The sequence below is a fragment of the Lontra canadensis genome, unplaced genomic scaffold, assembly GCF_010015895.1.
Source record: "Lontra canadensis isolate GAN:19392208 unplaced genomic scaffold, GSC_riverotter_1.0 scaffold191, whole genome shotgun sequence".
In the NCBI taxonomy this organism is placed as follows: domain Eukaryota; kingdom Metazoa; phylum Chordata; class Mammalia; order Carnivora; family Mustelidae; genus Lontra; species Lontra canadensis.
The window spans coordinates 685,469-827,378 of NW_022631185.1; the positions used below are offsets into that span (position 1 = coordinate 685,469).

The window sequence follows — 141,910 nt, forward strand, 5'->3', positions numbered from 1 at the left end:
CAGGATACATCTAGTAGTAAAGAGCTTCCTTGGCTCTTACTTATCTGCAAGGTCTTAATTTCTCTCTCTTTTTTTTTCTTTTTAAAGATTTTATTTATTTATTTGACAGAGAGAGATCACAAGTAGGCAGAGAGGCAGGCAGAGAAAGGAGGAAGCAGGCTTCCCGCCGAGCAGGACCCTGAGATCACAACCTGAGCCTAAGGCAGAGGCTTTAACCCACTGAGCCACCCAGGCGCCCCTCTCTCTCATTTTTTAAGGACATTTTTGCTTGTTATAGGATTCTTGGATTTTTTTCCTTCAACCCTTGGGTATATCAACCCACTACCTCTTGCCTCTGTGGATTCTGATGAAAAATCTGATCATCTTGGAGATCCATTGTATGTGATGAGTCACTTCTGTCTTGTTGCTTTCAAGATTCTCTCTTTGCCTTTTGCTTTTGACACTTGGACTATAATGTGCCAAGAGTGAGTTTCAGAGTTTAGTCTGGTTGGAGCTCACTGGGCTTCTTAGATGTTAATATTTGTGTCTTCCATCAAATTTGGGAAGTTTTCAGGCATTGTTTCTTCAAATAAGCTCTCTGTCCTTTTGTTTCCCTCTTCTTCTAGACTAACACATTGCATATATTGGCGGTATTGGTTTACTGATGGTATCCCATAGGTTCTTATGTTCTGTTCAGTTCTGGTCAATCCTTTTTCTTTCTTTTCCTCAGATTTGATATCTTCAGGTTCACTGATTACTTCTACCTACTCAAAGCTGTTTTTGTATCCCTCTAGTGAGTTCTTTCATTCAGTTATTATATTTTTCAGCCCCAGATTTCTTTTTGATTATTCTTTATATTGCCTATATCTATTGATTTTTATGTTTTGGCCATGCAACATTTTCTTGACTTTGTCCACATTTTCTTTTAGCTCTTTGAGCGTCTTTTAGACAGATGTTTTAAATAAAAGTCTTTGGGGGCACCTGGGTGGCTCAGTGGGTTAAAGCCTCTGCCTTCGGCTCAGGTCATGATCCCAGGGTCCTGGGATCGAGCCCCGCATCAGGCTCTCTGCTCAGCAGGGAGCCTGCTTCCCTTCCTCTCTCTGCCTGCCTCTCTGCCTATTTGTGATCTCTCTGTCAAATAAATAAATAAAATCTTTAAAATAAATAAATAAATAGATAGATAGATGAATGAATGAATGAAATGAATGAATGAATGAATGAATGAATGTATGTATGTATGTATGTATGTCTTTGTCTAGGGGCACCTGGGTAGTTCATTTGGTTAAGCATCTGCCTTCAGCTCAGGTCATGATCCCAGGGTCCTGGAATGGAGCCACACATTGGGATCACTGCTCAGTGGGGAACCTGCTTCTTCCTCTCCTGCTCCTTCTGCTTGTGTGCTCTCTCTCTCTCTCACTGTCAAATAAATAAAATTTTGAAGGAAAAAATAAAGTCTTTGTTTAATAAGTATACAATGTAGTCTTTCTCAAGGACACTTTCTCTTGATTTTTTTTTCTTTAGAATGGATTAAACTTTCTTGTTGCTTTGTGTGTCCTGTGATTTGTTGTTGTTCTTGTTGTTGTTGAAAACTGAACATTTGGAGGTTGTTTGTTTAATGGTTGTAGGGTGTCTACTGGAGATCGGTCTGAGGTATAAACTTAAGGTGTCCTCTGTTTTTTTCTAAGACTGTGCCTTTCCCTGGGCATATATGATGATTTTCTCTATTCCTCCATATATGTGATTTTGAATATCCTAGTCTTGAATTTCTGCCTCCCAAAACAGGAATAAGAGAAACAGGAAGTGGTGGAATGGATAGACATCTGCCCTTTAAATCTCCTGTAAAATTGCCTGAGTCAGGGAGGGAGAGGTTTTGCAACAATGGCTGCCCACCTCTCTGTTACACCTCCACCATCAGAAGCATAGATCTGTGATACTTGGAGGACAGAGTCCTTATTGCCCACCCGGACTCCAGCAAGCTGCTCTAGGAAAATGTGTATGACTGCCTGCTGTAGGACTCAAGAGTTAGACAAGTTGGGATGTGGATAACTTAACACATTGCTAAGAGCTGATATTGACCAAAGTTAAAGCAATTTAGCAAGTTGCAAGCATTCATTAGACTCTAGAGTTGCAAAATAGTTAAATCAGATTGAGTCTGTCAATGCATTTGTGGTCAGGGTGAGGAGACAGGCTCCTGGTGCTTACTGCCCCACCATCTTCCCTCTAGCTGGGCATGGAGGTACTTTTTATAGTATGTTTCCTGTGATCCATTGTGTGCTGAGTTGTTCCAGGCCAATATTAGCCACTGACCTATCCTATCTTATCCTTAGGATTTGGATCTTCCAGGTCCCATGCAGTTGCTCAGCTGGGGTTAGGGGAAGAGTCTCCTGTGCGTCACAGGATGGATATAATTCCAGTCTCCACAAGATGGGCCCAGAGAGGGCCTGATCCAGGTGAATGACAGCTGGGGGAGAATGTGATATCAGACCTTTGTTCAAATCACACCAGGAACCTGTTGTGTTTGACTTGTGTTTTGGTGCCATTGCTGGTGGCCACAACTCACTTCTACCTTCCTTTCTCCATTCTTGACACTTTGCTGACTTGTCATTTTTATTCATTCTCCAGCCCCAGGCCAATCCCCACCTCTCTGGACCTTTTTTCTTACTCATTCCTCACACTCTTCTCTCCACAGTGCTTTCTAACACTGCTGTATTCTAAAGTATGCACATATCTTTTAATATATATATATATATATTTTTTTTTTTAAGATAGGGATGCTGGCAGAGGGAGAGAAAGAATCTTAAGCAGGTTCCATGCCCAGTGTGGAGCCTGCTGTGGGGCTCAATCTCACTAACCTGAGATCACAACCTGCACTGAAGTCAAGAGTCAGACACTTAACTGACTAAGCCACTCAGGCGCCCCATCTTTTATGAATTCTTAAAGCCAGTTACTTTCTTCCAGTCAGATTTTCCTATATGTGGACATAGACTTCTGGCCAGCATCACAGGTCACAGCAGATGTAATCCTGCTAAAAGCCATTAACAGTAGAATGGGTTGTAGAACATGTGTTTCACCCCAGCCCAACCCTTTTCTTGTATCCTATGCCTAATGAGGCCTCCCCAGTTCTGTGACCTTGGGTACCCAGTAGTACAAAGCAGCTGCTTCCAAAACCTAACCCCAACTTCCTTTTCCTGAAAACAGTTCCTTATACTGGTTCTTTAATGTGTCAGATGTACATTTGTGATGGGTTTTGCCCCTTCCTAGTAAAGCCAACATGTATTTCATCATCACTTCTTTGCTTTCAGGTTGTTGGCTTGGAGTGGAGGATGAGCATGCACCTTCCGAAGAGAGCATTCCTATAGGAGTTTCAGAGATTGGGACTCTTAAGGCAGATTCACCTTCCCAGAAGGCCCAGCCCTTTGAACTGCATGGCCCGATCTTGAGAAGCATTTTGTACTTGGCTGAGCACCAGGGAACATATCTTGGGGAAAAACCATATACATGTAGGAAACAATTCTGTTTAGATGCCAACCTTCAGCAGTACTGGGGGCAGCGCACTGGAGAGATACCCTTCAGAAATTCTGTGGACAGAGCCTCATTTATAAAGAACTGTACAGTCCAGGTGTCAGGGAAGCCCTTTACCTGTGAGGAGACAGGGAAGGACTTCTTAGCCAGCATGGGATTTCTCCAACAACAGGTCACTCACATTGGGGAGAAGCCGAACAATGAGTGTAAGGCTGTCTTTCACAGTGGTAAAAGTCATCACAGCTGTGGAGAATGCAAGAAAGCCTTCAGCTGCGCAGACACACTTGCTCAGGACCAGAGAGTTATCACTAGAGAAGGACTCTATGAGTGTGGCAAATGTGGAAAAGCCTGTACCCGAAGATGTAACCTCATTCAGCACCAGAAAGTCCACACTGGAGAAAGACCTTATGAGTGCAATGAATGTGGAAAATTCTTCACCTATTACTCCAGTTTCATTATACATCGGAGAGTTCACACTGGAGAAAGGCCCTACGAGTGCAATGAATGTGGGAAATCCTTTAGCCAAAGCTACAGCCTCAATAGCCATAGGAAAGTTCACACTGGAGAGAAGCCTTATGAGTGCAGGGAATGTGGAAAATCTTTCAGCCAAAGGTCCAACCTCATTCAACATCAGAGAGTTCACACTGGAGAAAGGCCTTATGAGTGCAGTGAATGTGGGAAGTCCTTTAGCCAAAACTTCAGTCTCATTTACCACAGGAGAGTTCACACTGGAGAAAGGCCTCATCAATGCAGTGAATGTGGGAAATCCTTCAGCCGAAGCTCCAGCCTCATTCACCACAGGAGACTTCACACTGGAGAAAGGCCTTATGAGTGCAGTAAATGTGGGAAATCCTTTAAGCAAAGCTCCAGCTTCAGTTCACATCGTAAAGTCCACACAGGAGAGAGGCCTTATGAGTGTGGGGAATGTGGAAAATCCTTTAGCCATAGCTCCAACCTCAAGAACCACTGGAGAGTTCACACTGGAGAAAGGCCTATTGAGTGCAGTGAATGTGGAAAGTCCTTTAGCTGCAAATCTAACCTCGTTAAACACCTGAGAGTTCACACAGGTGAAAGGCCTTATGAGTGTGGGGAATGCGGAAAATCCTTTAGCCAAAGCTCCAGCCTCATTCAGCACCGGAGAGTTCACACTGGAAAGAGATCTACTGAGTGCAGAAAATGCGGGAAATCCTTTAGCTCCAAATCTGACCTCATTCAACACCAGAGACTTCATACTAGAGAAAGGCCTTAGATAATTACACTGGAGGAGAGAAGTTGTGAGGAAGCCATCTACCTAAATTTAAGCCCATACATCTGAAAATCCATAGTGGAGAGATCTCCCTTTAGTTGAAGTATATGGGAATCTATACAGGAGCTGTGTTACACTTCTAACCTATCCAGGGCTCTTGCCAGGTTTATGTCACTGCCAGTTTCTGTGGAAGAGTTTTATCACCTCTACCACTCAGCGTTTACAGTGTGCACTAGTGCTTTAGTTACCACCACAGTGTGCTCAGGGAAGCTGACCTCTTTCCCTCCCTTTTGCTGGAGGAAATAGTGATTACTCTTAGCCCTTATAGGGTCTTCATTCTCTTCTCTTGTAGAAGTTAGAGCATGGCCCAGAGGACCCAAACTGAGTTCTGCTGGTAACTTGCCAAGAAGGACCACATTTTTAAGGATGTATTTGTTCTGTGTGACACTCCTCTTGGATTTTCCTGTCCTCCAAGTCACCAACCTGGGATCTCCCTGCCTCCTATTCCTTTAGATTTTGCAGTAATAAAGACTTTATTGTTTAAGCCATCTTTGCTCTTGGGGTTCTCTTCACTATGTGAGGTGATTTGAAAATGGCTGGGTTCTGTCAGCATTACGGAATGAACAGCTTTGTTGGGGTTCCCAATGGTTTGTGTGCCTCAGAGATGAGAGTCTGGAAAGAAAATAGCTCTCTTTCTAGCTTTTCCAACAATTTACATTGTTGCCTGAGGTCTCATAGGAAAGACTGCCAGGCCTTGTCCTAATTTGTGGACTGGGTTTCAGGAATTTTTTGTGGGCTCAGAGAACACCCTGAAGAGTCAGGAAATTGTGACAACCTTCGGTGGTTCTGAGAACTACAGGAATTGTTTTTCTTTTTCACAGTGGATGTCACATACGCTCAGTAGTGTTGGGTCTCTACCCCAGCTGCTACAAAGGAGCCATGTGCTCTGATACCAAGGATTCATTAGGCAAGTGTCATGATGAGAATACAGAGCCCCGGGGGAACTATAATTGGTACAGTAACAATGGAGGAGTCTGAAGCAAAGTAGACGGCACGTGCCCCTTCTAGCATTGCATCAACAAATGCTCCAGTGACTGTGATTGTGCAGGATAGGTATGTATAGAAACTCAGGACCTCCAGGTATGTGCATCTTTTGTCGCTGAGATCTTTGTCAAAGATAAATAAGCTACTGGTTCTGGTATATTCACCTAAAGCCATTTCTACATACATAGGAAAACAAACATGCAGAGAAAGGAGATCCCTTAGTCCCTCGGTGTGGCTCTGTGACCTAGCCAGCATTCCTGTTCAGTGAGTGGTATGGATTTACTTAGTCATAAGTATTTGCTACCACTAAGGCAAGGCCGCTTCTCCAAGGCCATTGGGAAAGAGATAGAGTCAATACAGGGCTGCAGAACCTGATTTTATGAAAAGAGGGAGGGACGTCTTTTGTGTTTTTTTGTTTGTTTGGAACTATTTCATAGAACTTTATTCAGGTTTTGTTTTTGTATTTGTTTTGTGTTTTTTTGTTTGTTTGGAACTATTCTGTAGGACTTGATTCAGGTATAGTTGACATACAGTATATTCCACCTATTTGAGGTGTACAATTTGTTTTGATGTACATACAAATCTGCAAAACTTCATCGTGATCATGATTATGACCATGTCCATCAGCTCTAATTTGCCTCACATCATTTTATAATGTGTCTTTCCCCTCTCCAGGCAGCCTTTGATTTACCTTCATTTATAATAGTTTGTATTTTCTAGAATTTTATATGGTCTGAGTCATAGAGTGTTTTTTTTTCTGGTTTCATTCATGATTTGTAATTATCTTAAGATAATTAATTAAGATAATTAATTCTTCAGTGATACTTATATAAGTGTTTCACCCTGTTGCTGCATAGTATTTTTTCTATGGATATACCATTTGTTTATCCATTCATCTGTTAGGAGCCTTTGGTACCTCGTTTGGGCGATTGCAAATAAAGCTGCTAGAACACTTACATATAATTTAATATGTACATATGTATTTTTCACTTCTCTTGGGTTAGTAACTCAAAGTAAAATGCCTAAGCCATAGGATAGGTGAATGTTTAACTTATTAAGAAACTACCAAAGAGGGACACCTGGATGGCTCAATGGGTTGAAGCCTCTGCCTTTGGCTCAGGTCATGATCCCAGGGCCCTGGGATTGAGCCCCACATCTCTCTGCTCAGTGGGGAGCCTACTCCCCCCACCTCTGCCTGCCTCTCTGCCTACTTGTGATCTCTGTCTGCCAAATAAATAAATAAAATCTCTTAAAAAAAAAAAAAACTACCAGAGTATCCAAAATGATTTTTTGTTTTTGCATGCCCATCGGTAGCACATGAGCGTTCCAGTTCTTCCACATCCTTGCCAATACATGGCATCAGTCTTTTGATTCAGTCTTTGGAATTTACCTTTTTAACAAGCAAGCAGTAATTTTAATTACATTTCGCTAGGGATTTATGATGTTGAACATTTTTTTTCTTGTGTTTATTTGTCATCCGTGTATCTTGATGTCTGTTCATATCTTTAGACTATTTTCTTTTTTATGAATTGTGGCTATTTTCTTTTTTGTTAACAAAGGAATAGCTTATGTTTATTCCTCAGGTGTTTCTGTGGTAAGTAGAAGGTAAGACTACATGCACCACACACTTTCAGTTTAATCTGCATTATTTACGTATTTTCCATCATGTTCTTAAGTCCAGACTTTCAGTAATACATGTAAGTCCTGGTTTGTAGTGTCTTTCAGGTTCGCTGGTGTAAATACTCCCACTATGGCAGATCTCAAGCTGCCAGTGTGATGTCAATGAGCACAGTTGGGAAGAGTTGCCAGAGACATAGCATTCTGTTTCCACCCTTCTAATCCAGTAGCTGCAAATAATTTGTAGAACATAGGCAATAATAAAACATACTAAACTGATTAAGACATGACAAGTTGAGATTTACTAGAGCTATAATTAGGAGCTATAAACTGCACCATAGTTAAGATATACATGTTAATGTTTTGGAATATCCTTAACACCCCTGAAACCAAAAATTTCATTGAAAACACAAAAGAAGATCTATAATACTGATGACAATTCAGTTAAATACTTCAATTGTTGAAGAAAAAAAAAGCAGGCAAGATATTTGAAATACAGGAAATTCTTGGAAAAAAGCCAAACTTTGAAATTGTTTTTCTTGCAAAGTATCGGCAAGAATGCAAATTAACAGTTGAGATGCAATTTCCCAACACTTTATTTTGGGGTTAAAGCATGTTTTTATTGTGAACTTTATATGAAATTTTTTTTCATATTTTTATTATGAACTTTATATGAAATTTGTATCTTTGTTTTTGTTGACAAAAAAACTCAAGTAATCCATCATAATTCTCAGCTTGGGTTTCCATAGAAATGATCAGCAAATTTCAATAAATTTGAAAACATTCAGAGGGAACATTTGAAGTGTGGTTATGCTCTCTACATTCTTGATATTATCACCCATATTTTACTGAAGAATGAGTCTTAGCGTCTAATTTCTAAAGTTTTCCAGTGCATATAAATTAAGGTTTATTGAAATCTGTCACATTTCAGTTGCCTGTATTTGGTATTTTTTTAATAACAAGAATGTTAGTAGCACTCATGTTTGGAGAAGATAATAGCTGTCTGTTGTCTCCCTGCCTCACATCCAGGGCTGGATCTTAGAGAACACATCTCACTAGCTGTAATCACAGTTGTCTGCAGGCATCTGGCAGGGACTAAAATCATTTGTGTAAATTTGTCCTCATGTATTTAAATGAAAAATTTAAAGTAAGTTCAAAGATGAAATAAGGAAAGGAAGTAGTAGGCAAAAGTCAGTAAGCAAAACAACAATTGAATCAATTGAATAAGAAAAAAGAAACGGGGTGCCTGTGTGGCTCAGCGGGTTAAAGCCTCTGCCTTCAGCTCTGGTCATGATCCCAGGGTCCTCGGATCCAGCCCCGCATCAGGCTCTCTGCTCAGTGGGGAGCCTGCTTCCCCCTCTCTCTCTGCCTGCCTCTCTGCCTGGTTGTGATCTCAGTCTGTCAAATAAATAAATAAAATCTTAAAAAAAAAAAAAACAAAAACGGAAAAGGGCCAGGAATCATTTTGAAGATATATCAAGAATATATGTGTATATATATTTTTAAGATTTTATTTATTCATTTTTCAGAGGGAGAGAGAGCACAAGCAGGGATAGCAGCAGGCAGGAGGAACAGGCTTCCCACTGAGCAAGGAGCCCGATGTGAGACTTGAGCCCATGGAGCCTGGGATCATGACCCAAGATGCAGGCGGGCACTTAACTGACTGAACCACCCAGGCCTCCCCAAGAATACATTAACATATAAATTAGGTAAGGTTCATTGACTTATAGGAAGTAACCAGTTTTGTTTATATCTGAGAAACCACAGTAGCTATTTAAGAATCCTCAGTGGAATGTCATTTCACGGTAAGTTACTACCACCTTAGTCCTGTCTGTTAAAGTCGCTATACTCACATAACTGAAATGAGTGAAGCCATCCAGTCGTCTGCTGGCAAATATTTTGCTGTTCTGTATGTTCTATTCAGTGCTTATTTCAACACCCTTTCAATCATATTCACTCTCAAAGGTGCATTCAACAATTTATCACTTTACTCAGTTTCCCATGGGATACCTCAGAAGTTCAACCACCACATATAACCTCTACTGGCAAAACCCTGATTGGTTTTAGCTCTCCCCAGGCACCCATGTATTCCACTACACTGATGACATCCTCCTCTGAGGGAACTTGCTAGACACACAGTATATGTGAACAATCATTGTTGCACTTACAGAGAGCGAATGGGCTCTGGCCCCCCTCCCTGTAAAGTTCAAGGTCATGCCACCTCAGTGAGTCTTAGGTTCATCTAGTGTGCCTAAGGGCCACTGTACTCATGTTGTTAAAAGGCAACTTCTAATTTTGTCAGCTTCAGTCAGTCAGTTTTTTTAAAAAAAACTTTATTTATTTATTTGACAGAAATCACAAGTAGGCAGAGAGGCATGCAGGGGTGGGGGGGGAAGCAGGCTCCCTGCTGAGCAGAGCGCCTAATGTGGGGCTTGATCCCAGGACCCTGGGATCATGACCTGAGCCAAAGGCAGAGGCTTTAACCCACTGAGCCACCCAGGCTCCCCAGCTTCAGTCAGTCTTGAGCGACCAAACCTAGTGATTCTTTCTGGCTCCGAAGGCAACATATTCTCCATTTACAAATACCTAAGGTTTATTATGCATTCACCCAAAAATTAGCCTACTAGTGGGATCTTTACAACAAAAAGCCCTAGATTCAGTTCAGATGGCCCTACAACAGGCCCATCTTTTAGTTGCCTACTGGCAACGTGGTAGAAGTTCTGTGCTCACCTCCTGTGTTTCTTAGAGTGTCTGGACCACTCGTGCAGACAGTTGGTTACCTGTAAGCCTTTCCGGTGCAGAAAGCTGCCTGCTTTGACCACATTACATGCCCCTTGAGGGACAACTGCTGGTTGCATGCTGAGCCCTTTTGGAAATGGAAGCTCTCCCAGGACCTGAACCTGTGCCACTCTGCACTCAGTTACCCATTATTTCCTTGGTCATGAAGGCAACATCCCATAAGCTCAGCATGACCATCAAGGCTTTGATATGGGATGGAGACCAACCAGGACCCGCTGGTGTATCCCACCTGAAAGAAGAGGGCTTTACCTGTCCTCAGTCTCTGGCCAGATCCCACAGTACTGAAGGAGGGCACCTTTCTCCTGGACCTTTGATTACCCGGGGATAGCTTTAGGATAACTACGTGAACAACAAAGGGAATCACATGCTTTATTGCTGATAATGCCACCAGTACATGTGATGGAATTCTCTGAAGAGCTGCTGCTTTTCTTCCTTTAAACAGGACATCCCCAAAAATGGACCCAAGAGTCAATACAAGTGGCCTAACTCCAGGCAGTCACTTAGCATTGGGGAATGCCCTGGCCAACAGATGACCCCAAGGACACTTTACAGGCTCCTGTGTCATTGCCACTTCTAGTTCTTTGGTGCAACCAATGGCAATAATAAAATCTCTTTCAAAACTTACCCCTCTGGGGTGAAGAACTTTACCCCAAAGGTACTAATTAAGATCACCTGTGTCTTTGCCCATGCCAAATTTCATGCTGTTAGGGCCTCATTTAATTCCAAAGCTGATAGATTGGGACAACTTTCAAATCCTTGGTTGAAAACTGTCAGACGACCCCATTCATCTTTCTTTGCAAAGCCCATTAGACCATGAAATATCAGTCATAGAGGAACCTCAAACCTTGAAATTTGGGCTAAACTCAGAGGGCTTCCCCCACTCTCCTGTCATGGCCTACATGTGACACATCAATGCACTCTATGTGGGAACACTGTCATTGGCAATACAATGGAGGGGTGCCATCCCAGAGGGATCTCCTATAGTCACCAGCAAATCAGTTTTATCAGGCGTCTGCCTGCCTCTGCCAATGCCACTTATTATTATGACTTGACAGTACTGAATACCTACTCATACACCTTATTTGTCCACCCCACTACACATGCCACTGATGGAGCTACCATACAAAGCTTTACAAAAACACTCGTGCCCTTTAGAGTTCCAGACATTACCAACATTGAATGAAGAAGCTCTCACTTTAGAACAAGGCATTCAACAGATGTTTCACCTTCCCTATCTGTCCCAGGCTACTGGTCTTATAGAATGCCTCAACACTTAAATCTTTTGGAAATTATAGACAACAAGTGATCTTATAAATGGGTCTGCCTCCTACCACTGGACCTCATTATACTAAATCCCCAGGCCTTGGGTCCCTCTACTCAATATCAAAATGCACTGAAATCAGTTGCCTTCACCTCCCTTCTCCAGTGACACCTCACATATCAGCATCTACAAGGATCATATTGATTAGGCATTCCTCCCTCTTCCTCTTCCTCTTTTATCTGTCTTTTTTGGACTTGCCCCAGTCCTGAGCAGGATGGAAGCCAGGTCAAGGCTTGAGTTACTGTGGGATATGATCATCTCACTATCGAGTGTCCCTTTGGCTATCTGCCAGAGTTATTTGGCACCCTGATAGGTGTTGATTTGCGTAGCCTATACCACATGCTTTGCCAAATAATCCTGGCTATAAAAGATACTTAATTTCGAATGCCTATAAAAATCTCACTTAGGGGGCGCCTGGGTGGCTCAGTGGGTTAAAGCCTCTGCCTTTGGCTCAGGTCATGATTCCAGGGTCGTGGGATCGAGCCCTGCATTGGGCTCTCTGCTCAGCAGGGAGCCTGCTTCCTTCCTCTCTCTCTGCCTCTCTGCCTACTTGTGATCTCTGTCTGTCAAACAAATAAATCTTTTTTTTTTTTAAATCTCACTTAGGAAGTAGGGATCATGTGTCCAGAGCCCATACCCACAGCAGTGTGAATACCAGAGAAGCCAAGAAAGACTAAAACCGGACTTATCTAGTAAGATACTCCACTAAGGAATGCAACTTCCCTCCAACTACATAGACCTGAAATGGGAGTATTACCCAGTCCACACTAAGCCCATGTGGTCAGTGCACCCTCGGTGCCTCCGGTTATAGCACTCCCACAAGACAAATGTGTCGCCCAGCCTTCCGGCTTCTCATAGCTTGGCTATACCTACTTTGTGTAGATAATAACATGGGCCTGGAACACTGCAGGCCTTGAGCAGACCCCATCTGGCAATGCAACAGCCATCTGGCTGTATTTTGGCACACTGACACCCATGCCCTTGTAAACCCCACTGCCACAGCCAACCACTGGTTAGTGCCATAATTTTGTTCCCATTTCACTGGCAAAATTTTGTGCAGTTGGACATGCCATAAGTTTCCCTTTAACTGCCCGACCATGTTGAAGCCTATTCAGATGATCTTAAACTTTGCTCATAGCAATACCCACACCCAATTGATCTATTTGGATGGACACATTTCTAAACTTTGATTGTTCTCCTGGCCTTCCCTTCAAAAAACAACTCCCAACTAGTCAGGATGGTCACTGTAATGTCATGACCAAAATGCTTACTGACACATAGAAATTTTTGGTTGCTCATGTCAAATGCTAAGACCAAGATTTGAGCCCCCAAGGACTATTTTTACGAAGACCCCTCATTTCCGCAGGCATATTTTGCTCCACCTCAGACTTCTCTTCATTTGATTTGCACCATTTCCATTTGGGGGCTAAATATAAACTTTGACCTTCTGCCAAAAAAAGTTCTGTATCTTGATTGTGGAGATAGTTAATGAATCAACAACTATGATGAAAGTGCACAGAACTACACACACACACACACACACACAAGCACGTGTAAAATGGTAACTTTGAAAAAGGTCTGAAGACTGAACCAATGTTAAATTCCCAGTTTTGATATTAAGATTATGTCAGATGTTACCATAAGGGAAACTAAGTGAAAGGTATTCTGCACTATATTTGCAACTCCGTGTGAATCTGTAATTATTTCAAAATAAGACATTTTTAAAAATATGATGTGTCTGTCTTGCTAAATCTTTCCCACAGCTTCCTAGAATGGTCAGACTAAATCCAAGTTTCTCATCATAGCCTGTGAAAACATGTTCGTCAGCCCCCTCCCTTCATCCTCCAACCATCACTCTCCTCTTCCAGCCCTACTGGCCTTCACTTGATTCCAAACATGCCAAGTTCTCACTAGCTGTGGAGTCTTGGTACCTGCTTTTCTCTTTGCTGAGAATCTTTCCTCACCTTTGCACTGGGATAGGGTCTTCACTGAGCTGTATAATATCATCTGTTATTTAATGTCTGCCTCACTTTCTGTGCTGTACAGTTTTATGTCTATTTTTCCACTTTTACAGACATGAACCCTGAAGCCTGGGAAGAGTAGACGTGACCAAGGTCAGTCAGCTGGTAATGGTCACAACTCAGATGATTTAGAATCCGTCTGTCCCCAGAGTCAAACACTTAGCTCCTCGCCCCCTCCTGCCCCTTTTCACACATGAACTGGAGTTAGATAAGAAGATAAAGAGCCAAGCAATCCAGTTCTAAGCTTCGCCTTCAGTTATGTTATGAAGACAATAACATCTTGAGGTTATGTTTACTTAAAAAAATAATGAAATAAAATATAAATGGACATGCAAAAGACCTATAAGAGTCAAAACATATTCTTTAAAATAGAACAGATTTGGACCTTAAAGATCTGATTTCAAAACCCATCAATATCAAAAGCATTATAATTCGTATGGATGTGTGCATCATCTTTATCAACAACTGCTTGACAGAGATCTAAAGCTCTCCCACTGAGTTGTTAACGACTAACGAGAAAACAATATGAAGCCTGGAATGTGACTCTGGGTGCCCAGTGCTGATGGGCCAGCCTGAGGTGAAGGAATCAGAAATTTGTTCCTTTCCTCTGAGCTTTACTAATTGGGGAAAGATTGAGGGCCACTGGGAGAAGGAAGAGAGCTTTTCAGTTCACACCGTGGTCTCCTTCACCGAAATATCAATCTCTTTTTCCCTGTCCTGTCCCAGACCCTGCCCCATTTGCTTCCCTTTAAATGAGCTACACCATTTCCCAGTGAGGAAATTCTGGCCTCTCTTTACCACTCCTACCAACCACTATACATATGCCCTTAGGTCACATTGTCACAGTGCCCACAACAAGGATCACATGTGAATCCTTCTTCTTGGCCCGAGTCACCCATAGTGTGCGTCTCACATGCCTCAGAGTCCAGCAACTTCCAGATCTCGTGTCCGTGCCCAATTCAAGCCACTGAATCTCCTACCATGTGTCTTCTGCTGGGTCATCACATACTTCCCCCTCATTTTGGTAATACTTACATCCAGATCTTGATAACTGTACTTTCGTTTTCTTTACGTATTCCGCAGTGATGTTTAGTAGCATTGTGTGTTAGTCACTTTCACAAGCATAAACCAGAATACCCATTCCCACAGGCCGGATCACGACCTTAGCTCTTTTATGCTTTCTGTTTCATTCTTGTATCCTTTGCCTTTCAGATCTCATCTTCATTCTGATCGTCTGACTCACTAATTAATTCTGTAAATTTCTCATTCTATTTATTCTACACAGTCCTGTCTTTTTTTAAAAGATTTTATTTATTTATTTGACAGAGAGATCACAAGCAGGCAGAGGCAGGCGGGGTGGGGGGCGGGGGAAGCAGGCTCCCTGCTGAACAGAGAGTCTGATGTGAGGCTCAATCCCAAGATCCTGAGATGACCCAAGCCAAAGGCAGCAGCTTAATCCACTGAGCTACCCAGGCGCCTCCCAGTCCTATCTTTATAAATGTTTTTCATGACCAATATTTTCCTAATTCTTTTTGGCATATCTTCTTCCTATGGCTTCTGTCTTTCTTCATCTCCTTGATTATTTTTGAAAAGAATTTGTTTTAGAGAGAGAGAGAGCAAGTGGGGAAAGGGGCAGAAGGAGAGAGAATCCCGAAGCAGATTCCCCTTTGAGCGTAGAGCACGACGCAGGGCTCCATCTCACAACCCTGAGGTCATGACCCAAGCAGAAACCAAGAGTTGCTAACCAAGTAAGCCACCTAGGCAGCCCTCCTTGATACTCTATTTGCTTATTTGAATTTATCTGTACTCTTCCATCACTGTTTTCCAGATGTCATATATTGTTTACTATGATTTTTTGTGATTTTTTCCATATCTAATTACTTTCACTGGATGTATGAGATGCTCTGTCTCATGTGCGTATGGAGGAAAGGCCAAAATCAGGCTATGTGCTCTGGCAGATGCAGTGAATGTGGAACAAGGGCAGGGGGTCAGAGAAGGGAGTCCCGCTCCCTCTATACTAGGCAACCAGGTCATCGGTTTTCAGCTTAACTTGGCCAGGGTGCAGGTGTCACCTGAACTGTCTTTAAGGTCTGTGGGAGGAGAGAGAACGGCACAACAGCCCAGGGGCAGCTGATAGCCTGACTGACCACTCCTCCAATCCTCTTGACCTGATATTGCTGCCTATTCCAGCGCCACAGACAGGAGGTGGTACATGAAGGTATTGGCTGTCCCGCCCTGTAGGTGGTAAACGAAATGGCTTTCTTCAGCTTGTCCTCAGCTCTGGGCTCTCATCCAGACAGGTCTGAGATGGCCTGCATTTCCCTATATTTTGGAACAGGACTCCGGAATTTGCTCTCATCTGTGCTTTCCTCTAACTTCTAATTTCTCTATCTTGATTTTGGGTTGTAGGCAGCAGCCCTTGAAAGAGCACTACCTCTCCTGGATCCCGGAGCCATCTCGACATCTCCGCTCTATACTTCCTTCTGTGGTTCATCTGACACTGCCCTCTCTACGGCCACCATGGCTGTTTAGGGCACAGACTCTCATATCTGTAATATTTATTTCAAACAGACACATAAGTAATGAGAACTTACAAGTGCCCGGCTCTATATAAACCACTCTGGATAGAGTATAGAAAAAAATCTTCTGTCTGTGAGTTGGTTAAATTTTATGGGGAGTGACAGATGATAAACAAGACAAGTAAGAAGAATATAGTTTGTCTGATGAAGGTCATTGCTGTGGAGAAAAATAAAGCAAAGAGGGTGACTAAAGACTGCCTGATGGGAATGGGGTCCCAAGATGGGAGGAAACATGTCCGTTGCAGACCTGGACAGAAGTTGAGGAGCAAAGGGAGGGGGAAGTAAAGACCAAAGGCGAGAGTGAGGCTGCCAGTGAGAAGTGTGGGAGCCTGTGAGGCTGTGGCAGGGGGTGCCGCTGAGGCAGACAGGCCACTGAAGCTGGATCAACAGGATCTCTGGGCTGCTGTCAGGAAGCTGGTTTTGCACTGTGTCTGTGACTCTTAGAGCGGTCCAGGGGCCCTGCCATTCTCCACGCTTGCTCCTGTCTTTGGCGAGCAAAGTACCTAAGCAGAGAGCAAGTGTATAAACTCAGGACAAGTTACAGATGTTTTATGTCTGTTGAATCTGGTGACATAAAAGCCCTTAAACTTTGTATGCCTTTGTTTTCTCTTTGGCTTTGCATTTCTGCTAACTCATTTTTATTGCATTTTTGTGAAACCGTGAGTCTGCAACATTTTAGGGTGTGGGGAGGTCCTTTGCCAAGGGCGGTTTGCACTGTGGCAGAGTGACTCTGGAAACCATTGGGGAGTTCTGCAGGGGAAGGACGTGGTCAGATGGTTTATACAGGGTCTTTGTGACAGCTACTTTGAGGACAGAAAACTGGCAGGAGGACAAGAGCGGACCCCACCAATGAGGTGTGGTGGGGGCTGCACAGTATGAGGTGGGGTGGTTTCACTGTGGATATGGCTTGAAAGTAAAGGACAGACATAATGTTTGGATTGCCCCATAGCTCCCTTCCCTTACTGTGCCTTCTGCTTCCCCAACTCTCCCTCATCTTGTACTGGTGGTCATTCCCACTACAAAGAGTCAGGAAACAGAAATGCTGGCTTTCCAAAAATCTATTCCTGCCACTTTTCCTGCACCCCACCCAGCCTCATTTCAAACCAGGGATCTCTCCCCATTGTAACTCCTCCATCTCTGACAAATGAGTCTCAGACATCGTGCACTTTCTCAACATAAAATAAGAATCCATCTCTCCCTTTCCATTGAAATGACCTTAGTCTGAGCCCTTGTGGTCTTTTCTTTGGACTAGGAGCACCTCCTGGAGGTGCAAGTCCCCTTCTCACCAGCCTGGGATTGACGCAGGAAGAAAGAACAGTAGCCTTGTTCTCTGCCAAACTTGCCATCCACAAATCTCGGAAAATTAGAAAGTATTAGCAAGTTTGTGTGAGACTCACTTAAGACAAAACTTGGCCACAATTTATGTGAGACTAGTGTTTATCTTTCTATTTCCATTCTGTGGCAGTGTTGTTACATTTCACTGCAGAAATAGTGTGTTCCGAGGCACCTGGGTGGCTCAGTCAATTAAGTGTCTGCCTTCACATCCAGTCATGATCCCAGGATCCTGGGATCAAGTCCCACATCACGCTCCTTGCTCTGCAGGGAGTCAGCTTCTCTCTCTACTTCTCCCCCTGGCTGTGCTTTCCTTCTCTCTCTCTCTCTCTTGCTCTCTCTCTTTCTCAAATTTTATTTTTTAAAAGATTTTATTTATTTATTTGTCATGGAGAGAGCACAAGCAGGGAGAACAGCAGGCAGAGCAGGCAGAGGGAAAAGTAGGCTCCCCACTGAGCAGGGAGCCTGATGTGGGACTCAATTCCAGGACCCTGGGATCATGACCCAAGCCGAAGGCAGATGCTTAACCGACTGAGCCACCCAGGAACCGCCATAAGAGACTCTCAGTCATAGGAAACATACTGAGGGTTGCTGGGGGTGGGGTGGGGGAGGGCACGTGATGTAATGAGCTATGGGTATTATATAAGATTGATGAATCACTGACCTCTATCTCTGAAGATAATAATACATTATATGTTAATTATTGAATTTAAATAAAAAATCAAAAATTTTAAAAAAGAGAATGTGTTTGTGGTCAGCTGTCCCTGCAGCAGGGATATTTTGGGGTTTTTAAAGATTATTTATTTATGTATTTATATGAGAGAGAAAGCAGGAGCAGGGGGAGGAGCAGAGGGACAAGCAGACTCCCCACTGAGCATGGGGGTCTGAGTTCTGGCCAGGGCGGGGCCTGGGCCAGAGGCAGGCAGGGGTTCCATCCCAGGACCCTGAGATCATGACCAGAGCCGAAGCTAGACACTTAACCAACTGAGCCCCCCAGGGGCCCTTCCGGGTTGTTCTGTGATAACGTATTGGAGAGGTGGAGCTGGAGTCAGATGAAGATTCCATCAGGGATTTCATCAGTGAGCCTTTTTATCCAATCACATCTGTGAGTGCATCCTTGAACCCACACCCTATAAAAGGGAGGAGTCTTAGGAAGACCGGTCCCAATGAATCCAGCGTGGAGAGTGAGTCACAGAGCTGCTCTCTTTCAGCCCAGGATTGCCCAGTTTGAAGTTCAGTCTTCTTGAGGTGAGTTTGCAGGATGAAAGGAAGATTTCTGATTTTGTGTGTGTGAGTATCCATGCATGTGTATGTAGGCACAGCTCTGGGAGGAAAATTCCTAGGTGCAAAGTTATAGGGATCCCTCAAGCGTGGGGGACGATCTATTGTGTCAGCTTCTCTATAAAACCTGGCCTGATTGCAGGGGACCTCTCCTTGTGAAAATCTTCTTGTATGACTCTGTTATCGTGTGAATTTTATGTTTCTAGTAATTCATTTTTTTAAAGATTTTATTTACTTATTTGACAGAGATCACAAGTAGGCAGAGAGGCAGGCAGAGAGAGAGAGGAGGAAGCAGGCTCCCTGTTGAGCAGAGAACCCGATGCGGGGCTCAATCCCAGGATCAGGACCTGAGCGGAAGGCAGAGGCTTTAACCCACTGAGCCACCCAGGTGCCCCTCTAGTAATTCTTTTTTTTTTTTTTAAATGAAGCTCTTTCTTTCCTTTTTTAAAAAATATTTTATTTATTTATTTGACACATAGAGAGAGATCACAAGTAGGCAGAGAGGCAGGCAGAGAGAGAGGGGAAAGCAGGCTCCCTGCTGAGCAGAGAGCCCGATGCGGGACTCGATCCCAGGACCCCAAAATCATGACCTGAGCCAAAGGAAGAGGCTTAACCCATTGAGCCACCCATGCGCCCCTCTAGTAATTAATTTTTATTACAACTTGTGGACATATTGGCCAACAGCAGATTGGGATGAGTGGGTAAAAGCTAAAATTTAAAAGTGAAGTGTCAGCAGACTTTACTGAGTGCTTATCATGCACCAGCAAATACTCCAATAGGGCTCCATATGTATTAACTCTTTTCGCTCCCATCCCAACTCTGGGTGCTGGGTGTCATCAGAGATCAGAGCCGCCATGACATAGACAAGGACTGATGGGTAATTTGCCTATAGTCACAAAGCTCGTGAATGCCAGACTCCAGATTAAGATCCCTGCCAGCCTGGGCTTTGTTTTTAGATATAATTTTGATGTATAACATTATGTTAGTTAGAGGAGTACAACATATTATTCAATATTTGTATATATTGCAAAATGATCACCACAGTAAGTCTGGTTAACGTCTGTCATCTTACATAGTTTCAATTTTTTTTCTTGTGATGAGAACTTTCTTTTTTAAAGATTTTATTTATGTGAGAGAAAGAGTGTGTGAGAGGGAGAGAGAGAATTAACGGGGGAGGGACAGAAGGAGAAGTAGATTTCCCACTGAGCAGGGAGCCCTGTGATCACCCAGGACCCTGGATTTACAACCTGAGCCGAAAGCAGACGCTTAAGGGACTGAGCCATCCAGGGGTCCCTGTCATGAGACTTTTTAAAAAAGATTTTATTTGAGAGAAAGAGCACAAGTAGGCAGAGGAGCAGGGAGAGGGAGAAGCAGACTCCCTGATGAGTAGGGAGCTGGATTTGCGGCTTGATCCCAGGACTCTGGGATCATGACCTGAGGCAAAGACACTTAACTGACTGAGCCACGCAGGCACCTCTGATGAGAACTTTTAACATGACAGTCAGGTTTTAATTCCAGGGTCTTAGCTCTAATAATGCTCTACACCTGTGTCTGTGTAGGATTACGTGATGTCTACAAATGTGAGGTAATCCAGAAAGAGAACCTGGGGGAAGGGGCAGATGAAGAAGAGGACGCGGCTTCTACGGAAGAAAGGAGAGAAAGGGAGGGAGGCTGATGTATGTGGATATAAAGAACCAGCCATGGGGCGCCTGGGTGGCTCAGTGGGTTAAGCCTCTGCCTTCGGCTCAGGTCATGATCTCAGGGTCCTGGGATCGAGTCCCACATTGGGCTCTCTGCTCAGCAGGGAGCCTGCTTCCCCCTCTCTCTCTGCCTCTCTGCCTGCTTGAGATCTCTGTCTGTCAAATAAATAAATAAAATCTTAAAAAAAAAAAAAAAGAACCAGCCACAACACCTGAGGTGGGGCTGGAGGGGTGAGACGGCCCTGGCAAGATCAAGAAGGCCTTGGTATTTTTCTTGAGGGCTAGACGGAGGAATAGAGGCAATAAAATGGAGTGTGACCTGACCAGCTGAGGATTTTGGAAAGGTTGATTTGAAGCCTTGTGATAAACGAATTAGGAAAAGCCAAGAATGTGTTCAACTTTCTCCTATTGGATTTTTCCAGAATCCGCCGCCTCATTAACTGATGCGATCAGGGTGGCTAGCTAGTCTGATCGGAGCTTGACACAAATCATGAAATGACATCGACTAACAAATTAATTAGGTCTTTGTGTGCCCACATTTTAATCCTGCCACTCATATTTTTCTGATTTTTGTGGCATGAAATTTGCTTTTTGTAATAAAGATTTTCTTTATTTATTTGAGAGGGTGCAAGTGAGAGCGGCCAGGACAGGAGTAGTGGGCAGAGGCAGAGGGAGGAGCAGACTCCCTGCTGAGCTGGGTTCAATCCCAGACTCTGAGATCATGACCTAAGCCAAAGGCAGACGCTTAACCAGCTGAAAAACCCAGATGCCCCTGAAATTTGTTTAAAAAAAAAATCATTGGAATGTTAACTACATACCCAGTGGGCGAGGGACACTAAAGTAGAGCAATAATATAGAAATAGAATTAAATCTGTTATTCATTTGACATCCCAGTGGTGTGCCTGCAGTTTTCCAGGTAACAGTGATGTGCAGACAGAAATCAATATTGAGCAATGCAAACTCAATTTGATCTCTACTGGATCCTACACTTGAGTGGAAGGGATTAGAAATGAATCAACGTAACACTGTAACTTTGAAAAAAGCAGTGAAGCAGGGACAAATGTTTTTCACAAGGAAGGATAGTTGTTAATAGGGAAAAAAACAGCAAAGAGAAAGTTTCCTAAGAAATGTATCACTGGGCACCAGGGTGGCTCAGTGGGTTAAGACGCTGCTTTCCGGGACGCCTGGGTGGCTCAGTTGGTTAAGCGGCTGCCTTCGGCTCAGGTCATGATCCCAGTGTCCTGGGATCAGTCCCACATCGGGGTCCTTGCTTGGCAGGGAACCTGCTTCTCCCTCTGCCTCTGCCTGCCTCTCTGTCTGCCTGTGCTCACTCACTGTCTCCCCCTCTGTCCCTGACAAATAAATAAATAAAATCTTTAAAAAAAAAAAAAAAGACGCTGCTTTCAGCTCAGGTCATGATCTCAGGGTCCTGGGATCGAGTCTCACATCGGGCTCTCTGCTCAGCGGGGAGCCTGCTTCCCTCTCTCTCTGCCTGCCTCTCTGCCTACTTTTGGTCTCTCTCTGTCAAATAAATAAATAAAATCTTTAAAAATTAAAAAAAAGTGGGACGCCTGGGTGGCTCAGTTGGTTGGGCAACTGCCTTCGGCTCGGGTCATGCTCCTGGAGTTCCCACATGCGGTTCCCTGCTCTGTGGGGAGTCTGCTTCTCCTTCCAACCCCCCCTTCTCATACTCTCGCTCCCTCTCTCTCATTCTCTCTCTTTCAAGTAAAAGAAAAAAAAAAACTTTGAAAAAAAAAATGTGTCGTTGGAGGGGCGCCTGGGTGGCTCAATGGGTTGAGCCTCTGCCTTTGGCTCAGGTCACGATCCAGGGATCCTGGGATTGAGCCCGGAATCAGGCTCTCTGCTGGGAGGGGAGCCTGCTTCCCCCGCCTCTCTGCCTACTTGTGATCTGTCAAATAAATAAAATCTTAAAAAAAAAGAAAAAAGAAATGTATCACTGGACTGACACAGTGAGCATAGCTGGGGGGCCGTGGGTGGGGTGGGTGCATCGTACAAATGTTTGTGTCTGAGGTAGGAGAGATTTTGACACAGGATGAGATCATTTGTATGGATTCCCATCTGTCTCTTCTGTTTCATTCACTTTATTCTCAAAATTTTTCTAAGAGTTTCTTTTCTTACAATAACTGGCAGAACATATTTGTACTAGATCATCGCCTTTATTCAATTGTATGTCCAATTATAATTTTAGACTCCATTTGCTGTTTAAAATTGAAAATTTTATTGCAGTGGAATGCTCATACAGAAAATGAAAAAGTGAAAGTTGATAGCTTGGTGGATTTTTATAGAGAAACACTTCTGAATAAAGGCCTCTAAGATCAAGAGGTGGAATGTTGCCAGCTGAAACTGGAAGTCCGGCATCCCAGGAATCGTATTTAGTTCTGGGATGGGGTCCTTCTATGGAGCCCTCCATATATGTACCTACCCCGGGATCTACTATTGTTTCCAAAAGTAACCAACATCCTAAATAATACTGATAATATCTATATGCTTTTGAAGTGGCATAAATGGGAATAAACAAAATGTATATTTTGGTTTCTGCATTATTTCATTCAACATTTTGATTTATGGCTATTTCATGTTGTAGGAAACAGTTCATTCACTTTCAGCGCTATCAATGAATGATCATTCAATGATCAATGCTAGTCATACGAATAATCATATGACTCTATGAGTTAATGATAATCTATTCCATTTAATGTTGGACACTTAGATTGTTTACAATTTGAGAATTTTATTAATTATAATGTTATAAACATTCAGATATGTCTGTGATGTAGGTGAGTACATTTTTCTGCTAAACAAATGCCCTGGAATAACACTGACGGTCACATCCTGAATACATAAACACAGACTTAGTCGATACCAGTCACAACATTTCCACAGTGAGTACTCACCAGTAGTGACCAAGAGTTCTAGGTGTTCCAGTCCATGTCAACACTCAGTCTATTTGATTTTTGTCTTTCTGGCAGTATTTTATAATATGCTATGGTAGTTTTGTTATAAGATATATGCCTTTGACAAGTATTTTGACCATTTTCCTAGAAATCAATCTTCTGTTTCATTGATTTGAAAAAGTTTTTGCAAACTCATTCTGTGTTTTACCTATATATTGAAAATATCTTCTCTACTGTGCTGCATTTTTTAAATGAATAAATGACTTCACTTGATGAACACTACCTCTCATTTTAATGTAGTCTAGTATGTCGGCCTTTTCCTTGGGAAAAGAACTTCCTGCTGAGTTCTTTCTGTAATGTCTAAAAGACAGCTTTTTCTACTATAAGTTCTTAAATATATTCTTCCAGGTCGTCTTCTAGAAGCTCTATTTTACATTTCTCAGATTTTTAAAACCCATCTAGAACTAATTTTTGTAAATGGGGTAGGATGGGGGTCAGGATGGATTTCCCCCTTTATGAATATTCAGTTGACATAGCACCATTTATTGAAGACAAAAAATAAGCTTTCCTGTCAGCACATGCACTTCAGTGTCATGTTTTATAGAAAGCAGGTGACCGTATAGATAACAATCTACATCAGGCTAACATTCTGCTCTGTTGCCTTATTTGTCTATCCTTGTGCCATGGTCACAGTGTTAATGAATATAGTCTCATAATCAGTTTTGTTTTGTGATTATGTAAATCCTCAAACATTATTATTCCTCAGAATTATCTTGGGTATTTTTTTCTAATTTATTATTTTTTATTTTATTTTTTTAAATTATATTTTTTATTATGTTCAGTTAGTCTTGACTATTCTTAGCCTATTTATGTCTACATAATTTTAGAATCAGCTGTCAGTGTTCACACACACACACACACACACAGACAAACCACTTGTTGGATTTCCAATGACATAGCATTGAATTTATACAGCAACTTGGGGATAATTGATGTTTTCCAGTTGGAATTGAGTCTTGCAATCCACAAACATAGCTACTCTTTATACATGTAACATCTGTAATATTGTGTATTTCTTTAAAGGGCTTGCACATTTTCATTGAATTTTTCTTAGATATTTTATGTTTAATGGCGATATATAGAGTTGAGTATTTTTTTAAATTTAATTTTCAGCTGCTAGTGTCATAATATAATCCGAATGATTTTGGCAAATTGGTCTTGTATCAGACATCTTGCAAAAATTCACCTTGCCTAATATTTGTAGAATGTTTGATACTTTCTTGGAAACAAAATCAGGACATGTATAAAATAATGATATTTGATATATTTTCTTGCCTTTTTTACTGACTAAAGAGTAGTCCAATGTTGCATAGAATTGGCAGTGGCCATCCATCTCTCAGTTTTAAGGGGAAAACATTTAAGGATGAGTTTGGGTGTATTTCGCATACTTTATGACATGAAGGAAGTTCTCATTATCCCCAGTTTACTAATATCTTTTGGTAATGAACACCAACTTTAATTAAACACCTTTAATGTATCCAAGGAGATGATTATATTGTGTTTTTCTAAACTCTATTCATGTGGTAATTGACTTTTTAACTTTAACCCAACTTTTCATTTTGAAAGTAAACCCCAATTGGGGCACCTGAGTGGCTCAGTAGGCTAAATGTTTGCCCTCCACTCAAGTCATGATCCCAGATCAAGCCCCGCATTGGACTCCCTGCTCAGCAGGAGCCTTTCCTCTCCCGTGCATGTGCTCTCTCTCAAATAATAAATTTTTAAAAAATCTTTAAAAAAGAAGGTAAACCCCACTTGTTTTGTGATTTATTATTTTCTATATATGTCATTGGATTTGATTTGCAAATGTTTTGCTTTCCATTTCTATACCTACCATTTGTGAGAGATCTTGACCTGTAGTGTACCTTTCTTTAATGTACTTATAAACTTGTATTATTAGGGAGTTGCTAAACACATTAAAAGGGGAGTGTTCCCACTTCTTATGCTCTGGGAGTGTTTGTGTAAGATTAGCATTCTTTCTTACATGTCTAGTAGAATTTATGCATGAACTTATCTGAAACTGAATTTTTAAAATTATGCCTGTGCTGTAATTAGTTCTGTATCTCTTATATTTCTAGCTTGCACTCTTTAGGTATCGATGAGCTGGTGCAACAGACTTCTGGAGAAACAAATCAGGAGGAACTGAATATCTGATGTTGAATCTCTCTGAGAATTCCTGTTAAGAATGGCTTTAGACCTCAGAATCTCATTTCAGGGAGAACCATCTAGGAATGATCCTGGGTCAGAAAACCTAGAGTATAAACCCTGTCAAGGACAAGCCATTCAGGAGGAAGAGGAGATCTGTGAGTTCCCGAGGACTCAGCTCAGTTTATTACAAAACAGTAATAACTTATGTGCAAGGCAGGAACTGCAAAATCTCTATAAGTTATTTCACTCATGGCTGCAGCCAGAAAAACACAGCAAGGATGAAATTATTTCTCGTTTGGTTCTGGAACAGTTTATGATCAATGGCCACTGCAGTGACAGGGCCATGTTGAAAGAGAAATGGAATGCCAGTGGCAGAAACCTGGAGAAATTCATGGAAGATCTGACTGACGATGGCATGAAGCCACCTGGATTAGTGAGTAGAGGGTTTCAGCTCCTGGCCTGAGGGTCAGAGGTGTGTAAGGATTAAGTACAGCCTGTTGTAGTTGTCCAGGAGTACAGAAGGAAGAGTTATTGTAGACCCACTTACTAGTTCTCACCAAAGAGACCCTTTGCCATGCTAAGTAAGCAAAATGAGAGCAGATGTTTTATAGGCATCTGTTCAGTAGGACATAGAAGAGCCAACATATTAATTGATTTTAACCAGTGAGATGGTAGGAGGACTCACTAAGAAACTGACAGTAGAGCAGAAACCTCAAGAATGGGGAGAAATGCCTTAACACAAGATCATTCTTCCCTCAGAAATCTTGAGTATTCATCTTTTCTCATTGAAAATGACACACTAATTAGAAATTACCGTGAACTTTAAGGCCAGCAGGGATAAGGGCAGAATAGTGGATGTGGCAGCATGCGGTAGTGGGATCTTGGGAAAGCCACATGAGGGAAGGTCTTCTACAAAGGCTTCTGTCACTCAACAGATCCATATACCATAGTGATGAGGTGTTTTTTGTTTGTTTGTTTGTTTGTTTGTTTGTTTGTTTTTTACAGGTCCACATCCACATGCAGGGACAAGAAGCCCTCTTTTCTGAGAATATACCCTTAAGAGAAGTCATTGTTTATTTCACGAAACAGTTGTCAGCAGGGACCTCAACAGAAGAGAACATGGGGACACCCTCCTGGACTCCCCAAGATACTTCCCTGGAAACAGGACAAGGTGAGTGGGGTAAGCCGAGGTACCAGAGGGATTCATGCGGCTCCTTCTTGGGCACGACTTCACCGAGTCACTTTATCCCCCACAGGAGAGAAAGCTAAAGAAAATGGTGACAACATTTATCACATAAATGACAGTATTACCAGTCAAAGCAGTGAAATACCTTCCCTGCTCATTATCCAGGAAGAGGACAGTGTTTCTTTGAAGAATCCGCTTAGCTCCAGAAGAGCAGCTCTAGGCACATCCGGGTCCCAGGAAGGGGCCCTGGAAGGACCCTCCTATCAAGATGTCCTTACGGAGGGGGGACCAGGGTTTCTCTCTCAGCCAGTCCAGGTCACCCCTGAGCCTGTTCCTACCCACCAGAGAACTGAGGGGAAATCCCCATGTGGGGGACAGCAAGGAGGACGCCATGAAACCCAAAACTCATACAGATGTGAAAAGTGTCCTAGGTTCTTCAGGTATCTCTCTCAGCTACAAGCCCATCAGAGAAGACATAAGAACGAGAGGACATTTACTTGTGCTGAGTGTGACAAAGGCTTCTTCCAAGCGTCAGACCTACACGTGCATCAGAAGATTCATGCAGGAGAGAAGCCTTTCATGTGCAGCACGTGTGAAAAATCCTTCAGCCACAAATCCAACCTTCTGGCCCATGAGAGAATCCACACAGGAGAGAAGCCCTACGAGTGCTCCCTCTGCCACAGAAGCTACCGCCAGTCGTCGACCTACCACCGCCACCTGAAGACTCACCAGAAGAGGGCCTCCAGAGGGCTTCCTTCCACACCAGGAGCTTCCTCAGGTGCAGCCCCAGGGGAATGATGTAGAAATATGAATGCAGATGCGTGTATTTCCATGGCACTTCCCTGTTTAGAGCGTGTCATTTCCTGATTACAGTGTCCGTGTACTGTCTTCACTAAAATATGAGGTGAGAGAGGAATTTCTTAGTTTGTTCACTAGAGTATCTCACGTGCCTAGAAAGGTGGCTTACAGATTTCAGGTAGCCAACAAAGAGTCTGCTGCATGAATGCACGAATGTGTAATGTTGGTGCTTATTCCTAAAACCCAGCAACGTTCAACCATAGGACATGAAGAGCAGCTCCCAGTGGTCAAGGGATGCTTTCCCTCCTGCTCCCCTGTCCTCTGTCCTCACCCTTTGTCTTTACTGGGCCACATGAGCATGAAAAGGTAGAAAGCAGAGGCAGAAACCCAGAAATAGGCCTTATCCTGTAAAAGGGAACCTTTATATTTAAATGTTACATCTCTGTAATACACTGGAAACATTAACAGCTAAACTGGACCTGATATGATTCGTGACCGCAAGTCTCAGAATGCTATTTTATTGACAAACACCATGAAAGGTCAAATGATTTCTGCTCATTTCTTCCAGAGATGGCAGGTATGGGGGAATGAGGAGCTTATTTGCAGAACTACTTTGAAAGGGCAGTTTGGAGGAAATGGAAAGATTCTGTGCACAGCTGGGGCAACAGCACTTGTGCTGGTTACTAGGAATGTATTTGTGAGTTGGTTTCTGCTAGGAAACTGGGCTCAATTACACTGACAAAGTAGAAGGTACCGTGTGAAAATGGCTTGAATCACAAAAGGGAATATTCTATGGGGTAATTGTGACATTTCTCTCACTGCTTCCATAAGAGGACTATGGGGCTACAGATAATGCTCCACTGTGTGGAGAGGAACATTTATTTGTCCTCTTTCCTGGTTTGTCTCCAGGGGTTTGCTACTGTGAACATTCTTGCACATACCTCTTGGTACAAGGGAAAGCTTTTGTTTGGAAAGACCTCTGTGAGGCAGCTTGTGAAATAACAGAAAATATATATGTCGGTCTCTATCCCTAGTTCCAGGCACAGAGATCCTAAAGCCCTTGTAATTTCTTAAGTAATGAGAGCAATAGAAACATCTTTTGTTTTAATACTTGGTCTTCTAACTGGATCCTTGTACAGAACCCCTAAGTCATCTGGAATTTCCTGGGTGATAGGAATGTCTTCCATTTCAGTGAGGCAGTTCCTGGATAGCTTCAGGATGGGGACTGGTCCCAGGAAGACCAAATCATGAGCTTAGAACTTTCAGCCCCACCCTCCATGAAGTGGAGAGGAGCTAGAGATTGGGTTAATGAGCAGTCATACCACACAGAGTTTGGAGAACTTGGTGAACAACCACGTGCCAGGATAGTGACACACCCCCCAACTCCATGGGGACGGAAGCTCCTGCACTGGGGACCCTTTCAGACCTCACCACAGCCTGGCAACACAAATGCACAAATACAGAGACTCGTGAGACAGGCATGCAATATGGATGCCCAAACAACACACAGAATTGCACAGTCTCCAAGGACCAAGTGTGATGAGAGGAATGGGTGTGGTAATAGTCTGGTCTGGAGAAAACAGCCTATCCCATCTCTGCATATTTGATGATGGGCTGGTGGGAGTCAGAGCAGAAAGTTGGGTGCATACCTTAGTACAAACTGGAGGCTCAGGCTGGGTTAAGGATTGACAGGTGGGGGGGAGGCAAGTTGGAGCCTAGAAGTCTTTACACAGAAATGCTTGTCTCCAGGGCCGAGAAGCCTGTCTGATTGGGAGAGGAAGGTGGGAGGTTTACAGGCTTTATGGGAGCAATGGAAAATTTCTAGCAGGTTAGCAGCCATTGTTGGAACAATTTGCAATTTACCAGGAATGGTGAGGAAGAGCTGTAAGCACTAAGGTCTCCTGCAATAGCTGCTGGCAGGGACATGTGAGGGTCTCAGTGGCTACTCTCAGTCCTTCAGGGCCTCACACTGTAATAGTGACAGTGATAACTGGGTTGACAGCTTAGTATGGGGGCACAGAATGGAAGGGCCACCCAGGAGCCATATTTAGGCTTCCTCCCTCCGTGGGGAGGAACTATTACCAATAGTAGTGAGGGAACAGATGGTCTAAGGTGACAGTGATGATGTGGAGAGCCTCAGGTGGAGATGTTGGGGTGGGGTTACTTGGTGGTCCCAGGCTCCATAGACAATCTGGCAGGTGAGGTGTTTGGGAATCCTAGCCCAAGTCCCGGGAAATTTCCGCTGGAGAAGAACAGAAGGGAGCAAGGTGAGTGGGTCCAGGGCAGTGTAACCTGTCTCCAGCTCAGCGGTGTAACCGCTGAGCAACCTTGTGGAAGTCCCTTACCCTCTTTGAGAGATAGATCCCTCCTTTGAAAATTGGAATCATAATCCGTCCACACACTCTGGTTTTGGGGCTGTTGAATGAGATAATCCTCAAGAGAGCCCATCGGCATTAGGTTCTCATGAAAAGAGTGGGGGCCCTCAGAAAAGGGGAAGTGTGCGTGTGTCTGTAGAGTGCCCTCTACAGGGAGGGAGACCATATTAGGACAAGGCTGCCTCTGTCGTGGGGACATCAGAGTCTGGGATGGTACTTGGTCCTGTTTGAATCAGCCACACATTTCCTAGGCAGCATATGCTGATTAACAATCAGAGAGGCAGAGATGATTATGAAGTAGGACAGGAAGGGACTGTGGCTGTGGGAGTGCAGTTGTGACAGGTGTGGCAGGAAAAGTGATGTGCACGTGGGGAGGGAGTGTGAACTCCTGTCCAAGGGCCCTCAGTGCCATCACAGTGAGGGTGAGCCCGGGTATGGTGGTGTCTGGGAAAGGCGATCTGGGAAACCCCAGGAACACTGCCTGGAAAGCGGGGTGGGGGAGGGGGTGTGTTGTGGCCTTGCGCAGAAGGTCCAGAGCTTAAGTGCCATCGGTCTGTCCACCTGCCTGTTGCTAAGGGGTGACACAGCAGTCAGTGTACCATTATGAGACACTAATTGAAAAAAGATAATGTTTATTGGCTTCCACTAGGCGTGGACATATCAGTGTCTGACGGACTCTATGAATGATGTGTCTGTTTGGTTTGCGGCCTTTGGGAAGATCCAGAGCGACATCCTTAGCCTCCAGGATTATGCTGACTTCGCTGGGTCCGAAATGTCTGCACACACTTGGGTGGCCGGCTGCAGAGAGAACTGCAAAGAAACACGATCGCGTGCTCTCAAAAAAAAAAAAAAAAAAAAAAAAAAAAACCACAGCGAAGCCGCACATCGGCCTTTTCCCAACACCACTCCCACCAGACGCCGAGCCTTCGCCGCGGAATGTCGCCGACTCTCCGACTCCTGGCCGCAGAGCCGTGGGGACTACTCCGCCCAGAATGCCCGGGCCGAGCGACAGCGTCGCTGTCCAATGAGCGCTTCAGAAGGGCTCTTCCGCGCGTGCCCGTACCGCACGGGTGGGACTTCCGGCTGTTTCCGCACAGTGGCCATGATAGCTGCTGTCGGTTTTGCGCGCCCGGTGAGAGGGTCTGGCTTTCTGCGTCCATACTGACTTAACGCGAACGAGAAGGGGCGAGAGGAGGCCCTGTCCGCGCTGCACGCTCGCGGATCCACAACTCGGCAACGCGGCCCGGGCTGCCCCTCTCCGGGGCGGAGACCGGGACCACCGGCCCGGTGCTCTCCGCCCACCGAGCCCTATGGCGGCGGCCGCGCCCAGGGACCTAGCTCCGGTAAGCGCTCGTCCCCTGGGCCCTCCCCGCCGCCCCCCACCCAGACCCCGAAGGCCCGAGCGCAGGGCGGCGGCTCGCGGCCCTGCGGCCCAGGCCCCGGTGTCCGGGAGAGGGAGTCGGGGGTGTCCGGGCGTGTGTGTGAGCGCCGGCGGGCTGCGCGCGGGAGCGGGCTCCGGTGGGGGGCACGTCGTGAGGGGCGATGTTGAGCCCTGAGGCGCGGAGCTTGAGCTGCTGCCTTCCCGGTCTTCAGGGCCGGGGCAAGGGTACAGGGAACTTTGAGCCGGTGGACCCTGGGTCTTGTTGGTCTAAGGCTGGGCTCTCCCCAGTTCCCGCGGCATCAGAGGCAGCACGGACGAGTGGGAGGTGGTCTGACCCGACCCCCACCCGCCTGTCTTCTGCACTGTTGTGTCCCGGGATCTTAAGTGCCATTCCCCAAGTTTTGAGTCTGGGGACCCTGGGGAAAGCCCAGGCCCGCGCCAGGAGTTCTGTGAAGGGGTTTCCGTTTCCGGCAACCAGTGTGCGTGCAAGGCTATGCAAGGACTGGTAGCGGAGTGTGCGCACGCCCGAGTTAACACTCAGCTGCACCTGTTCGGAACGCACCGTTCTGTTTTTTGGCGGGTGAGAGCAAAGAGCCGGGGACAGCAGTCGGGCCTGGAGTGACTGCCTGAGAAGTTGGGCGTGTCCTCTGGTGGTCATGCGAGGCTTGGGTGTGCGCAGCTACCTGATGTTACCAAGGTCTTCATAGGATCCATCCCGCTGTGGCATGGAGTGTATGTAGACTGCGGGCTGCGGGAGGAGGCAGGAAGATCGGGGTGGAAGCTGTTGTCAGAGTTTAGGTGAGGGTTACTGGCCCAGAGTGCTGGCTTAGGTGTTATTGGATTCTGGATATGTGTTTTGAAAAAGTGACCACTGATTTGCTAATGTGGACCAAGACAGGGTGAAAGGGAGGCTTCAGGGATATCTGTAGGATTTTTGTATCTGCAGCTGTAAGAATGGAAGCTCCATTGACTGAGATGAGGGAGTTGGTACTGTGAGTGATGTTGGTGGGAGATGTTCTGGAGAGCTCTGAGTGGATGCGTTGAGTGAGCAGCCAGACACACCAGTCTGGAACTCTGCGGAGCGGTTCAGAAGGGAAACATCTAAAAACATCATGGCTATTGTGTGGGCCCCGGTGAGTGAGCTGTGGGTCCCAGTTGTGAGAAGTTGTGAGTCTTCTGGTTGTGGTGGTAAAGGTGTTATGGTGCCAGGAAGTTGGGGGAGGAAGGAGGACCAGGACTGTATACTTAGAAGATGGTATGACTTCAGAGAGGGATGTGAGTGGCTATGAAGGGAGAGTGCATCAGGAATAGGATACTTGGGCAGGTGGCCAAGGTTTTCAGTGGAAGAGTAGACATGAGAGGGACACAGAAGCTCAGAGGACATGATGACACTTGGGCCTGTGCTGCTGGTGCTTCTCCAGTTTGAACTCCTTCAGGGTTTTGTGAGGAGTGGTAGGGCTTGGGGTGTCTCATCCTGGAGGAATAAGGTCACGTGTATGTGCTGATGTGATCATCTGTGAGAGTCACTAAGGTAGGCCACTAAGGTAGAGACACTAGGGTAGGCCACCAAGGAGCCTTGCTTTGGAAGAGGGTCGGATGGACAGAGGAAGATGGTGATTGCTGAGTGGTCACGTGCTGCACAGGTGGAGGAGGACCTTGTCTGGTGCAAGATGCAGTAACTCAAGGCCTGGGTGTAAGTTCTCCTCCCCACTCTTCTGCTGTTGGGAAGGCCTCCTACTAATTAAACAACCTTTTCATCAAAGGTGCGTTTCCTGCTTATCCCTTTGGATGGGTTTCAGTGCCCTGCCAGCCCATGGAGTTACTCGGACAAGCCAATCCCATCCTCTTACAGGAACCTCACCCTCTTAATCCTATGAAGCTTGCATTCCACAGCTCCTGGTTATTCACTCTTTTTCAGAGTGCCACCCCATGTGGGCCTGTGTGGGTGTGGTGTCCCTCTCCCAGGCTGTGAATATCTGTGATTACTAAAATGTTGTCCATCTCCTCTGTCCATGGTCAGGTGTCATGTGTTGACCATCCCCATAACCCTAAGGTGGGACTCCTGCCCTCAGCAGTGGGGTGAAGAGGAGGTGATAAAAATACCAGTGACTTGCGGGGGAGCCCAGGGAGATTTCTGTGGTGTGGGACAGTGAGGTGTGGTGACCATAGGCATGTGGCTGTGGAATTCAGGCTTGAGAACAATGTGTACTTGGGGAGGGAGTATGCCTCATTGATGCCAGGGCCCTGGTTTTCAGCAGAATAAGCTAGATGGCCAGGAGGATCCCTCTGTGCCAGGTCCACAACTTAGACATTCACTCGTCTACCTGCGTCTTCTTGTGTCAGCAGGACCCTCTAATCAGTGGGCCCACGAGGAGACTGTGGCATCACGGCACCCAGGCACTGGGGTGTGGTTTTTCCTCTCAGTTGGGATGATCGGGGGAGGATGGGCATAGGGTAGATGTGGGTGGGAAAAGGGATATTGGGAGAGGATATTTCTGTGGTTTCATCTATCCCCATCCTGCCAGGGCAGGGTGACCTTTGAAGACGTGGCTGTGTACTTCTCCTGGGAGGAATGGGGTCTCCTTGATGAGGCTCAGAGATGTCTGTACCAGGATGTGATGCTGGAGAACTTGGCACTTATAACCTCCTTGGGTAAGACACTCAACCCCATCCCTGTGGCCTGAGCTAGTCTCTGACCTTCCCTTGGTCCCCGGGAGCAGTCTATCTTGACATAGGGACCATGAGCCACTGGTTCCTTCCCCAGTTCCAGGGGTAGGTGCTGTGGTTGGTAAGGCTGAGGTCAGTGCACCACCCTTCTTCCTTGAACAGCCCCAGCAGCAGCTTTCCTGCTGAATTTCAGGGAAGGAATCAGGGTCAGGAATCTTGCAATGAACCCAATGGATATCCCCTTTCTTGCCCTTTCCCTGACTGGGTGACTTTGTCTTGATGCAAGATACCTGCATGCTCCATGTCTGTTTCCTTTCTCTGCTGAGGCTTCCTCTTGCCTCCCTGTGCCAGGACTTGCTGTCTCTGACAAAATTATTGTGTCTATGGACCATGGGCTATTCTCATGAAACTCTCCTCCAGACTTCTCTGGGGACTATTTAGTTCTCTTTGCCATGGGCTGTTGTGTGCTGAGTTGTTCTGGGATACCGATGGCTACTCAACTGTCTTTTCCTTAGAATTTGTATCACGAAGTTGTCGTGGGCTTGCTGATTGTGGGAGTGGGGTTGGATTGGAGACCCCAGGGTGGTTCATGGTAGATACACTGACGCACACACAACACAAAGGCTGCAGAGTGGTACCTGGAGGAGACGATGTCAGTGCTGTATTCACATCAGACCAGAAGCCTATTAGTTTGACTAGTATTCTGATGCCAGGGGCCACATTTCATTTCTGTCTTTTCTTCCGTTTTCTTGGCACTTTGCCGATTTGTCAATTCTGTTACTTGCTTCTAATTTTCCTTCTCGTGTGGGGTTAACCTCGCATTTCTGAGATCCCTAGCCCACTTATTTTCTCACCAGGCCATCTGCAGCACTTTGCACACTGGCTGCTGTTGCACCATGAGGTGTGCCCGTGTAAGGAGTTCAGAAAACTACCTGCCAGGTTACAGTCCTATTTCCTTGGGACTTGACACACCCTTCTGCACAGAATAAGTGTGTCAGCAGGAGATAGGTTGCTTTGGAAAGTTGTTGGCAGAGGAATAAATTGCAGACCACTTCTGTCCTCTGGGTCACACAGTGCATGCTTGCCTCCTTCACCTCAAGAGGCCTCTCCCATTCTCTGCTCTTTGGAGCCTGCTACTGCTGAGCAGCCCCATCTTCCACCTGAGCCATCTCCCTGGTCCTGCAAACCATCCCAAGCACTGGTTCCTGGGTCTGCTAGACACACATCTGGAGCTTGCATAGTAGCTGCCCCCTCCCACCACAGGCAGCGTGCACTTCACCAGCATTTCTTGCTTTCAGGCTGCAGGCAGGGAGCAGAGGATGACCAGGCACCTGAGCAGAGCGTTTCTGTACAAAGAGCGTCACAGGTCAGGACTTTCCGGGCAGTTGTGTCTCCCCAGAAGGCCCATCCTCGTAAGGTGTGTGGCCAGGAGTTGAGAGACCTTTTGCTGTCCAGTGAGCACCAGGCAACACTTTGTGGACAGAATCTCTACAGTATTGGGGCACACAAGGGACAGTTGTATTTCGATGTAGACCTTCCGCACCAGGAGCAACACACTGGAGAGAAATGCTTCAGAAGCAACACGGGCAGAGCCTCTTTTGTGAAGGACTACAAATTCTGTGTGTTAGGGAAACCCTTTTCCTGTGGGGAGGTGACATCTTGGCCTGTGAGGGACATCTTGGCCACCTCGAGATTCCTCCAGCATCAGGCCCCACCCACCAGGGAGACGTCATACAGGAGGACTGAGTATGGGGCGTCCTCCCATGGAAGGAAACTGCAACACAGCTGGGCAGAAGGCACGAAGGACTTCAGTTGCAAACACACATTTGCTCATCACCAGAGAGACCTCACTAGACAAAGATGCTTCATGTGCAGTGAATGTGGGAAATCTTTTAGCAAGAGCTACAGCCTCAGGGACCACTGGAGAGTGCACACTGGGGAAAAGCCTTACGAGTGTGGGGAATGTGGGAGGTCGTTTCGGCAGAGCTCTAGCCTCATTCGGCACCGGAGAGTTCACACTGGAGCAAGGCCTCATGAGTGTGACGAATGTGGCAAATTATTTGGCAACAAGTCTAACCTCATTAAACATCGGAGAATTCACACTGGAGAACGGCCGTATGAATGTAGTGAATGTGGGAAATCCTTCAGCGAAAGCTCTGCGCTCCTTCAACACCGCAGTGTTCACACGGGAGAAAGGCCTTATGAGTGCAGCGAGTGTGGAAAATTCTTTTCCTACCACTCCAGTCTCATAAAACACCAGAGAGTTCACTCAGGATCAAGGCCCTATGCGTGCAGTGAATGTGGAAAATCCTTTACTCAAAACTCCAGCCTCATCGAACACCGTAGAGTTCATAGTGGAGAAAGGCCTTATAAGTGCAGCGAATGTGAGAAATCTTTTAGCCAAAGCTCTGCACTGCTTCAACATCGGAGAGTTCACACTGGAGAAAGGCCTTATGAGTGCAGTGAATGTGGGAAATTCTTTACTTACAGTTCTAGTCTCCTCAGACACCAGAGAGTACACACTGGATCAAGGCCTTATGAGTGCACTGAGTGTGGGATATCCTTCACTCAAAACTCCAGTCTCATTAAGCACAGGAGAATTCACACTGGAGAAAGACCTTACGAGTGCAGGGACTGTGGGAAATCCTTTAGCCATAGTTCTAGCCTCATTAAGCACAGAAAAGTGCACGCTGGGGAAAGGCTTTAGGAGGACAGTGACTTTGGGAAACGTTCACTGGGTCTTCCATTTCAGTGACCATTCAAATATTCACATTGAAACGGCTCTATGAGTATCTGAATGTGGGATATTCTTTCCCTATGAGTCCTAACTCCTAAAACATGACAGTGTCCCCCTCGATGAAGGCCCGCGAGTGTGGAGAATGTGGAAAATGGCTAACCAAAGGCTAACCTCACCACACTCCAGAGAACTCACAGTCATGAAAGCCCTTACAAAAGCCTTGAAAGTGAGAAAGCCTTCTACTGAAGGACTTGACGTCATAGGAGTTCACAAATTTCAAATGGGACAACTACCTTAACCGTGCAGGTATTTATTTGATGAGAGTAATAGCACTGGAGGAAATCCCTCATGAAGGTGCCATTTGCCTGTGTTGACGTTCATACATTCAAACATCGACATAAATCCCAGGTATGTAGCAGCTGCACTGCAGTCTTTGAACCTGCCCAGGGCCGTTTCCCAGTGTCGGGGCAATTGCTGGAGGACTAATGAGCAGCCTGGGCACTTACTCCTTCCCCATTTTTCTTCTCTGAGGAGAGGGCATGGATCTCGCCCAGTTTTGTCCTAGAGGACTGTTGGTGATTTGAAAAGGAGGATGGCATATCAGGGATGTATCATCCTTGTGAAACTCTGAAGGCATTTCCCCAGCCTCCAAATCACCAACCCAGGAACAGTCTGCCTCCCACTGCTCTTGCTGTACGACAATAAAGATCATATTTTTTAAGCCACCATTAATCTTGGGGATTCTGTTCACTCTGTGTGTGTTGAAATTAACTGTGTTTGTGGGCATGGAGGGGTGAAGAGAGTTGTGTGCCTCAGAAGGGACTGTATGATGGCAGAAGACAGCTCCACAGCTTTGACCTAGTTTGCATGGCTGCTCCAAGCCTTTAAGGAAAGACTGCAGGGCTCCGTGGTCCTGAGTTATAGCTGGATGCCAGGATGTTTTGTGGGGTCACCCTGAAGTGGGAGCTGTTTCAGCCTGAAGTAGGGGCTGTTGTTGGTTGTTGTTTCACAGCCTTTAGTGCTTTTGAGCAAATGGTCTTGTCCTCTTATTCACAGGGGCTATTGATGGTGAAGGAGGTCTATTCTCCAGGCCCAGCAGCAGCGCCAGGGGCCTTGATCCCCTGAATTCTGTAGCGTAATGTCACTGATTTTAAGATTATAAAGACTAGGGACACCTGGGTGGCTCAGTTGGTTAAGTGGCTGCTTTTGGCTCAGGTCATGACCCCAGCGTCCTGGGATCGACTCCCACATCGGGCTCCTTGCTTGGTGGGGAGCCTGCTTCTCCCTCAGCCTCTGCCTGCCATTCTGTTGCCTGTGCTGGCTCGTTCTCTCTCTCGGACAAAAAAATAAATAAAATCTTAAAAAAAAAAAAAAGATTATAAGGACCAGGGGAATGACCGTTGGTCCAGAAACACTGGATTAATAGAGAGTGCAGGAGACCAATAAACAGGTTGCAGTGTACCTGTTTGGAAAAGGCATGCACAGTGTTTAGGTGGGAGGACTGTGAAGGATGAGCGGGTAGAGAAATTCTCAGGACCCCCAGATGGATGTATCTTGTGTAGGGCCTGTCAGGTGAAAGTACGCTATAGGTTTTGTGGATTCCTTGGTCCCTCTGCGTTGTCCACCAAAGGCCATGGTTGTGCATGGCAGCGAAGCAAGGACAGAGACGGGAGAGATCTCTTGGTGCAGCCATGAGGTCTTTGTGACTCAGCCAGTATCCATGTTGAATGAACTGGGAATGCCTTCATTGCTCACCTGTTTGTACAGATGTCTTCTGATGAGGAGAAAGATGGTGGAGTCCGTATGGTGGCCAGACCTAATCTTCTAAAGCGTAGAGAACCCAACTTAATTTGAACCGTGTTGTTAAGTTTCAGTAAGGTACAAATGACACGCAATGTCCATCATTAAATTGTGCAGTTTGACACTGACTTTCACATAAGCCCAGGAGGCCATCAGTCATGATAATAAAGTTTTCCATCACCCCCACTTTTCCTTTGTGTTCTTTAATAATCTGTCCTCGAGGCGGCCATTGTCTTTTCATTATAATCAATGAGTTTGCACTTTCTAGAATTTGTATGATCGAAGTTGTGAAGTGTTGTGTCCTCCTTTTCCTTGGGTCCCCTCGTGAGACACATTTATTTTAGTTCATCAGTGGTGCTTATACGAACAGTTCACTGTATCTATGAGATATCCATATAGCACTATTTATTTACTTATTCATCTGTTCATGGATATTTTACGTGTTTCCACTTTTGTGGGCTGCAAGTCAGTCTGCTGCAGAAGGGGCGCCTGGGTGTCTCAGTCGGTTCCAAGTTCCAACTGCTGGTTTGGGCTCAGGTCACGATCTCATGGTTGAGACTGAACCCAGCGAGCCTGGTGTTGGGCTCTGCCCTGAGCGTGGAGCCTGCTTAAGATTCTCTCTCTCACTCCCCTCTGCCCCAGCCTCCCTCACCCCCACTGCCCCCCCACCCTGCTTTCCCATGTGCAGTGGTGCTTTCTCGCCCCTAAATAAACAACTATTTTAACATATGACAAATGTTATTAATGCTCCATTTTCTCAATTTGGCTCACAAATGTTGTTTCTTAAGCCATGTGTATTGCAGTTAAGATCCAGACTGTTTCCCAACGCCCTACAGTAGCTGTCTCACATGTCTGTTAACCCACGGGTCCCACTTGCCTTGTTACTGTTGGCTGAGGCCCTTGTTCATTAGAGCTTGCCGCGTCCTGGGCGCCGCTTATCGAGTCTCGGAGGCTGTCCGAGACAGCTGACTACCCGCGCCCACAATCCTGCACACTAGCTAGTGAGGAGACAGGTGATGAGGTTTGTCCCCGCAGGCGTGTGTGGTGGTGACTGTCGGGATGTGGAACGGAATCTTCCTCCCCCCCGTGGGTCCTCTCCACACTTGACTATTGGAGACGTGTGCTCACCAGCACCACCATGCAGTTAATTCTGCCTCTGACCACCCGGAGACAGCATCCCATCGCCCGGGGTAAAGGCTCAGTCCCACAGGATGACTGTCCCCTTCGCATGCCAGGCACAAATCCAGGTTGCCCCCTGTGCTTCAGACTGACTGGCTATAAACCAGAGGCTCCCAACCCTTGCTCTCACTCCATTACCTTGCTGGGGTGGTTCACGGAACCCTGGGAAGTACGTTCACAGGCCGATGAAGAAGAACATGGGGTGAGGTGCAGAAGGGCCTCCAGTGCAGGAGCTTCTGTCCTCAGGGAACCTCAGTGTGCCACCCCCAGGCGTGTTCACAGACCTGGGGGCTCCTCAGCTGTCCGTGTTCGGGAGTATTTACAGAGCTTTCAGCTCCAGCTCCAGCCCCTTCCTGGAGGCCAGTGGGTGGGGCTGTGAGTTCCAAGCCTCTAATCCCCGCCCTTTCTGATGGCCACGCCCCACGCTGATTCTGCTTAGGGCCCGCACCCTAACACACCTCTTTAGCATAAATTCAGGTGGGCTCCAAAGGGGGCTCCTTAGGAATGACACAAGGTACTCCTGTCACTCAGGAGATAACAAGGGTTGTAGGCGCTCTGTGCCAGCAACAGGGCACCAGGGACCAAGACCAGATAGATTTCTTACACCACATTATTGAATAGATACTAAGCCGGAATGTGATGTGCACCAGCAATCAGCTAAGAAATTACAAAGACTTCCAGGAAAAAATCTCACCGTGTCATACAAAAAGCAGACAGAACCCATTACATACATATTTCAAAGAGAAATAGACTGTGTTCTCAAGTAAGGTCACTTGAGAGCATCATCTTCACACAAAGTTCATCCTAACTTCATGTTTGTAATTGGGGTGACCATGTGTGTTAGCTTATTCACCTTATTCAAAGGAAAAAGAAACTTACTTGCATGACAGCAAGTACTTTCTGGAATTAAACAACACAGGTCATGAACACAGGAGTAAGGGAGCCCTAGTGGCCAAAGGCCTGTGTAGTCTTCAAAGGGATTAGGAGATGCTTATAATTTCTCTAAACTAAATGTTGTGAGAAAAGGGAGGGGGAGAGTCTCTCCTCTTAACAAGGAGAATTGAGACTCTTATTTTTAATCTGCATTTCACATAGCTGAAAACACAGAGGACACCTGACATTCTTCCAACTGATGGATCTACCTAAGAAGATACCCTACCGAAATAATCTCTCAGGTAAGCAACTTGGGAGTCTAAATTGCATTAGGAAGCCTATTTGGAAGAAGTATAAAATGAGGGCCACTGGTTAACCAGAATCTTTCCTTTTCGTCCTGTGTATAAACAGTATTTGCAGGGTCCACTTAGGAACTCTGGCATTAAGTACTTATTATAAGCTCAAAACGTCCTCCCTGGTATTTCGTTTTCAACTCTGTCTCTATCCTATTTGTAGACCTCCTGTCCTTAGTTTCCTTCAATCTGCAGAATTCTGAGCCGGCCAAAATTCTTAAGTGTCACTTGAGTATATACCTTTGTGCAGGAGACACGTATCTGGAGAATGGACACTCAACTTGGTTTTGTTAAAGTCTGTGGCATCGTCAGAGACTTCTCAAATTCCACAATGGAGAAGAAAAACTTGTTGAATCATTCATTCGTGTCTTCTGCATACACATACAGGAATCCCTCTCCATCTTTGGTTGCACCAAGAGATGCAAAAACATGATTGGAACAAGTCTAAAGACCTGGTCTGGAAAAGATTTGAAAGTTAATGAAAACTTAAGGCCTAAGATCAAATGAAAAATAAAATTCATTTCAAGTCTCCTTATTGATACATGAAGAAGGGCGTGTCTTAACACAGTATAAAGGAAGTTAACTACTAAGTTTCTAATGCTTTACAAGGGATGAGCTCACTGCCAAAGATATCAGGCTAACAGTTATTTTACAGAAAAAATTGTCAAGCTGTGATTCTGAATCATCGCCTGACTTCTAGATCATCACATAAACACCACCTCTTCTCAGGCACTATCCTCTTTGCAATATTCTTCCTGACACTCTACACTTAGCAAATGTTTTCTTCATCCTCAGACTAGTTCTTCTTGTACTTTATCACATACACCTAGTTGACCTTCCAGAATTTATAGTAACTTAAATTGTGTAATAATTTGTATAGGTATAGGTTTATAGACTGTATTGGATAGTGCACAAATTTAGCTTTTTATTTTTTTAAAGATTTTATTTATTAGAGAGGGAGGAAACACAGGCAGAGGGAGTGGGGGAGGGAGAAGCAGGAGAGGGAGAAGCAGGCTCCCTGTTGAGCAAGGAGCCCAGCTTGGGGCTCGATCTCAGGGCCCTAGGATCATGACCTGAGCTGAAGGCAGATGCTTAACGACTGAGCCACCCAGGCCCACCCAAATTTAGCTTTTTAAAATAATTCTGCCAAAGCTACAAGGCATGCAGGGAAGACTTTTTTTTTTTTTTTCAGGGAAGATTTTTAGAAGGTGAGCATATTAAATGGAATCAAGAGATTCAGTCAGCCAAATAGAGGATGTGGCAAATTTTAATGGACAAAATGCTTATAACTTTATCCAATAAATAATAAAGAAGTGGCTTCCTTATTGCCCACAGTAGCCACAGTGGCTACGAGTTTACTGCAGTGGGCTTCAGGTGCTCTCCACCTGTGGCTTGGTGAAGGCTGTAGCTCCTGTATGACACAGTGGAGACCATGGAAAAAGGCTAGTTATCATCACACCTTCTGGATTCCAGGATACATGTTTCTTTGAATGTAATGAAATTCTACATTTTTGTGAGTGGGATTCCAGAAGCAACTGGTATAACTTTAGTAAATTGTACTGACTGGTGAAGCTGAGTTAGCAGGAAATCCAGAAGGCTTTATTAGAACACTGGCAATATTTCAATCCATCAAGATGGACTGTCTACTTTCTCTGATGGTCCTGAAAATAATTATGAAAAAACAATGGCTATCCTGCAAATTAAAGCTGGACTATAGTTAAAAGAACTGGTATGATTAATGTGTGCCAGATGGTCCCTGGTAGCAGTATCTGAGCCTTAATAAGGCACTTACTGATCAGTCTTCCAAAGGAACTCATAACAAATAACCTTTTATTTCTCCAAACACGAAATCTGTTGTCTTCAGAGGAAAATAAGTTAATAAACATAGTCTGTATTCTTGCTCTGAGATGAAAGGGAAGATCCTCTTTAATTGCTGTTTCTCAGTGTTCAGATTAAGGTTTTTGCATGATTTCAATCTTTTATTTTTCCGTTACCTGTATCGAAGTATAACTGGCAAATGAAACTGTAATACAGTTAAAGTGATGATTTCATATATGTATACACTGACAAGGGAAGATTAAGACTTTTAATTTGGGGACTGCAGCTTTGTATTAAGAAAGTTAAAAAAAAATTTAAAATGCGGAGAAATTGGGATTTGTAAACTTCTGAAGAAGTAACTTTAAGGGGCACCTGGGTGGCTCAGTGGGTTAATGCTTCTGCCTTCATTTCAGGTCATGATCTCAGGGTCCTGGGATAGAGTCCCCCATGGGGCTCCCTGCTCAGCGGGGAGCCTGCTTTCCCCTCTTTCTCTGCCTGCTGCTCTACTTGTGATCTCTCGCTCTCTCTGCCAAATAAATAAATTTAAAAATCTCAAAAAAATAAAGTAGTAACTTTGAAACATTCATGTTTTATTTGACAAACGGAAGCAGAGAAGTCTAACTGTGTTAAATACCAGGAGGTACAGTTGATACATAAGTTTGTACTGTAGACAGACATCTGCACTATTCAAGGGCAACTCGGGATTTGAAATTACGGAAGAAATATTGAGCTATATAAAATTATTAACACCTTAATTAATTTTTCAGTGAACAAAATAAAAGAGGTAAGGTGAATACTCAAAAGACACATGTATTAAAAGCCAGACGATTGGTATGATTGCATTCAGTCTGCCTTCAGTAGCTAATTCAATCAATAAAATTTAGCATAACATTTATATTTAAATTTTTTGGTATGTATTCAAGTTATCAGAGTTATGAAAGTCCTGATATTTTTGAAATTCTTAAGAGGTTATGCAGTGAAATATCTACGTTTACATGTAAAATAACCCGCCAGTATGCATGGGGATACAAGAACCACCACAAAAATGATGATGGAAGGCTATGTGTGATAGGGTTGATGAGACTTCTTAGCAGTCTTATTCACAGATATATATGTAAATAGCCATTACAAAAGTTAGAATATCTCCTTGTATCAATAATTTTATACGTTGAAAAAGATGAATTGAAAAGGGGAGGAGGAACTTAGCTTCAGGAATGCAAACATATATGAAAACATCAAAATGTGTATTTAAAATGTGCAGTTTGGGGCTCCTGGGTGGCTCCAGTGGGTTAAACGGCTGCCTTCAGCTCAGTTCATGATCCCAGGGTCCTGGGATTGAGCCCACATCAGGCTCCCTGCTCAGTGGGGAGCCTGCTTCTCCCTGACCCTCTGCCTGCAGCTCTGCCTGCTTGTGCTCTCTCTGTCTCTGTCAAATAAAGAAATAAAATCTTAAAAAAATAAAATAAAGGGGTGCCTGGGTGGCTCAGTGGGTTGAGCCTCTACCTTCAGCTCAGGTCATGATCTCAGGGTCTTGGAATTGACCCCACATCAGGCTCTCTGCACATGGGGAGCCTGCTTCCCCCCTCTCTCTGCCTACTTGTGATCTCTGTCAAAGAAAGAAAAAATCTTAAAAAAAAAAAAAGTAAAATAAAATAAAGTATGTGTGGTTTAAGTCAAGCATACTTAAACTCTTTTTACAAAACAAATATTTAGGGGCGCCTAGGTGGCTCAGTCAGTTAAGCGTCCAGTTCTTGGTTTCAGCTCAGGTTGTGATCTCAGGGTCTTGGGATTGAGCCCATTGGGCTCCATACTTAGCAGGGAGTGTTCTTTCCCTCCTCTCTCCCTTTTCCCCTCTCCCTCCCCCCACTCATGCACACACTCTCTCTGAAATAAATCTTTAAAAAACAAAAATAAAAAAACAAAAACAGAAACACCCACAAATATTTAAAACTTGCCACTTACTGGTCATTTTACAGTTTTATTACCTATGTTCTTAAAGTTATCTATGGTCACGCTCTCAGTACTTTGGGAACAGAAACACAATGAGTTGCTACTGGAGTATTTTACCAACTCCGTGTTCAGTGACATCACCTTGGCAATCTGACATTTACCAACCAGGGGTTGCCAAAGATTAAAACCTAGGTCTGATTTAATGCGTTACTAAGTTAAGAAAGCAGAGGAGAATATTCTGATGCAGATTAACATATTCATAAGTCTGGAGCATGTGGGCCTTCAGTTGTGAGGACAAAAAGCTGAGGGAGAAAAATTTTCTAGTACTCAAAAACAATTGTTCCATGTAAGAAATACAGAAGTACATAAAAAGAAAACAGGCAAAAGATTATAAGCACACATTGTATCAAAGATAAACAGAGAACAAATAAATGACAAATGCTCAACATCACGAACACTTTGGGATATGGAATTAAAACCAAAGTGATGGGGCGCCTGGGTGGCTCAGTGGGTTAAAGCCTCTGCCTTCGACTCAGGTCATGATCCCAGGGTCCTGGGATCGAGCCCCACATCGGGCTCTCTGCTCAGCGGAGAGCCTGCTTCCTCCTCTCTCTCTGCCTGCCTCTCTGCCTACTTGTGATCTCTGTCTGTCAAATAAATAAAATCTTTAAAAAAAAAAAAAAATCTTTAAAACCAAAGTGATTTACCACTACATACTTGTTTCAAGGATGTCACGGAACTTGAATTGACATGTGCTACTGGTGGGAAGGCCAAAGAGCATAACCATTATAGATCAGTTTCCCACTTCTTAGAATGTGAAACACTCACCTCCACTCTGGCAGTTTCAGTTATTACAACAAGAGAAATAAAACATAGCCACATAAAGAAATGAATGTAAATATTCACAGGAGCTTTATTTGTAAACACCCCAAACCTGGAAATAACCTGTATGTCCAGAACAGATGCACGGATAAAGCCATTATCCATAGAAGAGAATGCTACTTGGCAATAATACAAAGAATTCTAATGTACCTCACATTCAAGGGTTTTCTCCAGTGTGAACTCTCCTGTGTCTGAGGAGGTTAGATTTGCGGCTAAAAGATTTCCCACATTCGCTGCATTCATAAGGTCTTTCTCCAGTGTGAACTCTCTGGTGTTGAATAAGGCTAGCATTTTGGCTAAAGGATTTCCCACATTCCCCACACTCATATGGCTTTTCTCCAGAATGAACTCTCTGGTGTTGAATGAGGACAGACCGTTGCCTAAAAGATTTCTCACATTCACTGCACTCATAAGGTCTTGTGCCAGTATGAATCCACTGGTGTTGAATGAGGTCAGATTTTCGGGTAAAGGATTTTCTACATTCATTGCACTCATAAGGTCTTTCTCCAGTGTGAACTCTCTGATGTTGAATAAGGATAAATTTGCGGCTAAAGGATTTCCCACAAACACTGCACCCAAAAGGCCTTTTTCCAGTATGAACACTCCGGTGTTGAATGAGGTTAGAGAAATGTCTAAAGGACTTCCCACATTCACTGCACTCATAAGGCATTTCTCCACTGTGAACTCTCCCATGTCGAATGAGGTCAAAGATCTGTCCAAAGGATTTCCCACGTTCGCTGCAATTATATGGCCTTTCTCCAGTGTGAACTCTCTGGTGTCGGAAAAGGCTAGAGCTTTGTCTAAAGTATTTCCCACATTCAGTACACTCATAAGGTCTTTCTCTAGTGTGAACTCTATGGTGTTCGATAAGGTTGGATTTGTAGCTAAAAGATTTCCCACATTCACCACAGCCATAATGCATTCCTCTAGTGTGTAGTCTCTGGTGGTGAATGACTTTAGATCTCTGGATAAAGACTTTTCCACATTCGTTGCATTCATAAGTTCTTTCTCTAGTGTGAATTCTCCAGTGTTTTATGAAACTGAAGTTATGGTTAAGAAATTGTCCACATTCTCTGCATCCGTAAGGCTCTTTATCACTGTGAATTCTCCAGTCTTTAATAAGGCCAGAGATCTGGCTAAAGAATTTCCCACATTCACCACACTCATATGGCCTTCGTTCAGTGTGAATTCGCTGGTGCTGCACAAGTCTGTAGTTGCAGCTGAAGGCTTTCCCACACTTGCCCCCCTCATAAAGCCCTTCTCCGGAGCAGACACTCCAATGTTGATCAAGTGCACGGTTGTGGCTGTTAGCTTTTCCATACTGACCCCCGTTGTACTGACTTTTCCCGCTGTGACAGGCCTCCCCACTCTGGTTGCCACCATGTGGTTCCTCAGTGTTGGAACTGGTCTGGAGCTGAAGATGTCTCAAGGTGGCTGGGGAGCTCTCTCCAACCTTCCTACATGAGAAAGGCTGCCCTGACACACAGAAGTTGCAGCTTGTCACACACAAGGCCCTGTCCACATCTCTTTTCCAGGGCTTCTCCTGACTGCCATGCCTCTGTTGCTGGTGAAGGTCTGCATGGAAAGAGAAGCATCTCACACATGTGGCACCCAAGTATGGTTTCTGCCAAGGGTATACTGTTTGGCACTCAGCAATGGTGTGAAGTATCTTTCAACACTGGGATACACATCTCACAGGACTGATCTTCCGTGTGGACAGACATGCCTGAGAAGCCCTGATCTGGGACTCTCCTACAGACGCCTGCTCAGAAGGGGCCTCCTCATCCCATGCCTACAACATGAAAGCAGAAATGCTGAAGAAATGCACATTGACTTCGGTGGAAGGGGGGAAGCCCCATTTCAAAGGTGTGTCTGACACAACAAGTTGCGTCCAGGTGATTGCTCTGAGAACAAGGCAGCTGGGGGCAGGTTGAGGTAGGGGCTGCTTAGCAGTACTAAGCCTCTGAAGAGATCAGAAGAGGAGACCTCAACAGACAAGACACAAGCATAGGGTGCACCACATAGAGGAGGGGCCCCTGCCTCCTCATTCCTCCTCTAGTTGGACCTTATCTGCCAGCGACACAGGCACACTGTGTGGGAGGCTGGCTGTGGCCTGTCCCGATAAAACTCAACTGGACCTGAAGAGCAGGTTCAAGGATGACGTAAGGACATGTGTACACCTCCTGACACCACGTGCAGGTCACTGTTGGAGAACATCATAAAGGGAGGAGTGCAGAGGAACCGGTAGCCCAGGAAGGCTACAAGGGTGTAAGGAGCTGCAAGTCTCAGGTGAAATGACAAGTCAGCAAAGTGTTAAGTATGCAGAAGAAAAGGTAGAAACAACACGTGGCTGGTGGTACCTGCACCAAAACGCTACTGAACACATGGCAAGTTGCCAGGATGATCTGAACACAGCCCTGATGTCATGCCCTCCCCCAGCTGACACTCTTGAGGGCCAGACCTCCACTGAGACCATCTTTGCCACGTCCACCCTGTAAAACCAGTGTTTTCCCTGCACTCTCCACTGTGTAACTCCTCAGAACCTGAATAAGTCTTAACGAAAGACGCACAATGAGCAGCCCCAAGTGGCCCCCACTGGTCCCGTGCAACTTGTCATGCGGTAATATTCAGGAAAGAAAATAAAAATACAATTAAAGGAGGGTCTTACAAGAACGGCCCATGGTTCATGTGAATGATGACCATGACCTGGCACAAGCAGTTGCAAAGAACTGTTAGCTAGAGGAAAGGGGCACAGCTGGAAGCCAGGGATGTGGATACAGTCACCCAGCCAGGGAGAAGGCAAACAAGGTGGGATCCATTAAGTTAACTTCAAGACTCCTGACTTCCAGACCCTTCCCTGCACTTTTTGAAGTAACAGGTATGAGGGATGCTTGGGGAGTCGATTGCTCCGGGCACTATACACAGCTCAGCACTGGGACCCACAGCACACATAACAAGAAAGTCATGGAAATGAGCAGAGCCCACGGTCCAGCTGTGGGAAAGAAAGAGAGAATTCTGGGGAAAAAAGGAAAAGCAGGACATCACTTCAGGACACGAGGAGCAAGGTGACAGTCTTACCCAGCGAGGCCACAAGTGCCAAGTTCTCCAGCATCACACTGCAGTACAGGCGCCTCTGAGGTTCATCAAGGAGTCCCCACTCCTCTCGGGAGAAGTACACGGCCACATCCTCGAAGTTCATATCCTGTTGTAATGTGGACAGTTCATTCTATGATCAACATCTCTCCTAGGAGTCCAAATTCATTATAACCCCACCCTCCACATCTACCCTCAGCTCAGTCTACTCCACACCTCAGAGGAGATACCAGGCCTGGGTGTGTCCTTGGAGTCACCTACTCCACACACTCCTACTGATACTGTGTCTTCCCATAACAACAGGCAGACGGACAGATAGACATCTGAACTGGACGTGGCATGGCAGTCATGCTGCCTCTTGTCAGTGTAGTCGGTGTCACAAACATAGATTAGGGAGAAGCTGGCTGTAGGGAGGGTGTGCACAATCTGACTCTTGTATTACCAGGCAATACCACCAAAAACTCCTGGATCATCCCTCCAAGATGCAAAGAAATGTGGCAATATCCTTCATCCTTATGACCCCAATTCTAGGGTCCTGTGGCCATGTGTTCACACTCACTCTCTTTCTGCCATACTTCTCACAGCTGCACTCCCACAGCTACAGCCCCCTCCTTCCCTATACCAGAGTCAGCTCCTTGGTCTTTCTACATGTTACTCAGCATATATGGCCCAGAAAAAGCCTTGCAGTTTCAAGTAGGATCAAATACTACTCCAGACTGATGGTTCCCACTGACAGAGGAAGCCTTGAGTGCTACTAGGAAAGCCTCCCTCCCTGTTCTTGCTTTAGCCTCACTACCAAGAATAATAACCAGATTTCAGATACCCACAGCTCTCCTCCACCTGTGTGACACATGCACTTGATGTGCTCTCCAGTCACACTGTCCTCTCTCCACCTAACCTCATCCAACACTCAGCTCCACTGGCCTCGCACCGCACCTCCAGTCAGTCTCATAAATGACTTGTACCCCAAGCTAATGCACCAGCCTCACCTGAATACTTGGGCCCCACCAAAGGACACAGTGAAATCCTGGTAAGTCTGCAGAACAGAGCACAAGCACCAGCCCCCATCTCAGCGTCATGTTGTTTGAATTACTCCTATACCTCCACACCCATCTCCTGTCCACTTGTCCCCTGGAGCTCATGGCCACATACCAAACCATACCAAACCATACACTCTCCCCTCCTTCTCTATGATCACTTCTCTCCCTGATCCGTGTTCTGACATCCACCCCCACGGCCAGGGAGCCAAGCAGGAAACCTAGTTCTCAGACCCACCCTCTTCTTCCTGGACTACTATGACCATTATCCTGACTAAGATGCCCCATATCTACAGCTGCTCCCTGGTCCACATATTCTCCACCTTTTGGAGAAGTCTACATCCCAAACTCCTCCTCGGAGTTCCAGAGGCGCACAAACTGTTCTCTGAACATCTACTCCTAACGGACCAGAAAGAAATCTTCTGATATCCCCAATGAAAATTACTCTATGAACTTCCCCATCTCAACTGATGGAGCTTCCATCCTTCCATCTGCCAAAGCCAAGCCCTCAAGTTATCCCCCACGTCTCTCTACCTCAAAATTAGAAAACCCAGAAAGCCACACGTAGAACACTAACACTGATCCAGCCATTTCTCCATGGCCACCACCCTGCTCCAGCCACCATCACAGTTGCCCAAACTACTGCAGTAGCCTCCTCCCTTCTCTTTCTACCACCAATTTCACACCTCTACTCCTCATGATGCTGCAGCCCCAGGGAGCCGGATGAGACCTGAGTCAAGTTACATGCCTTTACTCCTCCAAACCTCCCAGAACACCCAACACCGGGGTGTCCAGACCTGACTCCTGCCTCACTCCTCCCAGTTCCCATGGAAAAGAATGGACACCTGCAGGTCCCTGAGTCCTCCAAGCCTTTGCACATTCTTCTACGTGCTATGCCTGGGATCACCTAGCCCAGCCTACCACCTGGTGACCTCAAGAGGGCTGCATTCCTTCTGGGCTTCAGGCCTCCGCGCATTCTCGCTGGTGCGGTGATCTTTACAGAAGGCACCTTTCCTGTGCCAACTGTTATCACCCCTCTTCCCGCCTGCTCATCCAGTGAGCAGCTGCGGGAACGTGGGAGAACCCGACTTCAGACGCTGTCCCTCTTTTGCTCCCAAGTCTCCCTGGCTCCAGCCTTCTGAGAATGAAGGAAAACTCCTGAAGCACAACTTCCCCTTACACTCTCTGCTGCCTGTAGACACAAGAGCCTGGGTCTGCCCAATGCTCCCGGGTCAGTCGCACCTCTAAGCCCGTGCACTAACCTGTCCCCTCAGCTCGGAGCCCGCTCCCGCGCGGAGTCCTCGGGCGTTCACCCCTGGGGCCCCGCCCACCGGCGCCTCCCTGTCCCGGGCAATGGGGCCTGGGCCGCAGGGTCGTGAGCGGGCGCCCAGCGCTCGGGCCTTTGGGGTTGGGACGGCGGAGAGGGCCCGGGGGACGAGCAAACATTTTACCTGAGCCGGGTCCCTGGGCGCGGCCGCCGCCATCGGACTCGGCGGGCGGAGCAGGGCTGTGGGGCAGGGAGATCTTGATCCCAGCCCGCTGCGGGTCACCGTCTCCAAGCCTTAGAGCGGCCTCTTTGTAGCGGGGACAACGCCTTCGTGTCTTACTCACGGGTCGGGGGCTCCGAAGCCTCAGAGCGATCAGACTGCGGAAAAGCCAAAATGCCCGCCACGAAGAGGACGCCGGAAGTCCCGCCCTAAGCTGGTGCGTCCGCACGGAAATGCTCCTGTCCTGGGCTTTACTGGGTCAACTCCGCCACCGTTAGGCACATTGCCTCCTGGGTAATGTAGTTTCCTCAGCCGCACAGGTGGTTAGAGTGTCCAAGCCCTTACCCTCCGCGAACAAAGGTTTTGTGGCGCCACGGGTGTCTGAGAAATAAGAGCCATCTAGCCTTCGGGGAAAAGAAGCTGTTTATTCCCTTTTTTCCCCCTTAAGATTATTTATTTATTTGACAGAGAGAGAGACATAGAGAGGGAACACAAGCAGAGGGAGTGGGAGAGGGAAAAGCAGGGTTCCTGCGGAACAGGGAGCCCGATGTGGGCCTGAATCCCAGGGCAGAACCTGAGCCCAAAGGACGACTGAGCCACCCAGACGCCCTGTCCTTTCTTAAAGGGACAGTTCACAGACATCTGGAGAGTGTTATCTGCAACTGATCCTTGTTAGAGACATTTCAGACTCCCTGAAGCTCAGATTTGTCCCTTAGGCCAAAAGTATTTCAGTATTCTCAATACTACAAATTTAGATTTATTATTTTTTTTTAATTTATTTGACAGATCACAAGTAGGCAGAAAGGCAGGCAGAGAGAGACAGGAGGAGGAGACAGGCTCCCCGCTGAGCAGAGAGCCCGATGCGGGACTAGATCCCAGGACCCTGAGATCATGACCTGAGCCGAAGGCAGAGGCTTTAACCACTGAGCCACCCAGGCGCCCCCAATACTACAAATTTAAATGGACATAGTCTCTTTCAGACTCAAAATGCATCCATTCTTAGCTATTATTAATAAATATTTTCTTGCTCATCAAATGCATGTGATCAGAGGAGTTAGTCGATTTTGTAAATCTTTGGTCAGAGCCATGACTTGGAAGAAACACTGATGTTCAGGCCGCCCTGAAATGGGAGGATGAGGAGTTACCTCTGCATCTGGTTCCGGAAGAGAAACTCTTTCCCGCCTGTATATTCCGTGATCATGACCAAATCACAAAGCAACACTACTTATTCATTATTTCTTCATATCTTTTTTTTTTTTATTTTTTAAAAGATTTTATTTATTTATTTGACAGATAGAGGTCGCAAGTAGGCAGAGAGGCAGGCAGAGAGAGAGGAGGAAGCAGGCTCCCCGCTGAGCAGAGAGCCCGATGCGGGGCTCGATCCCAAGAACCTGGGATCATGACCTGAGCCGAAGGCAGAGGCTTTAACCCACTGAGCCACCCAGGCGCCCCTATTTCTTCATATCTTAAGATATATTAAAATCCTTTAGAAATCTGACATCTATCTCAAACGGAGAACAACTTACTAAATTCTTTGTTATGTGATAGTGGCTACAGCGTTTGGGGGCAGAATGTGTGGACAAGAGTCATCTAAACACCACTGTCTCATCTCTGTGCTGAAGAGAGCTTGTTGTTCCTTCAAGTGATTGCTGGGACTGTTGTGCATGAGGAATTGATGATATATCATAAAAAAAAGTTGTGAAATGCAAAACTGCAGAACTATTAATGATGGTTATGTAATTACTCAAAGATAGTGGCAGAAATAGCTCTGGGGAAATATCAGTCCAGGGTGAAAAAAGTAAGACATCAGATAATTTTTATCAGGACAGGCTTAAGTCTGAGAAGAAACAAGAGTTGAGCTGGAGTGCCTGAATGACTCAGCTAGTAAAACATGAGGCTCTTGATTTGGGGTTGTAAGCTTACTAAAAAAAAGAGAGAGAGAGAAAGAGAGAGAGTTAAGCTGAGTCCAATCTTGGCATTGTGTTTCTTTTTAATCAGTTTCATCCTAGTGGATTTGTAGTCTTTCTCACTGTAGTTTTAACTTATAATTTCGTAATGGCTAGTGTTCTATAATTTTCTAGGCCTAATGACCATTAAAAATGTCCTTCAATGAAGATTTTGCTCAAATACGCTGCCATTTTATTTTTTCCCTTTTTCTATTATTTTTTTAAAAAAAGATTTTTCATTTATTCATTTGAGAAAAAGAGAGCACACAAGCAGGAGGAAAGGCAGATGGAGAGGGAGAAGCAGACTCCCCGCTGAGCTGGGAGTCAGATGTGGGGCTCAGTCCTAGGACCTGGAGATCATGACCTGAGCTGAAGGCACCCTATGATTTCTTTTATATATATTATTTCAGTTAGATGTTCACAAATGTGTTTATACCATTCTGTGTTGCAATTTTTAATAAGCATTTTTTGAGCTATCCAATGTTTTTAGGGTCATCTTTACTTTTACTAGCAATTCTTCAATATTCCAATGTTTTAGTTCATGGTCCTTTTATTCAGTTTTCTCTATTCAATTTAATGTTGAGGTTCTTTCTCCTGACTGAATTCTAACTAATAACAGATTCGTCCTGGCAGTAGTCCTAGGAAATAAACTCCTACGGATGGGATTTGGGAATTGGTTGACCAAGTCCTTGGGCTTGAATCAAGTGCTGAATGCCTAGCCAATAGGAAAGGGGATGCTTATGACCCAGGGCACACAGTAACATCGTAACGAATCTCTTAGCTAGGGTTGACTATGATGAAGCAGCAACTGCAGCACACATCTGGGACCGAGTGGGTGCTGCCATGAGTATTAAGGCAGTCATGGTGACTACAAGGAGTTTGGGCTGGGAAGGATTTGAATTCACTTTATGGTTTACAAGGTGAAAATGGTAAGCTCAAGGACATTATCTCCCAGCCGAAGTCCCCGTATAAGAAAGAGAGATTCTATGATAGCCCTAAAAGAAACTCTGACGTCTAGAGCTGCAGGATTCCCACTGCTGAAAATGAAAGCATTACATAGATAACTCACGAAGTTACAATGACCATTGAATACACAGTCTCACAATGTTTCTCATGTGAAAGGGCGCTGGTTGATGAAGTGCGATTCTGAATGCTGGAACATGGACATCTGGTTGGAAAAGAAACTGACAATATGGATTCTAAGTTAACCTGAGTTTCTCTTACCAGGTATCTGAAGAGACGAGCCTTCTTCTGCTAAAACTACCTGGGGCAGATAGCCTGTCCAGCAATGCTAATTCTCTACAAGACTCATCACAACAACCTAAAACTAGTATCAACTCAACATGATTCAGGGAAATAAGAGGAAAGAATGGCTTGATTAAAAAAGAGACCCTCACAGACCCCAAACCTGCAACCTTCCTGACCTGGAGCCCACTATGCTTTGGGTCATGGAAACGCACCCCACAAGCTTGGCACAGCTACCAAGTTCTCCTCAAGAGAGCATGAAGCTGAACTGAGCCCTCTGGTGTCCACCTAGGAGGGGAGGTGTTCTCTGTCCTCAGTCCCTTCCCTGATGCCATGCTGCTGGAGAAGGTCTCCTCTCTCCCAGACACCTTGGCTACTTAGTTAGGATTAAGTGAGGGAAGAGTAATGGGAGTTTGTAGATGTAGGGAAGGCACTGCCAGCCATCAGATATGGTGGAGCTCAGTGAAATGTTGCTGCATTCCACCCCTAAGCTAGGATGTTCCTGAGTAAGAACAGGACTGACAAAAAACAAACTTGGCCAAATATCAGGTAGTTGCCTTAGGACTGGATACCCTGATTAACAAATGATGCTATCTGAAATATATCATAAACCATCGGGCCATTACCTAAAAGTTTTCCACATCTGTAAAGAACTTTGGGACCATCTTAACTCACAGACACCCAAAATATAAGTATTTTTACTTATATAAAAATAACCACATTACAACACCTTCCAAGGACACTCCTTATTCCCTTGGGAGTTATAGACATGACTGATAGTAACTAATGCCAAGGATTTTTAACACAACTGGGTTGAATGCCCATTTTTCAGGAATATGTCTCCTCCACAAAAAGTTATAAACTGAAGGACACAGGAATTTCACCCCACCCAGAATACCATAACGGTAAGGAAAAGAAAGGCTACAAATAGAATGAGGGACAGGATTTAGCAGGATTCATTGAGGAAATACTAAGCTTATCATAAATTACCTAATGACAGAGTTCCTAAGTGGAACTCCAGTACTGTTTACACACAGGACAAAAAGGAAATAAAATTCTGATTAATCAATGCACCTTTTTCTACACTTGTTATGAACAGGCTTCCTAATGCAACTGAGACTCCGAGTGGCCCACCTGAAAGATTATTTAGGTCCATCAGTTACTAGAATGTCAGCTATACTCTGTGTTTTCAAGTATGTGAAATACAAATTAAAAAATAAGAGGCTTAAACTATGGAAAGAACCTAGGTGTCCATCAACAGACGAATGGATAAAGAAGATGTGGTGTATATATACAATGGAATACTATGCAGCCATCAAAAGAAATGAAATCCTGCTGCTTGCGATGACGTGGGTGAAACTAGAGGGTATTATGCTGATCAAAATAAGTCAATCAGAGAAAGACAATTATCATATGATCTCCCTGATATGAGGAAGTTGAGAGGCAACATGTGGTGTTTGTGGGGTAGGAAAGGAATAAATGAAACAAGATAAGATCGGGAGGGAGACAAACCATAAGAGACTCTTAATGTCACAAAACAAACTGGGGGTGGTGGCGGGGAAGGGGATAAGGAGAGGGTGGTGGGGTTATGGACATTGGGGAGGGTGTATGATATGGTGAGTGCTGTGAAGTGTGTAAACCTGGCGATTCACAGACCTATACCCCTAGGGCTAATAACACATTATATGTTTATAAAAAAATAAATAAAAATTTCCATTAAAAAAAAAGAGGCTTAATTCTCTTTGTTGAAAATGGGGAACCACACCCCTCTGTTCTGTCACAGCATTTAGCTAGAGAACATGCAAACACTTCCTTATCTCTTTAAAGACTAGACAGGGCTTTTGTCAATCAGGCCTCTTCCCCACCCACCCCCCATGCGTGACCAGGATTGTCTTTCTTTTTCTTTCTTTCTTTTTTTTTTTTTTTGCAGGATTGTCTTTTAACAGCAAATGGGAGCCGATTTCTTTAAGAGGGAAAGAACTTGGGGTGTCTAGCTGGCTCAGTGGGTAGAGTGTGCGACTCGATCTGGAGATCGTGAGTTTTTGCCCAACGTTAGGTGTGGAGCCTACTTTAAAAAAAGGGAAAAATCTTGGGGCGCCAGAGTGGCTCAATGGGTTAAGCCTCTGCCTTCGGCTCAGGTCATGATCTTAGAGTCCTGGAATGGAGCCCCCCTTCGGGTTCTCTGCTCAGCGGGAAGCCTGCTTCCCCCTACTCTCTGACTGCCTTTATGCCTACCTATGATCTCTCTCTCATTGTGTGCCAAATAAATAAATAAAATCTTTAAGAAATGGAAAGATCTTGAGAGCCATCATTTTGAAATGCAGACATCAAGGGAGATAGCAAGTCTGTCTTTCAGTTCCTGTGGGAGGACAGGAACCTCACTTTGGTAAGTGCCACTACTTCCTGTCATACAGATAAAAGAAGTTTGTTTTGGAACGCGTGGGCGGCTCAGTCAGCTAATCTCTGCCATCAGGCTTGGGTCATGATGCCAGGGTCTTGGGATCTAGTCCCACATCTGGCTCCTTGCTCAGTGGGAAGAGGTTGGGAGCCTCTTCTTCCTCTCCTCTGACTGCCGCTCCCCTGCTTGTGCGCGCTCTCTGACAAATGAATAAATAAAATCTTCTTTTAAAAAAAGAAGTTTAGGGCGCCTGGGTGGCTCAGTGGGTTAAGCCACTGCCTTCAGCTCAGGTCATGATCTCAAGATCCTGGGATCGAGTCCCGCATCAGGCTCTCTGCTCAGCAGGGAGCCTGCTTTCCCCTCTCTCTCTCTGCCTGCCTCTCTGCCTACTTGTGATCTCTCTGTCAAATAAATAAATAAAACCTTTAAAAAAAGAAGTTTATGGGGCGCCTGGGTGGCTCAGAGGGTAAAGCCTTTGCCTTCCACTCGAGTCATGATCTCAGGGTCCTGGGATCGAGCCCCGCATCGGGATCTCTGTCAGCAAGGAGCCTGCTTCCCCCTCTCTCTCTGTCTGCCTCTCTGCCTACTTGTGATCTGTGAAATAAATAAATAAAATCTTTAAAAAAAAAAAAGAAGTTTATCTCTGGATAAACTCAATAAACTAACATGCATGATACCCCAAACAAGGTAAAGTTAGGATAATTTATATGTGACAAATGATGCTGTCAACTGACCTTACCTAATGACTAGTTCATCTGAAAACATGAACATAGTGGGTTCTATCTGCTTATCTGGGTAACAGTGATATTTTTCCCCCACAGGTCTTTGAAAATTCTTACATGATTTTTTTTTATTTATTTAGAGATTTTATTTATTTATTTGAGAAAAAGCGCTCCAACAGGGGAAGGGCAAGGTGGAGCATCTCAAGCAGACTCCATAGTGAGTGCTGAGTCCCATGTGGGATCAATCTCAAAACCTGAGATCATTACCTGAGCTGAAATCAAGAGTTGGATGTAGGGGCGCATGGGTGGCTCAGTGGGTTAAAGACTCTGCCTTCGGCTCAGGTCACGATCTCAGGGTCCTGGGATCGAGCCTCACATGGGGCTCTCTGCTCAGTGGGGAGCCTGCCTCCTCTCTCTCTCTCTCTACCTGCCTCTCTGCTTACTTGTGATCTCTCACTGTCAAATAAATAAATAAAATCTTTAAAAAAATAAATGTTTTAAAAAACAACTGTAGTTATTATTAAAAAAAAAAAAAAAAGAGGGGCACCTGGGTGGCTCAGTGGGTTAAAGCCTCTGCCTTCGGCTCAGGTCATGATCCCGGGGTCCTGGGATTGAGCCCCACATCGGGCTCTCTGCTAGGCGGGGAGCCGGCTTCCCTTCCTCTCTCTCTGCCTACTTGTGATCTCTCTCTCTCTCTCTCTCTCTCTCTCTCTCTCTGTCAAATAAATAAACAAAATCTTTAAAAAGAAAAAAAAAAAAGAGTTGGATATATAACCGAATGAGCCAGCCAGGCACCTTGCTTAGCTGATTGCTGGTGCGCATCACATTCCGGCTTAGTATCTATTCAATAATGTGGTGTAATAAATCTATCTGGTCTTGGTCCCTGGTGCCCTGTTGCTGGCACAGAGCGCCTACAACCCTTGTTATCTCCTGAGTGACAGGAGTACCTTGTGTCATTCCTAAGGAGCCCCCTTTGGAGCCCACCTGAATTTATGCTAAAGAGGTGTGTTAGGGTGCGGGCCCTAAGCAGAATCAGCGTGGGGCGTGGCCATCAGAAAGGGCGGGGATTAGAGGCTTGGAACTCACAGCCCCACCCACTGGCCACCAGGAAGGGGCTGGAGCTGGAGCTGAAAGCTCTGTAAATACTCCCGAACACGGACAGCTGAGGAGCCCCCAGGTCTGTGAACACGCCTGGGGGTGGCACACTGAGGTTCCCTGAGGACAGAAGCTCCTGCACTGGAGGCCCTTCTGCACCTCACCCCATGTTCTTCTTCATCGGCCTGTGAACGTACTTCCCAGGGTTCCGTGAACCACCCCAGCAAGGTAATGGAGTGAGAGCAAGGGTTGGGAGCCTCTGGTTTATAGCCAGTCAGTCTGAAGCACAGGGGGCAACCTGGATTTGTGCCTGGCATGCGAAGGGGACAGTCATCCTGTGGGACTGAGCCTTTACCCCGGGCGATGGGATGCTGTCTCCGGGTGGTCAGAGGCAGAATTAACTGCATGGTGGTGCTGGTGAGCACACGTCTCCAATAGTCAAGTGTGGAGAGGACCCACGGGGGGAGGAAGATTCCGTTCCACATCCCGACAGTCACCACCACACACGCCTGCGGGGACAAACCTCATCACCTGTCTCCTCACTAGCTAGTGTGCAGGATTGTGGGCGCGGGTAGTCAGCTGTCTCGGACAGCCTCCGAGACTCGATAAGCGGCGCCCAGGACGCGGCAAGCTCTAATGAACAAGGGCCTCAGCCAACAGTAACAAGGCAAGTGGGACCCGTGGGTTAACAGACATGTGAGACAGCTACTGTAGGGCGTTGGGAAACAGTCTGGATCTTAACTGCAATACACATGGCTTAAGAAACAACATTTGTGAGCCAAATTGAGAAAATGGAGCATTAATAACATTTGTCATATGTTAAAATAGTTGTTTATTTAGGGGCGAGAAAGCACCACTGCACATGGGAAAGCAGGGTGGGGGGGCAGTGGGGGTGAGGGAGGCTGGGGCAGAGGGGAGTGAGAGAGAGAATCTTAAGCAGGCTCCACGCTCAGGGCAGAGCCCAACACCAGGCTCGCTGGGTTCAGTCTCAACCATGAGATCGTGACCTGAGCCCAAACCAGCAGTTGGAACTTGGAACCGACTGAGACACCCAGGCGCCCCTTCTGCAGCAGACTGACTTGCAGCCCACAAAAGTGGAAACACGTAAAATATCCATGAACAGATGAATAAGTAAATAAATAGTGCTATATGGATATCTCATAGATACAGTGAACTGTTCGTATAAGCACCACTGATGAACTAAAATAAATGTGTCTCACGAGGGGACCCAAGGAAAAGGAGGACACAACACTTCACAACTTCGATCATACAAATTCTAGAAAGTGCAAACTCATTGATTATAATGAAAAGACAATGGCCGCCTCGAGGACAGATTATTAAAGAACACAAAGGAAAAGTGGGGGTGATGGAAAACTTTATTATCATGACTGATGGCCTCCTGGGCTTATGTGAAAGTCAGTGTCAAACTGCACAATTTAATGATGGACATTGCGTGTCATTTGTACCTTACTGAAACTTAACAACACGGTTCAAATTAAGTTGGGTTCTCTACGCTTTAGAAGATTAGGTCTGGCCACCATACGGACTCCACCATCTTTCTCCTCATCAGAAGACATCTGTACAAACAGGTGAGCAATGAAGGCATTCCCAGTTCATTCAACATGGATACTGGCTGAGTCACAAAGACCTCATGGCTGCACCAAGAGATCTCTCCCGTCTCTGTCCTTGCTTCGCTGCCATGCACAACCATGGCCTTTGGTGGACAACGCAGAGGGACCAAGGAATCCACAAAACCTATAGCGTACTTTCACCTGACAGGCCCTACACAAGATACATCCATCTGGGGGTCCTGAGAATTTCTCTACCCGCTCATCCTTCACAGTCCTCCCACCTAAACACTGTGCATGCCTTTTCCAAACAGGTACACTGCAACCTGTTTATTGGTCTCCTGCACTCTCTATTAATCCAGTGTTTCTGGACCAACGGTCATTCCCCTGGTCCTTATAATCTTTTTTTTTTTTTTTAAGATTTTATTTATTTTTTTGTCCGAGAGAGAGAACGAGCCAGCACAGGCAACAGAATGGCAGGCAGAGGCTGAGGGAGAAGCAGGCTCCCCACCAAGCAAGGAGCCCGATGTGGGAGTCGATCCCAGGACGCTGGGGTCATGACCTGAGCCAAAAGCAGCCACTTAACCAACTGAGCCACCCAGGTGTCCCTAGTCTTTATAATCTTAAAATCAGTGACATTACGCTACAGAATTCAGGGGATCAAGGCCCCTGGCGCTGCTGCTGGGCCTGGAGAATAGACCTCCTTCACCATCAATAGCCCCTGTGAATAAGAGGACAAGACCATTTGCTCAAAAGCACTAAAGGCTGTGAAACAACAACCAACAACAGCCCCTACTTCAGGCTGAAACAGCTCCCACTTCAGGGTGACCCCACAAAACATCCTGGCATCCAGCTATAACTCAGGACCACGGAGCCCTGCAGTCTTTCCTTAAAGGCTTGGAGCAGCCATGCAAACTAGGTCAAAGCTGCGGAGCTGTCTTCTGCCATCATACAGTCCCTTCTGAGGCACACAACTCTCTTCACCCCTCCATGCCCACAAACACAGTTAATTTCAACACACACAGAGTGAACAGAATCCCCAAGATTAATGGTGGCTTAAAAAATATGATCTTTATTGTCGTACAGCAAGAGCAGTGGGAGGCAGACTGTTCCTGGGTTGGTGATTTGGAGGCTGGGGAAATGCCTTCAGAGTTTCACAAGGATGATACATCCCTGATATGCCATCCTCCTTTTCAAATCACCAACAGTCCTCTAGGACAAAACTGGGCGAGATCCATGCCCTCTCCTCAGAGAAGAAAAATGGGGAAGGAGTAAGTGCCCAGGCTGCTCATTAGTCCTCCAGCAATTGCCCCGACACTGGGAAACGGCCCTGGGCAGGTTCAAAGACTGCAGTGCAGCTGCTACATACCTGGGATTTATGTCGATGTTTGAATGTATGAACGTCAACACAGGCAAATGGCACCTTCATGAGGGATTTCCTCCAGTGCTATTACTCTCATCAAATAAATACCTGCACGGTTAAGGTAGTTGTCCCATTTGAAATTTGTGAACTCCTATGACGTCAAGTCCTTCAGTAGAAGGCTTTCTCACTTTCAAGGCTTTTGTAAGGGCTTTCATGACTGTGAGTTCTCTGGAGTGTGGTGAGGTTAGCCTTTGGTTAGCCATTTTCCACATTCTCCACACTCGCGGGCCTTCATCGAGGGGGACACTGTCATGTTTTAGGAGTTAGGACTCATAGGGAAAGAATATCCCACATTCAGATACTCATAGAGCCGTTTCAATGTGAATATTTGAATGGTCACTGAAATGGAAGACCCAGTGAACGTTTCAAAGTCACTGTCCTCCTAAAGCCTTTCTCCAGCGTGTACTTTCTGTGCTTAATGAGGCTAGAACTATGGCTAAAGGAGTTTAGTGTGCCTTCCCCCTACTGCAAGTTCCCATTGTCCCTGCATCTCTGGAAATGCTCCTGAATAAAGTCTTCACTACTCTTTCAACGAGTGTATTAGTAATTTTTCTTTCTTTTTTTTTTGACGATTTTATTCATTTATTTGAGATAGAGCGTCTGTGTGTGGGCTGACTCCCTCCTGAGCTGCAAGCCAGACAGTCTGGATCCCAAGACCCTAAGATCATTACCTGAGCTGAAGGCAGACGCCTAACTGACTGAGCCACCCAGGCGACCCAATAATTTTTCTTTAACAGATCTTTGTATTTTGAAGAAAACATCTGCCTTAGAGTCAACTATTCTGTCCCATTCACTGAGAAACACTTTATCCATTTAACGCCTTACTTGATATCCAGATTACATTCAGTTCCTTTTAGGAATATAACATTATTCTTAAAAAGACATCAATGAGAAAAGTGCTATTTTGGTGTGGTACAGTGGCTGCAGTGTTCCAAGCTGAAGCATGTACGCCAAGAGTCTTTCTACCTGGAAATACTGGGAAAAGCTTAAATTTATTGTTCCACTGCTGCAAACTGCTTGTTATTTCGAGATGATCCATGGACTGTTTTTTTTTTTTTTTTTAGGATTTTATTTGTTTGACACAGATCACAAGTAGCCAGAGAGGCAGGCAGATTGAGGGGAGAAGCAAGCTTCCTGCTGAGCAGGGAGCCAGTTATGGGGCTCGATCCCAGGACCCTGAGATCATGACCTGAGCTGAAAGCAGAGGCTTAACCCACTGAGCAACCCACGTGTCCCTGGACTATTGTACTTGAAGAATTGATATAATCTCAGGAAAACAGTTGTAAAATTCCAATGTTTATGTAGTGCTTCTAAGTTGGTGGCAGAAAGAACTTTGGTGGGGCACCTGGGTTGTCAGGGGTTAAGAATCTGCCTTCCGCTCAGGTCATGATCCCAGGATCCTGGGATCCAGCCCTGCATCGGGTTCCTTACCGGGTGGGAAACCTACGTCTCCCTCTCGCAGTCTCCCTGCTTGCATTCCCTTTCTCACTATCTCTCTGTCAAATAAATAACTAAAATCTAAAATAATAATAATAACTTCGGTGAAACATCTGTAGAAGGTAAGAAAATATAAGACCTCAGAGACATTTTAGCAGTGATGGCTGAGAACACGCCCGAACAAGCTGCGGATATGACCAGGATGATCAATCTGAAATTTTGTCTCCAAAATACAAATCTCCATTTTTGTAAAGTCTGAGCAATAACCTCATGGAAAAAGAGTTAAAGGGGACATTTAGAGTACCCAGAAGTATACAATTTGTAGGGAAATAGAAATGTGTTTATTTTTGGTCTTCCTGATGATCAGTGAACAAAAATTTGGTTTTAGGCGCTTATTCTAGGTGCATGGAGGACTTTGGGTCCTAAGAGAGACAAAGACCCTTGCATTCTGGGACTCATGTTGTTTTGAAGAAAGAAAGACCAGGAATCAAAAAGAGTAACTGAAGAAATATGTCCTATGCCAGAAAGTGGCAGACAAAGTGGAAGGAAAGACAAGGTGAGTCTCCTGAGAGGTAAGTATAGAATGTAATAATACTCAGCCCAATAAGGGGGCCTCTTTAGTAAGAGGAGAAAACAGTTGAAATTAAGGGGCGAGCCTCATGGATATGTTTGCAGTGAGCTCTGGGAGTATAAAGCAGTTGTTTAGGTTATTCCGTCAGTGCAGGCATAACGGGTCTCAGCAGTGGACGTCCTGGGACTCAAGGCCAGTTGGCCTTTCCTTTTCTTGGCTCAGTACAGATAACACTCAGGGCATGCGTGTGAGAAATCCTGGCTCTGTTTCTCAGAACCTGCAAATCACCGCAGTGGACTGGGTGGGGCCTGGGACCAGTCAACCTCACCTTTCCTAGAATTCTGATTTTCACAGTTTGATCCCTGGACCTTCGACCACAGTGTCACCTATGGAGTTTTGAAATGCACATTCTGAATCCCAGACCCAGATATACCGAATCGCACACTTTGTGGATCAGGTCCAAGTATCTGTTTTAACAAGCTTCCACGTGATTCTGAGACTTATGTAAGAAATTTCCACCATTCTGCCGTGTTGTACAGAAACGTGTACCTGCATTTCTTGTGATTAAAAGACATTCTGTCTAAATCTGTAGGGATTTTTTTTTAGATTTTATTTATTTATTTGGCACAGAGAGAGAGAGAGAGAGAGAGAGATCACAAGCAGGAAGACAGAGAGGGAGGGAGAAGCGGGCCCCCCACTGAGCAGAGAGCCCGATGTGGGGCTCGATCCCAGGACCCTGAGATCATGACCTGAGCCAAAGGCAGAGGCTTAACCCACTGAGCCACCCAGGTGACCCTATTTTTCAGATTTTAAGTCTTATGAGATAGAACAAACCTCTGTGGGACCAGATGAAAGAGCACCCAAAGTATGTAGCATCTGTTAAGATGACTTCATGGGCTCCCAGTCAATAGCATCCACCTCCAGAGATCCTTCCTCCCATCAGGGAGTTCAGGAGTTTGAGTATTAGCTCCCTGTTCTCCTTGGTGGTGCCGCACCAATAAGTAGACAATTTTTCCTCACTTTGGAAGCTGGGGGTCAGTCCTTTATTAGCTTGGTATGCATCTGGCAGGTGAACTATCCTTTGATTGAGCTATACTCTCTTATGGACACAGCATTGAGGCAGAGCACTCAGGATACAGTGAGTATGATGTGGACCTTGTTTCTGCTTTCTGGACTGTAAGGAGCGCACCAAGACTGAACAGCACCCCAACCATAGGGATCTGGAACCTGAGGTTTGTGTTAGTGTTACCAGTCTCCTGGCCTTAATACCTTTAATACCTGGCCGAGTTCTCAGTACAGGAGACCTCTAGGAGTGACCAGGTAGACAAGGGACTAACCTAGAAGTCTCCGCAGAGTTTTGTATGGGTTTGGAGGAAGGACCTTGGGGGCAAATAGGAGAGATATTAACTGGACCAGTTGGGCAGCTATGGAGCAGGGCAGTGAAATGTGCAGCATCTTTAAAAAGAGTCAGGTTGGGACGCCTGGGTGGCTCAGTTGGTTAAGCAGCTGCCTTCGGCTCGGGTCATGATCCCAGCGTCCTGGGATCGAGTCCCACATTGGGCTCCTTGCTCTGCAGGGAGCCTGCTTCTCCCTCTGCCTCTGCCTGCCATTCTGTCTGCCTGTGCTCTCTCTCTCTCTCTCTCTCATAAATAAATAAAATCTTTAAAAAAAAATAAAATAAAAAGAGTCAGGTTTAGGTCTAATACGTGTGGATATAAAAAATGAGGAAGTGGCTTTAGGCTGTCCAAGATATGTAGTTAAGTGAGAAAAGCATAGTACAGATCTGTATACAGAGCATGTCTTCATTTTTACCACAAACAACTTTTCTAGAAACCAATTTGAATTCAGGACCCAGACAGAATGACACACACGTGTGCAGACACAATTCTAAAAGGATAACACTATACACTAAGCCTCAGCTTCTCTGTGTATTTGTATAAGTCTGTCTACTCTGTCTACATTGTTTCTTTCCTCCACTGATACTGCACAATGTTTTCATCAGAGTGACCATTCTGGTCATGTGTTCAAACTAAATATTCCTGTTCTCAGACATCACTGCTAAATCTTCTCTGAGGTCTTAACTCTTCCCCCATCCACTGATGTTCCATCAAAGCTCTGTCTTCCACCACCTCTGAATCACCACATAGTCACTGGTAATAGCTTTCTGTAATTTGCATTTTGCAACTGTAGTTCTGAGGTAATACCGGTTCCCTGTGGAAAACAGTCCCTGCGAGAGAAATGATAATCACTTCCAGACAATGAGATATCCTGGTTTTAAGTACCCCAATTCCTTGGAAAAGGAAAGCAGCCTTTGTATAGATGCTCCATCTTGGAACACTGCAGCCATTGTCGCCTTCCAAAACAACATTTATTACATTATTATTATTATTATTTTGGTGGATGTTAGGTTTCTACAAGGAACTGGGTTTATACTAGGACATAAAGTAAGATATTAAATGGATAAAAGTATTGCTCAATGAATTGGATGCAAAAATTAATGATCAGATTAGAGAGATGTTTTCTATGGGTGCATTTTTTTATTTTTTTAACTCTTGCTTCAGGGTGGCCTCACATTCATCCTGTATCTTCTCTGTTATTGCCCTATACAAAGTATTTCTGCCTTGTCCAGACCAACAAAACTGTCCCTAATGCTACTGGGCGTATTTGACTTGTGGGATGATGACGTTTACGAGGTTCTGCTTCCAGGGACATATTTTGGATCTAAATGACTCTATAGAATGATATGTGCATTTGGATCTGTAGCCTTTGGGATCATATGAAATATTTTTAGCTTTGGAACCACGCTGAGAATCAAGGGGTCTGTAATAATGTCTACAAACACCTGCGTGATCAGTTGCAGGCACCACTTCCCCTCTGGCCTGGGACGGAAGACCCCAATTTCCAGAGCGCTTAAGGGGACGTGCCCTTTCCTCCTAGAGGCCAATGGGAATGTCTTGTCCTCGTCCTGTGCGTCTATGAACTACATTACCCAGAAGAGCGCGCGTCGATGGACTGCACCTCTGACCAATGAAGGTAGGAAAAGTCGTTCTGCGTGTGCGCCTAACGTCGGGGCGGGACTTCCGTCCTCATCCCCCTGGCGGTCTTTTTGCCTCTTTCACGCCTGTTCATCCGCTAATGTTCTGAAGCGTAGGTTCAGGTTCGAGGTGATTAACCGAGAAGGCGCGAGGGGAGGCGCTGTTCCCGCCGCACACAGTTGGGTCCGCGGCAGGCTACACCGCCCGGGCTGCCCCGCGCCGGGACCGGGACGGGGACCGTCGGCCCGGGTGTCCGCTCCGCCCACCGAGTCGGATGGCGGCGGCCGCGCCCAGGGACCCGGCTGAGGTAAGTGCTCGTCCCCCCGGCCCTCCCCGCCGCCCCCCTCCCAGACTTCGAAGGCCCGAGAGCCGGGCGCCTGCTCGCGGCCCTGCGGCCCAGGCCCGGGTGTCCGGGACAGGGAGGCGCCGGCGGGCGGGGGCGTGCGGGAGCGGGCTCCGGGCTGAAGGGCCGCCGGGACGGGGGCTGCAGGGGGCCTGAGGCGGTGGGATTCTGCACTCCGGGGACAGAGCGTGAGGCGGAGCCACGCCTGCGCTGGCGGGCCGAGGTGCGGGACCTTCGTGAGGACTCTGGACGCCAAGGGGACTTTGGCCGAAAGAGGGACCGGATCTCCATTTGGGATTTAAAAGTTTCCCGAAGGTGGTTTAGAGGGAGAGCAGACCGAGGGCAATGAAGAGGACATTGAGGCCCTGGGAGGTTGGATCTTAGTTCAGGCGGCACAGTTGGCAAGAGGGGACACAGCACTGAGGCACAGCTCTCAGCCGCGTGAGGTCACCTGAGGGACGGGTGACGTGAGCCCAGCGACCCCTGCCGTGGACCCGTCCCTCCATTGCCAGCCTCTCTACACGGTTTCCCATTGCGGCAGAGGTGCTGTGGAACTTACACAGGCTGGTGGGGGGTGTCTCAGCCGCCCACCAGGCTGGTGGCCCTGGCCACCACCCGCATATTCTCTGGATTATGATGTCCTGGGGCGCTTAAGGGCCGTTCCCCCAGGCCTGGGTCTGGGGGCCCTAGGGAAATCCCAAACAGAGGGTCCTAAGTCCATCTCAGGCTTTATATAGAAATGATCCCCGGATGCACTAGAAACTTGTTCCAAGATACACATATGTTTACAGGTGACTGAGTGCAGAAAATCACAGGTGTCCTTTCAGGTAGGAGCAAAGAGCAGGGGGCGGGAGTCAAGACTGGAATGACTGAGAGGTTGGTGTGTGTTCTGGAAGTGATGGGAGGTGTGACTCAGAGGGAGAAAGTGATCTTAAGGTCTTAGCAGACTCGGGCTGGCTGCTGAGTGTAGAACAGACAGCGAGACAGAGAGAGGAGGAAGGAGGATCAGGCTGCAGGCTGCTGCCAAAGTCCTGGTGAGAGTTAATGGACTAGAGGTGTGGCTTAGGAAAAGTGGTTGGATTCTGGATGCGTGTTTTAAATGGGCAACTAGGGGGCGTCTGCCTTGGCTCAGGTGGTGATCCCAGGGTGCTGGGATGGAGCCCTGCATCCGGCTCCCTGCTGGGCGGGAAGCCTGCTTCTCCATCTTCTACTCCCCCAGCTTGTGTTTCCTCTCTTCGCTGTGTCTCTCTCTGTCAAATAAATAAAATCTTTTTAAAAAAAGATCAGTAAATGGGCAACTAGATTCTCTGATGAGGGAGGAGTGAATACAGGACTCAGGGATGACTCCATTGTTTGAGGTCTTAGCAGCTGTAGGACTGGAAGGTCCATCATCTAAGATGAAGAATGTGGTAGTAATATTCACTATGGGGAAGGGGTGTTAGGAGCTTTGATTTAGGTATATTGAGAGTTCGGGGTGTTTCAGAGACCACTGAATTGATGCATGATGTGGGCAGTTGTATACATAGTGTGGGAATCTGAGGAAGGTTGAGGTTGGAGGATTCAGGATGTTCCCGATCAGGAGGGGTAATCTTCAGGTTATTATTATAAAGCTAATAGGGGACCAGGCAGGGGAGGATGGGGACTGTGGACTGGGTCTCTTGTCTGGGTACCCGGCTGATGGGTAGAGGCTTCACAAACACAAATGAAGCAGGTATATGGCCCTGAAAGGAGTGTGTGTCAGGGACAGGGTAGTCTGGCAGGTGGCCAAGCTTCCAACGCAAGAGTGGGCGCGAATGAGGTAGACACAGAGGCAAGGGATAACCAAGGCGAGATGTCATGCGGACCAGAGTGGGTCTCTGCACCGCTCTGTGCACTCACCAGGATTTTGTGAGGGCTTTGTTGGGGCCTGGGCTGTTTCGTTCAGCCAGGAAGATAAGGTCAAGGGCAAATGTGGTCATTTGTGAGAGTCATTAAGGCCTGGGGTGAACTATCAGGGGAGCTGGGCTTTGAATGAGGGTTAGGTGGGCAGAGGAAGATTGTGACTGCTTTGGGGACGGCAGTGCAGCACCTCATGGAATAGGGCCGTGGGTGTCTGAGATCCATACGTCTGAAGCAAGGAACAGACCCGAGCAGTGAAGGCTTCATAGGAGGATTTGGGGCTGTGATGGCTTGTGGGAGTCTTGGGAAGTCAATGGTCACATTCAATCCCATTTGAATTTGCAGAGCCTCCTGTGGATGCTGTCGTCAGGTTGTGGTGCAAGGTCTAAAACCAAGACCCGATATTATGTGTGGCACTGATGTCTGAAAACCCTGAGGGGCTCAGGTGGCCAGAGTGCTGCTTCTCCCCACTCTTCCCTCAGAACTAAGATCTAACCAAATACTGTTTTTATCAAGGGGCTCAGGGGCCTATCCCTCTTTATTTGGTTTCAGCTCCTTACCTGCCTGTGGAGTTACTCAGATAAGTCAGTGGTATCTTCCCAGGGGAAACGGGTACCTCTTTGTGTCGATATTACAAAGCTTGGATCTCACAACCACCAGCTGTTAACTCTTTCCCAGACTGCCACCCCATGTGGCCCAGTGTGGCGTGTGGTGTCCTTCTCTCCCACGCTGTGAATATATATGGTTAGAAAAGTGCTCTCGATCTCAGGTGGCCAGTGTTAGGTGTTCTGTGTTTGGCCATCCCTGTCACCCTAGCACACAGTCCCTTCTTCACCGTGGGGTGAAGAGGAGGTGATTGAAATAAAGTCATCTATAACTGTAAGGCCAGAGAGTTGCCTAAGGTCTGCAGGGCAATAAGCTGGTGGCAGCCACGGGCAGATGACAGTGTCTGCAACGTGGGGATGTGCCATCTAAGGAATGACGTATACTTGTGGAGGAAGTGTGCCTGATGCCCCAGGACCCTGGACTTGAGAGCTGGGTGGCTTGTCCATACTAGGTGAATTGTGTAGCAGAAATGGGTGAATGCCTCTGTGCCAGACCCTTGTTTGGTACCTTGTTATCCACCTGCCTCATCTTTCTGATGGGTGGTGCCCGTGATCAGTGGGCCTGTGAGGAGACAGTGGCACCACTGGTGCTAGGGCCTGGTTTCTCTTCTGTGTTGGATGCTTAGGAAAGGATGGGTGAGGGGTAGATGTAGAGGGGTTGGATTGTCGCCTTTGAGGGAGAGGCTGTTTATGGTTTCATCTGTCTCCATCTTGCCAGGGTATTGTGACCTTTGAGGACATTGCCGTGTCCTTCTCCTGGGAGGAATGGGATCTTCTTGATGAGGCTCAGAGACACCTGTACCAGGATGTGATGCTGGAGAACTTGGCGCTTATAACCTCCCTGGGTAAGGTCCTCACACCTGCCTCTGTCCCCTGAGCTAGTCTTTCCGTTTCCCTTTTTCCCCAAGGGCTGGTCTGTCCTCCCATCAGGATTGTGGTCTCTGCTTCCTTCTCTACTTCCTTGAATGGCAGTGTTGTTGGCTGGGCTGAGGTATGTGCACTGCCTACTCCTTGAGTAGCCCCAACACCTGCGACTCCCAAGCCTCCCAGGGAAGGAACCAGGGTCAGGAGTGTTCCAGTCAGCCCAGTGGATCCCACTTTGCTGCCCTCTCTCTGGCAGGTGACTTCCAGTTACAAAGCACCCGAGTATCCCAGGTTCCACTTTCTTCCTCCAGCTGACATTTCCTTATTCCTTCTTGGGCCAGAAATTGCCGTCACTGACCATCACGGTTATGTAGACCACCGTCTGTTCTTGCAAGATCCTCCTTGGAAGTTGTCTTTATAATAGTTTTCTTTCCTGTGCGGTGCATGTGCTGAGCTGTTCTTGGCCAGTGCTTATCTTATCTTATCCCTTATCTCTCCCATCTTCCCCTTATTAGCACCTGGATCATCCACGGGCAACATAGCTGCTCATCTCGGGGTTGTGGTGGAGAGTCCGTTGTGGTTCACAGCCCAGCTCCGAACAGTGACACCTAGGGGAGAGCAAGATGTCAGGGCTGTGTGCACATCATGCCAGAAACTTCCTATTTGTGACTGGTCTTTTGTTGGTAATGACTGTGGCCCCCAGACTTCATACCTGCCTTTCCTTCCCCAGTCTTCACACTCAGGTGACTGGTTAACTGCTGGTCATCACTTGTACTCTTTCTTCCCGCCCAGGGCTAATCCGCACCTCTCTGAACTGCACATCTGGACCATTTTAATCACTGCTTCATGTGGGGACTCTCCTCATTGGCTCCTGTGTGTTGTGTCATGAGGTGCACACAGATTCTTGCACACACAGTTTCTCTTTCACTGTCGAATTTTCCTGAGCCTGAACACACCCTTCTATGTGACAGACTATATCCGGTTGAAAGTTATGTGTAGACCTTGTCTCTCCTCAGTGTGTTTATTTCACCTCACAAGTGCCCCTGAGCCCGCATTTTGTGATCATTAGCGGCCCAGTACAGCTAAGCATCTCAGCCTCAGCCTGAACTCAAACCTCCTATCCTATAAACAATTTCATGGACTTGTTTCTGGGTTTGTTAGACACACCTGGGTAGTGGCTGCCTACCCACGAATGTCACCGTGCACTTCACCAGCATTTCCTGCTTTCAGGTTGTTGGCATGGAGCAGAGGATGAGGAGGCACGTTCTGATCAGAGCATTACTGTAGAAAGAGTGTCACAGGTCAGGACTCCCAAGACAGGTCTTTTTCCCCAGAAGGCCAACCCCTGTGAGGTGTGTGGTCTGGTCTTGAAAGACAATTTTCATGCTGCTGAACACCAGGAAACACAATTCAGTGAGAAACTGTACACTGGTGGGACACACGGGAAAAGATTTTATTTCGGTGAAAACCTTCAGCAGCAGCTCAAGCAGCACATGAGCGAAAAGCCCTTCGGAAACCACATAAGAAGAGCTTCAGTGGTCAAGAACTGCAGCTTGCAGGTGTCAGGGAAGCCCTTTATCTGCGGGGAGATTGGGAAGGACTTCTTGGCCACCTCAGGAACCCTCCAGCAACAGGCCACACATTCTGGAGAGAAGTCAAACAATGGAACTGAATGTGGGGCGGCCTTCCACATGGGAAAAACTCAGCACCGCTGGGAAGACAGCACAGAAGCTTTCAGCCACAAGCATACATTCGTTCAACACCAGAGGGTTCGCCCTCGAGAAAGATGTTACATGTGCAGTGAATGTGGGAAATCTTTTAGCCATAACTCTAGCCTTATTAAACACCAGAGAGTTCACACAGGAGAAAGACCTTATGAGTGTGGGGAATGTGGAAAATCCTTTAGCCAGAGCTCCAACCTCTTTCAGCATCGGAGAGTTCATACTGGAGAAAGGCCTTATGAGTGCAGTGAATGTGGGAAATCTTTCAGCCAAAGCTACAGCCTTAATAACCATCGGAAGGTTCACACTGGAGAAAGGCCATTTGAGTGTGGAGAATGTGGCAAATCCTTCAGTCAAAGATCCAACCTCATTCAACATCAGAGAATTCACACTGGAGAAAAGCCCTATGAGTGCAGTGAATGTGGGAAGTCCTTTAATCAAAGCTCTGCTCTCCTGCAGCACCATACCGTTCATACTGGAGAACGGCCCTATGAGTGCAGTGAATGTGGGAAATCCTTTACCTACAATTCCAGTCTTTTAAAACACCAGAAAGTCCACACGGGATCAAAGCCTTATGAGTGCAGTGAATGTAGGAAATCTTTTAGCCAGAATTGCAGTCTTGTTCTCCATCTGAGAGTTCACACTGGAGAAAGGCCTTATGAGTGCAGCAAATGTGGAAAATCTTTTAGCCAAAGCTCTGCACTCCTTAAGCACCAGAGAGTTCACACTGGAGAAAGGCCATATGAGTGCAGTGAGTGTGGGAAGTCCTTTAGGCGAAGCTCCAACTTCAGTGACCATCGGAGAGTTCACACTGGAGAAAGGCCGTATAAGTGTAACCAATGTGGGAAATCCTTCAGTAAGAGCTCTGGCCTCACTCGACACCAGAGAGTTCATAGTGGATTGGGCATTATAAATATGAGTGAGAAAGCCATTAGCCGAAGCCCTTACCTCATTGATTACCACACAGTTCACATGGGAAGTACAACTTAGATATGTACAACATGTATTTTCTTGTTCAGTATAACAACATCGAGGAGATCTCTTTTGAGGGTACCATCTGCCTGAATTGAGCCTCATACATCCAGACATCAAAATAAATTCCAAGTATGTAGAACCGTGTTGCATGTTTCAGCTCAGACCCATGTGAGTTTTTATTACGTTGATTCTGTAGCAGCAGCCGTTCACCTCTCCCCTGCGGGTGCCCGCATTTGTGTCATTTAGCCACAGTGACGTGTTCAACAAAGTAAACCTTAGTGTTTTCCCATTCCCTGGGTAAATGTGAAAAGCCAGGGTACTCATTCTTTTCTCTCTGATTAGTTAGGGCATGGATGCCTCCGTTGTGTTCCAGAGGACTCCATCTGCTGGTGGCCTGAAAAGTCAGCTTTTTTAGGGATATTATTGGTCTGATGACTCTTGTGATGAAATTTGCAGCCTCCAACTCACCAACCAAGGAACAGCCTTCCTCTGTATTCTGGTTTATGTTATAACAAAGGCCTTGTTGTGTAAGTCAACTTTATCTTAAGGATTAGATTCACTTCATGGGGTGGTTTCAGAATGACAGGAGAAACAGGTGCTATGGTCGCCCCAATCTTTGTGTGCATCAAGGGGATGGAAGGATGGTAGTTTTCTCTCTAATTTGGCCCTTGTTTGCATTGTTGCCCAAGGCTTCTTGAAGATTCTATAAGGTTTTATGGTTAGATTGTAGCCTGGATGCAGGATGTTTCGTGGTGTCGGCACTTGCCCTGAAAAGAGGGCAGTTGTAACAACCTCTGATACTTCTGGGGACAACATAGAATTGTTCTCTTGTTTGCAGGGGATATTGCATTGTGCCCAGCACTGGTGCAGGGAATGTTCCTAGGCCCTGCAAGGGAGTGATGTACTCTGAGGCCCAGAATTCTGTGTAGTAGTATCACTGGCTGAAAAATGAAAGGGGGATCATAACTGTACACAAATGGTGGATTAACAGAGAGGCCAAGAGAACACGACAAACTGGTTAGAATGTGCCTCTTTTAAAGGCTGCCTGCTGTTGTTTGGTCAGTATGGCTCTGAAGGATGAGCCAGTACAGAAATTCTCAGATCCTTCTGAACTATGAATCTTGTGTAGATTCTTAGAAAAATCATCTAATGGGGGGCTCCTGGGTGGCTCAGTTGGTTAAGTGTCCGATTCTTGGTTTCGACTCAGGTGAGGATCTCAGGGTTGTAAGATCAGGTCCTGCATACAGATCAAGCCTCAGTGCGGAGCCTGCTTGGGATCCTCTCCCCTCTCCCTGTGCGTCCCCACACATCCACATTCTCTCACTTGCACACCCTCTCTCTAGAAAGAAGTCTAACAGTTTTACAGATTCCTGTAGCTTCTCTGCAATGTGCACCTTAAGGTCATTGCAACACAGGAAGGAAAACAAAGATAGAAGGAAGGAGGATCTCAGTCCAGCAGTGCAGGCTTTACACAGCTTGCTTTCCCGATGACTCAGGTGGACATGGCTTTTGTTGCTTTCCTGTATTTGCTGCCACTGAGGCAAGGTGCTGATCCCAGGGCATTACAAAGGATATGGTGGGGTTTGCCAAACTTTTTTTTGAAAACTTTTTTTATATTGTAATGCCTTTTCAAAATAGTTAATAAATAATAAATTGTCCATGTTTACACTGTTCCATTTGATTATTTTTAACATTCATATAAACCCATGAAACCATCATCACAATCATAGTAGTGTGCATATACGGGGTGCTGTATTCATTTGTGCCCTTTAATTATTATGTCTTTCTCTCTGCCCTCCAGGCAAACATTGATTCACTTTCTTCTACAATAGATTAATATGTATTTTCTGCAATTTTACATGATTGAAAATAAAATGTTTTGGGTTTTTTTCCCCTATGTGTCCTTATGTGGTATATTATTTATTTTGAGATTTGTCAATGGACCTGTGTAATTAGTTCATTCTTTTGATATTGTCAAGAAATGTAATGTTCTGTGGATTAACCACTATTTGTTTATTTACTCGTCTTTTTCAGATATTTGAGTTGTTTCTGGTTTGGGGCATTATCAAACAGTTATTATAGATATTTGATTCTTAAATTTACGATTCTTTATATGGATATGTTTCATTTCTCTTGTGTTAATACCTCAGAGCACAATGCCTGAGTTACAGGGCTGCAATTTTGGGACTGTTTAAATGAGGTCATTCTCAAGAGAACTCTTCCCTGATAGCTTCCTGTGAAAAGATGTGTTAGTTATGGGCTGAATTGTATGTTCCCAAAATGATATGTTGAAGTCCTAATCTCCAGTACCTCAGGATATCACTGAGTTTGGAAATAGGGTTTTTAAAAAGGTAAAATAAAGGCGATACTGTGGACACTAATCCACTGTGACTCGTGTCATTGAGAGGAAATTAGTACGGAGACAGAGGGAAGATCACGTGAAGACAAGAAGAAAATTCCCACCCACAAGCCAAGGAGAGAAGTGTCAGGAGAATTCAGTGCTGTTGACACCCTGATCTCTCATACCTAGCCTCCAAATTTGTGAGAAAATACACTTCTGTTGTTTAAGCCACCCAGTCTGAAGTAGTGTGTTATGGTGGCCTTAGCAAATCTTAGGGGGGCCATCAGCATCTGGGAAGGAGAGGGTCTGCATGGCACCCTAGGGTCAGAGGAAGGAGGTGATTACAATCTGTAGAGTAGTTGGGACCAGAAGGAGACATGGGCTTGGAGTTCATTCCTCCATCCCCACCTTCCACTGGAGTCACAAAGAGAAATTCGCCGTCCAGCCATGTAAATGGAGATCATCACCAGAACCGCCTCTGGGGCTATTTGAGGATGTAAAGAGCTCATGGCCCAGGAAGGGGGCTCAGATGGAGAACTTTTAAGAGTGACAGTTGTCCTAAGGGGTGGGGAGCGGGATCAGCAGTGCCTTTGGAAAGGGGGGCAAAAGACCACTGGGGTGAATATTGGGGTGTTTATACCTGACGGGCCTTGCAGGGGCTGAGGTTGAAGTGAGGGGGCGGGTAAGGTTCCCACCTGGCTCTTCCTGAAGCACTGTTCCCTACTGAACAGTCCCAAGCCAGTGGGGGGACAAATAGGGACTGCACGGCTTGGACCATGCACACATCACCATGGGGCCCTGGATAAGTGGTGGCCACACCTCAAGGGCCCCTTGAACACCTTCAGATGGATTTTATCCAGCTTCTACCCTCCATGGGACTTGAATATGTTTTACTTATTGTATGTCCATTTGCAAAGTGGGTTAAAGCATTTCTTAGCTGAAAAGCTGTGGCTGTTGTAGTCACTGAAAAGCTGATTGATTTTGTTTCCAACCCTGTGTCATCCCACTGTTTACATCTACATTAAGTGGTCATGTCACACTTTGTATAAACTCTATTTTATCACTCACAATCCTCTAGAAAAGTTGAACTGACCACTGCCATTGTTAACATCAGCAGAACTTTCAGAAACCTTTGAGCTCCCCTGGCCAAAGGTATTCTCTCTAGCCCTTATGGCCATGTCATCCACTCACTCATTTATCCCCCTATGAATTACTAAGTGGAAGACTCATGATGTGTCTAGGGATTTCATTTCCAGTACTAGTCCTGCTCTGCTATATGCAGACATAGCAAATGTTATCAGGGACTCATGTACCATACCCAGTCCTATCACTAACTGATTAAGGGCGCCTTCTGAAAACATGCTTTAAAAGAGCCTTTTCATGGGACGCCTGGGTGGCTCAGTGGGTTAAAGCCTCTGCCTTCGGCTCAGGTCATGATCCCAGGGTCCTGGGATCAAGCCTCGCATCGGGCTCTCTGCTCGGCAGGGAGCCTGCTTCCTCCTCCCTCTCTCTCTGCCTGCCTCTCTGCCTCCTTGTGATCTCTATCTGTCAAATAAAATAAATAAAATCTTTTAAAAAAATAAAATAAAGAGCCTTTTCATGATTCTCAACTAGTAAATGCCATTTGTTGGAAGACCTCAGAGAGTAACTGCTCTTGAATCTTATGGGAAGGAGCCTATCAGGGGCTGTTAGCAACAAATAGAGCAGTGAGATTCCAAAAGGTCACGCTGGTTCACAGTTCACAACTAAAGAAATCCAGAATTCCATGCAGTTGGAAGACTAAGGCTACTCATCCAAGACCTCAAACTGAGGATTGTAAGCTGATCTTCAAAAGCAGACAGGTGACCCAAGACCTTTGGAACAGATAACTGCTTCCACTCAATACCTCAGAGCAAGACATTTAAGAAATTACTGTTTGGTTTTTTTAATCTGCTTGTCTGTAATTGTTCCACTTCTCATTTTCTGCAGACCCCTTGTCATTACCACTAATGGCCCTTTTACTCGTTTGTTCCTTCATTTTACAAGGTTAGGTTACATCAGAACATACTCAGTCTAGCACCCTTATTCGATGATCCCTACAGCAGCCACTGCCCTCAATCTTACTTACTGCTGGATACGCCGTTCTTCTGCAGCCCACCCTGATAAAACCTCTGGGCCATGCAGGTTGCATCAGATGAGACCATAGGGAGTTACAGCAGATGGCATTTCCACTTGCACACACATGGACATGGATCTTACATAAATCAATGTGTGACATTGCTAGTGTCCCTCTCTCCCAGAAAAAGAACCGATTATTTCAATCTATTGATCAGACCTCAGGCGATCCTAAGTTTGATTTCAATAATCTTCATAGGGCAATGTGCCCAATACCTACGACCCGGTATCCGTCTCGATAGAGATCCAAAAATGTAACCCAGTCATGTAAGCCCTAGGTTCTGACCTTCTAACAAGATAGACTTCTTTGTTCCCAGATGTCTCTGCCTGTGACAGATAACCACTTCCTTTGTGGTGAGGGCCCACAGGATTCAGATTAACGCCGCAGGTACTTTCGGAATAGTATCTTAAGACTTGTCCATTAAAAAAAAAAAAAAAAAAAAAAAAGACTTGTCCATACATGAGAGACCCTAGTTATATAAATTACCAATTTTGGAAATCCAATCCAAGTGTGATTTCCAACATGAGGTCTGTTCTACTATTCAGCACACTGAGGGAATTAGTGACTCATTTTTTATGTGAACGATGTGAGTAGTGGTCCCATCAGTGGGAATCATACAAATAGAAAAGACTAATAAATCTATCAGTAGCCTTGGCAGAAGTTTTGAATGACACCACTTCTGCCCTAGATGTAGTAAACATTTGTCTCAACTCATTGACACGAGTAGTGATGGACAGTCTCAATGCTCTAGATTTCTTGTTGGCTAGTCATGGTGGAATCTGTGTCATTGCTAATACTTCTTGTCCTTGGATCCATGAAACAGACAAGGGACTATGAATTGCGCCTGCTTTTGTCACAGCGGCCATGATGCTGGTCTGTTTCCAGTGTCAAATGCCTCTATGCAACTGCACTGTTGTGGATGATCACGGTGATGATATAACAATAAAAAGGTCAGGCCAACCTCGCAGTACCACTATGAAGATGAAATGAATCTTGGCGCAGTGAAGATTTGAATTTTGTGTTTTCTCCAAATTGGTCAACTTCTCAGAAGTGAGAGAAAGACCAGGGTGGAGGTGAGAGAATATGGAAATGGACAATGGCCAGACCGTATAGAAAGATAGAACTCAGACCCACAGTCTCTGGTAACCAACCCATGAATCTGCATAACCAGCCCAAGATGCCAGCCATCTAGAAGTGAAACCTGTAGGAAATCATACCATTGTATCTTGCAGCAATTCAGGATGCCAAAGGATGACCCCAGTAATGATGGCACTGAAGAGCCAGGACGTGATTAATAATGGACAGATTTCTTCATTTTTGTCCTTGTTTGCAACATAATACCAACGAGAGAAGGCCAGAAATGTACCCCTAACCAATCATGTAGGATGCATCTCTTCTATTTAGCCCGCCTACAGCTGCCCAATCGAGGCACACCTGAAGTCTTACCTTTTTATTTTTTTTTATAGATTTTATTTATTTATTTATTTGGTAGGCAGAGAGGCAGGCAGAGAGAGAGAGGGGGAAGCAGGCTCCCCACTGAGTAGAGAGCCCGATTTGGGGCTTGATCCCAGGACCCTGGGATCATGACCTGAGCTGAAGGCGGAGGCTTTAACCCACTGAGCCACCCAGGTGCCCCAGTCTTAACCTTTTTAAACTGTAAGTTTACCACTCTTCTGCCTGCCTTTGAGAATCTGTCAAAATGCAAGTGATAGATTCTGAAAACCTTGTTGTAGCAAGGGCTGAATAATCAGCCTTTGAGTGTTCTCATTTGGTTGGTCTTCGTGTGTTTCCATAGCTCTTGGACATCTTCCTCAAAATACTGTGTTGTAAGTTGATTTGAAATAATTTTGTCTGAGTGATTTTATAAGGATTTATTAGTAATAGTGTTAAGTTTACTTGTTGTATTTCATTTTCCATCCTAGGTTATGGACATTTTGGCAATTATCTGACAAAGAACATAATCTTATCTAAGCATCTTTCAGGGAGGCAAGTTAGAGGGTAAACTGCTTTGGAGCCTCTCCATACCAAGTATCGAAAGACACGGTCATTTATTAATCTGAATTTTACTACCTTTTTGTCCTGCCAATGAAGAGTATCGCAGGGGCCACCTAGGAACTCTGGCATTAGGTAATTTATGATGAACTTAAACCTTCCTCATTGGTGAATCCTACTAAACTGTGTCCCTCTTTGTCCTATTTTTAGCCCAACTTTCTTTTCCTTCAGTCCACAGTATTCTGGAGTTGGCTGAAATGCCTCCATGTCCCTTGAGTTTGTAACTTCCTTTTAGAGGAGAGACAGTCCTGAAAATGGACATTCCACCTGGTTATCTTAAAAAAAAAAACCTGTGGCATTGTCAAGTTTTTGACAAAAAAAACCTGTGGCATTGTCAAGACTTCCCAAATACCAGGGGGAAAAAAAGAAAAGTTTGCTAAGTCATTGATTCTTCTCAAGTGCACACACTCTCTAGGAATCAGTCTATCTTCTGATTGAGCCAAGAGATGCAAAAACATGGTTGGAAAGAGTCCAGTAGACCTGACTTAAAAATATTTCAAGATTAATGAAATTTTAATGTTTAAAAATGAAAGAACTGAAAATCATTTGGAACTTTTACAAAGGACACTTGATAATGTAAGAGAAAATTATTGCCCTAAGGTAGCATAAAGGAATGGTAAATATTTAATGCTTTAAATGGGGTTGGCTCTTTTTTAAAGATTTTATTTATTGGAGAGAGAGAAGGAGCAGGGACCTAAGGAGAGGGAGAAGCAGACTCCCTGCTGAGCAGGGCTCAATCCCAGAACTCTGGGATCATGGCCTGAGCCAAAGGCAGCTGCTTAACCAACTGAAAAACCCAGATGCCCCTGGGATTGGCTCTTTATGTTGCTAAACATAACCATCCTCAAAGCTGTTTTTCTAATAAAAATTTGCTAAATTGTGATTTTGAATAATGGCTTGACCCCTGGATCACCAGGTAAGAAACAGGAGATCTCAGAGCATTTGTGTAATTGCAAGAGTGTGGGGTTAACGATTTATTTGAGGAGTGACTGGATGGATCAGTTGGTTAAGCAGCTGCCTTTGGCTCAGGTCATGATCCCAGGGTCTTGGGATCGAGTCCTGCATCAGGGGCTCAGCAAAGAGCCTGTTTCTCCCTCTCCCACTGCCTCTTGCTCTGACTACTTGTATTCTGTCTGTGTCAAATAAATAAAAACCTAAAAATAAAAAGATTCATTTGAGAGGGAGCATGAGTGAACACGAGCTGGGGGAGGGGGCGGCGGGAGAGGGCAAGAATCTAAAGCAGACTCCCCACTGAGCTTGGAGCCCAACCGTGGGGCTTGATCTCACCACCCTGGGATCATGACCTGAGCCAAATCCAAGAGTCAGACGCTGAACTGACTGAGCTTACCCAGGCACCCCTTAAGTGTTTTTAAACCTTGGTTTAGGTACATAAGATGGCTTACATTTTTAAGGATTTGACAGTTTCTCCCTCTGTCGTGTGTCTCACTTAGCTGGTGCACTAGGACAGGGACAAAGTTCAGCCATAAGTATAAGATGTTCTTCAGCATATGGTGTAGCCCAATTTCAGGGTGGCTAGACTGAAGAAGAATGTGTGTCCTAAGATCATCGCTGTGTATTTCAACCCCAATAAGGACTGGGGCCACTTGTCAGTCAAATGTATTGCACCACTGAATTACCCAAAAGTCTTGCTTCATGGTGGAGACTTAACCCTACATAATGGGTGAATGGACATATGAGTATGTTGCAGACCACACAAACTGCCAGGCCTTGTGAAAATTTTAGAAAAAATTATCTTTTTATCCCAGCAGGGGGGGAACAACCTGGAGACGGGGGTTGTTGTTCCTGATGAGCACAAAGGGGATAAAAGTGGGGAAACATGTTTCCGTAAGTGCAATGGTGTTTATCAGCCACATTTTGGATTATCAAATAGCCCCATATAAAGTACCAAGGTGGAAGAAAGGGAGAAGGTGACAAAGATGCACACCAGTATCAGGAGGGTTTGGGTGGCTCTGGTCTCGGGAGAGTCTGGGGGCATGACGACATTGTCCTTGCCTCTTGTACCTTAGGGGATGCTCACCATGGAGCCGTTAGCCCAACTACACAACATCAGTGAAGAAAAGCACGGACACATGTTTGTCTTATTTTTTTTTAAGATTTTATTTATTTATTTGACAGAGATCACAAGTAGGCAGAGAGGTAGGCAGAGAGAGAGGAGGAAGCAGGCTCCCCGCTGAGCAGACAGCCCGATGCGGGGCTTGATCCCAGGACCCTGAGGCCATGACCTGAGCCAAAACAGAGGCTCAACCCACTGAGCCACCCAGGTGCCCCGACATCTTCCTTTTTGGCATCTTGGAATTCTACCTCCTGAATGGGTTTGATTCTTCAGTATGAAAACGTGCTCTCAGATACCATCTTAACAAATTATATGAACCTTTGCAGTGTCCTTTTTTAATTCAAATTCAGTTAATTAACATATAGTATATTATTGGTTTCGGAGGTAGAGATCAGTAATTCATCAGTTTTACATAACACCCAGTGCTTATCACATCACATGCCCTCCTTGAATGTCCATCACCCAGGTACCCCGTCCTCCTTCCTTCCCCTTCAAGAACCCTCAGCTTGTTTCCTATGATTAAGAGTCTCCTGGGCACCTGGGTGGCTCACTCAGTTAAGCAACTGCCTTCGGCTCAGGTCATGATTCTGGAGTCCCGGGATAGAGTCCCACATCAGGCTCCCTGCTCAGCGGGGAATCTGCTTCTCTCTCTGACTTCTCCCCTCTCATGCGCGCGTGCTCTCACTCTCGCTGTCTCTCTCTCAAATAAATAAGATTTTTTTAAAAACTTAAAAAATAAATGGTCTCCTATGGTTTGTCTCCCTCTCTGGTTTCATTTTATTTTTTTCATCTCTTTCCCTATGATCCTCTGTTTTCTTAAATTCCACATATCAGTGAGATACGACAATTGTCCCTCTCTGATTGACTTCTTTTGCTTAGCATAATACCCTCTAGATCCACCCACATCATTGAAAATGGGAAGATTTCATTTTTTGTTGGCTGTGTAGTCCACATCTTCTTTATTCATTCATCTGTTGATGGACATCTAGGTTCTTTCCATAGTGGCTATTATGGACTTTGCTGCTATAGACATTGGGGTGCAGGTGCCCCTTCGGATCAGTACATTTGTATCTTTGAGGTAAATACCTAGTAGTGCGATTGCTGGGTTGTAGGATAGCTCTGTTTTCAACAGAGAGAGCACAAGCAGAGGGGTGGGAGGCAGAGGGATCATGACCTGAGCCGAAGGCAGACACTTGACTAAGCCACCCAGGCGTCCCTATTTTCAACTTTTTGAGGAACCTCCACACTGTTTTCCAGAGTGGCTGCACCAACTTGCATTCCCAACAGTGTAGGAGGCTCCCCTTTCCCCGTATCCTCCCCAGCATCTGTTGTTTCCTGACTTGCTAATTTTAGCCATTCTGACTGGTGTGAGGTGGGATCTCATTGCGATTTTGATTTGTATTTCCCTGATGCCGAGTGATGTTGAGCACTTTTTCACGTGTCTCTTGGCAATTTGTATGTCTTTGGAGAAATGTCTGTTCATGTCTTCTGCCCATCTCTTGACTGGCTTATTCTTCGGTTGTTGAGTTTGATAAGTTCTTTATAGATTTTGGATACTTGCCCTTTATTGCAGTGTCTTTCAAAATAATACCTGCTCTTACCACAAGATCCAGCAACAAATTACTGACCCAAATGAGTAAGAAACTTACGTTCACACAGAAACCCGCACACCAGTGTTTACCACAACTTTATTTATAACTGCCAAAATTTGGTTGGAAGCAACTGAAATGTCCTTTAGGAAGAACCAACATAGGGCTCTGGCGAGGGATGCTGCTAGGCAAGCGTGGGGGCGGGGCGCGCTCCGAGTGCTAGGTTGTTGGAGCAAGTTATGCCGTTAATCCAGATACTGGAGGCTGCAATGAGAACTAGTGTGTGAGCCCAGAAGCAGCTGTCGGGGCAAGTGGTGTGGCACGCAGCACCACCCCCACGTGGTGATAGGGTGGCTTACTGGGGCTCCACTGGCTGAGCCAATTTGGAGGTCCGGGCTGGGCCCTTGCTTGCCGCGAAAGGCCTCTTTCCTGGTGGGTGACATGGGTCATGAGTCCTGCCCTTTGTGTATCCGCTCGGGGGGGCCGCAGCCTCTGGTGGCCCGTTCGAGGGTTTTTAGGGCGGTGGGAGCTCGGAGGCAGCGCTGGGGCCCTTGGGCGGTGCGGGGAGGGGTGCGTCCTCCCTCTCCAGCCTCCGGCCGGGGGTATAAAGGCTCTCGCTTCCACGTCCGTCCTTTGGCCATGTGTCTGGATACCCCCCTTCTTCCCCTGCCGGGCTCTTCCCCCGACCTTGTGCGGGGTCGGCTTGCGCCCAGGTTTCCCGCCAGAGCCCTGCCCCTTCCGTGGTGTGAAGAGCCAAGAAACGGGTGCCCTGAGGGACGGGAGTGGCCCCCAGAAGCGGGGGCCGCGGGGGGACTGTGGAAAGGGCCGGCCAAGTACTCTAGCCCTGGCTGCTTTAGACCTTCTGGGCGGGGCCCTTTCCACCTCGGGTCGCAGCGGTGTGGTCCCGCGGAGGTGGGAGGGGCCTGGTCCTTCTCGGTCCCGCTGCCGAGGCGCGGCTCCGAGGGAGGCGGGAGCCTTTGGGGTGTCTGCCCTTCTAGCTGGGAGTGAGTCGGCCTCGGCAGTTTTTAGGGGAGGGAGTTGCAGGATGTGAACCTGCTCCCTGGGAGCCCCGTTACCTCGGCACGGCGTCGTGCCCGGGGTTTCGCTCAGGGGGGCACTCTGTGTGCCCCCAGGGGAGCGACTCGTGGCGGTGGCAGCCCGGGGTCTGTTCCTGGGGCTGCCCGTCGGTCGGTACGTGAGCAGACGCGTGGGGCGCGTTGCGCGGGCCTCCAGAGGCCCCGGGTGGCCGCGTCCTTTCTCCCCAACCAGGACACCACTGTGTCCGGCCTCTCGTGGCTGCCTCTGCGGGTCCCTTTCTCCTCCTGTCCTCCGGTGTGTGGGGGATGAAGGGGACGTCCACGCTTCCCCCCCCCCCGCCCCCACCGTGCAATGTCTGGGAGGTGATCACTGCGGCTTGGCCTCCAGTGTCAGAGGGACACGGCTGTGAGTTCCAGGCAGGCGTTAGTTGTTAACTCGCGCTGATGCGTGAATGGGGGCGGTGGTGGGAGGAGGAGCCTTGGCTGAAGGCTTGCCCCCGGGTCGGTCGCGGGTGAAGAAGTCCAGGTGTTGCCTGCAATGCAGCCCCCAAGCGCCTGATGTTTTAGGGCTATCTGAGGCTTCGAAGGGAAAAATGAGGGGTTTGGGGGACAGGCGGAGCGCGCTGAAAGACGGGAAGCCGTTCTGAGGCCACAAAGGCACTTTTAAATCCTTCCTGCCCCAGGGCCTCCAGCAGGCAGAGAACCCAGGTGTGCCTGCTCTGGTGTGTGCTCCGCTCCCCAAGGGGCGTCCTCGCCCAGGGGTGCAGGGTGGATGCAGTCCTGGCTGGTTGGGACGCCAACGGGGGTGGCCCAGGGGTGGCTTCCTCATGTGTCAGGGCCCATCTTGGAACCTAGAGCAAGCCCTATTCAAGAGAGCGAGGTGAGGGGGGGTTTTGCTGGGAAGGGGCGGTGGGGGTGCCCCCCCAAGCTCTGGAACCACGTGAGGATGGGAGGGTGGGGGGGTAGGCCTTGTGCCTTCCTTTAGTGACTTGGTTTTTTGGGACCTTAAAAATGCAGCACCCAAGCCCACTTAGTTGCCTAGTTGTGCCAATTTTTTAAGGTTTTGGGGTGTTTTCATGTATTGCTTTTTACAAGTCTCCCAATTTCATTTTGGGGGGATGGTTTTTCAAGTTTTTATTGTAGGAGAGAGTATTTTGTCCATAATACAGTGAGTATTATTGAGACATCTTGTTAGTCTGTTTCCGAAATAACCCCCCCCACACATGGGGGGAAAAGGTGTTTGTGTTTGTTTTACATACATTTCATTTGTGGTGGTCGAGTGAGGGGGAGCAAAATGGATAAAACAATGTAGATGAGCAGATCCTGGAGTGTTCCGGGATAGTCCTTGGTAAAAACAACTTATGGTGGGGGAGGGACTTTGAAAAAGGTCACAAGGAAAGAAGCCATAAAGATCCATTTATTACAGTCTGTATACAATTTTAAATATGTGCGGTTCACCAGTATCCTTAATTTTTATAAAGCTTTATTAAAAAATGGAATAGAGAGCAGGTCCCCTCATCCTGCCTGGTGCATCAGTGAGAATTTCCAAATAGCTTCTCTGTGGGTCAGCAATCTGGGCAGAAGAGCATCATCCCAGCCGCAGAATTTCTATCCTATTACCTGTTTCTTGCCTCCGTAAGCCCTATCCTGCAGATAGAGTTTATAAAGATCCTCAACTACATGAAGAAGGTGGAGGAAGGTGATGTGTGGAGGTTCATCTGGGGATGCAGGTTTCACTACATCATCAGGCCCCCCAGAGCGTCTTTTACAAGCACGAACACCAGAAAAGCTGAACCCTCCCTGTCGAAGGCACATGATTCCTTTGCAGTACGTTCCTCCCTGCAGAATAAACCACTCTTGGCGGGGGGGAGACAGAGAAGAGAGGCTATTCTCAGGGAATCAGGATTTTCAAACCCCGCTTAGCTGTCAAAACTACCTAATGAGGAAGAAGGGGGACTGTGTAATTACCCCCACCCCCTATCTCCCAAGGGCCCACAGAACCTGCCCTGTTTTCTATGCTGAGGAAGGTGGCAGGGCTCCGAGAGGCCCACAAACTTGGTCTGGGGCGGGGGGGGCCTTCCTCCCAGTGTGAGTCTTTCTATGAAATCCCAGAGTCACGGGAGGAGGTTAGGCCTTGAGCCGGCTTCCCCATGTGTCGCACTGACATCTCTGGTCCGAGCGCCAGACCCGTGAGCCTGTCCCCCGCAGCTGCAGGCAGGAGGTTATCTGGTGTGAAGTTTTCGGTGTTGAATGATGTGGGAGCTCTGGCTGAAGGACTTCCCACATTCTCCACACTCGTAAGGCTTCTCGCCCGTGTGGACTCTCCGGTGCTGGATGAGGTTGGACTTTTGGCTGAAGGATTTCTCACACTCCCCGCACTTATAAGGTCTGGCTCCCGTGTGAATTCTCTGGTGCTGGTTGAGCGTGGACCTGTGGCTGAAGGACTTGCCGCACTCTCCGCACTCGTAAGGCCGCTCCCCGGTGTGGATGCGCAGGTGCTGGACGAGCTTGCACTTGTAGCTGAAGGACTTGGCACATTCGTTGCACTTGTAGGGCCTTGCTCCGCTGTGGATCTTCTGGTGCTGGATGAGGTTGGAGCTCTGGCTGAAGGAATTCCCACACTCCCCACACTTGTAAGGCTTTTCTCGCGTGTGTACTCTCTGGTGTTTGATGAGGGTCGAGCTGTAGCTGAAGGCTTTCCCGCATTCGCCACAGGCGTAAGGCCTCACGCGAGTGTGAATCTGCAGGTGCTGGACGAGTCTGAACTTGAAGCTGAAGGCTTTTCCGCATTCGCTGCATTTGTAAGGCCTGGCGCCAGTGTGAATCCTGTGATGCTGAATGAGGTTGTAGCTTTGGCTGAAGGATTTCCCACATTCGTTACACTCGTAAGACCTCGTTTCTGGGTAAGCTCTCGGGCAGTGACTAAGGATGGAGCTTTGGTTAAAAGGCTTCTCACAGTTATCCCAGTCGTGGTAACCTTCTCTGGGGTGCAGTTGCTGATGCTGGAAAAGTTTACAGTCATAGCTAAAGGACTTCCCGTGGTCGCTGTACTCGGGTGGACTTTTTCTACCCTGAAAGGAGTCCCCATGTTCAAAGCTGCTGTGAGGCTCGGCTCCTTTGAGAGTGGCCTGGTGCCGGAGAAGGCTCACGATGGCCAGGAAGTCCTTCCCAACTCCCCCACAGGGGAAAGGCTTCCCTGACACGTGCAGTTTGTACCTTGTCACAAGCTCCATGTCCCATCTGAATGGCTTCTCCTCATTGTGCTTCTGGGGCTGAAGATTTGCGTCCAACCACAGTTTCCCACATGCCTCGCAGATGTAGTTCTGCCCACGATGTGCTCCTTGGTCCTCACCCAGGTACAAAATGTCCCTCCCAAGCAAGACACACTTGTCACAGGGCTGAGCTCTCCACACGGATGGAGCTGGACTTGAAGTCCTGCCCATGGACACCTGCTGCACCGAAAGGGCCTCCTCCTCCTCCATTCCGTACCAACAACCTGAAAGCAAAGAAACGTGGGGGAGAAGCTCCTGTTATTCCCCAGGTCCGGCTGATAAAACAGGCCGGAGCCCTGGGACTCAAGTCACAATCGGAAGGAGCACGGCCTCTAGTTCACCCCTCTGCCCCCCAGTGGGCTGCAAGGGACCAGATACCACTGGAGAGACTGGGGGCAGGAGTGGTGCAGGAAGGAGGGGTGGGTTCGGGCCTGAGCACCCTGGACAACCCCTCTAATCCCCAGCTGAAGTGGCTGGGAGAAGGACGAGCAAGTCCGTTCGTGGCCCAAAACAACACCATGTTGCAGATCCACGCAGTCACATCTCGTAAGATGAGCCCCTGGTCTTCCACATAACTTCTGGCCCCAACGAGGAGGAGGGAGAAAACCTGAGCCCGTGCTGGGTCTGGACAGGAGCTGGCCCGGCCCGGTGAGGTCTCTGCCCACAATCCAAATGTGAGAAAATGTGTCAAGCCGGGGCAGGCGGGGAGTCTTACCTAGTGAGATCACAAGTGCGAAGTTCTCCAGCATCACGTCATGGTACAGGCATCTCTGTGTCTCGTCAAGGAGCCCCCACTCTTCCCAGGAGAAGTACACAACCACGTCTTCAAAGGTCACACTACCCTGCCATGAGGGGGAGAGATGAAACCACAAACAGGCAAGCCTTGGTGTCACTTCTCCCTAGGTCTGCAAGGCTGCACCAGCCCCCAACCAGGCACTGTCCCTAAAATCCTCCCCAGTGTAGCCACCAGGTCCAACTGCTGCTCCTAAGTCCCTAATACCCATCAGCTTCCACCCCCCCTTTTATAGCTGCGGGCATCATGAGTGCTCGGCAAGAGGAACCCCACTTCCTAGGGCAGCCTTTAGTCTTCTGGGTTCGAGGACACTACTCATACTGGACTAGAGCCTCCACGAAAAACCTCCCTTTAATATCCAGACACTGGGAATTAGTAATTACCAGCTCACGACCTCTGCCCTTAAATTAAGCTCCTCTACCAGGCTCCAGGTACGGATGCCACAAACCAGTGTCCTTTTCCTGTCCCTTACCTGCGTGTGAGAGGCCCAAGGCAGGACTAGACTCAGTACCTGAAGTTCCCGCAGGCACCTGAGGTGCAACCCCTCACCTCCGCCCCCCGAGTGCCTCCCCAGGGCTCCGCCTGTTCTCTACCTCACTCTTCCCAATAGAGGATCTGGTTCTACTTTAAAAAGGGATTTAAAGCCCAACCGTTTCTCCGGCTTCTGGGGCTGTGATTTACATCTCCACCCCAACCCTCCCACTTTCTGTAGCTACGAGCCTGATAAGGGAAGGACGCCTGCGCGGCCCACAGCTCAGCCACCGCCTCCACCGGTAACCCCCAGGCTGGCGTCCTTACAGGTTTGGTTCCAAAGTGCATCACCTGTAGAGGTGGGGCCCTCGGAGCTCCCGCTGGGACCTGCCCCGTGACTCCGCCTCATGCTCTGCTCGAGGGGCAGACAGGAAGGGGCCCAGGCTGCAGGGACGTAAGCAGGTGCCGAGTTCAGGCCCAGGGGACAGCGTTTACCTGAGCCGGGTCCGCGGGCGCAGCTGCCGCCATGGGACTCCGTGGGAAGAGCAGGACTGGGGGCGGCCCAGGGCCACGGGGACGCCTCCTCTAGTGCTTCCCCAATCACCTCAGCCTGACCCTGCGCTCTGGACCTGCCGAACAGCGAACAGCCCGTCTCCTGGACCTTCATTGGCTCCACGCTGGCGTCGCTGGGCGCAGGGTCCTCTGGGAAATGCAGTTCTCAGCGCTCCACAGGCCTCTGCGAGGGGCGCCACGCGTCAGAACCTCCTGGAACACAGCCGTAGCTGCTCTGCAAGGGGCGCTGTGCCCGGATTCCTGGGGAGTCGGGACGATCCCCTGAATGTTCAACACCGATGTGGTTTTAGACTCCCCGACAGCACGCTCCCAGAGGCTACACGGACTACTCCCGCTGTCCCCAAAGCTCACAAATGCACACGGACCTAGTGTTCCAGAGTCACTCAGAATCACAACTGTGTCTGACTTGGCGGGGGGCGGGGGGGGGGGCGGAGAACGCTGGGAAGAAGGCGACCTCATCTCCTACACTTCTGTTTTCTCCAGACTCACTGCCCATGGCGTGCTTTTGTCCAACGCTGGAAAGCCATGGATTCTGGTCTTTGGTCCAGTTTTGAAGTCACTCACAGAAGGAGTCTGAGGGAGACCCCTTGAGGAAAATGAAAGGGATCTAAAGCTTCTGAAACCCAATTCTCACTTCAGGGCTCTCTCTCCAGACTTTGCAAATGCTCGGATTGTTAAGAGATGTGGGTTATAAAAGGTGTAAAGCTCCAAACCAAGACCACATCCCGTTAGAGATTCATAACTGTGCTCTCTGGCTTCCCGGGCTCCGGTGGGACCTGCTCACCGCCGCGGGGGTAGTTCTGAGCTACTGAGTGCCATGGAGTTGAAGCAGCAAGTAAAACTGTTATTTTATCTGGCTAGGGGGGTTAAAGAGATGAAAACATACTCCTGAACTAAGGTGCCAAAGAGCGTCCCTAATCTGTGTGTATATGAATGACAGGGCGTCAAGGATGCTAAGAGCTTCTCAGTGGAAATGCCATGTAAAGACAAGCCCTCCCACAAGTGTGTGAAGAACATTCCCAAAACAACTACATTCTGGGAGGGGGAAAAACACTAAGTGCACCAAGATTTTTTGGGTTCTAAAGCTTATAAGTCTCTTGTGGAAAAATTTATAGGTTTGACAGTTCCAGGTGATGAACCCCTATCCAAAGAGCCATCTAGAATTTATAAATACTGGTATCTGTTCTGACTGCTCCACCTTCAAGCTTCCTGACACCCCAAAATACGGAAATTATGTCTACTAATAACAGGAGTACATCTATGCATTGTGAGAGGAAGTGTCATGGATATTTTCACCAGGAAGGTATGTTGAAAGCCGAGCTAGGCCTCCTGAGCCCAACAGCTGGCTGAATGGAGCCCAGCTGTGAGTGCAAAAAACCAGTCTTTGAAGAAAATTAAAAGTGCCACTCCAGGGAACACACAAACGGTACAAAAGTAAAACAGCCTGACTACTGATAGAAAGTTCTAGTGGTCTGCAAAGATCAAAGCAGCCCCAACACTCCTTAAGCCAAAACCTAATCCAGAGCAAGGCCTAACTGTCTCCACTTCTAGAAAGGCTGAAGAGAGGTGAGGAGTCTGCAGAAGACCAGCTGAAAGTCAGCAGAGGCTGGGTCCTGAGGCTGAGGGAAAGCAGCCATCTCCACATCATCACAGCACAACGGACAAAGTGCTGACACAGAAGCTGTGGCAAGTGATCCAGAAGATCGAGCTCAGGGCATACCACAGATTTCCAAGGCAGACATAACAGCCTGCGATGGGAAGACACCCTGCATCTAGGCTTTCAGAGCTAGAGAGGTCGAGCCTGGCTTCAAAGGACAGGCCAACTCTCTTGGCGGGGGCCAGCGTTCCTGTATCATTCTGGACGTCCTGGGACCCTTACCAATTGGGCTGAATCTCTGGAACAATAAAGCCGGGTGGAGACACCGTGTTTACAACCTGGTTTACTCACGGAGACCTACTGCTCACTTGTCGGCAATATACCTGGCCACGCAAGAGCCCCGTAGCCCATGGATCAAGAAGTAATTTTGATTTTCAAGTCTTACTGCTTATGAAAAATACAATTTGTAAGTCCACAGAAGTAAAGTGAAAACCTTCTGGAATTTCATTCCAGTAGCCATTCATGGGCAGCAGAGTCCAGTATGAACAGGAGTTTGGAAGAGGTTGATTCCAACCTTCACGGATGACTCTGTGGGGACTTAGAAGAAGTACCAGTAGCTGCAGAGAATCAGAAGTAGAGAAGGTGTGACCGAAAGGCTGCACAGTACAATCTCATGAAAGAACCTGAATGGAAGACCAGAGAAAGGCATTGCTTTGGGTTGCCTGAGGTGGAACTACTCCTGGTAAAGATGCCCGAAGACTGCCAAAGGGACCGTTGATAAAGAATGTCTATAGTGAATGTTTTGTAAGAGGGGGAGTCAACTGTAGGGTAAACTTCATTGTCTGAAGAAACTGCCACAGCCACCCTGAGCCACAAACAAAATGATGAAGACTTGCTGAAACCTCAGTTGAGTGTTTTCTTAGCAAGAACGTATTTCTTAATTAAGGTCTGTATATTGGTTAGGGTTTTTTTTTTTTTTTTTTTTTAAGATTTTATTTATTCACTTGACAGAGATCACAAGTAGGCAGAGAGGCAGGCAGAGAGAGGGGGGGAAGCAGGCTCCATGCTGAGCAGAGAGCCCGATGCGGGGCTCGATCCCAGGACCCTGAGATCATGACCCGAGCCGAAGGCAGAGGCTTTAACCCACTGAGCCACCCAGGCGCCCCAGGGTTTTTTTTTAAATAAGGCCTAATGATTTTTGTACACTTAAAAGACTGCATTGTAAACATAACTTCTTATATGTCCTGGGAAACCAAACACTTCGTTCGACTTGCTTTATCGCAGGTGAGAACCAAACCCATGCCTCTTGTGTTGCTGGTGATGGGATTACAACATGCCCCTCGGGCGTGAGCAGCAGCACGGGCAGAAAGGAGCCTTCCTGGAGCATCCATTATCGGGCAAATGCAGCAACTTCTTAGAAAAGGAGTCTTGACAACCTTCCCCCCCTCAGAACCCGGACAGTTGGAACTGAGATCCAACTATGCAAAACCACATTCTCTCTCTCTTCTGCTCAGAGTGTAAAGGGAAAGAGGTCCCTGCACAATAAATGTAATCTTTCCTCCATCATTCACAGCAACAGATGAAAAATGCCATTTAGACACTGTAGACATTCATAGTCGTCGCAGTCCACCCACACTGTCCCCTCACATGCAACATTTTCACCCAGTGTTTTCATTCAAATCAGCACTGGATTTCTACTGTCAAACTCCCCAAACCTCAAAAAGCCATACATGATATTTTCATGAAATTCCCTTTGAATAATTGCTTACAGAATGGCCTTTTGTATCCTACAACTGCTACTGAACACAGAATGCAAAATTCCCAACAGATTCACTGGCATAGCTTATGAGACTATAAGGATTTTTTAAAGTGTTACTAAATAATTGTGTGTTCTAGAGAGAACTTAGAGCCCAAAGACTGTTGGGAAAAAGATGTTTTGTCTGTCACTGCTAATGAAGTACAAAGACAGGAAATGTGGACACGTTGAGAAACAGGAAGGCAGATGTTCGTGAACCGAGAGCTTGGATTCATAATCGGGGTATCGGGGTTATCTAAAAGGACAAAATATTAGTTGAATGAGTGAAAAGAGTCAAACACACTCACCAGGATCAGGATGGTGCCTATGGCTCTGGCTTCACAGGAACAGAGTCACTGCTGAGAAGGTACTGACCCCTCTGCGTGTATCTGTCAAGAACAAGGACAGTGTGGAGTCAAGCCCAGACCATGAGGCTCAAGCACACGACACATCAACATCATAGATGCTGTCAGTTTTCTACACCTCCTAAGCTTCTCAATTTGTCTGCAACAGCCCAGGGAAAATGCATACATTTTCCCCAATGCTTAGGTTTCTGCTTCTCAACGAAACTGGCGCTCTCATAGGAATGTCTGAAGAAAAGGGTGAGGAATTTCCAAGGATCCCAACTCTAGTCTAAGTGGGAAAGACAACATTGGGACCTAAGTTAGCTGAAACTACCTTATCTACCTTATCAACTTAGCATGCTAAAGGCTGATTTCAGTGACAAAGTCGTTGTACCAGAAAACTTCTTCATTCAGATAACAGTTTCAATTTAATAATAATCATAACAGCAAGTCTTTCATAATTGCAGAGCTATTTCATGTAGAATTATCATCACAGACTCAAACTAGTATCTATCAATTGGGAATTGAATAAATCCTCACAGAGCAGTAGGTTGCTGTGGACAAGATCAATAAACTTTCTCTGCTGCTGACACTTCAGGTCATAATCTTGTATTAAAATATCAGAATGCCATCTGTAATTAGCTGTAACTGTATGGAAGGGCGCCTGGGTGGCTCAGTGGGTTGGGCCTCTGCCTTCGGCTCTGCTCATGGTCTCGGGGTCCTGGGATCGAGGCCCACATTGGGCTTTCTTCTCAGCGGGGAGCCTGCTTCCCCCTCTCTCTCTGCCTGCTGTTCTGCCTGCTTGTGATCTGTCAAATAAATATATAAAATCTTTAAAAAAATAAAAAAAGGGGCGCCTGGGTGGCTCAGTGGTTCAAGCCTCTGTCTTTGGCTCAGGTCATGATCTCAGGGTCCTGGGATCGAGTCCCGCATCCGGCTCTCTGCTCAGCAGAGAGCCTGCCTCCTCCTCCTCCTCTCTCTCTCTGCCTACTTGTGATCTGTCAAAAACAACAACAACAACAACAAAAAACCTTAAATAAATAAATAAAGATAAAATTGTATGGAAAATCAATCTGTGTGGTTATATACTAGTTTTTAAAGCTTAGAAGAATGGTATCCAATTAAGAGGGGAGGGGGGAAAAGTGGAGTGAACAGGATGAAATTTCTTTCATATATTTATGATTAAGTATTTTGAAATAAAATTCCTAAGAATAAAAAAGAGGCTTATATTCACAAATCAATGTTCACAGCATCTACTCATTATATAGCACAACACTAGGAACAAACTTCAACAGACGAGTAACTGAATAAATTCTTTAACACCCGTACAACGGAACACTACTCAGCGGTAGTAAGGAGTGAATGACTGACACATGCACGGAGCGGGACGGATCTCTCGCATGTTCGGTTTCATCGGAAACCCATGTTCATGTGCAGTTCATGAAACTACAGAGATGGAGAACGGATCAGTGCTTTTCAGAGGACAGGGATGGGATGGAGGGTAAGCTGGTGTGAGTGCAAACAGCAGGAGGAAGTTTTGGTGGTCACAGGCCAGTTTTCTATCTTGACTGCACTGGTGGTGATGTGAATCTCTACGTACGGGCAAATTACTGTAATAATACACACGTGCAGTTAAAAATGGCAACACCTGAGTAAGATCTACAGCTGTCTAAGACGTCATTTGGAGAGGTGGGGTGAAGGGAACACGGGACTTTCATACTATTTATGCAACTTCCTGTGAATCTATACTTAAGCTAAAAATAAAATATTACTGTGTATCAAACCTCAAGTTCTAACCAAAGTTAATTTTTTAAAGATTTTAACATTTATTCATTTGAGAGAAAAAGTGAGTGCGCAAGTCAGGGGGCGGGGAAGGCAGAGAGAGAGAGAGAGAGAGAAAGCAGACTCTCCACAGAGCAGGGAGCCCGGTATGGGGCTCGATCCCAGGACCCAGAAATCGTGACCCGAGCTGAAGGCAGACACTTAACCATATCACTGAACCGTATGAGCCACCCAGGTGCCCCGAAAGAGGTTAATTTTAAATTTAATGATATAACTCCTATTAACCACTGAATGAGAGAGAACATTTCACCAACGATGTTGTGAGGCACCTGGGCGGCTCAGTCAGTTGCATGTCCAACTCTCGAAGTCTGGGGGGTCAGGAGACTGGGCTCCCTGTGAGCATGGGGCCTGCTTAAGATTCTCTCTCTCTCCCTCTGCTTATGCGCTCTTCTCACTAAACAAAAATGAAAACAAAATAAAACCAAAGTTTTCTGATGTATGTATCTACTTAGCGGTGTCCATTCCTTTATCAGCACACCTTTACAGATGTGCTGTCCCCAAGTATCATCTTAACGTAAAGAAAACAGGGGCTCTTGAGGAACAGGCAAAATGCGTGAAGGGGAGTGGGAGCTACAGGCTTCCAGTTATGGAATGAGAAGTCATGGCGATGAAAGGTACAGCATCCGGAAACAATCAATGTGGGGGTGCCCAGGGGGCTCACTCGGTTAAGTGCCTCTTGATTACGGTCCTGAGATCAAGCCCAAAGGGCTCTGCACTGAGTGAGGAGTCTACTTGAGACATCTGCCCCCCCCCCGAGGACCCCCTAAAATAACCGTTTAATAAAAACGAATAGTCAGCGGTACTGCAGGAGTGTGCGGCGACAGGCGGTACCACACGGGCTATCACGGTGAGCACTGCACAATGTATAGAATCGCCGAGTGACCACACTGCATGCCCGAAACTAGTACAACACTGAACTCGTGCACCACTGTATGTTAAGTACAATCAAGTTAGTTTGCCTTTTTTTTTTCTTTTTTTTTTTAAAGAACGCATGCATGAAATATGACATTTAGATTTTTGGCCTGCCTCGGCAAGTAGAAAGATGGAGTTAGCACTGGCTGAAATTGGGAAGGCCAGGGAAGGACTGCAAGGAAGTGCAAGAGAAATTTTTGAACATGTGGGGGTCTGTGACAGATACAGATCTGGAAGTTTTCTAGTATTTATACGGTGTGCTATTTATAGTCACGACACTGCATGAGATCAGAAATGAATGTGCAGTCTGAGAATTCAGAAATGACTAATGGGCAAGGGAAAGATGGGAGAGGAAAAGAAATCAGGAATAAAAAACGTCAATTGTGGTAAAACCTTCTGAGAGGAACTTTACACAAAATCTTAGAAGTCATCATTGGATTCAGGAGTTAGCTAATGACAATGGAGTTGTGAGGCTAACAAACCAAGGCGCCCCACAACTAAACCTTTAAGATAAAAATTTTTGAGGAGCCTGCTTCTTCCTCTCTCTCTGCCTCTCTGCCTGCTTGTGATCTCTGTCAAATAAATAAATAAAATATTAAAAAAAAAAAAAAAAAAAAACTAGTGCCCCAAGATGTTAAGACATGGGCGGCATGGTCCTTAGCTGGCATTAGTAACTGACCCTAAATCAGACGGGAGGAATCAGTTCTATTTTGAAAAAAGTAGGTCCATAATAAGACTTGAACCAACTGGGACCTCTGGGTCGTTCAGCAGGTTAAGCATCTGACTTTGGCTCAGGTCCTGATCCCACAGTCCCGGGACTGGGTCCCGCACCAGGCTTCTTGCTAAGCGAGGGGCCTGCTGCTCCCCCAGCTTGTGTGCTCTCTCTGACTAACATTAACAGAAGTTAAACCAATTGGTTTTATGTAAGAAAGCAAAAACTGTTTTCAAATGGTGATTTCTTTGTTCTTTGTATTATGGGAGCAGAATATCAAGGGACAGAGGGGAGTAATACTGGAAACGTAATGAAATAACATTTAGATTTCCTGGACCTGCCAAAAGTTTACTGGATCTACTGAGTCAAAAGCTGAAACCCAAAGATGCAATTAAGAGACGGAGAGAGGCTGCCAGAGCCAGGGACGTCTGCGCCCAGGGCTTGGGAAGTTCTAAGTGACAGATCCACTGTGACTGGGCTCCTTATCTGAGAGTACTGAAATACTTACAATTATTAAGAGCGTTTAGAGGAATAGATCCTAGGTTTCCTGAATATTCCCCAACTACATGAAGTCAAGGTTGAAGGTGGTGGCAGCACTAAGACTAACAAGGAAATTGCTACTTGGAGTCTTTCTAGTAAAGGGAACGGTGAGATTTTAGAACAGGAATAACGCAACCCTGGATTTTACATCTCTAAAAAGCAGGGAACGTGTGTGCGACCCAAGCTGGGGGCTGTGGAAGTCTCCTTCAAGCCAGCATCCCGCTCTGTGCAGCGAGCAGCTGGTGTGTGGAGGGGCGCCACGTGTGCCAAGACTGACTGTGGTGGGTGCGCGTCCGCTCCCCCCAACGGCCGCCACTCGGGTGGGGGGGCGCTGGAAGGAGCGCGCTGGCTAGAAACAGAAGCAGGAATTACACCTCCTGCTGCAAGCTGCAAACAGATGACAAGGCGCCATGGAGAGGACACTGCGCCCCTCTGAAACTTTCTTACACACAAAGAAAAAGGAAAGATTTCCAAAAGCCTTTAGCCTTGTGGATGTCAGATCACAGATTATGTATTTGGGAAAAGTACTTCTGTTTCACAAATGTATTCTCCTTAAAACCAAATAGGACTACTCAGACACTGCCTAAGCAAACTGAGATCTCTCTGCCGGAGTTTCTTTGTTCTCAAACAGCCGCACGAAATGCTTGCTGCCAAGTCCTTTCAGGACGGCCTTATTTAAAACAGCAACAGCCACTCTTTTTGGTATTTATGTTTTAATTTCCCAGAACACCAAATGCTGCAAAATGCACTCTAACGTACAGTTGGACATGTTTTGACAGCTTAATCACAAATTCACCAACTAAAATAAATGTACAGAACAGCCCCATCTCTCCACAAGTCCTCCACCCGCTTTGCAGAAAGTCGTGCTCCCTACCCCCGAGTTCTGAAACCCTACGTGCTGTCTGCCTCAGGTTTTAGGCACATCTTTTCCAGGGCGTCTGGTAAGGGGAATCAAACAGGATACAGCCCTTCTACTCAAAACAATGAACTGGTTTTTGTCTTGGTTTTTAATTTTTTTTTATTTTTTTTTTTAAAGATTTTATTTATTGATTTGACAGAGAGAGATCACAAGTAGACAGAGAGGCAGGCAGAGAGAGAGAGAAAGAGAGGGAAGCAGGCTCCCTGCTGAGCAGAGAGCCCAATGCGGGACTCGATCCCAGGACCCTGAGATCATGACCTGAGCCGAAGGCAGTGGCTTAACCCACTGAGCCACCCAGGTGCCCCTGTCTTGGTTTTTTAAAGAGATTTTATGTATTTATTTGAGAGAGCACGCACTTGAAGGCAGAAGGAGCAGAGGGAGAAGGACAAGCAGACTCCACAGCGAGCACGGAGCCCAATGTGGGGCTCGATTCCATGACCCTGACAGCACGATGAAGTCAGAATCGAGTCAGATGCTTAAACGACTGAGCCACCCAGGCGCCCCATACAACATCTCATTTGTGGGATGTCTGGGTGGTTCAGTCGGTTGGGCGTCTGCCTTCGGCTCAGGTTGTGATCCCAGGCTCCTGGGATCAAGTCCCACATTGGGCTCCTTGCTCAGTAGGGAGCCTGCTTCTCCCTCTGCCTGCTGCTCCCCTTGCTTGTGCATGCTGTGTCTCTCTCTCTCTCCAGTAAATAAAATCTTAAAACAACAACAACGCATTTGTGATTCACCCTTGTTTTGACGGGGATCAGTAGTTCATTCTCTGTAATGCCAAGCAGGCTTCCATTGCACAGATGTACCATGGTTTATCGACTCCCCAGCTGCAGGACATATGAATCATTTCCAGTTCCAGATATCGTGAATATAGTCACAATAAACACTGTCTATAGTTTTTTGTTTCAACTTAGGATTGAGTTGTTATGTGTAAACATATATCTAACTTAAAAAAAAAAAACTGCAAAAAATTATTCTTCAAGGTAGATGTACCTTTTTGCATTGCCAGCAGCAAGTACCTGAGAATACCGATTTCTCTACCTCCATTTCCAGACAATTTCAGATCACAGAAAGGTGTCCCTGCAAACTGCTGTGGTTCCACAGCAAGTGTGTTTGCTACGAGCATTAGTACGGATGCCTGCGTGATACTTTCGTGTGTAGGTACATGTTTGCATGTTTGTGGGTAGGCAGGGAAAGGGAAGGGACAGGAAGGGTACTGGTAGGTACTCCGAAAGCTATCAAACGGTGTATCATAAAAGATTTGGTGGTTCTGACTCAAAGTAGTACATTTACAGAACTACATCAAGACCCCAGAATGTTTTCCAAGTCATTCCTAAGGTTTTCCCAATAGCCTGAAGCTAACTGGACACTTAGCCCGCACACCAGTACCGCGTGTGCTGTCAGGTCTCATCCTGTTTTATCCTACCAGCAGTCAGCTGAGTGATAAATGCCTGTTTCTTTTTATCCGTATTATGGAGAATAACCAGGGTTCTAAAAATAGCAAAACGTGCTCACAGTGCTTTCTAGTATACCTTGAGTTCCCTGACAGAGCACAGGATACCCAGCTTCCTGTGAATTTCAGGCGAAGAACAAATAATTTTATAAGGCATATTGCATGGGACATAGAGTAAAAAATAAAAAAAAAAACTGTTCACCTAGAATTCACATTTAACTGAGTGTCTTGTATTTTTATTTCCTAAATCTGGCAACTCTAAGTATTCTGCTTATGCACTATTTCAACTATTGCTTAAACAATACAAATTTACTATACGACAGTTCTGGAAGTCCAAAGTCCAAGAAGTCTCCCTGCTATCAGCAGGGCTGACATCCTTTCCAAAGGCTCTAGGAAAGAGTTCATCTCTTTTCTCATTCTTCAGAGTGGCTTCGCAGCTCCGGGCTCACGGCCCTTTCCATCTCAAAGCCAGCAATGGCGAGCTGAGTTGTTCTCACCCCGCATCACTTGGACACTTTCCATTTTCTGCCTATCAGTTCCCCAACCAAGAACCCGTTTGATCACACTGGGCAGGCTCAGGTAATCCAGCATCACCTCCCACTTCTAGGCCAGTTGATTAGCTCCCTTAACTCTACTCACTACTACCTTCACTCTCCTTTGCTGTGTAATCTGACCCTTGAGACAAGATGTGTAAAGGCAACATTATCCTACTTATCCCGCTGGCTTAGAAAGTGTTTTAACTCTCCAAACCCAGCACAAACATTCCCTCTCATTAGGAACAACATTAGGGTCATAAGGATTTAGGAATATTTGGTGCTGGATCTTCCTTAGTCCCTCACAGTATGACGGTGACTCCAGCAACTCCATCTTTTTAGGGGGTTTCTGCTGTATCCTTCACTGCATTACTGACACCATGGAACACAGGAAGAGAAAAAAGAAACCCCCTCTTCTTCAGGATTCTATGCTAGTAGCTACAATTTCTCCCCCTTATTGCTTTCAACCTAACCATTCTCTTCAGATACTTTGTCTTGCTAGAAGTAAATGTATTTTTTATTTATCTGTATTTTTATGGTTCTATGAAGCTATTATAACTGAACACATTTAAAGTGTACACTGTAGGGGTGCCTGGGTGGCTCAGCGGGTTAAGCCTCTGCCTTTGGCTCAGGTCATGATCTCAAGGTCCTGGGATGGAGCCCTGCATCAGGCTCTCTGCTCAGCGGGGAGCCTGCTTCCTCCCCTCTCTCTGCCTGTCAAATAAATAAATAAAATCTTTAAAAAAAAAAAAAAAAAACCAAAGACAAAGCAGGGGAAGATGGCAGAGTAGGAAGAGGATGGCTCACCACCCACAGATGCATCCAGCCAACAACTACATATAACACAACTCGCTCTGACAATGATCTTAAGACTAGAACACTTATTCCACAGCTGAATACAAAAAGCCAAATAGAGGATACCTGCGTGGCTCACTTGTTAGGCATGTGCCTACGGCTTGGGTCGTGATCCCAGAGTCCTGGGATGGAGCCCCACATCAGGCTCCCTGCTCTGCAGGTAGCCTGCTCTCCCTCTCCCAGAGGTCTCTGTCAAATAAATAAAATCTTAAAAAAAAAAAAAAAGCCAAATTGAGTAGGGTAGGAGGGGTGACAGATGTTGTGCAGAACCAAACACCTAGCATGGCAAGCCACAAGTGGGAAGGGTATCACAGGCACACAGGTCCTCCCTAAAGAGTAAGAGGCTCCAACCCCACACAGGGCACCTCCTGGCCCTGGGGACCTGAACACAAAGATAAGCCCCATGAAGTCTGACTTTGAAAATGAGCAGAGCTTAACTCTGAGATATATGAAAATCAGCAGGGCTAAACTATGGTAACGGCAGAGCCAGAAGGCTATCGGAAACTGAGATTCTGTTCTTAAAGGGCCACCATATTGTAACACTCCGTCTGAAAGCTAGCGCAAAAGGCAGCAGCTTGAAAAGCACCTAGGTCACACATGAAGATTTACTGACTAATTGTGGAACATGTGCCAGAGGAGCAAGGCTCTGTAGAAGCCTTCTCAAGAAAAAGATGTTCTGGCGGAGACCATTCTTCTGGCATTCCTTCAGCCTAGCTGGCCAGATGCCTGTGGGAGCCAGATCTGACCCTCTCCCTCTACATTGCTAGCACTGCTCCCCCCACCCTAGTGTTCCCTTGCAAACCTGCCCCACCTAAGCTACCTATCCCCCAGCAGGCACCCCTCCCCCAAAGCAGCTCCTATGCTGCCGCAGAGCATGGGCACCCCCGGCTGGGACCGGCACCTCTCCAAAGTCACTCTTGCCCCAGGGAGGAGGGAATCCTCCCTCCCCCAGCACACCAGCAACAGCTACAGCGAGGTTATCTCAGCCAGCCTAAGCAGGGGCCAGCCCCGTCCACTAGGGGGCTTACAGGAGCCATGGCCGGTTACTGCAGAGGCTGCCAGCCAGCCCACAGACCGCATGCCTGCCAGAACAGTCTCTGACCATTTACAAAAGAGCTTAAAAAGCACACTCAGGGGTTATACCCCACAGTGACTGGCTCTGGGGACTGGGGGGACTGCACCACTGGGACCCACAGAATGCCTTCGACATAAAGGCCATTACTTTCAAGACCAGGACCTGTAACTGACCTAATACATGCAAACAAACAAAGAGTCAGACAAAACACAGACAGAGGAGTATGTTCCAAATGAAATAAGACAAAACCTCAGAAAAGAGAACTCAATGAAACAATCTACCTGAGAAAGAGTTCAAAGTAATGGTCCTAAAGACACTCACTGGTCTTGACAGAAAAGTGGATGAGTTCAGTGAGACCTTCAATAAAGAGATACAAAATATAGGGGCACCTACCTGGGTGGCTCAGTCAGTTATGCATCTGCCTTCGGCTCAGGTCATGATCCCAGGGTTCTGGGATTGAGCCCCACATTGGGCTCCCTGCTCAATGGGGAGCCTGCTTTGCCCTCTCCCATTCCCCCTGCTACTGTTCCCTCTCTTTGTTTCCCTGTCAAATAAATAAATAAATAAAATCTTTAAAAAAACAAAAACAAAAACCAAGGCCCATCTACATGCTGCCTACATCTATACGCTGCCTACAAGAGACTCACTTCAGACCTAAAGACGCGCAGACTAAAAATGAAGGAATGGAAACACATATTCCATGCACATGGAAGTGAAAAACAAGCTGGGGTAGGAATACTTATAAGTTTAAGACATGGATTGTAATAAAGAGAAAGAAAAGCACTGCATAATTATAAAGTTGATCCAACAAGAGGATATGACAATTTTAACTATCTATGCAACCAACAAAGGAGCACCTAAAAATATGAAGCAAACATTAGCAGACACAAAGGGAAACTAACAGAATACAATAATAGAAGGGGACTTCAACACTCCATTCACATGGACGGACAGATCACCCACACAGAAAATCAACAAGGAACAGTGGCTTTAATCAATAAACCACACAGACTTAACAGACATATACAGAACATTCCACCCCCAAACAGAAGAATACACATTCTTTTCAAATGCACATGGAACATTCTCCAAGTCAAATCACATATTAGGTCACAAAACAAGTCTCAATAAATTTAAAGACTGAAATCATATCAAGTATCTTTTCCAACCACAACAGTATGAAACTAGAATCAATTACAAGAAAAAAAAATGGAAAAAAACCACAAACACATGGAGGCTTAACAACACACTACTAAAGAGGAAGTCAAAGAAGTCAAAAAGGAAATTGAAAAACAACTGGAGACAAATGAAAACAAATACAAGACTTCAAAATCTTTGGGAGGAAACAAAAGCAGTTCTCAGAAGGAAGTTTATAGCAATACAGACCTACCTCAAGAAGCAAGAAAAATCTCAATCTAACCTTATACCTAAAGTAACTAGAAAAAGAACAAAAACCAAAGTTAGTAGAATGAAAAAAATAATGAAGATCAGAATGAAAATAAATGAAATAGGGGGGCCTGGGTGGCTCAGTCAGTTAAGTGGCTGCCTTTAGCTCAGGTCATGATCCCAAGGTCCTGGGATCAAGCCCCGCATCGGGCTCCCTGCTTAGCAGAGAGCCTGCATCTCCCTCTCCCTGCTGCTCTGCCTACTTGTGCACTCTTCATCTGCCCAATAAATAAATAAAATCTTAAAAGAAAAGAGGTGTGCCTGGGTGGCTCAGTGGATTAAGCGGATGCCTTCGACTCAGGTCATGATCTCAGGGTCCTGGGATCAAGTCCCACATCGGGCTCTCTGCTCAGCAGGGAGACCGCTTCCCTTTCTCTCTCTGCCTGCCTCTCTGTCTACTTGTGATCTCTGTCAAATAAATAAATAAAATCTTAAAAAAATAAAAAATAAAAAAAGATTAAGGAAACCAAGAGCTGGTTCCTTGAAAAGATAAACAAAGTAGATTTAGACAGACTCATCAAGGCAAAAAGAGGACTCAAATAATCAGAAATGATCAAGAACTTATGGGTGCCTGGGTGGCTCAGTTGGTTAAGCGACTGCCTTCAGCTTAGGTCATGATCCTGGAGCCCTGGGATCAAGTCCCCACATCGGCTTCTTGCTGGGAGTCTGCTTCTCCCTCTGACCCTCCCCCTTCTCATGCTCTCTCATTCTCTCCCTCTCTCAAATAAATAAAATCTTAGAAAAGAAAGAGGCCTTACAACTGACACCACAGAAATATAAAGGATTAATTATATACCAACAAACTGGACAACCTAGAAAAAATGGATAATTTCCTAGAAAAATATAACCTCCAAGACCAGATCACAACAAAATCAGAAATTTATACACTGTTAACTAGTCACAAAACTAAATCAGTAACCAAGAAACTCCCAACAGGGGGCGCCTGGGTTGCTCAGTCAGTTAAGCACCCAACTCTTATTTTGGCTCAGGTCACAATCTCAAGGTCATGAGAATGAGCCCTACATTGGGCTCTGTGCTGGGCGCGGAGCCTGCTAAGAGTCTCTCTCTCTGCCCCTCCCTCCACCACCCCCACCCCTACAAACAACCCACAACTCCCAATGAACTAAAGTCCACGACCCAAATGATGTGGGAAACAGGCAGAAGAAAAATTATTAAATGTCCTTCCCCACTGACAAGCCCTTGAAACAGGCACAGTGACATTCCTCTAGGGACTCAACTGCCTCCACCTTAACACTTGGCAAAGGGCAAAGGGCAATCATAGCCTGACCAACCCCCAACCAGGATCCTGCAAGTCTACTTTAACAATTCCTTGGGAAGCTTCCTGTATCTCTAAACCCTCCAAGATGCGCACTGACAATCATTCCCAAGCATTTGACCCACTGAAATACATCTAAAGAGTCTCATAACAAAGGTTTTATTACTGATAATGAATCACCTTTTCCCCAACAACAGCTAGCCCCTCAAGGTCCTGGAAACCTTGCTCCCAAAATTCCTCAGAGACTTACGCCATCCCTGACCCCCTCCCAACTTGCAAGCATATAATGGACCACTCCTCACAAACCCCGGGCAGCAGCTCCTTCTGCCCACCGGTCCTGTCCTCGTGCTTTAATAAACCACCATTTTGCACCAAAGAGGTCTCAAGAATTCTTTCTTGGTCATTGGCTCCAGACCTCACTCACCCCACCGAACCTCACCTATGTTCTAAGACTTCATCACAGTGGCTTCACAGGTGAATCCTACCAAACATCTATTTTTTTAAATATTTATTTTACAAGTAGGCAGAGAGGCAGGCAGAGAGAGGGAGAGAGAGAAGGAAGCAGGCTACCTGCTGAGCAGAGAGCCCGAATCAGGACTTGATCCCAGGACCCTGAGATCATGACCTGAGCTGAAGGCAGAGGCTTTAACCCCCTGAGCCACCTAGGCACCTGTACCAAACATTTAAAGAAGTGTTAGCACCGATCCTTCTCAAAATACTACAAAAATATAGAAAAGGAATTCTTCCAACTTCATTTCTTAAAGTTAGCCATTACCCTGATACCAAAACCAGATGAACACACTACAAAACCAGAAGATTACAGACCGAACAAAATCCCTAATGAACACAGATGCAAAAGTCTTCAACAGATTACCAAATTAAATTCAACATACATTAAGAATATCATTCAATCCCAAAATGAAGTGGGATTTATTTCAGGAATGTAAGGATGATTCAATATCTGAAAATCAATCAATGTAACAAACATATTAACAAAATGAAAGATAAAAATCATATTATCATCTCAATAGGTGCAGAAACAGCATTTGACAAAATTTAACATTCGTTCATAATATAAACTCAATTAAGTGGGTTCAGAGAGAAATACCTCAACATAATAAAGGCCACGTTTGAAAAAAATGACAGCTAACATCATATTCAATGGTGAAAAGCTTCAGCTTTTAAATAAAAGTTTTAAATAAATAAATAAATAAATAGTGTTGGGAAAACTGGGTAGCTACCTACAATAGAATGAAACTGGGCCACTTCCTTACACCATCCACAAAAATAAGCTCAAAATGGATTAAAGACCTAGACGTAAGTCCTGAAACCATATAACTAAAAGAAGACATATGCAGGAATTTCTTTGACATCAGCCTTAGCAACACTTTATTCTAGATATATCTCCTCAGAAAGGGAAATAACAAAAATGAATTGGGACTACATCAAAGTAAAAAAATTACACAGAGCAAAGCAAACCATCAACAAAACAAAGAGGCAACCTACTGAATTAGAAAAGATATTTGCTAATATATCCAATAATATCCAAAATATATAAAGGGGTTAATATCCAAAATATATAAAGAACTCACACACCTCAACACCAAACCCCCCAAACAAGCCAATTAAAAATTGGTAGAAGACCTAAATGCACATTTTTCCAAAGAAACATACAGATGGCTAACAGATATGAAAATATGCTCAACATCCCTAATCATCAGGGAAATGCAAATCAAATCCACAATGATTTATCACCTCACACCACTCAAAATGGCTAGTATCAAAAAGACAACTCTTGTGCATTGTGTGTGTTTGGGAGTTGGGGGGGATATGTAAAGTGGTGCAGCCACTCTGTAAAACAGTATGGAGGATCCCTAGAAAAACAAAAATAGAAATATATATAATCCTGTGAATTGTGTAAGACTGATGATTCACAGATCTGTACCCCTGAAGCAAATAATACACCATATATTAGTAAAAAATAAATACTTTAGTACTTAAAAAAAAAAAAAAGAAAAGGAAATATATACAAAAAGAAAAAAGAAATATATACGATCCAGTAATTCCAATTCTGCCAATTCCAATTCAGGGTATCTGCCTGAAGAAAATGAAAACACTAATTCAAAAAGATATACACATCCCTGTTTACCACAGTATTATTTGCAATAGATAAAATATGGACCCAGGCTAAGCGTCCACTGATATATGAATGAATAAAGATGTGAGGTGTCTGTGTATATATGCACCCAAGAGTATATTACTCAGTCATTTAAAAAAAAAATGAAATCAGGGGCGCCTGGGTGGCTCAGTGGGTTAAAGCCTCTGCCTTCGGCTCAGGTCATGATCCCAGTGTCCTGGGATTGAGCCCCACATCGGGCTCTCTGCTTCGCGGGGAGCCTGCTTCCTCCTCTCTCTCTCTGCCTGCCTCTCTCTGCCTACTTGTCATCTCTGTCTGTCAAATGAATAAATAAAATCTTAAAAAAAAAAAAAAATGAAATCATGAGGCACTTGGCTGGTTCACTGGTAGAGCATGTGACTCAATCTCCAGGTCATGGGTTCAAGTCTCACTTTAGGCATGGAGATTATTTAAAAAAACAAAACAAAACATCTTGCCATTCACAACATGGATGGATCTAAAAGGTATTATGCTAAGTGGCATAATAAGTCAGAGAAAGACAAATATATGATTTCAGTCATGTGTGCAATCTAAAAAACAAAAACAATCAAGCAACAGCAGTAACAAAAGCAGCTTATAAATAAAAAAAGGAGCCTACTGAGCAGGGAGCCTGATGTGGGGCTCAATCCCAGGACCCTGGGATCGTGACCTGAGCTGAAGGCAGATGCTTAATGACTGAGCCACCCAGGTGCCCCTTAATTTTAATGATTTTAAAAGTGCACAGTGGTTAAGTCATTATGGGTTTAATTTTTCCTTTCCAATATCTTTTTATGTAACTTTTTGCCATAACTTCCTTTGGAAATATCTGTTCACATTTTTTGCTTGTTCTTTTAAAAAATTATAACTATTGATATTCCTTATTTTAGATACTTGTCTTGTTGGATATCTTTTGCAAATAAAGTCCCAATCTTCTGCTTCTGGGCCTGCCATAATGCATATACTGGTCAGTTGGCTGGTATCCCATAAGTCCCTTAACAGTGACTCCTCTGCCTTGACAATTTCAAATGTCCTGTCTTCAAGTTTACAGATTCTTTATTCTACCTGATCAAGTCTGCTACTGAACCCCTCTAGTAAATTTTCCAGTTTAATTGTTGTATTGTTCAGCTCTAGGATATCTGGTTTGTTCTCTTTTACAGTTTCTATCTCTGTTGATATTCTTACATTGTCCATGAATTGTTTTCTGATATTGTCGTCTGTGTTCTCTTAAGTCACTGAGCATCTTTAGGACAGTCGTTTTAAATTTCTGTCAAGTAAATTTCTGTCAAGTAATTTAAATTTCTGTCAAGCCTACATTTTTATAGGGCTAGTTTCCAGGTTCTTTCAATTGAGCCACGTTTCCTTATTTCTTTGTATGCTCTGCATTCTTTTGTCAAGATCTGGGCATCTGAAAAAACAGCAAACACTTCCAATCATTAAGAACTGTGCCTGTGCAGGGGAAGACCTTCATAATCTCCCTAGCTCAGAAGTTCTGGGGTCACTCAAATCTCTTCTATGAATGCATATTCCCTGTGCTGTGTCTGTTAACTACAGCATATATGATCACCTTTAAATATCTTAGTTTCCTAGAGAGGCTCTTCCTTGCTTCTTTTTAGAAGCCACAGCCACTTCCTGCCCCACAGGACAAGCATCTCCCTGGCCTCATGTTACCTACTGCATGGTATCCAGAAAGGTTTTTGTAAACCCAGTCAAGACCCAACTGATCCTCTGATGAGCCTCACGGTCAGAGGCAGCTCTGAAGCCTGCTATGTAGTTCTCCCTGCTTAAGTCTGTTTCCCCCAACAACCACCACAGCCCAGAATGACCTGCAGATTTCAGATACCCATGGCCTCTTCCCATTTCTGTGCTGCGCTTGCTGTGCCTTCTGCAGTCAGAACTTTCCTCTTTTGACTTAGTCCTTCATTCAAAGTGCAGCTCCACCAGTCACCCACCTGAGTTGCAAAAGTTCTCACAGATTTGCTGCTAACCTAATCCTCCAGCCTGAATGAAATATCCCAAGCCCCACCAAAGTTGCCACAAAATCCACAAAGTCCTTTGAGTGAAATAAACACTAGCTCCAAGGACTGAGTATTAACGTGCCAACTCCTATGCCTCTCTATCCATCTCATGTCCACTCTTCTACTAGTACCCTTCATCGGCTCTGAGTCTACCCTGTCCTTGACATTTTCACCCTTTGTGCCACTTACTTCACTAAGTTAAGTATGTGAAAACTCAAAGCCATCAACCAGATATCCAAGCAAGAGGCCCACTTCTCAGCCACCACCTTTCCTTTCCTAGTCTGAAAATGGTTTTACCATCATTATCTAGAGATTGCACCTCCCAAATATAACTCACCTACCTGGACATATACGGTTGCCACCATATGTTGGATGTTTCCATCCTGAACCCCTCCCCAGAATTCCAGATGTGGGTGTCTGGCTACCTACTTGATGCTCTCACTCACTGGTCTCTGAAACACCTCAGATCTTAAAATAGCCAACAGAAAGTTACTGATATCCCCAGTTAAAATTACTCTATGATGAATTTCCCCTTATCTGCTGGAATTTTCATCCTTCCTGTTGTTTAAATCAAAACCTTTGGGTCAGGGGCGCCTGGGTGGCTTAGTGGGTTGAGGCCTCTATCTTCGGCTCAGGTCGTGATCCCGGGGTCCTGCTCAGCAGGGAGCCTGCTTCCTCCTCTCTCTCTGCCTGCCTCTGTGCCTACTTGTGATCTGTCAGATAAATAATCAATCTTTAAAAAAGATTCGGGTCATCTCCAAATCCTGTGCTTCACTTTCTCACTGTTCCAGAAAAAAAATGTTTATGCCCCCCCAAATTTGTATTTTGACACTCTACACCCCCCCCAACTAAACTTATGGTATTAGGAGCTGGGACCTTTGGGTGGAAATTAGGAAGGAGGCCCTCACTAGACACAAAACCTGACTATGTAAGCATCCTGATCTTGGACTTCTTGCCTCCAGAGCTGTGAGAAATAAATTTCTGAAATTTATAAATTGCCGAGCTTGTGGTATTTTGTTATAGAGCAATACTAAGAGACCAATCATGTGACTTCCCCTGCACATCAGGAAATCCAACTGACTCTTGATAAAAACTGATCCAGAGTCCAGCCACTTCTAAGCCACCACTCTGTCCCATGAACCCTCAACTGGACCACTACAGTGGACTCCACCCTCGTTTTGCTTCCTCTTCCCTCATCCTCACAATCTGTTCACTACCATGCAGGCGGAAGAAGCCTGTTAAGACCTGGCTAAGAACATCTCCCTTCTCGAACCCAAAGTTCCCATCACCTCCAGTACAGGTTACCAAATTCTCAGGCTGCCATTCTGGTCCTGAATCCCATCTTACTGCTCCTACCTGAAGGAAAGGGAAGCTATGGTTTCCTTAATGCTCCCAGATTACCTCCACAAATGTTTTTACAGCCCTGTATTGAGATAACCTTTCCACACCTGTTTATATCAAGTGTCCCAAATGGAAATACCCCCATATAATTCCCCATATGGACCCAAGGCAGAGGCTTGGGGTTTCCCCAGGGTCCCTAGACCCAAGGTCTGGAAGAATGGCACGTAGTCCCTGCACACTACAGTGGAGAATACAGGAGTGGGAGTAGGAGCCAGTGAGGGACTAGGAACCCTACACATACTTGTGTAGGTTCCATAAGTGCGTCTGAAGCCATGTTTTAACCGGCAGGATATAGATGAATACATGTCGGGTTTCAGTGGGCTCAGGCTCTTCTGTGTACCCATGCCTGGCCGGTAAGCGAGTGAATTTATGACTGGAGTCTACCTTTTATATCTCAGAGTTTCGTCTTACTAGCTCTGTGTCCTCGAAAAAGGAGCCAACCTCCTAATGCCTCAATGTCTCCATCACTCTCCTTCCGTCTGTTTTTCCAATCAGTAGCCTTCGATAAGCCTTAAAATCCTAATGTCATTCGTGTCGCTCCTTTGTTTACAATTATCCACAGCTGCCAGAGTCCTGAGCACGCAGGCAGCACCCTCGGCCTGCTCCTCCAGGTGAGACTCCGCCTCAAACACTGCTCCCCTCAGGCACAACCACCCCCAGCTGTCCCGAATGTTCCCAGCTCAGCGGCACCCCCACGCCTTTGCAGAGGTCGGTTCCTCTGCCTGCAACACTCCCCCACACCTAATCACAACAGTGAAATTAAACGTTCCCCATAACTAATCACCAGTGAAACAAAACCGGGAAGCTGAGATGTCATGTTTATTCAGAGTCATTGTCAGAAACGGGACCCCACCTACTAGTGCCTCGTTATCCTAGAGTGACGTGGGATGTGAGGACATGAGCCGGCGCCCCTCAACCGGAGCTTTAGGATCTGGGTGGCGGTGAGGGGCGGAAAACGCAGCATTTACCTGAGCCGGGTCCCTCAGCGTGGCTGCCGCCATCCGGGCCTGTGGGCGGAGCGGGGCCCGGAGCGGGCAGGCGGTTCTTATACCGGCCCTGGTGCGGGGCACCCCGGGCAGCGTCGCCTCGCCTCAGACCCGCCTCTGTATGGCGGGGTCAAAGACTCCTCTGACTCCTTCTCTTGCAAGTCACCTCGCACACACCCAGCGCTCCGGAACTTCTGCCCGCATGAACACCGGGAAGAAGCCAAAATGACCGCCCGGAGGAGGACGCCGGAAGTCCCGCCCCGCGTTCGGTGTCACACACGGAAGACGCCTGTTGTGAACCTTCATTGGTTCAGCGAGGCGGCCGTTAGGCGCGGAGCATACAGGGTAATGTAGTTCCCACGGATTCAGACGCCGTGGGTAAGGGTGCTCGGCAGCCGACCCGCAGTAGATTTTCGACCCGGAAGCTGCGTTGGGAGATGCCGTCTAGGAGTCCAAGAGATTAGAAGGGTCTTTGTCTCTTCTTAAAGGAGAACTCAAGTTTTGGAGGGAGTGTTGTGTGTTGCTTGTAGCTGTTCACCCAAGAGTGCAGGGACGTGTTCTTCCGGACTCCGTGAAGCTCCGCTTGCTCCCAAAAGCTAAACATATTTCAGATACTCCCAAAGGCTACAGATTCAAATACGCTTACCATCCGTAGTCATGCAGGCTCAACACGTCACGTTGCAATTCAAATCCATACACAATGAAGTCAGTGTTACACTTGGTTTTATCAGTTGCTCTATGTTTGATCAGGACGACAGAAAAAACCAGATTGGGTCATGACAGGAATTATCGAAGAGGAATGTTGGACTACCCCGAAGCAGGAATACAAAGCTGATCTCTGTAATTACCATAGAAGGTATCTCCCTTGACTGTACAGTAAATTACTGTGTTCAACTTAGCAACACGTGTATCTATTTAGTATCTCTTTTTGGATAGACTGAAAGTCACTACCTTTTGAAAATCTGACATCTATCTCAACAACAGAACTGTGAAAGACGTGCTATTCTGATAGCGGACGGTGGCTTCAAGGTTTACAGGTGTTAGTACGTATGAAAAGGGTGCTCTGATTTCCAAAATGCAGAGGGTAACTTAAATCTCTATGCTCATCTCATTACTGGAAAGTGGTTATCATTTCCCCAGCGATTACAGGGAGTTTTCTTTTTTTTTTTCTTAATACTTTTTAATTTTATTTTATTTATTTATTTGACAGAGAGAGAGATTACAAGTAGGCAGAGAGGCAGGCAGAGGGAGAGAGAGGAGGAAGCAGGCCTCCCGCTGAGCAGAGAGCCCAATGCGGGGCTCGATCGATCGGAGGACCCTGGGATCATGACCTGAGCCGAAGGCAGAGGCCTAACCCACTGAGCCACCCAGGCGCCCCTATAGGGAGTTTTCTGCATAAGGAATTGACATTATCCAAGAAAAACAGCTATAAAATGCAAATTACACAAAGCTACTGACAATGGCTCTATAATGATTCAGAGATTGTCAGAAATGTCTCAGTGGAAATACCAGTGAATGATAAAAATGTGAAGATCTTAGAGAAATTGTAGCAGTGATGTCTGAGAAAAGATATAGTTAAGCTGAGTATGTGACTAAAACAATCATTCTGATGACTTTGTCTCCTGAATTTGATTCTTATCCATTCCTGAAAGTAAGTGATACCAACATTCAGGGAAAGCTAACAGGGACATTAGGAATATGTCGACTTGTGAAAATATAAATATATAAAATATATTATATATATATATATAAAATATATATAAATATATATAAGAAATATATATATTTTTATATATAAATATATAAAAAATATAAAGGGAAGCTAAAGTGTCTTGCTTATTCACTGTTCTAACAAATAATCAATGAGTGTTTGGCTTCAAGAACTTATTGTAGATGCAAAGGAGACATCTGGACACAACAGGAAAAAGACCCCTGCCCTTCTGGGGGTTATATTATATACAAGGAGGTCACAGAATTCATGAAAGAAGAAATCCTAAATCATATAGCATCTTGGAATGTGGTAGGCACAATGGAAGAACATAACGTGAATGTGTTTAGAAGTATGGTCTGTATATTACACAACCTGTACAGATTCCTTTTTTTTAGTATCAGTTAAAAATCCTGCAGATTTAGAGGTGACTCCTGCTATTGTGAGAAACACTGTGACCTGGTCTACAGAAACCACAACAGTACAATGGAATGTTATATCAGAATCACCTGGAAAACTGTTAAAACATAGATTCTAAGGTCTTGATCCACACAATCTGTTTCACTAGGCCAGTTTCTGAAATGAGAATGAGCATTTCTAACAAATCACTGGGTGACACGAATGGTAAAGATCTAGGAATTAAACTTGGAAACCACATTTTGATGAAAAATGAGGCCGCCTAGGTTCAGGCCTTGCAGTCTGCCACAGTGAAGAATTGCAGACTCCCAGAGGCAGAGCCAGACTTCCTCACATCTGTTCCCTGAGTGTCTCTGCAGTGAGCAAGTCATGCTAATGGCCAACCTGGCTGGAGTCTTCAACTGCTTAGGAGCCCTGTGAGGGCTCCACCTACCGAAGCTATCTACTCACCTGCACATTTTGCCTAGAACTTATTCTGAAATACCCACGTAGTTATCCCTCTTATCTTTCAAGTTTTTGCCCAATGACCCCATTATCAAAGATGCCTCCCTTATTACACTATGTAATATACATAAAAAGTTAATATTCACCCAGCTTGTGATTCTAGCATTGCACCCTGAAGTATTAACACAAGAGAAAAGAAATATAGCCACATAGTGAATTGTATTAAAATGTCTGTAGTGCAGCGCCTGGGTGGCTCAGTGGGTTAAAGCCTCTGCCTTCAGCTCAGGTCATGATCCCAGAGTCCTGGAATTGAGCCCCGCATCTGCTCGGCGGGGAGCCTGCTTCCCCACTTCTCTCTCTGCCTGCCTCTCTACCTCCCTGTGATCTCTGTCAAATAAATAAATAAAAATCTTTAAAGAAAATTTTTAAAAATTTTGTTTTTAACAATCATGATTCCCCCTATAATCTTCCAACCAGTGGCACCACCCTAAAGATTTTATAGTAGTGATTTTATTTGTAACAACCAGTTACAAATTTGTAACAACCAGTACCGGAAAGCAGTCGATATCCATAAACAGATGAATGAATATACAAGCAGCGGTAGTTCAAAAAAAATCATACTTCTCAGCGATATAAAAATGATGAACTATTCATGCTGAATCTGAAAAAAAAGAACATTCTGCAGAAGGCACCCATGGGAGGAAAAAAAGGGTAAACAATTTACTATTTCAATCATATAAAATTCTAGACAATGCGAACTAATCTGTTACAAAGGAAAGTAGACCAATGGTTGCCTGAAGGGCAGAGAGAGAGATGCCACTGAAGTGCTGCACATAAATACGGAGTGAGGGACAGGTCCATTTTCATGATTGTGATGAGCTTCCTGGGTTAAGTGAATTTCAGCTTACTGAGCTGTACAGTTTAAATACGTACGGTTTACTGCACATCATCTATACCTTATCACAACTTTAGAAACGGTTCAAAGTAAAAATTTGGATTTCCTACTGGCTTGTAAAATCCAGCTCTGCGACTCCACCATCTCTCCTCATGCCCCAGGGATAACAGATACAAGTAAACAATGAAAGCCATTTCCACTCGATTTGAAAGGAATGCAGGCTGCAGCGCTAAGGCCACAATCACTGACCAAGACTTGTCCTTTCTCTCAACTCCCTGGTTTTCCTCCCAAGACAGCAATGGCCTTGAGACAGGGTGCCCAAAAAAGCTACATGAGTCATAAAAACTTTACATTATTTTTTTCTCAAAGGCCCTCAGCTACACAAGATACACCCTTCTGGAAATCCTGAAAATTTCTGTACCTGCTCATCCTTCACAGCCATAGTGACTAAACCTGCAGACACCCTTTTAAAAGAGGCCCGTTCCAACCAGTTTGTTGTAGTCTCCTCACTCCCTATAAATCCAGTGTAGGGGTGCGGGGGTCCGGGGGTGGGGGGTTGTTTGCTTGTTTGTTTTTAACAATCATGATTCCCCCTATAATCTTCCAACCAGTGGCACCACCCTAAAGAATTCTGGACACCAGAGCACTTCGCCACTTTGCGGGACCCAAGTAATAGATTTCCCTTACCAGTACTGAGTGCAATGCAGCATCCCCTCTGAATAAGAAAACAATTCTTACGAACACCAGAATCTGTCACAACTGTATCCTCCTCAGGTTGACCTCTGAACCTACAGAGTATCATGACATCCAAGCTACAAATCAGGACCATAACGCCAGGCAGTCTTTCCTGGGAGGCTGTGGGCAGCAATGCAAACTAGGCCAAACAAAACAAAACAAAATGCTGTGCCCAAGTTTTCGTGTCCGAGAGACCACCAAGGAGCCAACACCAATGCAATCACACGAGGGTTTAATCGACAAACTTAAGCTTGGGCCCAAGTATACCCGACACAGCAGAGTAGGGACTTGGACCCCGAGTCTAGTTAAGGCAGGGGTATTTATGTGTCATTACAAGAGGCTTGGGGGGGTGGGGGAAGAGGGGAAATTTCAGACTTTCCTGCAGTAAGCTGATTAGCTGTTGCTGGGATGTTGCAGGGTTGGGTATAGCGATTTTTTCTGTTACTAAAGCTTAGCGGTTTTTCCTGGAACTAAAGTTCAGCCCCTGCTCACTGGGGCCTGAGATGGCTGCTGAAGCTAAGATCTTGCTAAGGTTAAACTTGAGGTGGGATGTCCTTAATTTTCTCGGCCTCCACATTCCCCCCTCTCAGATGAACCTAAGGAAGGACCCAATCATGGGTCCAGGCTGGTCTCAGCAACAAGGTGCAGTGGTTGGTATTGCTGTCTGAGTACCGTGGGAACCGTACTGACTCTGTCTTTGACAAAAGTAACTAATCTATTGATGATGCAGGGCCCAAAGGTAAGGAGGAGAAGGAGGATAATGAGGGGCCCAGCTAGGGTGGACAGCAAGATGGTTAACCATGGGGCATGACTGAACCATGATTCAAACCAACCTTGCTGTTGTTCCAGTTCCCATTTGCGTCTAGCCAAGCCTTCTCTGACTTTTGCCATAGATTCTTGGACTATTCCTGAGTGGTCAGTGAAGAAGCAACATTCCTTATTTAAGACAGCACATAACCCCCCTTGTTGTAAGAAGACTAAGTCTAATCCTCTTCTGTTTTGAAGGACAACCTCAGACAAAGATGTTAGGGAATCTTGGAGGTGGGAAATAGAGGTTTCCATCCGCTCTATGTCTAGATCGATTGCTGCTCTGAAACTGTTATAGTGGGAATTCTGTATGGCTAGTGAAGTAATACCTGTCCCTGCACCTGCTAACCCAATTCCCAACAGCGTGGAGATGGCAATAGCTGAGATGGGCTCTCTTTTATCCCGTCTGTGGGTACCTGCATCGAACCATTGAAGTACCTGTTCATCTGAGTGGCAGATAATTTTAGGAAGTAGCTGAACTAGCACACAGAAACCCTTTGTCTGATTTAGAACCTGACCATGAAAACAGGGGGTTAGGCCTATAGAATATGCCCACCACCCATCTTGAGGAGGTAGGTGGTAGTCTAGGCTATAGATCTTGTATCATTACATAGGGACTGGTATTGGGGTGAAGGTGTGCCTATGCAGAGTCCCTGACCCAACGCTGATTGTAGTGAATCCTTGAGTCTTTTTTTTTTTTTAAAGATTTTATTTATTTATTTGACAGACAGAGATCACAAGTAGGCAGAGAGGCAGGCAGAGAGAGAGAGAGAGAGGGAAACAGGCTCCCCGCTGAGCAGAGAGCCCGATGTGGGGCTCGATCCCAGGACCCTGAGATCATGACCTGAGCTGAAGGCAGAGGCTTTAACCCACTGAGCCACCCAGGCGCCCCTCCTTGAGTCTTTTGATGCCATCTACAGGCATTAGGGTCGGAGGTTATGTTGTACTGACCCGACATCGCAATTCCCTCATAGAAAGGAGGCTGGATGTCATAGCAGAGCCAGCAAGATCGGGTAAGATTGGGCTTGGTTGCATTGAGGAACCTCTAAGTTTGGAACATCAGGTCCCAAAGTGGATGCTGAGAGGGGCAGAGGAAGGGAGGATCTTATGGGAAGGAGGTCGGGACAGGAATGATTGTGTCTGCATCGGGGGTGTTATTGGATGCAGACGGCATGGTAGGTACAGGGGAGGGTGGTGGCGAGATAGGATTTGTTTGAGGTTTGGGTGGTTGTGGTGCTAGCACTGGGTTAGACCCTACTCCCTGGGGTCTGCCCAGTGGTTTATCGAGTCGCCTGAGCATAAATGAGACTCCAGTATCATATCCGCTCTGGTAGAGTCGTAGCCCCCATAGAAGTCCCATTCCCCAATCTGTTTCTTTTTTTCCTGCATCTGTAAAGGAGATACTGATTGGGTTACAGGTGGGATTAGCCGTGCATTGGGTTAGTCATGTTCCGTTGGACCTTTATGAGGCCTGGGGGCAGCTTTCCTGCCAGCCAATGGCATGTCCCAGTTTGTTCACAGCCCCAGTTTCTACAGAAATAATCTGCCCACCACACTGGGAGATCCTGGTACGGTCTAATGCGGGGGGCGGCTGGACATACATAAAAACAGGTATTTTGGAGCTCCTTCCTGGCAGTTTGGGTACCACACCCTGGTATTCCTGTCCTACCTTCATGCCACGGGTCCTGTCTGAATAGAGTGCACAGGTCTATGGTCAAGTCAGGCCACCAGGTTCCCTTAGGGCGTTGTTCCATCATCTGGACCATTACCTGATTAGAACTTGGTGTAATAATTTGCCATGTAATATTATAGAGTGTGTGAGGGTTAGTGCTACTAGTTCTGGCATGGAGAGGGCATAGTATAAGCAACATTAGTGGGGTAAGTGAGAACGGCACAGTCTTAGCTTTAGGGGATTGTCTTTGTTTGGTTGGCTTTTCCATTCTGGTACAAAGTCCTTGAGAACGGCGTGTGGGTCAGCTGACTGTATGTGGGTATAGTGGACCCAGGGAGTAATCCCGTCGACCTTGAGAGCGGTGGGAGTGGTCAGGATCACGATGCAGGGTCCCTTCCAGCGTGGTTGAAGTGTTTGGTGTTGTTGTCTCCGGATGTACACCCAGTCACTTGGCCAATATCGATGGGGGTCCAGGGGTGGCTCAGTCTCATAGAGGGCCCTCAGCTTAGGCCACACCTGTTCGTGGGTTCATTGTAACATTTGGAGGGAGAAAAGGAGTTGGTGATCATCAAACTCCGCAAGCACCTCAGGTTTTAAATTGGGAATAATAGGTGGAGGAGTACCGAACATGATCTTGTAGGGGGTAAGTCCCATCTTACATGGGGAGTTTCGTACCCTATAGAGGGTGAAGGGGAGGAGAGTCACCCAGTCCCCGCCAGTCTCCAGGGCTAATTCAGTGAAGGTCTCCTTTAATGTTCTGTTCATCCTCTCTACCTGTCCTGAGCTTTGGGGCCTATATGTACAATGTAATTTCCAATCTGCCCCAAGAACTAGTGCCACTCCCTGTGTTACCTTAGAGACGAATCCTGGTCCGTTGTCTGATCCAATCCTAACAGGAAAACCATACCTCGGTAAGATGTCTTCCAGCAGTTTCTTGGTCACGGTCTGTGCTGTCTCATGTTTGATGGGAAATGCCTCTGTCCATCCTGAAAAAGTATCTATAAACACTAGTAAATACCTGTATCTGTATTTTCCAGGTTTTATCTCAGTGAAGTCCACCTCCCAGTAGGCTCCTGGGCAGTCCCCCCGGAGCCAGGTGCCCAGGTTAGATCCATGGGCACTGGCATTAGTTAACTGACATGTGTGGCAGCTTGCCACAATCTGTTCGATCTTTTTTTTTTAAAGCTATTATTTATTTATTTGACAGACAGAGATCACAAGTAGGCAACGGAGGCAGGTGGCAGAGAGAGAGGAGGAAGCAGGCTCCCCGCTGAGCAGTGAGCCCGATGCAGGGCTCAATCCCAGGACCCTGGGATCATGACCTGAGCCGAGGGCAGAGGCTTAACCCACCGAGCCACCCAGCTGCCCCTCTGTTCGATCTTTGATCGGGAGTCTTTGATGGTGATCTTTGCATGTCGCACCAAGTCTTCCATTTTTTTTGTTCCCATGTGGGTACTCATGCATTTTGGATAGGACTTGCCGTCCCAGTTCCTCTGGTAGGATTATGCTGCAATCTGCAGCTCTCCACCAGCCATGTAAGCATTGTGTCATGGGCCAATGTAGTTGGGGTTGTCTGGCAAGTTTGGTGCTCCCAGATCAGGCAGTGTGGTCACTAACGCATGGTCCACTGAAAGAGCTGCCTCCTTTGTCTTTAAGTCAGCCAGCCGGATTCCCCTGGCAAATGGTGTGTCTGCTTTTTGGTGTCCCAGACAATGGATAATGGCCAGTGCCTTAGGTAGCCAGAGGGCTCTTAGGAGTTCAAGAATTCTGCCTTGTTTTTAATAGTCTTTCCTTCTGGGGGCGCCTGGGTGGCTCAGTGGGTTAAAGCCTCTGCCTTCAGCTCAGGTCATGATCCCAGGGTTCTGGGATCGAGCCCCGCATCGGGCTCTCTGCTCAGCAGGGAGCCTGCTTCCCCCCTCTCTCTCTGCCTGCCTCTTGCCTGCTTGTCATCTCAGTCTGTCAAATAAATAAATAAATAAAATCTTAAAAAAAAATAGTCTTTCCCTCTGCTGTTAAGAGCCCTCTCTCTCTATAAATGGCTCCATGTACATGGGCTGTGGCAAGGGTGTACTTGCTATCAGTATAGATGTTTATCCGCCTGCCTGCTCCCATTGTTAGTGCCTTGGTTAGCGCAATCAGTTCTGCACGTTGGGCAGATGTCCCAGCCGCCAACAGTTCTGCCCAGTCTCTATCTCTGTGGTCACAGCTGCTCCCGAATACCTGATTCCGTCCCGGACAAAGCTACTGCTGTCTGTATGCCAGGTGTCATCTGCATTCAGCAGTGGTTGATCCTGGAGATCGGCTCTGACTCCGTGCACCTGAGCCAGGATTTCTTGGCAGTCATGTAGGGGTGGTTCCCAGTCAGGGTTAGAGAACAGTGTCGCTGGGTTTAGGCTGTTGGTGCCTGGAACAAAATTCTGGTAGGGTTCAAAAGCCAGCCCTGGTAATGGGTCAAGCGGGCATTGCTGATCCATCGGTCTGGGGGCTGTTTGAGTACCCCTTCGATGGCATGTGGGGTAGTGACCCATAGCCAGCTTATCTGCATCTTTAACCATGGCGGCCACTGCAGCAATAATTTTTAAGCATGGAGGCCATCCAGCAGCCACGGCATCTAATTTCTTAGAGAGGTAGACCCCCGGTCTCTTCCAGGGGGCTATGTATTGAATTAGGACTCCCTTCGCCACCCCTTCTTTTTTTTTTTTTTTTAAAGATTTTATTTATTTATTTGACAGACAGAGATCACAAGTAGGCAGAGAGGCAGGCAGAGAGAGAGAGAGAGGAAGGGAAGCAGGCTCCCTGCTGAGCAGTTAGCCCGACACGGGGCTTGATCCCAGGACCCTGAGACCATGACCTGAGCCGAAGGCAGAGCCACCCAGGTGCCCCCACCCCTTCCTTTTCATCCACGTAAAGGTGGAAGGGCTTAGTCAGATCAGGCAGCCCAAGTGCCGGGGCAGAAAGCAAGAATTGCTTAAGGTCATTGAAGGCTTTGTTCATGGCCTCAGTCCACACAAAGTCCTGTTTGTGTTTTGTGGCCTCGTAGAGGGGCCTAGCTATGTCAGCAAAACCAGCAGAAACCAGCCAACCCCAGGAATTCACATAACTGGCAGACGTTTCAAGGCTGTGGGATTCTCATGACGGTCTCCTTCCATGCATCCATTAACCATCTTTGTCCATCTTTTTATTTGCACCCCAGGTAGCTCACCTCCATTCTGCAGATCTGGGCCTTCTTAGCTGAAGCCCGTTATCCTAGAGTTGCTATCACTTGGAGCAAATCCTTGGTGCCTTGTAGGCATGTTTCCTGGTCCTCTGCTGCCGACAGGGTATCATCTACATATTTTATAGAGTCAGATTAGGGTGCTCGGCATGGAACTCACCTAAGTCCTCGTGTAGTGTCTCGTCAAAGATGGTGGGCGAATTCTTGAGTCCTTGCGGCAGTCGAGTCCAGGTGAGTTGGCCATCGATGCCCTTTTCCAGGTCCGCCCACTCAAAAGTGAAGAGGTCTTGGCACTTTGAGGCCAAAGGCAAGCTGAAGAAGGCATCCTTTAGGTCTAGCACTGTGTACCAAGTCTTGTCTGGGGGCAAGGTGGAGAGGAGAGTGTAGGGGTTTGGGATCATAGGGTGCATGTCCATCACCCGTCGGTTGACTTCCCTCAAGTCCTGGACCGGTCTATAGTCATTAGAGTGTGGCTTTTGCACCGGCAGCAGGGAGTGTTTCATGCCAACTGACAAGGCCGCAGTATGCCCGAGTCTAGCAGTCACCGGATGTGTGGGGTGATCCCCGTCCGTGCTTTGAGAGGCATGGGTTATTGGCGGACCCTGACTAGATCTGCCCCGGGCTTTAGTTCAGTGTATATAGCCGGCCGATGTTGAGCCAGTCCCATTCCACCAGTTTCTGCCCACGCTTGGGGAAACTCCTGCAACCAGTGGTCAATGTCGGTCATTGGTGCTGGGGGCATTTGGTGAAGACGATATTCGTCCTCGAGGTTCATGACAAGCACCTGGATCGGGTGCCCCTCTTTATCCAGAACCTTTGCCCCTTTAGGGTGGAAACTAATTTGGGCTCCCATCTTGGTGAGTAGGTCCCGGCCTAACAAGGGGTAGGGGCACTCAGGGATGACCATGAAGGAGTGGGATACCCAGCCCACGCCGAGATCCACTGTTCTTTGGGTAGTCCATGAATATTGCTTAGTGCCCGTGGACCCATGAGGTCTTGTTTGTCAACTTCCCTTGAGGTCGTAGCAAGACAGAGTGTGTGCCTCAGTGTCTACTAGGAATTTAATCGGTTGCCCCTCCACTTTAAGGGTTACCCCGGGCTTGGGGAGGGGTGCCGAACCCCAACCCCCCTAGTCATCTAAATCTTTGACCTCCAAGATAGTAGCAGAGGCCTTTGGTCTTTTGTTGGGGCAATCCTTTAGCCAGTGGCCTTCTTCCTTGCAATACGCAGTTTGGGTTTTTATTCAGTTTGGGGTGTTCTCGACGGGGGCCATCCTCCTTACCTGCTCCTGAAGCCAATTCTTGAGACGTCTGTTTTTCATTGTGGGTCATCCGTGGTTGTGGCCAGTAGGATCTTAGCCAGGTTCTGGGTCTGACGGTCACTTATCTTAGCCTGTTGTTCCTCCAGGCTCTCTCTGTTATTGTAGACTCTATCTGCCACCACTATCAGATCCTGTAGGCTCTTTTTTCCTAGTCTTTCTACCCTCTGCAATTTCCTTTTAATGTCCGGCTTGGTTAACAAAAGCCATAACAATGGCAGCTCTGGTTTCTGGGGCCTCTGGACTCATAGGGGTGTACTGTCTGAACGCCTCTATGATCCTTTTTAGGAATGCCGCCGGACTCTCATCTTTACCCTGTCTTACATCATATACCTTGGCCAGATTGGTAGGCTTGCGTGCTGCAGCCTTGAGACCTGCCATTAGAGTCTGGCGGTAGACCAGAGTCTCTCCTTACCTTCTGCCAAGTTGTAGTCCCAGGCGGGGCGAGACAAGGGGAAAGCTGCATTTATGAGATTAGGGTTCTGAGTTGGCTGTCTGTCTCACCCAGGACGGACTTTCAGGCTCCCACCTGGATTCGCTCTCTTTCCTCAGTGGTAAAGAGAACCTGTAAGAGCTGCTGACAGTCATCCCAGGTGGGCTGATGGGTGAAAAGAATAGTATCCAAAAGACCAATAAGATCTTTTGGGTTATCGGAGAACTTTGCGTTTTGGGTTCTCCAGTTGTATAAATCACTAGTAGAGAATGGCCAATATGACATCGGCTGTCCCCCCATTTCATCGGGGGGTCCCACAGCGTGGAGGGGAAGGACAGTGGAATTGGCCGGTCCCAGGTTTGGGGTTGGGGCTGCCCAATGGGTCCATCCATGTGTCCCCGCCGCTGGCCCATGTATGAGGGCCCCTCCATCTGGGAGGGGGAGGGGCACTCCCTGGGCAGCCCCCAGTGCTTCTGCTGGAGGGGAAGACGGGGAGGGGAAACCTGGTAGGGTGGTGAAGAATCAGGTGCTCCGTGGAAGTGTCCTGAAGGACCGGGTAAAGAGGAGTCTTTGGTTTGGACTCCGTTTCCTTGTCAGACTTAGGAGTTGGGTTCCGCAGGGCTAGGATCTTGGATGTAGGTCCTGCTTTGGGAGGGAGAAAAGGTTTAAGCCAGGAGGGAGGGTTCTCAATCATATCCTATCAGACCAGGATATATTGCACTTGGTCAGGGTGGCCGTGCAGTTTCTCTCTGAAGATGACGGCCTTAACCTATAAGATAATAGGCAGTTGAGAAGTTCCGTCCCGGGGCCATCATCCAACATTAAAGGCTGGCCATTCAGACATGCAGAAAGTGTGAAACTTTCCCTTTCGTACACCCATGCTCAGATTATGAGCTCTTTCCCTGACGTCTGAGAAGTGGCCAACCATGAGAGACAGAGGGGTTGTCTGTGTCGTGATCTATCACGTCCCCAGTCCACACCAAGACAAAGACATTTATGACAATTAACAAGAACACACTCACACAAACAAACGGTCTGGCGCGGCCGCAAAGACAAAACTGAAAGTAAGTTGAGGGGCGGTCCGACTGCGCTGGCAGCCGGCTCTCCTCACAGATGAGATACGGCTTGGAATTCCTACAGGTAAAAATGCAGACTGCAGCTCCCCGAAAGTATGCGCGCAAACAGGTAAAAACGAGTGCACTCACCAGCCGGCGCAGGACCCTCCGGGTCGGGGACCTGGGGGTCTCTCAGATCTCGGTGGGACCTCCAAATGTTGTGCCCAAGTTTTCGTGTCCGAGAGACCACCAAGGAGCCAACACTGATGCAATCACACGAGGGTTTATTCAACAAGCTTAAGCTTGGGCACAAGTATACCCGACACAGCGTAGTAGGGACTTGGACCCCGAGTCTAGTTAAGGCAGGGGTATTTATGTGTCATTACAAGAGGCTTGGTGGGGGACGAGGGGAAATTTCAGAAAAGCTTCCGGACGTCAATCTGACAATGACCTGGGCAGTTTAAAAATACACCTCCCGGGACACCTGGAGGGCTCCGTAGGTTAAGCGACTGTCTTCCACTCAGGTCATGATCCCAGGGTTCTGGGATTGAGTCCTACATGGGGCTCCTTGCTCAGCAGAGAGCCTGCTTCTCCCTCGCCCTCTGCCTGCTACTCTGCCTGCTTGTACTCTCCATCAAAAAAATTCAAAAAAAAAATCTTAAAAAAAAAAAATATATATATACACACACACACACACACACACACACACATATATATACCTCTCACATACCTGGAATTTGGTGGCTGTTCTGATGTAGGAGATTAAATTCAGGCAGATTGCACCCTCATAAGCCACCTCCAGCATTAGAAGGAATACAGAACTAGCACACTCCCTGCACATCTACATTAATCCTCTGAGTTTCCTACATGAATTATCTGGTAGTTGATGAGATAGGGCCTCTGCTGGGGAAGTTGTCACATACAGAAGGCCTTCATCCAGGGTGAACTTTCCAACACCGAAGGAGCACCAGAGCTTTATTTAAAGGATTTCCCAGATTCCCCATACTCAAGAGGCCTTCCTCCAGTGTGAATTCTGATGTTGGAAGAGCACAGAACTTTGGCTAAAAGATTTCCCACATTCACCACACTCATAAGGCCTTGATTCAGCGTGAAACCTCAGGTAATTAGAGAGACTGGATCTGTAAGGAAACAAGTTCCCACATTCCCCGCACACGTAAGGCTCTTCCCCAGTGTGAACACTGATGCGGAATGAGGCTGGCCTTAATGCTAAATAATTTACCACATTCTGCACACTTACTAAGGCCCTTTCCCAGTGTGAACTCTCCAACGGTGATTGAGGCGGTACCTTTTGGTCAAAGACTTCCCACATGCACTACATACGTAACATCATATTCTAGAAAGCTCTCTCCGGTGCTGAATAAATGTGTATTTGTTCTCACAAGTTTTCAAGCATCCTCCTGATTTATAATGAATTTCTATATCGTGTAAGGCCACTATGCACTTGGCACTGCTCTTTGACTTATTGTTGGAGAGACCCAGAGCTGGTCAAAAAGTCCTTCCCAACCTCCCTACAGATAAAGGGCTTCCTTGACACAAAGAACTTGCAGCTCTTCACGAATGAAGTTCTGCTTCTGAAGTGTTTCTCTCTAATGTCCTGCTTCCAGAGCTATGGAAGGTTTGCGGTAAAATATAATCATTTCCCATGTGCCCCATAGGTGTAGGGTTTCTGGCTGGTACGTGTTCCTTGGCACAGCCAAACGCAAAATCTCTCTCAAGACCAGGCTATATATCTCATAGGAGTGGGCCCTCTGGGCAGACACATCTGCCTTGGAGTCCTGACCTCTGACACTTCTATAGAAATCCTCTGCTCAATAGGTACCTCCTCCTCATCTGCTCCACATCAACAACCTGAAAGAAATAAAATGCTGAAGGAGTCCATGTTGACTCTGGTTGGACGAGACCACCCATACGCCAGAATGTGTTTGACAAACCCAGGACAAGTCCGTGTGATTATCTGCAAAACAGATTTGGTTCCAGTTCAGGACACAGTGTCTTTGCTCCAGGGAAATAAAAAGCATAAAATGGGAAAGGTCTCAAATGGTGAAGGACACAACTATGACGTGTGACATGAAGGAGAGCCGGGTCTATAACCCGTTTCTCGGCAAAAAACCTCTAGCCAGCTCTTGGTTCCTGATGACGCATGCCCATTATGCGGAAGGGTTAAGTCCAGGACCAAGAAAATTCAACTGCAATAGAGTCACTCATGTTAAAGGCCTATTTGAGCAGACATGCACACCTCATGACAAAATGCGCAGCGGTCAATGCGGGCAGCACTGCAGATGGAGCGGTGAGGAAAGCAGGCAAGACGTGGAGTCCAGAGAGGCAGGGACTGGTCACGCAAAGGATAGGAGAGTAGAAGTGACATGTAGAATGACAAGTAGGCAGAGGATCAAGACTGGTGAGGAAAGAGCAAAAATGAGGTGTGCCCACAGGCACCAAAATACTAATCGAAAAGAACAGATTTCTGTTACAACCGATGTTCCGTTTCTTAAACACAGCCCTGATTTACACCCTCCCCGAGGGGCCAATCCTCCAGATCAGGATCCTCCTGAGCCCATCTTGCTGTGGCTGGATCAACAGCCGTCTGCGAACCACATAGAGCCTCTCCAACCTACTCCCAAGATGAGCAACTACATGGCACCCGCATGATGCAATCACCAAGGGGAAGATGTCACAGAAGAGCAGAAAGTACTGGGCCAGAACAACTCAGTATTTGATTGCCTGGTGGTGTGGTGTGGGGGTGGGTGGTGTCTTGGAGGAGAGTCTTACAGGAAGAGATCATGGTCCCTATAACTTAATCATGTCGGTGTTAGCAATTCCTGGCATACATAGTCATGAAGAAATGTCAGCTAGAGGAAAGAAGTAGCAACTGGTGTATTCGGGTGCCTAGATCTGGACAGTATCACCGGGCCAGGGAGAGGGCAAGCAAAGAACAATCAATTACAATGACCATCAGATGCCTGACCCTGCGCTGGTGCTGCTCAGGGGGAGGGCAGTGCACACACCTCAGACTTACTAGCCACAGCACATGCTCAGGCAATCAGGGAAACAAGCAGTGTCCATGGGCCCGATATGAGAAGGCCAGACCAGCCCCTGGGAAAAAGGGACGAGCAAAGAACATCTAAGGGTACAGTGAACAACCAGGGGCCATGAGAGGCAAGTTTTACAAGATCAAGAGGTGAGGTATAATCTGGTTCCCATAGGATGATGTGAAGGACTTGTGCGAGTAACTCCATGGGCTTGTAGAGAATTGAAACACACTTTAAAGGCATAAGCAGGAACGCTCTGGTCCTCCTGATGAAAAGGGAGTCTTGGCTAGGAGACCTGTCCAAGAGTGGGGAGGAGAACCTGAACTCAGGCCATGTCAGGCACTCAGAGTTTCAACAGGTGCCAAGGCAGCACATAATAATGGGCCTTAATTTTAGGCCATGAAATACAACTTAGCAGAAAACATCCAGAGTTCCTTGGCAAATTCCCATAGGACCCAATACTAGTCCAGAGCTCCCATGGCTCCTGCTAGAATTGGAAACACCTAATCCTTCTACGAAGGCCTCCCTCCCTGGCTCTGTTCCATGCCTGAGACCAAGCTACACAGAACCAGTTGTGGTTGAAACCATGGCCCTCTTCCATTTCTGTGCTGTACTTGATGTCCCCTCCACAATGACAATCGTCTCTGTCCACCTAACCCCTATTCAAAGCCCAGTCCATTTATCACACACCCCCGTCCTACTGATTCTCACAGACGACCATAATCTGCCCCTGAGCATACCACCAGTCTGAATGACATAACCCAGGTCCCACCAAAATCACTGGGAATCCACACAGACGTGAATGAGCAAGAGCTTTGGCCTGAGTGACCTCTTGCCTCAATTACCCCTCGTCTCTGCATCTCTCTCACGCCCATTCTTATCTTGGAAGCCTTGGCCACCTGCTAGACTGGTCTGTCTGATACACCCTACTTTTAAGGGCACAAATCTCCCTAATTGGCATTTATGAATTCCAATACCATCACTCAGGTACCCAAGGGAGAGACCCAGTGCTCAGCCCCTACCCTCTACTTCCTGGCCTATGAACAGCTTCACACCAATCAACAAGAAGGTTATACCTCCTAAACGTAACCACAGGTCACTTCCTTGGGTCCACACAGTAAATACCACATTTTGAATGTCTCCAATTTGAACTGTTCTTTTGATTTCCCAACTTGTGTTTCCAGCTGCCAATTTGATGCCTCCACCCAGTGGTCTCTGAAATACCTCTGAATCTAAACATAGCTGTTAGGGTCCGTAATCAAAGGAGCGAGACTGATACAAAGCGAAGGTCAAGCAAAGCTTTATTTCGCACCAAGCATTGAGAATCAAACTGACCGGTCAGGGGCATCTCTTGCAAAGAGGTGACCCCTCCCAGCCTCACAGACTAACTTTTATAGAGGTAGTTTAGCCGGGCTATACACAGGTGGCCAATGAGATTGCAATACACAGAGAAAACTGCACAGTCATGCTAAGTCTGCCACACACAGAAAAAAAAACTGCTAGGTAACACACGGGTGGCCAATTGAATTTCAATTTACCCTACTAGATATACGCGCGCCCAACTGATTGGTTGTCTTCACCTGGCCTGACCCGCCCTTGTATCTAGGCTTTGCAAGTAAGTTCCTCTGGGAGGGGCAGGGTCAATCTAAGTTCACTACATAAACACAAAATGACTCCCTCTAGCCAACCAGGCCCTTACAATGGCCAAAACAAAGCTCCTGATATCCCCAGTGAACATTATTTCTACTACCAACTTCCTCCTCAGTTGGAACTTCCAACCCTACAGCTGCAGAGATCAAACACCCTGGGGTTATCCCTGATACCTCTTTCTCCCCCTCACCACCCACATTAGAAAATCTAGTTTCCCGTTTTAAAACATGAATCCATGGTTGCATCCAAAAATGTGACCACCCTAAACCACAGTCCTGGTCAATTAACCTTCACCTGGTTTATGGTAGTAGCCTTTGCCCTGATTTCCCTTGTCCCTCCCTCATTTCCATGGTCTATTCTCTGCTTTACAGGAGACTGTTTTTGACTTTTCTAACATTATCTCTCTCTTCTGATCAAACCTCCTATGATGTCCAGAAGAGACACCCAATTTTTTCAGGCAGTCATTCCTATCCTGACATGTGTCCTCCTGCTCTTTGTTCACATCATAAAAGGAAACCTGTGATTCCTGAACACCCCCAACTCAACTTTACCTCCTTGTAAATGTACCACATCCTGGTACCTGCTCCTGGGTTAACCCTAAACACTCGTTTATGTTGGATGACAGAAATGGGAACACCATCATATAACCCCTGACATCAACTTAGGACTCTGAGATTGGGGTTTCTCTACAGTCCTCAGACCCAAGGACTAGCAAAACAGCACGTAAGAGCCCAGAGAACATCTGGGTGTCAGTCAGGGCTAGGAAACGACTAGGACACCCTCTACATACCCGTGCTGGTTCCACAAGTACTTCTGCAGTCCTGGGACTCTGTGGGAAACGGCAGGCCTTTAAAGAATGCCACCCCGGGGGGCGGGCGGGGGCGGGGGGGAAATGATGGGCTCGTGCCTCTCTGCACTCTTCCAGGCCCTGGAGCCAAGTGAGCTCACGCTGTCTAATCAGTGGGCCTCAGGGCTCAATGCTGTCTTACCGGCTGTGTGACCCTGAACAGAGACTCAGCCTGCCAGTTCCTCGGAGTACTCATCTCCCACCTCCAAACTGCTCTTCTTTAGAACTCCCTGGGGGAATCTTGAAACGCTAATGGAGATAGTGTTCCTCCTTTGGCCAAAGTCCCCTTGGCTTCTAGTGTCCTCCCAAGAAGGTACCGCACCTCCGCCCGCCAATCCAGGCGTCTCAGCCTCAGGCTCTCCGTCCCCTTGTCCCGAGGGCAGAATCCTCCCGCCTCAGGCCCCCTGAAGCCCCCGCCCCAGCGGCCCCCCAGCCCGGAGCCCGCTCCCACACGCCGCCCGCCGGCGCTCACACACGCGACCCCGCCCACCGGCGCCTCCCTGTCCCGGACACCCGGGCCTGGGCCGCAGGGCCGCGAGCAGGCGCCCCGCGCTCGGGCCTTCGGTTTCGGGGGGGGGGGGGGGGGGGGGGCCCGGGGGACGAGCGCTTACGGGAGCCGGATCCCTGGGCGCGGCCGCCGCCATCGGACTCGGTGGTGGAGCGGACAACAGGACAGCGGTCCAGGTCCCGGCCCGGAGCCGGGCAGCCCGGGACCCAAATCTCTGCGGTAAGGGCGAGCCTTTTTACGCCTACTCCCCTCTGCTACCTACTCCTCAGCCCTGCGGAAGGGATCCCTCAGAATTGCAAAACGCGCGCTGGAAGCCGGGAGTCCCGCCCCGACGCGATGCGCACGCGCAGATATGCTCGTCCTGAAGCGTCTTCGGCTCCTCGGAATGCAGGATCTTGTGGGTAATGAAGTCCTAGAGCTCTGGCGGTGGCAGGATAGCGGGTTTGATAAGCCAGAGTATCCAGCATAGGCTGCGCGGCACTAGGAGGGAAGCTGGAAAATAATATTCCTGCCTCAGGAGAGGAGGAGGCTTTGCCCATGTCAAACGCATTAAAAAGAAATTGTTTCAGACTCCACAAAATCAGCCTACTCCAAGAGGATAAAAATCTTACCTGAGATGATCCCAGATCTACTTAACATAAATAGCCTAATCATCCCATAATCAGTCATAAAATGTGTCCTTGAATAGCTGGAAACGTTATGTTATTGTTCTTCAAATGCTGTGGACTGAAGCACTATTCAGTGTTTCATTATGTTTGGTCAGGAAGAATAGAAAAAACTCCAAAGAGGGCCATGAGTGGGAAGAAAGAAGAAAAATGTTAGACTGTCCTGAAGCCGGTGAACAAGTAGGAGCTCTGCGTCTGAATTCCACAGGAAATTTCTCAGTTGCTTATATCATCGGGAATTATGTCCTATACACTGAAAAACACTTTTTATCCACATTTTTTTACTCCATATTCTAAGATATACTCAATTTCTTTTAGCAATCTGAGAAGCAGCTCAATCTTAGAACAACTTAACTAATGCTATCTTTTTTGGGTAATAGACTATATTTTATAGCAGATTTAGGATCACAGCAAAACTGAACAAAAGGTACAGAGATTTCCCCTATAGCTCTGCCCCGCCAACCAAAGCTCCCCCATTACCGGTATACCTCAAGCAGAGTAGTAATTTGTTACAATTAATGAACTTCACTGACATATCATTATCACCCAAAGCCCATAGTTGTATAAGGATTCACTCTCAGCTCAGTCATGATTTACTTGGATCAAGGGCTCTTCTTGCAAGACCCTCCCTCTGAATTCTCTTTTCAGTAGTTTTCTTTCCTGTAGGCTGTCCTGTCCTGAGCTATTCTTGACCTTGACCAGCGTTAGCTGCTGTTTTATTCTGTCTTCCCCTTAATAATTATATCATCCCATGCAGTTACTTATCTTGGGGGTGGGATGGAGATCCCCTGGGAGTACACAAGATGTATATGAAAATAGCCACAGCAAGATGGGGTCACAGGAAGTCTGGCCCTGAGAAGTCCCTGGAGGAGGACATGACATCAGGATTGTATACAAATCAGTGCCAGAAATCTATTGTTTAACTAGTATTTTGGTGCCATTATTGTGCCCACACCCCATTTTTGCCTTTTCTTCCCCATGCTTCTCGCTCTGCTGACTTTTCAATTGTACTACTTGTCACTTCTCTTACTTCCAGTTCCAGGGCTAATCCTCACATCTCTGGACTGGTGTCACTCACTCTCCTCACTGCTCCATCGGCAGTGTGCCCCACAATTAAGCTCTATGTGTTGTGTCATGAGATGCACACATGTTCTCAAATCGTCCCTAAACACGAGCTGCTCTGTTGCAGTTGGATTTGCTAGTACCTGGACATATCTCTCTACACAGTGCTCACATGGGAGCAGCAGATGAGACCTGATGAACACTGTTTGCAGAGGAGCAAGTGGTAGACCCGGCCTCTCCTCCATGTTGTACCCCATGGTTGTGTCTTTCACATTCTTTCTTCATTCTGCCTTTTATTACAGGTTATTTATGTGAATGTTCACTTTTACCGACAGTCTGTGAAGGTTAAAAATTCTATTGGGACACCTGAGTGGCTCAGTCAGTTAAGCATCTGCCTTTAGCTCAGGTCATGATTCCAGGGTCCTGGGATTGAGTCCCACATCGTGCTCCTTGCTCAACAGGGAGCCTGCTTCTCCCTCTGCCTGCTGTTCCTCCTGCTTGTGTACTCTCTCTCTATCTATCTGACAGATAAATAAATAAAATTTTTTAAAAAAATTGCAAAGGGGCACCTGGGTGTCTCAGTCATTAAGCGTCTGCCTTTGGCTCAGGTCAAGATCCCAGGGTCCTGAGTTTGAGCCCGACATCAGGCTCCCTGCTCAGCGGGAAGCCTGCTTCTCCCTCTCCCACTCCCCCTGCTGTTGTTCCCTCTTTCACTGTGTCTCTGTCAAATAAATAAATAAAATCTTTTAAAAAAATTACATAAACGGTTTACCATCAATATCTAACCCATCAGGCCTCTATACTAGAAAAACTGTTCTTGTTCCCAGAGGCCTCAACCTCCTCTCTCTGTATCCTTTGAACACCTGTAGCTGGAGTTCATTCAATTGGCACGTAGGATGGGTTATCAATATGTTCTTGTTATTATATGTACATTTTCCAAATGGGTTGAAACTTTCCTCTGCCACAAAGCTGATACCTTCACAGTGGCAAAGAAACTGTTAGAGGGGTGCCTGGGTGCCTCAGTCGGTTAAGCGTCGGCCTTCAGCTCAGGTCACCGTCTCCAGGTCCTGGGATTGAGTCCTGCATCGGGCTTCCTGCTCAGCGGGGAGTCTGCTTGCTCCTCTCTCTCTCTCCCCTCCCCCCTACTCGTGTGTGTGTGCACGCACGTGTGCGCACGTGCACACACACATGTACACCCTCTCTTTTTCTCTCTCTCTCTCTCAAATAAATAAAATCTTAAAGAAAGATTTAGAAAATATGTTTCTTAGAAAATATGTTTTGCACATGGGATATACCTTCCATAATCTCAGTGATCAAGACACACACTTCACTGGGCAAATCATACAAGCCTTAATGAATACCTTGCAAATCTCTTGGAATTATCACTGTCCCTATCACTCTCAATCATCAGTCAAGGTTCAGAAAACTAATGGGATCCTTAAACTTATAATCTCTAAACTTGGGGCGCCTGGGTGGCTCAGTGGGTTAAAGCCTCTGCCTTTGGCTCAGGATCAAGCCCCGCATCGGGCTCTCTGCTCAACAGGGAACTTGCTTCCTTCTCTCTCTCTGCCTGCTTCTCTGCCTACTTGTGATCTCTGTCTGTCAAATAAATAAATAAAATCTTTTTAAAAAGTCTCTAAGCTTGCTGAAACTACTATACTCCCTTGGCCTAAGGAATTGCTTCTGAGTCTGCCATCCATTTGTAGTACCCCCTCCGGAAAACCCCCTCCTTATGAGATAGTCACCCAATGTAACCCAATGCTTATTGGTTGATCCCACTTTCTGCTGATCCCTTGTTATAGTACACTTATATAACCAGTGATTGTAAGACTTTAATGTCTTATGCTAAAGCCTATCATCAACAGGTTAAAGCAGCTTTTCCTGTTCCCAATTCAAATGATTCTGTTAATTGTAGTCTAGAGCCCGGTGACTGGGTATTTTGGATACATCACAAGAGAAAAACAGCTCTTGAGCCCCATTGCAAAGGACCATCTCAAGTGCTCTTGACCCCTGACACTAATGGAAAACTAGAGGGCATTGAGCCTTAAATACACCTCTCACAGCTAAAGTTACCAGCTGCCTTCTGGCCCTGTATAGATGCTGGAGACCTTCAAATAAAACCAACAAACAAGAAAAGCAGCTGACATTGAGGCAGACTGCTTCCACCCAAGAGGCCAGATCAAGACTTCAGATTTTAAGCACGAAATCTTTTTTCATTTTCTTTCCTTTACTGTGGCATTGGCCTACAAAGATAATGCCTTCAGTATCTCCCAGGCCCTTAGAAAGGGGGTAACCTTTCAGACTGCTGGATTCATCATCAAAGATCCCAATCTTCCCATGACGCTAGAGACTTCCTGGTACTCCTTGTGACCAACTACTCTTCTATTCCCAATGTAAATACTAACTATAATTAATACCCCCACTCCTGCTGCCCCTGAAGAAGTCTCTTACCAAGTTTCACGTTTATGACCAGAACAACTGGTGCCTTGTTTTTACCTTTCTTCAATTATACCTGTATGTACCAAATTAGACACAAAGACTTAATGTAAGTCTTAGTACATTTGCACCATAGCCTTCCCATAGGAGGCTCAGATCTGCCCCTACTCACTAAGAGAAAACATCAGCAGTAAACATCTTTGCAAGGTATTTAGAATGACTTGTTCTTTTATGCTGGGAGATTTTCTTTCCATATGAGCTAAAAACCTAAATTATTCCTGGCTTGAATGGGTAGACACACCAATTCCTACAAATGAATCCACGAACACTAACACTTTAATGAGAACGGTTTGTGCTCTGAGAGGGTCTGTCTTTCCCTGTGGTTGTTATCATTCTCCTTGGCCCTGTGGATGCCTACATAGCTGCCACACAGCTGGGCAATGCCTCTTAGGTTATGTAATGGTGTCCCTAACTTTTCACAAGCAAACTAGGACATCTTATTGATCAACTCCCCTGGATTTACATTGTCAAGACATACCTGCCAAAAGGCATTCATGGCTTAGGATTTGCTTCCCTTGGCAAGGCCATACTTTCCCGGTTATAGGAGTAAATGTAAAGGCGGTTATGATCAGAAACCCCTCCTTGGAATACTATGCAGCCATCAAAAGAAATGAAATCTTGCCATTTGCAACGACATGGATGGAACTAGAGGGTATTATACTCAGCAAAATGAGTCAATCAGAGAATACAATTATCATATGATCTCTCTGGTATGAGGAATTTGAGAGGCAGAGTGGGGGGCTTGGGGGATAGGGAAGGAAAAAAATGAAACAAGATGGGATCAGAAGAGAGACAAAGTATAAGAGACTTACAAAACAAACTGAGGGTTGCCAGGGGGAGGGGGGTATAGAGAGGGTGGTTGGGTTATGGACACTGGGGAGGGTATGTGCTATGGTGAGTGCTGTGAAGTTTGTAAGCCTGATGACACACAGACCTGTACCCCTGGGGCAAATAATACATTATATGTTAATAAAAATAATTTTTAGAAAAGAAAAAAGAAAAAAAAAAAAAGAAACCCCTCCTTACCAGATACAGAATTTGTTGCTAAGACAATAGCTTCCAAAATAGATCTTTAGACTCTGACTAAAGTTGCTGTTGTTGTTGTTAAAGATTTATTTATTTAGAGAGAGCGCACGTGAGCGGGAGCTTGATCTAGAACCCTGAGATCCTAACCTGAGCTTAAATCCAGTCAGACGCTTAACTGACTGAGCCACCCAGGCATCCCCAAAGTTGTTCTTTTTTTTTTTTTTTAAGATTTTATTTATTTATTTGACAGATCACAAGTAGGCAGAGAGGCAGAGAGAGAGAGAGAGAGAGAGAGGAGGAAGCAGGCTCCCCGCTGAGCAGAGAGCCCGACGCGGGGCTCAATCCCAGGACCCTGAGATCATGACCTGAGCCGAAGGCAAAGGCTTTAACCCACTGAGCCACCCAGGCGCCCCCCAAAGTTGTTCTTAATAACAGAAGAGCTCTTGAATATTTTTTAGCTGAGCAAGGAGGCATCTGTGCTGTGACCAACAAAACCTACTGTACCTGGATTAACACCTGCAGAGGCTGAAACTCAGCTGGGTAAGATCACAGAACAAACGACTTGATGGCTTAAAAGGTGACTACTTCCACAAAGCCTTTTTTTGACCTACTGGTTTGGTCTTAGGGACATGGCTCCAAAGTGCACTCCAAACATCAGGAATTATCTTGTTTATAATAATCTCCGTGCATTTATTCCCTCAAAATTATGCCTCCTCGCTGTAGCAAATCCCCTCCCTCCCTCCCTCTAGGTTTCCACCAGCCTACATTACCACCTACATTACCCAGAAGATCAGGCGCGCAGCTGAGCCAATGGAAGCATTTCCGCGGTATTTCATCGCCGGGGGAGGGACTTCCGGCCTCCTCCTTGACGCTCTGGGGCGTGCGGGGGCGAGACCGAAGTGAGTAGACTGTGAAGGCGTGGGAGTCGTTGTCTCCACGGCAAAGAGGCGGGTTTGCGGCTTGGTGACGCCTTCCAGAGCTGCCGGGGCTTGGACCGGGACCGCCGGCCCGGGTGTACGCCCCGCCCTCCCAGTCGGATGGCGGCGGTCGCGCCCAGGGACCCGGTTGAGGTAAGCGCTAGTTCCCTGGGCCCTCCCCGCCGTCCCCCAACCCAGACCCCATAGGCCCGAGCGCCGGCCACCTGCTCGCGTCCAAGCGGCCCGGGCCCCGGTATCCGGGACGGGGAGGCGCCGGCCGGCTGCGTGCGGGAGCGGGTTCCGAGCTGGGGCCCGCTGGGCGGGAGGCGGGAGGAGACCTGAGGAGGGAGGATTCTGCCCTCAGGGGACCGAGAGCGTGAGGCGGAGTCACTTCTGGACTGGCGGGCCGAGGTGCGGGACCTACGTCCTGAGGGCCCTGGGACCCATAGGAAGATCGTGAACAGAAAGATACAAGTCTGGCCTCCCACAACATGTTCTCAGTGGTAGGTCCCCCAATAATGGCTCCCTCTGGCTAAGTAGGCTCTTAAACTCGGGGTTGTGGTTTCCTATGAAATTCCATTTCCCCAGTTCTTGAGTTTGGAGACCACGGAGAAACCCAAAGACCAGGGTGTGAAACCTGTAACGATTATAAGCAGGTGCGGAGGGTTCTGTCGGGAACTGGTAGGAAGATGTATAAAGGCTCTGGTAAAATGGAGTTGGGGGTGATCAGGAAACCACCAGCCTCTCCTGTCTTTTGTGTGGGAAGAAAAAGCAGGTGTGAAGGCATGACTGGAATTGCTACCGGAGAAGTTCTGTGTCTATTCTGGAAGTCATAAGAGATATGGATCAGAGGACAGATGATATGATATGTCCGGAATACTCAATGCTCTAAGACTAGAGACATATTTATGAATTAGAACAAATGAAGTACTCAAAGTTGACATTTCTATGGCTTAGAATCCTTTTAAAATCATGAAATACTAACAAGATAATTAGGAAAATGCAATAAAAGTAAAAAAAAAAAAAAAACCGAACTCGTGGTAATCCTATATGAAGCTTTCAGCTATTTAAACATTTAGAGAAAATATCTTTTTTTTTTTTTTTTTTAATTAACATGTAATGTGTTATTTGCCCCAGGGGTACAGGTCTGGGAATCGTCAGGCTTACAAAGTTCACAGTGCTCACCATAGCACATACCCTCCCCAATGTCCATAACCCAGCCACCTTATCCCTCCCCCCACCCCCAGCAACCCTCAGTTTGTGAGATTAAGAGTCTCTTAGGTTTATCTCCTTCCCCAGTCCCATCTTGTTTCATTTTTCCCCTCCCTACCCCCACTCCCCCACCCTGCCTCTCAAATTCCTCATACCAGAGAGATCATATGATAATTGTCTTTTAGGAAAAATATCTTAATGAAATAAAAATTTGAAAAACAAATTAATAATAAGAAATGTGACAAGAATTGAAAGAAATCAAAAAACATATCAGGAACTGTGAAAAGCAGACCTAAATAAAAATAGATACAAGCCATTTTTTATGTAGAATGATTAGATATTATAAATACAGCTACTATAAAAAAGACAATTTGTGTATTTCAAACACAAATGCTAATATTCCTGGGCTATTAATTCAAATTGAGAGCCCCAAAATAACCCCACACTTATCAGTTAATCTATGACAAAGGAGGCGGTAGGGAAAAGATAATCTGTTCGATCAATGGTATTGGCAGAACTGGACAGCTACATGGAAAAAAAAAATGAAACTGAGCCACTTTCTTACGCCATTCAGAACAAATGAACTGAAAATGGATTAAAGACCTAAATATATGGGGTGCCTGGGTGGCTCAGTGGGTTAAGCCTCGGCCTTCGGCTCAGGCCATGATCTCAGGGTCCTGAGATGGAACCCTGCATGGGGCTCTCTGCTCAGCGAAGACCCTGATTTCCCCTCTCTGCCTACTTGTGATCTCTCTCTCTGTCAAATAAATAATCTTTTAATTTTTTTTAAATTTAAGACCTAAATATGAAACCTGAAACCATGAAACTCAAAACTGCCTATTTTCAGTAATGGCATGAATATCAATCTCCAATATTTATCTGAATCTGTCTCCTTAGACAAGGGAAACAAAAGCAAAAATAAACAAAAAGGACTGAATCAAACTCAAAAGCTTTTTCATGCAAGCCATCAACAAAACAGAAAGACAAAGATAATAGTTACTGTATCCAATTAGGGGTTAATATCCAAAATATATAAAGAACTCACATACCTCAACACCAAAGACCCCTAAAAATTTCAGTTAAAAATTGGGAGAAGATCTGAATGGACATTTCTCCAAAGAGGATATACAGATTGCCAACAAACATGAAAGAATGCTTAGTATGACAAATCAACAAGGAAATGCAAATCAACACAAGGAGATATCACCAGTCAGAATGGCTAATATCAAGACAAGAAATAAGTGTTGGCAAGAACGTGGAGAAAAGGGAACACTCATGCACTTTTAGTGGGAATGTAAGTTGCTGCAGCTACTCTGGAAAGCAATATTGAAGATCCTCAAAAAACCAAAAATCGAATGACAGTCCAGTAGCTCTACCCCTGGATATTTACCTGAAGAAAACAAAACACTAATTCAAAAAGAAATGTGCACCCCTTTATTTATTGCATTATTTACAACAGGCAAGATATGGAACCAACCAAAGTGTCCATCGATGAATGGATAAAGATGTGATATATATACACAGTGGACTATTACTCAGCCATAAAAAAGAAAAAAACCTGCCATTCATGACAACATGGATGGACGTAGAGGGCATTATGCTAAGTGAAATAAGTCAGATGGAGAAAGATACTGTATGATTTCACTTACATGTGGAATCTTAAAAAACAAAGGAGAGAAACTGACTCATAGAAAACTAGTCCTTGCCAGGGAGGAAGGGGTAGGGGGATAGGCAAAATTGGTCAAGGGGATTAATTAGCAGAAACTTGCCATTATAAAACAAGTAATAGAGATGAAAAGTACAGCATAGGGAATATAGTCAATAATATTGTAATGACTTTGTTTGGTGACAGATGGTAACTACACATACAGTGAACATTTCATGATGTATGTTTCAAATCACTAAATTGTGCATCTGAGATATATTACATTTCAACTATATCTCAATGTAAAAAATTGTTAAAAGAAGAAATGTGTTCTAAAGGGCAATAAATATAAGTTTATTGAGAAATCTTACATTTACATAATATCTAACAGTTTATTCTGGAAAGGAAACCAGAATGGGCTGGTGGTACACAGGAGATAGCCAGGGAACACCCCTGTTATCTATAGATTGGTAAACTTTTATAAACATATATGTATTCGATTTGATTATCAACTGGTAGAGAAAATAGATAATGGAATAAATATTAAGATGGGTTGCAAATGAGAAGGGAAAAAAGAATCTCCATTTATATCTCAAGTCAAATAGAAAATAAGCTGTAGCAACCCTAACATGAAAACAAAAAGCCTAAGCTTATTAAAAAAAAAAGAAAAAAAGATTTTTTTTAAACAAACCTGTGCTTGAAATGTGCAAGTCATTACAAAACAAGACCCCAATTTAAAACCACAAAATATGCTTGTCACTTTAAGATAAAAATGGATGCAAAATACAAAGACAACTAAAAACTTTAATTGCAAAAATAACTTATATAATGTAAAAAAAAGAGCTATAATATTTTCAGTATCCATATAAGCCATAAAATATTAGGAAAAGCTTTAAAACAGGCAATTTTTGTGAAAATTATCTAGTATATGGAGAAACAACTATACAATATATTAATTTGTGAAAATTTTTCATTGATTTCAAAATTAACCATTAACACATTCAAAACTAAAGTGGACTGAAATTTTTGAATGTTTCAAAATTTCTAATTGTAGAAAACTTACATAGTTATATATTTATTACTTTACCATTTCTAATTTATATCACCCTCATTTCACTGAATTTTTTAAAAATGTATTTGGAAGGGGCGCCTGGGTGGCTCAGTGGGTTAAGCCGCTGCCTTCGGCTCGGGTCATGATCTCAGGGTCCTGGGATCGAGTCCCGCATCGGGCTCTCTGCTCAGCAGGGAGCCTGCTTCTCTCTCTCTCTCTCTCTCTGCCTGCCTCTGTGTCTACTTGTGATCTCTCTCTGTCAAATAAATAAATAAAATATTAAAAAAATGTATTTGGAAGCTTTCCTGTGCACACTAACAAAATTCATTAAAATAAAAATGCTTTTTGTTTTTCCAAGTGGTCATCTGTTGCATACATCATATTAAACAGTTTAAGTTTTAAATAAGTAAAACTCACGTTGAATTTTTAGGGAAGAAAAACAAAGGACGCTTAACGAACCAAAACATAGCTATGTGACAAGAATCTCTGCTGTGTGGAATAACATACCTTAATAGTATTCATCATTGTGCATTTAAGCATCATAAATCAAATTTGTCTAGAGGATCTGAAGAGAATTAATCTGGCAATTAGGGCAAGTAGAGGTCCATAAGGAGTGTTCTCTCTGTAGATACGAAAATGAATCAGGATGAATGGGTGGCTCAGTTGGTTAAGCATCTGACTTTAGCCCAGATCATCTCAGAGACTTGGAATCAAGCCCTGCATGGGGCTCTCTTCTCAGCACAGAGTCTGCTTGTCCCTCTCCTCCTCCCCCCATTGGGGCATTCTCTCTCTCGCAATTAAAAAAAAAAAATGAATCAAATTATTTCTATGATAATCCACCAATTGGTGAGCATGCTTTTGGTCTCAGTTAAAGAGTGATTCAGAAGAGAAAAGAAGCTAGATCACACATGTGGATTGGACAAAATTCCACAGTAAATATACTGATTTATGTGGCACTCTATAGAATGAACAAAACTAGGGTATTACTAATGCAATATAAATGCCAATAACTAAGAGCTAAGCACAGAACAAACTGCGAAAAGGAAAGTTATAGAAATATAAATATTTTTTAATATAAAAACATAGAAGCTAATAATCCCATGTAATTCTGTCATGAGTAAGTGCTCAGTGTTTTTTTATTTTTTGGCTCAGTGCTTTTTTTTTTTTTTTTACTTTTATTGATGCTCCCAGGAGCCAAGGTAAACACCATCATCACTTCTAGGTCATTGTCAGCAAACTGAGTTTCAAGGAGCTCTGGGGAGTTGCCCAGATATTCCCAGGAATCCACAAACCTCAGTAATGTGCAGACCCTCCTCCCTGCAGATGGGTTTTGGGGGTTGACCTGTATCAGGGGCTCCTGAGAAGCTCGATTCCTGACATGCCAGGGGGGCACAGTGGTCTGGTGGTAACAGGGAGAGCTATAGGTGTCTGGATCTAGGATGCTTCCCACAGGTAGACCTACACAAGAATGGACACCTCAAATCTTCAGTTTCCAATGGACTAGGAATAGGGCAGCTCCTAAGTTCCATTTTACATAGGATGAAACTGAAGCCCTGGATGAGGGCATTTGCCTGTGGGTCCTTACAATGGCCAGGAGTCCAGGAATTAAACTTAGAGACAAAGGACCAGGACTTGGGGAAGTCTACGTCACCCCCCAGCCAGGCTTTGAGACTCAAAGTAAAAGCCCAGCCCCATTCTGATGCAACCTTTTCCACCATCTGCTCCGGCCCACCAACCCCAGTAGTGATAACCCAGGGAAATGAGTAGCCACTACAAAGCAAGGCTTTATTGTATTCTTCAACAACTGGACTTAAGGAGAATGTGATGGAGAGGGGTGCCTGGGCAGTTCAGTGTCTGCCTTTGGCTCGGG

At 46.1% G+C, this 141,910-nt stretch overlaps 7 protein-coding genes and 1 long non-coding RNA gene across 14 annotated transcripts in view; 4 read left to right on the forward strand and 4 right to left on the reverse strand.

The window, feature by feature from the left end:
* Positions 1 to 5,295, forward strand: part of LOC116861151 (zinc finger protein 211-like) — a 12,990-nt gene extending 7,695 nt beyond the window's left edge. Inside the window, 3 exon segments of the mRNA XM_032847659.1 lie at positions 710 to 772; positions 3,282 to 4,660; positions 4,662 to 5,295. Of these exon segments, the coding sequence (XP_032703550.1) occupies positions 710 to 772; positions 3,282 to 4,660; positions 4,662 to 4,754 (1,535 nt within the window). The 3' untranslated portion in view covers positions 4,755 to 5,295.
* Positions 5,296 to 25,598: 20,303 nt separating this feature from the next.
* Positions 25,599 to 27,545, forward strand: ZSCAN4 (zinc finger and SCAN domain containing 4). Its single transcript, XM_032847607.1, has 3 exons — positions 25,599 to 25,994; positions 26,567 to 26,732; positions 26,818 to 27,545. Exons 1-3 carry the CDS (start codon positions 25,599 to 25,601, stop codon positions 27,543 to 27,545), a joined length of 1,290 nt encoding a protein of 429 aa, XP_032703498.1.
* A 5,315-nt stretch (positions 27,546 to 32,860) lies between these two features.
* On the forward strand, positions 32,861 to 37,437 carry LOC116861156 (zinc finger protein 154-like). The gene is made up of 3 exons (XM_032847670.1): positions 32,861 to 33,706; positions 33,832 to 33,953; positions 35,267 to 37,437. The coding sequence occupies exons 1-3, from the start codon at positions 33,570 to 33,572 to the stop codon at positions 36,673 to 36,675; spliced, it is 1,668 nt and encodes a 555-aa protein (XP_032703561.1). The 5' UTR covers positions 32,861 to 33,569; the 3' UTR covers positions 36,676 to 37,437.
* Positions 37,438 to 46,592: 9,155 nt separating this feature from the next.
* On the reverse strand, positions 46,593 to 48,935 carry LOC116861128 (zinc finger protein interacting with ribonucleoprotein K-like). The gene is made up of 3 exons (XM_032847608.1): positions 48,639 to 48,935; positions 46,719 to 47,135; positions 46,593 to 46,600 (listed from the first exon to the last, which is right to left on the reverse strand). The coding sequence occupies exons 1-3, from the start codon at positions 48,757 to 48,759 to the stop codon at positions 46,593 to 46,595; spliced, it is 546 nt and encodes a 181-aa protein (XP_032703499.1). The 5' UTR covers positions 48,760 to 48,935.
* A 14,324-nt stretch (positions 48,936 to 63,259) lies between these two features.
* Positions 63,260 to 74,126, forward strand: LOC116861157 (zinc finger protein 211-like). 3 transcript variants are annotated; one of them, XM_032847672.1, is made up of 4 exons: positions 63,260 to 63,567; positions 66,437 to 66,615; positions 70,162 to 70,288; positions 71,538 to 74,126. In XM_032847672.1, exons 2-4 carry the CDS (start codon positions 66,610 to 66,612, stop codon positions 73,016 to 73,018), a joined length of 1,614 nt encoding a protein of 537 aa, XP_032703563.1. In that variant the 5' UTR covers positions 63,260 to 63,567; positions 66,437 to 66,609; the 3' UTR covers positions 73,019 to 74,126. The 3 variants fall into 3 exon arrangements, with proteins under 3 accessions (XP_032703563.1, XP_032703564.1, XP_032703562.1); XM_032847673.1 differs by having other exon boundaries at positions 66,520 to 66,615; XM_032847671.1 differs by lacking the exons at positions 63,260 to 63,567; positions 66,437 to 66,615 and adding an exon at positions 66,623 to 66,924.
* A 12,320-nt stretch (positions 74,127 to 86,446) lies between these two features.
* On the reverse strand, positions 86,447 to 111,589 carry LOC116861165 (zinc finger protein 211-like). 5 transcript variants are annotated; one of them, XM_032847695.1, is made up of 5 exons: positions 111,196 to 111,589; positions 93,061 to 93,141; positions 89,283 to 89,523; positions 88,239 to 88,365; positions 86,447 to 87,747 (listed from the first exon to the last, which is right to left on the reverse strand). In XM_032847695.1, exons 3-5 carry the CDS (start codon positions 89,313 to 89,315, stop codon positions 86,474 to 86,476), a joined length of 1,434 nt encoding a protein of 477 aa, XP_032703586.1. In that variant the 5' UTR covers positions 89,316 to 89,523; positions 93,061 to 93,141; positions 111,196 to 111,589; the 3' UTR covers positions 86,447 to 86,473. The 5 variants fall into 5 exon arrangements, with proteins under 5 accessions (XP_032703586.1, XP_032703585.1, XP_032703584.1 ...); XM_032847694.1 differs by having other exon boundaries at positions 89,283 to 89,552; XM_032847693.1 differs by having other exon boundaries at positions 89,283 to 89,600.
* A 2,726-nt stretch (positions 111,590 to 114,315) lies between these two features.
* Positions 114,316 to 125,978, reverse strand: LOC116861184. Its single transcript, XR_004381426.1, has 2 exons — positions 124,642 to 125,978; positions 114,316 to 114,443 (listed from the first exon to the last, which is right to left on the reverse strand). It is a non-coding gene; the product is annotated as an uncharacterized LOC116861184 (long non-coding RNA).
* A 3,647-nt stretch (positions 125,979 to 129,625) lies between these two features.
* The window catches only part of LOC116861129 (zinc finger protein 587B-like), a 31,573-nt gene continuing 19,288 nt past the window's right edge, over positions 129,626 to 141,910 (reverse strand). The window contains exons 4-7 of the mRNA XM_032847609.1: positions 136,327 to 136,447; positions 130,070 to 130,180; positions 129,781 to 130,017; positions 129,626 to 129,688 (exon numbers count right to left, since the gene is read on the reverse strand). Coding sequence (XP_032703500.1) covers positions 129,626 to 129,688; positions 129,781 to 130,017; positions 130,070 to 130,180; positions 136,327 to 136,447 — 532 coding nt within the window. The remainder of the gene's footprint in view (positions 129,689 to 129,780; positions 130,018 to 130,069; positions 130,181 to 136,326; positions 136,448 to 141,910) is intronic.

Coding starts and splice junctions, on each gene's coding strand:
- ZSCAN4 (XM_032847607.1), top strand. CDS start 25,599: ATGGCTTTAGACCTCAGAATCTCATTTCAGGGAGAACCATCTAGGAAT. Junction 25,995..26,566: donor GCATGAAGCCACCTGGATTA/GTGAGTAGAGGG, acceptor TGTTTTTTACAG/GTCCACATCCACATGCAGGG. Junction 26,733..26,817: donor TTCCCTGGAAACAGGACAAG/GTGAGTGGGGTA, acceptor TATCCCCCACAG/GAGAGAAAGCTAAAGAAAAT.
- LOC116861156 (XM_032847670.1), top strand. CDS start 33,570: ATGGCCAGGAGGATCCCTCTGTGCCAGGTCCACAACTTAGACATTCAC. Junction 33,707..33,831: donor CACGGCACCCAGGCACTGGG/GTGTGGTTTTTC, acceptor CTGCCAGGGCAG/GGTGACCTTTGAAGACGTGG. Junction 33,954..35,266: donor GGCACTTATAACCTCCTTGG/GTAAGACACTCA, acceptor TCTTGCTTTCAG/GCTGCAGGCAGGGAGCAGAG.
- LOC116861128 (XM_032847608.1), bottom strand. CDS start 48,759: ATGAACTTCGAGGATGTGGCCGTGTACTTCTCCCGAGAGGAGTGGGGA. Junction 47,136..48,638: donor GGCACTTGTGGCCTCGCTGG/GTAAGACTGTCA, acceptor CTTTCCATGCAG/ACCTTCACCAGCAACAGAGG.
- LOC116861157 (XM_032847671.1), top strand. CDS start 66,892: ATGGCGGCGGCCGCGCCCAGGGACCCGGCTGAG. Junction 66,925..70,161: donor CGCCCAGGGACCCGGCTGAG/GTAAGTGCTCGT, acceptor CCATCTTGCCAG/GGTATTGTGACCTTTGAGGA. Junction 70,289..71,537: donor GGCGCTTATAACCTCCCTGG/GTAAGGTCCTCA, acceptor TCCTGCTTTCAG/GTTGTTGGCATGGAGCAGAG.
- LOC116861165 (XM_032847696.1), bottom strand. CDS start 89,315: ATGGCGGCAGCTGCGCCCGCGGACCCGGCTCAG. Junction 88,366..89,282: donor CGCCCGCGGACCCGGCTCAG/GTAAACGCTGTC, acceptor CCCTCATGGCAG/GGTAGTGTGACCTTTGAAGA. Junction 87,748..88,238: donor CGCACTTGTGATCTCACTAG/GTAAGACTCCCC, acceptor CTTTGCTTTCAG/GTTGTTGGTACGGAATGGAG.